Here is a 144,179-nt window from a genome sequence, read left to right on the forward strand (position 1 = left end):
ATTACTTGATTTCAAAAGTAACTAAGTTAGAAAAAAGTAACTTTTAGTTACTTTCAGCAGCTGCCAAGTGTCAGGAATATCACTTATCCATAGTACAAAAAAGCTTAATTTAATCGTACCCATTACTTGGTAATTTACTCCACACAGGTTACAGAATGATGTCATCAACATGAACCAATAACTTCAATATTAGTGTAGTTGAAGCCACATTAATTGAGTAATTTAGTGTAGACTTGACATGCCAACACAGTACAGTAAGTACCTCAACATAAACAAGCACACCATTGTCAGTACACATCTCTAAAGACTTAACTGATAGGTAAATAGATGCCGATTGTGGTCCATGAAGGTGGACACACAACTGTGTGTGTGTGTGCATTTGTGCGTGCATGTACGTAAAAGTGAAAGTAGGAGACACGCACACACACACACAGACACACGCACACACACACACACACACACACAGCATTGCTCCCACCGTCGTAATATTGATGCGAATAGTGAGAAAAGGTGACAAGATTACACAACTGTTTCACTCAGCTGTGGGTGATTGAGAGGGGGAGAAGCATTTACTTACGTGACGTCAGCCGTGCAAGCGCGTTAAACGACCTCACAGTCCGGACTACAGTCGAAGTTGAAAGGTATGATTATTGCTACTATCGGATTGGACTGATATCGGTATCGGCAAAACTCAAGGCTGCAATATCAGTGTTGGATCGGGACATCCCCATTACTGATGTGGCTGCTCAGTAAAATATGGCTATTTTGACAATAACTATAAAAGTAGAGGAACTCGTAATTAAGGTTTTATAATGGAGACAGTTTGAACCTGGAATGGATTAATTTCCCCATGTGCTTTTTCGGTTCTATATTCAAAGAAATCAGTGGTCAGCAGAACTGTATTTGACTGCAGCACCAACATGTTTGATTGATTGGAAGGCTGACCTTGAGCTGACCAAAAACAAACAAAGCTACAGTATATTGTCCAGCCAATTGCCTTTAAATGCAGGGGTTCACAAGGTCAGTCGTTACAGTTTTCATCCATTCATCTATTCTCTACACCGGTTATCCTCACTAAGGTTGCGGGCGTGCTGGAGCCAATCCCACTCTGGTCGAGAGGTGGGGTACACTTTCTGAACTGGTACCCAGCCAATCGCAGGGCACATATAAACAAACAATCATTTGCACTCACATTCACACCGATGGGCAATTTAGAGTCTTCAATTAACCTACCATGCATGTTTTTGGGATGTGGGAGGAAACCGGAGTATCTGGAGAAAACCCACGCAGGCACGGGGAGAACATGCAAACTCCACACAGGTGAGGACAGATTTGAACCTGGGTCCTCAGAACTATGAGGCAGATGTGTTAACCAGTCATTCACCGTGCCGCCTCATTACAGTTTTATTTCTCCTATATCACAAAACACATCTTTTACAGGCAATGTGTTGAACCATTTGGGTGATAGAAGTCTTCGGACTATTTTGCTGCAAATCTGAATGGGGACAAGGACCAGGGAATACAACAACAACACATTTTCCAACTTGAAAGATTCATTGAATTTTGCTCCATCGCTCTGCTCTGTGGCCACAAATGTACTTTTCATGTTGTTTTGACTCTGGCAAAGCTTGAGTTATTTTTTTATTTCACTCAGTTGACAGGCCCAGCAAGCCTCTGCGGGATGATGAGGATAGAGGTGAACATGTCAGTGTGAAATGAAATGCTCTCTAGCTCCGAAGGGAGGGCCCAGCACTGAGGCGCACCACTCAAGGAGAAATAACACAGCAGTGTACATGGATTTGTGAAGCAAACTGTGTGAAAACACTAATATTTGACTGGGAGGTGAAATGGAGGCAGCACATTGGAGAAGACTGGCAAAATGTGTTTAAGTGTTGAGTAATTCTGTTAGACTGTAAGTGATTGAGAGGGACCACTAACCCCCAATCACTGATTGCGGATGTGGTGTGGGTTAATCTGTCAGGAGTGTGATTGAGGCATCCTGTGCGATCAAAGTTTTGTACACTGCTTAGTAAGGTCTGAATGAGTGTCAAGCTCCATTAGGGATACATTAAGATCTAGTGACCTTGGTAACTGTTTGAAATCATGGCGCCCGCTGAGGTGACTATTAGGTGCCGTTTCCATCAGATAGACTGATGTCTTCCCCCGCTCTCCATGTGGAGGTTCAGACATTTTAATTTGTAGTTGCTGTAAAGATGTACCATTGCTTGTGCTTGTCTTCTGCTGTGTTGTGTGGACAGATGCATTTGCAGATGCAAAGGAAGTGTAATAATAATAATAAAAAAATCAATTGATATACATATAATAGCTAATACAGGGCTTGAGACTCCAACCAAATTGGTCGGTGGCGACATTTTTTTTCCAGTTTGTGCGATTAAAAGTTGCATCTTCTCGCACGATGGGACAGTGTACAACTGGTTAGCACATCCACCTCACAGTTCTGAAGACCTGGGTAGAAAATGGATGATGGAATCTTGTTGCACTTCTTTTTATGCTTGAAAGTTACTGCAATCTAACCTCCTGCTTTCTCAAAAAGAGAGAGAGACTGATAGAGAGAGCGTCACCATCTCAATCATTGTTATCAATTCAATTTGAGTTGAAAGTGTTAAACTTGGTCAGAATGCTAGTTAAGTCCTCAGCCGAGATATACCTCTGATTCATGGTGCAAGATTAAAAAAAAAAGTTAAGAAACAATAAACGCTGCAGGAACAGACATTAGCTAACTGCACAGATTGTCTGCTTAATTCGTCTCTTGTTTTCATTTCACTTATGACAAACAGTTATGTGTAAAGGTTTTAACAACTATGAAGGTAGCACATCTATCTATCTATCTATCTATCTATCTATCTATCTATCTATCTATCTATCTATCTATCTATCTATCTATCTATCTATCTATCTATCTATCTATCTATCGATCTATCTATCTATCTTTAGAGTAACCCTAGTCCCAACCCTATTCATAACATAGACACATAAATATGCTGTATGTACAATTAAAAAGCCAAGACTCCTTGAAAGAGGACTGCATTGGAAATAAAGTGCAATAATTGCAGTAGTAATGATTTATCCATGTTCTGTTGGAGACTATGATTTTAAATAGGTAAATTGGTTTGTTTTGCTATTAAGTACATTGCAAAATTGTGTGAACAATCATAAACAATATTCGTATATCGTGGTGGTATACTTATGCAATGGTTTTTAAATGTATGTCAATCATATGGTTGTGGTCATGCTCAAAATTAAAAGGTTTTCCCAGGGGGAAGAGTTAGGAGCCCTCACGATAAAAACTGGCCCCTCTGAGTTGAACAAATGATCAAATATAAGTAAAGCCGTTGTTTGTTTTGTTTTAAAACTAATTGACCTGTTTTGTGTCGCACGGTGAACGACTGGTTCGCACATCTGCCTCACAGTTCTGAGGACCTGGGTTCAAATCCGCCCTCGCCTGTATGGAGTTTGCATGCTCTCCCTGTGCCTGCGTGGCTTTTCTCCGGGTGCTCCGGTTTCCTTCCACATCCCAAAAACATCCACAGTAAGTTTATTGAAGACTCTAAAACTGTCCGTAGGTGTGAATGTGAGTGTGAATGGTTGTTTGTTTATATGTGCCCTGCGATTGGCTGGCGCTCAGTTCAGGGTGTACCCCGCCTCTTTCCCGAAGATAGCTGGGATAGGCTCCGGCACGCCAATGTCTGCCAATGCTTGTTGCAGAGAAACTTCTTGTTCATGGTAAAATATTTTGCAATTATCATATCTCAAGTCACTGTCAATCTTTATTTCATACGAAACCATGGTATGCCATGGTCATCCTGTACCTCCTCAAAAATGGTGCGATCAAATTCTGTGCTGGTGCCTTTTGCAACAGCTAAAATGCAAACATCCTTGCCAAGGAGGGCTCCCTATCCTGCCTCATGCAGGGCCTACAACAAACGCTGGCGCCTCATAAAAGATCTTTAATCACACTGATTTGTTATCTCACCCTTTGAAATCCGATTCTGGATTAAATCCTTTAATCTCTGTATCCTCTTGAGGCGTACTGCTCTGGTCAATAGGGAATTATTTCAGGTCACCCATAGTAGAATGCACCTGTAAAATAAATGCCAAATGACCAACGTCTGACTCATTTTGTAATTTGTGATGAAATAAAGACGTTCTAAGTGGCAGCAAATATGATGTTTTTTATTATTTGCTAATGCCTGACTCACATTTCTTGTGTCATTAGTATTCACGTGCAGACACGCACATTTATTACATAGACCATTTCCATGGAGACTCTAAATTGCCCTGTGTGCAAATGATTGTTTGTTTGTATGTGCCCTGCGATTGGCTGGTAACCAGTTCAGGGTGTACCCCGCCTCCTGCCCGATGATAGCTGGGATAGGCTCCAGCATGCCCGCGACCCTAATGAGGAGAAGCGGCTCAGAAAATGGATGCATGGATGGATTATAACACAAATGACGTAATATATTGTGCATCTACTTGTGGCTAGTCTATATCAGGGGTAGTGTTGGAAATCTTGGGCATGAGGCTGATTCGATACATATCTAGATACACAGGTTACGATTAGATTCAAAAACGATATTTTAAGGGCTGAATGATACAATTCCATACTATTCAATTCAGTGTGGAAACGATGCGATAGTTAATTTGTTGGTCTCGATGTTAATCACAAAGAACCTTGATTTGCCTTAACACAATTCTATAAAATGACATTTGTCTATCCCTATTTTTTAACGTAAAAGATCACTTTCTGTATCTTTCAGTTGCTTTATGGCACTATAAAAAATAAATATAAATGTATGTAATATATATTACATATATCTTTAAATATCATATTATTTATTTTAAATAGACCACAACACCCCACCACGCCAACATGGTACCAATTTTGTTCCATATAAATTTCATTGTTTTTTTTAAAGCATTAAATTGAATAGTTTTAAGATGCTACTGGTGTATATATAGTTATATATGGTATAGTTCTAGTTAAAATTTTAGGAAATAAAAATTTTAAACAAAATGATAAGCAGTCATTAAAATTGGATTGACATTATCACAATTGATTTAACATTTTAAAAAAAGACATCTACAGTCTGCATCTATTTTATGAGAACCAACCGCTAACTCATATGACTGTGTTCAGGCCAGCCTTCAATCAAAAAGGCAAAGTAAAGCCAGCTGATTTCATTGGAGACCTTTCGGAGACTCCTCTATATGCCCACTATAGAGAAAAAAATTGCTTAATGTCACAAAAACTGCAATCAATAATCTACTAAATGTATGTGGACATCAGAATCAGAATGCGAATGCCCACTTCAACCTCTGAAAATATCAGAACAATCGCGCCAATATTTAGAATTTTATGGACGTCAACGTGTTTTTCTCATTAGAGAACTGTCCCGGTGTCCATGTTCCATCGGCTGACCGTACCGCACACACACACACACACACACACACAGACACACATCTATTTATTTAAAGTATATATACTGTATGTGGTATATAGGACTGTATCAGCGACTTCTGGGTGAATTGGTTGTCAAGTTGTCTGCGAACGTCTCACAGACATCTTCCTGGTGAGAGCGCAAGCAATTTTTTGGTATCCCGAGTCCCGGAGTCCCGGAGACTGATCAGTCTCGGCAACATCTCTGCAGTGAGATAGACCCTTTAGGTGCCGTCCAGACATACAACATTTGGTAAAACCATCTTCTCAGTCAGTGGCACTAACATATCGAATGACTTACCATCAACAATACAATTTAGCTCCTTCAAAACTCACCTGAAATGAGGCTTGAAAAAGCCTTTCTTCCCGCTCTCGAATGCTGTGGACTTGTCCGCTCAATGCGCTGAAACCACGCCTCCGTTGTCACTCAAATACCACCCTTATTTCTTATGCCTACACATCCCTATATGTATATGGAAAATATATCTGCCAAAAGCCTCTGGTGACTCGAATATAGTCCATCGGGTGATCGCGGGGCTTTCAACAGTCAATCAAAATGCACATTAGCTTTAATTGACACACAAAATTATAGTCTCAATTTAAGTGTTTGTAAATGAGAAGCAAAGAGGTCCGCGGCTACAGGGTTGCTGCCAAGCTGCACCGATACAATATATACAGTATATTGTGTTTTACTATAATGGTTACCTATATTTATAAATTCATATGTACTTGTGGTGAAACCTTTTCAACCATTTGCGAAACCATTTTCTGCTGTTTTTTTATTGTTGTATAATGTCTGATTCATATTGTGTTTTTCTTCTCACCTGCCAAGGGGCTACAATGTAAACTCGTGTTACACTTTGGCCCATTTACTAAGTATATCTTCAAAAGCATACTGTTGTTCATTACATGTGAAAAGTCCCTTAAAAAATAAAAATAAAGTAATAAATCCAGTGATACAGGAGTGAAGTGACCAGAGACAAAGGGAACCTGGGCGAGATCAATAAAAAGTCAGTATACAATGATGGATCTCCTAAAAAGTGGAACACGTCACTGCTGCCTCTCCTGACTGTGAGAGAGGCTGACGTGTGAAATCAAACACTCCATTTGTATCTTGTGCAGCTGCTGAGCACAAGCTTTGCTCCTTTCACCTTTTTCTAAATCAGCGGACGTTTTTTATGATTAATATCACATGGGACTACAATTTACTTTAGTTCTCCTGCAAAATGAAAAACTGCAGCTGTTTCTAGTCTGCAGTATGTGTGTATGTGCGTGCTGTCAAAAGCTTTCATCATGGGTTACGTATTCGGGGCAGCTTGGACCGATGCTGTCGTGTAAACCCGTGAATAGGTATAATTTATCCTCGCTGTATGATCCAAAGCGCTGCTATTTTTTCCACTCTGCTGTGATTTGACAGCAGAGTGGGCAGCAGCAGCGTGGAGGCACAAATGGGTACCAGAACAGAACCATGAACAATTTGAACTCTTCGGATCACTTACAGTACGTTTCGCAAAACAAAACATCACATACAAGATAATGTTGATACACTGGGACTTATAGATAGCCCTGAATGCCCCCGGAGTCATACAATTTGGAATTTACTGACATTTTCTGGAAAAATATTCCCAGAACGTTCAGCAAAACTTTGAATCAGAGACCTCAGTTCATGTTTCATATCAAATGATTAAAATAACAAGGCCCCATTATGTTTCAAGCTGAGTGTATTTTATAAAACTAAAACTAATTCATCGAGAGGAGCCAGATGAGGTGGCTCGGCATCTGGTTTGGATGTCCCTTGGTTGTCTCCCTGGTGAAGTGTTCTGGGAACTTCCCACTAGGAGGAGGCCTCAGGGATGATCCAGGACACGCTAGAGAGACTTCGTCTCTCGGCTGGCCTGGGAACACCTTGGGATCCCCGCAGAAGAGCTGGATGAAGTGGCTGGGGAGAGGGAAATCTTGGCTTCTCTGCTGAGTCTGCTGCCTCCGCGACCCGACCTCGGATGAGCGTAAGAAAATGGATGGATGGATGGATGGAGGCGGAACGGTGGACGACTGGTTAGCACATCTGCCTCACAGTTCTGAGGACCCGGGCTCTCACCCGGCCTCGCCTTTGTGGAGTTTGCATGTTCTCCCCGTGTCTGTGTGGGTTTTCGCCAGGTACTCCGGTTTCCTCCCACATCCCAAAAAAAACACATGCATGGTAGGTGTTGCTGTTCATGAACAAGCCGTTCAAACGAACCAATCTTTTGAAGTGAACGTACTGAATGGAATCACTTCATGAACTGTGTACCCCGCCTCCTGCCCGAAGATAGGCTCCAGCACTCCCGCGACCCTTGTGAGGATAAGCGGCTTGGAAAATGGATGGATGGAACTGATTCCTTCCTTCCGCAGTTTAGTTGATCAGCTGCCAGGCTGTGGCACACAAGAAAGTTCCCCACAAACAACGGTGGCTAAGTGCACGCAGGAGCTGCCGATGAGGGACGCCCGGTGCGAGACCCCTCCTCAGAAATGACTGATAAATAACATCAACATTTCTTCATGGGATTATGAAATTAGTATCTATCTATAATTATGTGTATCTACAGAATCCAGGGTAGGAAATAATAAGCAAGGTGTTTAAATGAATGCCTATTGCTACAGGTATGCATGTACAGACTGTTTACCAGCTGTGAACTGGCTCAGACTAAGACTAAGATAGTAAAACGTGAAGCACGTCCAAAAAAAAAAGAAACTAAAGGAAGAAAATAGTTATAAGGTCATTAAACAACAACAAAAGGTTGTATTGCTTTATTTGTACAGAAAATAAGTAAGTAACGAATAGGACGTATGTCTACATGTGAACATATTTTCATCCAATGAGGTTGGTGGGCCATGAAAAATATAATCACCAAGCAACAACCTCTGGTGCTCATTTTAGAACCAGAACAAAATTGTTATGTTCACACCTGCCTATACTCACTGTACATTCAAACAGCACTACAAAATGGCAAACTCACTGTATAGAGTACAATATTGTGGATAGGGAGTGATTTACACCCTCTTTGTCTTGTGTACAGGACCTACAGGACTGGAGTCAGATGATGACATTTGTATTGAATAACTCTGTATGGTCCTGATCACATACTGCACCTCTATCTCTCTCAAACCACCTGGTTGAAGCAGAAGTCTGCCCCACATTTAATCTTGGCTTTGTTCAAGGTTTATTCCTGTCAGAGGAAAGTTGTTTATGTGCTATTCTGGTCAAGGTGCTCATGCACAGGTCATCTTTAATGTAAAAAAGGAGTGTCGTCCTCAACCTGCGCCTTCATAAAACTATCATTGCGAATTGGTGCGATGTCAGTAAAATGAGGAAAAAGTATTTAAAAAGTAGATCCATTACCATTTTCAAAGCCAGATCGTTACAATCAGAACATTTTGAGTAAAATCCATGAATGTGAAATGCATGAGAAATGGAATGAGACAGAAATTGTACATTAATCTACATTAAATAGCACGGGGAGATAAATCACACTTAATGAATAAATGTCTTGGGGGAATGAAATATAATAGCAGGTTTCAGGAAGCCTTAGTGCATTAGAGGTGTGAGACATTTGTCACATTTAATGACAAAATACAGAAATGGTAAGTGGATTTTGCATTATCTCCTTCATTGTTCCTCCTATCAACTACCTTGTTGTGATGAAACGGTGCGTTCACTGTCTCTACTGATGATGTGTGCTCACATGGTGGCCTGACCCCCTGTCGAGCACTGCAATTTTTCACACGCACCCAACCAGTCAACCAGCAGAGGCGAGAGCTCGGTCAGGGAGGAGAAGATGGAGTATGCGACTCCTTCTCTGTCTCAGGGTGACAAGGCTTCTCCCTCCAAACCTTCACATTCTCCTCATGAGGTGATGAAGTGAAGGAATGAAGCATGAAAGGACTAATGCTGCCAAGGCCAGTATGTTCCCCCGACGTCACTCGCCACCCCGCAACCTTTTCGCTTCTCTGTACTTTCTAGGCGAGAACAGTAGAGAGAGAAATCTCAGGAGAATGAGGCAATTTCAGCTATGTTTCTGCAAGACATTTATCAGTCATGGGTGGCGTGGACGCAGCCCAGGTGCTTGTTACGATTAGGCTTGAGCAACAGAGGTGAGGGAAGATTTGTGAAATCATTACCGCCATCCTACACTTCTGTCATTGTTAACTCCGTTTGGTGTTGCAATTGACAAATCCTTGAGCTTTACAGTCCAGACACAAAAAATGTGTTGTTCACCCGACCTCATGAATTCAACAAGAAAGAAAATGAAATATAAAACATAAGTGTCTTTCATTTCAACTGTTCAACCAAGTAAATGTTTCAGATTTTGAAGATTCTTTGTCATGCAAAGAAATGCACAGAAGTCCTTGATACGCGAAGAATGTGCAATCACGAAGTGCAATACCATGCAGAGAGGGAGATGTTGTTTTATGACGAGAAATTAAAATCAGACAGGTTATTTAAGGAAACGTGCTGTGCCAAAATGGCCTTTTTCTTTCTATTTTACTGATTTGCTCCACAGTACAAAGGGTTGTTTAGTTTCTTACAACGTATCCTACTGAGAGAGATGGTATTTATATTCAAGACAAAGAAAAGCTGTCCAGGTTTAATTAGCAGAAACTCAGAATGAAATATTTTGCAAAGGCAGAATTTTGATGCAGCTAAGAGTAACACCACTGACACAAGGTTGAAGCCATCCATTTTTTTTAATCACTTATCTTGTGCAGGAGTACTTTTCCCGTTTGCTCCTTTCCCGCTGCATGGGACCTACTGCCTCGGTTTAGCTCTAATCTCTATTGGCACTAGCTACCAGGGTCCCAAGCTTGCAATGTCAATACCATATAAGTGACAGATTGGTCATCGCTGCATCATTCCAATATTTGACGGTACAACAAAGTGACAAAATTGAATACACATGCCAACAACAGTTCACTCTTGCTGTATCTTATCTCTGGACACTGCAATTATAGCCTTCATTTTGATGCCATCTGCCCTCAGTCTCTTCTTCTTCTTCCTTACCCTGGCTAACAGTCACATATTGAGAAGTAAATACAGGAGATCTCCTCTCCGGAGAATAATGAAAATACCCTATGAAGTAGTTATAAAATTACCAAATCACATTTCTTGCCAAGATATATAAACGTCTGAGATTTGGACACCTGTTGTTGATTAGTTTGTCTTGTGGAAATAATGTCTTCCTGCCAAAAGTTTAAATCTGTCCATCCAAACACTGGCAATTTGTCTGTTTCACCTGCCAATGAACAGAATGCTGGCTTGACTCAAAGCTAAGACAATAGATCAGACTTTTCCTTTACCACAAGGTAGGGAAAAAAAGTGTTGTAATTTCAGCGTAACCCTCAAATGAACTTAAGTTGATCAGTAATGCTAATGCCATCTGAAACATAAATGTCAGTTGATTTTTTTTTTTTTTTTTTTTTTTTTTTTTTTTATTCCCATCTCTCAATCACTTTTTGGCATGCATCCATTCGGGAACCAACTACAATGGTATGGTATGGTGGAGAACCCTCATTGTTGAGTGCCAGTGAGAATGAAACTGGAAGAACACCTTTCAAACCAACAGAAAAATTATTCAGTCATTTGGGTTCCTTGTTCATGCATCAGCAACAAGTGTGCCTTATGGTGTGTTTCTCTTGCCATCACCGTCCCACTACACTGAATTGTACTGAAAATATGGCATAACCTGCAAAAATAGGGTGTCTGCAGGGCATCTGCAGGCTTTGTTTAAATAGAGAATAAATAAGCTTCAAATGGAAGATGACATTCAGACCGTGATGCAAGTGCTCAGGCCAAGCGGCAGGCCCCGGAGCAGGATGGCACCAGAACTCAATTGGTATTCCTGCTTGAGCAGCACCTCATACACGCAGACCTCATAAATAATATGATAATGTTATATTTCTAGTGCTGCTGAGGTTAGCTGTATGGCAGGGGGAAACAAAGCACTGAGTTATGAGTGCGACCCAAAGTGAGCAGAGAGGATCGGGTCTACCCGGGAGGTGGGGGGGAATGTGTGTGCTCCACTAGTCAAAAGCCTGGCGAGCTGAGGAGTGTTGACTCGTTAAATCAAATTGTTTGCGTCAAGCTCAACATTGGCATTATACGACTGGCTAAAGGGGAACCGTGCTTATGCAGGAAATCCACAAGGCTCAGGAGCTTTCCCAAAAACACGTTGATGAGAGAATGCATCTTAAGCATTCTGAATGAAACGAAACCACTTAAGTCAGACTGTTTTTTAAAGCAAACGTAGATTTGGTTGTAGGGCATATACAGTATAGCATACACAGGTATATCATATAGGTTGAGCGTCTCTTCTGAGATGCTGGTCAATCTCAAATTTGTTGCCGATTTGTTTCATTATACCTAAAGGATGTAATGGAAACAGAAATAAGCTGTAGCTTTAGCAGAACCAACCGCTTCATCCAGCTCTTCCGGGGGGATCCCGAGGTATTCCCAGGCCAGCTGGAAGACATAGTCTCTCCTGCCTGTTTTGGGTCATCCCCGGGGTCTCCTCCCGGTGGGACATGACCAGAACACCTCAGCAGGGAGGCGCCCAGGAGGCATCCTAATCAGATGTCTGAGCCACCTCATCTGGCTCTTCTCAATGTGGAGGAGCAGCGGCTCAACTCTGAGCCCTTCCCGGATGACCAAGCTTCTCACCCTATCTCTAAGGGAGAGCCTGGAGACCCTGTGGAGGAAACTCATTTCGGCCGCTTGTATCCGGGATCTTGTTCTTTCGGTCATGACCCACAGCTTGTGACCACAAGTGAGATTAGGAATCTAGATCGACTGGTAAACTGACAGCTTCGCCTTTCGGCTTAGCTCCTTCTTCACCACAACGGACCGATACAAAGTCTGCATCACTGCAGATGCTGCACCAATCCGTCTGTCGATCTGCCGTTCCATTCTTCACTTGTGAACAAGACCCCAAGATACTTGAACTCCTACACTTGGGGCAGGATCTCATCCCCGACCCAGAGAGTGCACTCCACCCTTTTCCGACTGAGGACCATGGTCTCAGATTTGGAGGAGCTGATTTTCATCCCAACCGCTGAGAGTTTGAGATCACGACTTGATTAAGCCAAAAGAACTACATTGTCTGCAAAAAAAAACAGAGATGCAATACCGAGGCCACCAAACCAGACCCCCTCTATCCCTTGGCTGCACCTAAAGATTCTGTCCATAAAAGTTATGAACAGAATTGGTGACAAAGGGCAGCACCTCTGAATAGAGTCTTTAGGAACTCCGGGCGGATCTCATCCTCCCCCGGGGCCTTGCCACCGAGGTGGTTAAAAAGCTCCTCAACCCCAGAGATAGGAGAGCCTGCCTCAGCGATCCCAGACTCCGCTTCCTCCTAGGAAGGTGTGTTGGTGGAATTGAGGATGTCTTGGCGCTCAAACGGTGACTGCAACACTTGTTTTTGCTCCCATTTTTCATGAGTTGAACTCAAAGATCCAAGTCTTTTTTGTCAGACATCTAAACACCTAAGGCATGAAAAAGGTGACAAAAAACCCCCCACAAAATTCTGGGTGGATCCCCTGGGCCCCCGCAGATAATTTTTTTTATTTTAACATAAATTAAGCAATCTGGAAGACTCTGAAGAGTACAATAAGGCAAAATATATTTTATTCATGCAGAAAAACATTTATTTACAACGCTCAAGTACAACCAGAATTCCAATGAAGTTGGGATGTTATATTAAACATAAATAAAAACAGAATACAATGATTTGCAAATCATGTTCAACCTATATTTAATTGAATACACTACAAAGACAAGATATTTAATATTCAAACTGGTAAACTTTATTGGTTTTAGCAAATAATCATTAACTTAGAATTTTATGGCTGCAACACGTTCCAAAAAAGCTGGCACAGGTGATAAAAAAGACTGAGAAAGTTGAGGAATGCTCATCAAACACCTGTTTGGAACATCCCACAGGTGAACAGGCTAATTGGGAACAGGTGGGTGCCATGATTGGGTATAAAAGGAGCTTCCTTGAATTGTTCAGTCATTCACAAGCAAAGATGGGGCGAGGTTCACCTCTGTGTGGACAAGTGCGTGATAAAATAGTCGAACAGTTTAAGGACAATGTTCCTCAACATACAATTGCAAGGAATTTAGGGATTTCATCATCTACGGTCCATAATATCATCAAAAGGTTCAGAGAATCTGGAGAAATCACTGCATGTAAGCGGCAAGGCCGAAAACCAACATTTGAATGCCCGTGACCTTCGATCCCTCAGGCGGCACTGTATCAAAAACCGACATCAATGTGTAAAGGATATCACCACATACGCTCAGGAACACTTCAGAAAACCAATGTCAGTAAATACAGTTTGGCGCTACATCCGTAAGTGCAACTCAAAAGCCAGCATCTGTGATGGTATGGGGCTGTGTTAGTACCAATGGCATGGTTAACTTACACATCAGTGAAGGCACCATTAATGCTGAAAGGTACATACAGGTTTTGGAGAAACATATGCTGCCATCCAAGCAAAGTCTTTTTCATGGACACCCCTGCTTATTTGAGCAAGACAATGCCACACCACATTCTCCACGTGTTACAACAGCGTGGCTTCATAGTAAAAGAGTGCGGGTACTAGACTGGCCTGCCTGCAGTCCAGACCTGCCTCCCATTGAAAATGTGTGGTGAATTATGAAGCGTAAAATACGACAACGGAGACCCCGGACTGTTGAACAACTGAAGCTGTACATCAAGCAAGAATGGGAACGAATTCCACCCAAAAAGCTTCAACAATTAGTGTCCTCAGTTCCCAAACGTTTATTGAATGTTGTTAAAAGAAAAAGTGATGTAACACAGTGGTAAACATGACCCTTTCCCAGCTTTTTTGGAATGTGTTTTAGCCATCTAAGTTAATGATTATTTGCAAAAAAATAATAAAGTTGATCAGTTTGAACATTAAATATCTTGTCTTTGTAGTGTATTAAATTAAATATAGGTCAAACATGATTTGCAAATCATTGTATTCTGTTTTTATTTATGTTTAACACAACATCCCAACTTCATTCGAATTGAGGTTGTACATGTTGACGTACAAATTTAAGATCATAATTACATTTGGCTCATTTCTTTGCTTTTTTGTTTTGGCCTCCAACTTGAGCCAGGTCCATCTCCACCTGCACCTGATGCCTGCTTCAAGCTGTGCCACATGAATAGCATTCTCCTCTTTAAGCACTTTCATTCGGGAAAAGAAAGGACTAAAAGCATTGTCTGTTTTACTTCATTATTCACTTTTACCAACTTCAAAGGCTAATCCCAAATGCATCCTCCAGGAAAATATTAAATACAATATTTTTCAGTTTTTATTGCCCATTTCTGAATTTGAAGTTCGTTCATTCTGTGTTGAGACATAATCCTTAACATCGCTCCGTTGCTTAATACATTTAACATTAACATCCGTAAACTAATTAGATAATTGTAGGCGCGTTTCCTCATTAATACAAGATGTAGTAGCGGATCAACTCTTGTCGCTGATGTTACCTGTGCTTCGCGGTTCCACTGGGACTACAACCAGGGCCATGACCCACAGCACCTCAACGTGAAAATACAAAAGACCAGTGCAACAAATACGACACAGGCTGATCTGATGAGCAAAAATGTTGCTTAAACGTAAGAGTAGCAATAGAGGATATCCGCTCCAGAGGTGGGTAGAGTAGCCAAATATTGTACTCAAGTAAGAGTACTGTTACTTGACAATAAAGTGACTCAAGTAAACGTCAAAAGTAGTCCTCCCAAAAATTACTTGAGTAAAAAGTACACAGTGAAATAATTAATAAGTACTGACTAAACAGTGAGTAACTTCTGATTTCTTTAACCACAGCATGAACATCAATAAAAAAAATACAAAATAAAATGTGAATGTGCAAATTCTGATGTTGTTGTGTGCGTGCATGTGTGAGTGTGTGTGTGTATGCACAGTCAAAACTCTCAAAAAACATCTGCAATTTACAAGGTGCAAGGTGTTTTCTCAAGTTATAAGTGAGCTGAAATGTCCACGTTTAGGCAGACAGAGCCAGGTCTCGACCTGAGTGCAGCAAAAACAAGTCATCAGTCATCAGTATATAATGTTACTTAAAACACATTCATTGCCATTGACGACTTTAGAAGTCAAATATCCATGTTAACTGGGAAGGCTTGCAGTGAATGAGTTAAATCTAAAAACAAAACAAAAAGTGGAGCATAAAATACAGTAATGACTAACCAGTGCGTTGAACACTGTGCGGGGTTAGAAACAGACTGGTTCACAACAGGAACAGTTTAAACCAGTCAGAACCAGGCAGGAAGAAGGCTCATTCCTTCGATAAAAATATTCAATTCATACTGAAGGTTAGTATATTTGTGAAGCTACAAAAACTAGTTGGACAGAAGAAAAACTGTCAAAAATGTTAAATCTTTGATAGAGCCTCCTAATTCCTCAAGATACAATGGAATCATAAATTGTTTATTTGTAAGACCTTACAATTATTTCTCTCAATAGAATCTGCGATTTTTGTTTTTCCTCAATTCTTGCCAGTGTTGTGCAGTATGGAGAGCAGAGTAAGTGTGAGTTGGGATACATTTAAGTTGATTTATGCCTGTGGAGAGGGTAACTCGAAAGTGCTTCATTGATTTATTCTGAGACTTCACCAATAGGGAAAGACTCAGGGACAACTTGATCTTTTATGTCGGTAAAATGGAATGTAATTCTTGCCTGACTCAATATTGATGTCCAAGAAAAAATGCCCAGCAGAGTTCTTTCTACGTACACACTGTAATTGGTGTAACCATTAAAATTACTTCTACCATTCCCAACTGGAATTATTTAAATTAGAGGCTGACTTTCCGTATGGTTGTTGATCACAGCCACCAAGCTTTTAAAACCACATTAATTTACACTCTTTTATAGATTAATCATGCACTTCCACATTAAGCAATGCAGCACGACAAGAAAAGCACTAAGAGCACTGTTAGTGTTTAGTTTTTAATTACGCTTTATTAACATATGCAAGCTGGCAATGTAAGTAATGTCAGATATAGCCATGTGGGCTGTGTAGCTTTTAATGTTGTAACAATTTAAAAAAAAGTTAATATATTCAAGCAGCCTGGTGATGTTTGTCATATTCAGTGTTCCAGTGGGTCACGTTTAACATACTGAATAGTAATGAAAAAGATACATTTTTAAAACCTGTATAATTGCAGAGCCATTGTATTGATCCACTATACGCTCATCTCCTGCCCTGACTGTCTGTTGAAGGCATCTATGGATGCACCACTGTAAACTAAAGGCCTCTTTATACTCCCGCGGTCGCGCGGCCGACAACGCCCGCATTGCATCACGTGACCGACGAAATGGCCCGCGCGGGCCGCGCACACGACAAAATTTGTTGCTGCGCCTTGAATTCCGCGTAAATGATCTCTCGTGATTGGTCCGTTTTAGTCACATGCTGTGATGATGTAATCAGCGTTCCTCCCGGTTCCACACGCATCTACGTCCTCATCTGGTCATCTAGGTTCATTTGGTCTAGCAGACTCTGTTCCACGGTCACCATTGTTGTTGCTTTGTTCCTTGTTACGGAAAGGAAAGTAAAAACGGCTACCGGAAATGGCCACAAAATGCAGAGGAAACTCCACCCTGGGGCGTCCTAGCCAATACCAGCCGTAGTGACACCCCCGACTTGGAGGAGAACTGCAGCACACTTTCAAAACAGAGCGCATGGGTTACGCTCGAGTATAAAGGCAAACTGCGTGCGGGATAGCCGCAATGACGTCAGTGCGGTCGCCGTCCGCGTGACTATAAAGAAGCCTTAAGGCTCGATTTACACTGTATGTGAAAGGGTCCAATTGCAGGTTACTGCCTATTTGATACTGAATAACACCTGAATTACCAATATGCCATTTAGTTTAGTTAGTCTGGACGGACTCCCGCTACCTCTACCTCTAAACAACTGGCCAAAGAATCCACTACCATAAATAGGGATCTATGCTTTTGCCGTAGTTTTGATTTACCATGGATGTGTTTAGGTACGAACAATAGATGTGTCCAATAAGCCATTGGTCAGGGTATTTTCATGACTTCAGGCTCACTTGGAATGTCTGATCTCTCTGTTTATACTTTAGCCACTTTGTTGATATTGGTTCAAATCCAAGGCCTTATAATAATCTGATTCCATGCATTCCCTTCCACCCCCCCCCCCCCCCCCCCCCCCTCCCATCTTTGACATTACTGTAATTGATTTGGATTGAGCCAAATGGGAGCCTCAAGTGTAAATATAGTTTAAAAGACAAACAGAACAAGGATCTTCCTCGAAATAACAATGAAGTTGTTTGAAAAATAAAGAGATTGTGTTTTTGTATTTATGCACTGTATGGTGTGGGTTGAAGCTGATGGCCAAAAAACAACATTCGCTTCTCTTGCAGAATGCATGCCAACATTTTTGTGGTAGATGTAGCTCAGCCTTTGACACTCATCCAAACCACCCCGGGACGTACACCTAATGACTGCCCTACAATGTTGCTACACTACATATATGGTAAGAGTATGCAATCAATACTTGGCAGTTTAACAAAGATTTATATGGTTACCAGTACCGGTACTTTAAAACAAGCATACCTAATGATAACATAATGTTTTATGTTTTTGTTTTTCACAAAAAGTTGCCTTGAGGGGAAATGTAATGCACATTTTTGTATACGTTAAGATGATGCATTAGAATATTAACCCATATCTAGAGTATATGACAGCACATGCTGATCAGTTTTATAGATAAAATATAGATAGGTCAGTCTACCTATTTAAAAAAAATAAAGTACCTTATTTCTTCTAGTTTCCATTTCTCCACAAAATAACACTCAAATTAACAGCATTGTCGCCTGACAGCAAGACGGCGTCTTGTTTAAAGACTCTGTAAAGCAACAATAAATCTCTTGTAAATTTGACACACCACTGAGAAGTGTTACTCAAAACCCTGCCCAATTTCAATGATTAAAACAATGGCCAAGTATAAAAAAGGAGGCTTGAAAATCATGAAACATCAAGCCGTCGTCTCTCCTCTCAAATGGTTTGGCATGCCTTCTGAATGCGCTCACTCCCTGCTGTGGTCAACTGTTAACTGTCAATCAAAAAACACTACTGCACATAGCAGTACATGCACCATGAAATGATGGTAGCTTCCACAATGTAAAAATCATGCTAGGAGACTCCACTTCAAAACTGAATAGTTAATAGTTTATCATAAAATAAAGACACAAGCCAGCTTGCACTATTCGGTTGGGACATAATGTGACTGCCGACTGGTCTCCCAACTACATCACTGGGTAGCTGAAGTTCTTATATAGTGGGCGAGGGTTGACTCATGCTAGACACCCAAGTGTGTTACTTGGCGCTGTTTTCTTCACGTCCGAAATGTCACTAAAACTGAAATGGTGAAAAACAGCTTCATGCTATATCTGCACAATTGAGTAATACATAATTCTGTCTTTGCATGTTTTCAGCAGATGATCAAAAATGTATAATGCAGAGGAGGACGGTGCATTCCGGGCTTTGGCCTTCAGTGGAGATTTAAGTGACCTAATCCACCCCTTAATACGTACCTCCAATATCACATCACAATTTTACAAAAAAAGTTATAAAAATGTACTGTAACTATGCGTAGCATTACAGAGAGAGGGAGGCATATTTGGGATGAATACCATTATCACGCAAGCAAGAAACCTAGTTAACCCTTTATTTTCCTTCACTACAATAGCATTGAGCAGTTCACAAGCAATATTTATCTAATAACATGACTAAAACATATAAGCTTTGAATAAAATACACCATACTCACCAGAGATGCTGATTATTTACAGATAAAATCCACCTATTTTCTTTGCTCCTTCCAGAGCATCCAAATAGCTTACATGGCGCATAAATCCTTTTCCGTGTTGAAACAAGCCAGCCAGTAAAGGTGTTGGCCGACCTATTGTCACAATGTCCAGTTTTCTTGAAAGGGGTGCCATGAAAATGAATTTTAAATACTGTCCAACATTTGTCTTCCTCTTTAACCCATTGCAAACATCACAAGACTATTTAGCTCACCCAATCGGAGGAGTGCACTCTGCAGGGCGATTTAGCTAAACCAATCAGAGGACGGAGAAATGCCAACGTCACTCTAAGCCAGCAAGGCCTTGTTTGATGAATCTGAAATCTGATTGGTAAAAAAAAACAAAAAACGGCTATTTCTAATAATGTGTATGTGTCATGAGCCTGCACTCCTGAGACTGAAGGCCCTGGGCAGATTCCTTTGACAAGGCAACACATTGAAAGATGAAATCTGAAAAAAACCTAACAAAAAAAAAAACCACAAATCTAACATACACACCACTGGAAGCTGAGCAGCCAAAAGAATGACTGACTATGAAATGAGGATTACAGACTGTTAAAAATAAATTAATACTATTTCATTTAACGGCACTGTGAGCGTCTGCCTCACAGTTCTGAGGACCGTGGTTCAATCCCCGCCCCCACCTGTGTGGAGTTTGCATGTTCTCCCCGTGCCTGTGTGGGTTTTCTCCGGGCACTCCGGTTTCCTCCCACATCCCAAAAACATGCATGGTCGGTTAATTGACAACTCTAAATTGCCCGTAGGTGTGAATGTGAGTGCGAATGGTTGTTTTGTTTGTATGTGCCCTGCGATTGGCTGGCAACCAGTTGAGGGTGTACCCCGCCTCCTGCCCGATGAAAGCTGGGATAGGCTCCAGCAGGCCCGCGACCCTAGTGAGGTGAAGCGGCTAAGAAAATGGATGGATGGATATTTTATTTAAGTTATACTTGTAGGGGCGGCACGGTGACACGGCGACTGGTTAGCACATCATCCGGCCTTCCTGTGTAGAGTTTGCATCTTTCGCCGGGTACTCGAGTTACCTCCCACATTCTTTTTTTTTTTTCAAAAAAAAATGCACGGTAGATTAATTGAAGACTCGAAATTGTCCTTAGGCGTGAATGTGAGAGAATTGTTGTTGTTTATGTGACCTGCGATTGGCAGAGAATGGATGGGTGGATATACCTATATGTAGGTCAGTACTTCTGATAGTGTTGAGGTAAGCAGAGAATGCCCTGCAGGCCCTGACTGTAAACCACTGGTATATATTTAGAAACAAATCCGGTTAGGGTTAGGGTTACTTCACTTTACAGGGACTGTAGTGTATGGCATAAAGCGGCAATGAAAACAGTGCAAGTTTGGTTTGCTTAGTGGTGTGAATAAGATTTTAAAACACTACAGGGACTTGAAGTCAGCCAGCCAATTTGAGCCTATCTGTGTCGTCTGCTTATCTGCGTTTGGTTCAAGAACTCTGGCTTCCTCCCACAGTCCCAAAACCAGCATGTTACATTTATCAGAAACTCTAAATCATCATTCTAGATGAATGTGAATGAGAATAACGAGAGTCGGTTTACGCCATGAAGTCAATTGACATTGACTTCTGCTACCTGGTATAAGATAAGGCTGGGAAAAAAGAGCTCACTTGAGCACCAATGCTTTTTATCCAACCACATTCCTTATAGTTGCTGCTTAGCTACTGAACCCAAAAAAATTGCAATATGTACTGTCAAAGCTTGGTTCACATACGAACTTGTTCGCGAACTCAATATTCCAACAAATCTTGCTTCAGTTCACGAGCAATGCTTCAGTTTGCGAACACAACATCCAATTGGAACAGTCAGTTGTGCTTTATCTCACACAGTATAAACATTGTTTGCCCCATGCGTCATGTGTTTTAGATCCAGGGATGTTTTAATTTCCTCTTCTCTAAGTTAGCCCTCAGTATGGTTCCCAAGAAAGTGAAAAGTTCAAGTGATAGTGCTATTAGGAAGCCTGATAGTAGTATTGGTGGGGAAAAAAAGGCAAAAATAACTAAATATGACAGTGCCGTTTATGTTTCTGATCTTGCTATGCTGTTTGGTTTGGCAAACTCAAACATTTGCACCATTCTTTATTCTAAGAACAAAAAGACTATAAGGCAGCTGATGTGGATAAATGACTGACTGTGACTAACTAATAAAAACAAGGCAAACAACTTGGTTCTGGGGTTGGAACAGATTAATTCTATTTCCATTAATTTAAATGGGAAAAATTCATTTGGCTCATGACATTTCCGTGAACTGCGTCTCTGAATGAATTAAGGTCATGAACCGAGGGTTGACTTTACTCTATAAAGTACATACAGTGGAATGAGTTACTGTATATAATTAAACATCTTTCTGTAAAGGTATTTCAAACTCTTCTTCCATGTACCCCCTTTTACGTTTGAGCACCTGCCCCTCCCAAGATTTCTACACGCCCCTGTTATACAGCAATTACCAAACCCGATAAATCCCCTTTGGCAAAATCCTTTCAGAAGTCATACATTTAACGTATTTAATGTCACCTCTTTTACTGTAGAGGAAAACCTAATGATTGGCAAAGTAGTGATTGTGCTCCTGTGAGAATTTTGTGAGGCTGTGAAGCATGACGAGTCTTTGCCACGCTGAATTCACTCAACATTGGTCACATTGCTGGGCGCTCTGCTCTCAATCCAGGTCAGTGCAGAGTGCACTTGACTTGAACGGACTGCAACATCTTCACTGAAGGAAGAGTGAAGAAAGTCCTTGTAAAACCGGAGAAAATGTGATGTCGCAGGGCACACAAAGAAATAGATGTGTGACTGACAAGCCTCAGGAGGATATTGCACTGAAACAGATTTCCAACCCCTGCTTGAGAGTGCCCTGTCAAAGATACAGCAAGACCTGCTATGCTTAAATACATACAAACCCTTTCCAAAAAAATTAGAATATCATGAAAAGGTTTATTTATTCCCATAATTCCATTCAAAAAGTAAAATTTTCATAGAGTATAGATTCAGGGCCCACAATTCAAACAATTTCAAGTATTTATTTGTTTATTTTTACATCCATTTTACTTCCAGCTCATAAAACCCACAAAATCAGGAACTCAAAAAATTTGAATACGGTGAAGAAATCACTATTCGCTTCTCGTTTTTGAAGAAAAAAGAAAGAAATTAGGGTCACATTAAAACAATCAAAATATGGTACTTTAAAAACTAGATGTTAATCTTCAATACTTGGTTCGGAATCCCTTTGCGTTAATCACTGCCTCGATGCGCCGTGGCATTGAGACAATCATCCTGTGGCAATACCTGGGAGTTATGGAAGCCCAGATTTTCTTGATGCTTGCTGTCAGTTCTTCTTTGTTTATGGGTCTGGTGCCCCTCATTTTCCTTTTGATAATACCCCATAGATTCTCAATGGGGTTTCGAGCCGGTGAGTTGGCTGGCCAGTCAAGCACTGTGATGGCATAGGCATCAAACCAGGTTTTGGGGCTTCTGACGGTATGGGCAGGGGCCAGATCCTGCTGGAAGATGAAATCTGCATCTCCATACAGATCCTCAGCAGAAGGAATCACAAAGTCCTCTAAAACATTCTAGTAGACTGTTGCGGTGACTTTAGATTTAAGAAAGCAGTTTACCAACACCTGCACTGGACATTGCACCCCAAATGCTGACTGATATATGATTGATATTTCACACTTTATCTAAAGCAGCCTGCGTTCTGTTCTTCACCCGTCTTCCTCCACAGCCTTGGACCTTGATTCCCAAATGAAAGGCAGACTTTACTTTCATCGGAAAAGAGGACCTCGGACCACTGGCCAAGAGTCCAGTCCTTCTTCTCCTTGGCCTAGTTGAGACGCTTCCTACGTTGGATCCGGCTCAGAAGTGGCTTGACCCGAGGAAGCCGACAGTTCTAGCCCATCTCCCAGATACGTCTCAATGTGGTGGTTTTTGACGCTGTGACTCCCGCCTCCTTCCACTCTTTCTGGATCTCAGCTAGATTCTTGAATCTTCTCTGCGTGATAATCCGCTGAAGCCCAGGGTCATCTCTTTTGCTGGTGCATCTTCTCCTGCCACATTTTGTCCGTTCACTAGACTTTCCATTGATATGCTTGGACACAGCACTCTGTGAACAGCCAGCCTCCTTAGCTATGAACCTTTGTGGCTTACACATCCTATGGAGGGTATCAATGATGGTCTTCTGGCCAGTTGTCAAGTCTGCAGTCTTCCGCATATTGAACCCAACTGAGACAATTGAACCAAACTGAAGCAATTTAATGACACCTGGGGAAACCTGTGGAGGTGGTTTGAGTTTAGTAGATGATTAGTGTGTGACACTCAATTTAAAACATGTATGGCGTGCTAAATTTGGGCTGATTTTTTTCACAGTATTAAAATTTTTTGAATTCCTGATTTCGTGGGTTTTATGAGCTGGAAGCCCAAATTATGTAAAAATAAAAAACTAAATACTTGAAATTGTTTAAATTGTGGGCCCTGAATCTATAATCTATGAAAGTTTAAGGTTTTTAATGGAATTATGGAAATAAATAAACTTTTCCATGATATTCTAACTTTTTTAAAAAGGTTTGTAGACACACATACTGTACATAATGGCCCTTGGCATTAGGGCAATGGGCAATTTTTCTTCATCTGTAATATGAATTACAATATGTAATTACATTTTTAATACTGAGCAATGATGGCAGCATGTAGATGAGACGTTCTAGATTTGACTCTCCTCTGGCCTTGCTGTGTGGAGTTTGCATGTTTCCCCCAACCGTGTACTTGCATGAATTTTCTCTGTCTACTACCTCTTACGTTCCAAAAACCATGCATTTTTGGTTAATTTAAGACTCTTGAATGCCCACAGATGTGCGAGTGTGAATGGATGTCCATTAAGTATATGCCATGTGACTAGCTGGCAATAAGACCAGAGGTGTACCATACCAAGCATATGCTGCATGAGTGTAGTTTCTTTATAGAGCGGTTTTGCCAACGACTAGCCTGACATGCAAAGGACATTTCCAGTCATTTTTACACATTTGTATGACTGCGAATGGATTTGTTTATTAGTGTTCGCAAAATACAGAAGATAACGTTATGGTTTTTACACGGTTGTCATGTAAATATACCCCAACAATTGCCATGACAATTATATCTATTGAGCAGCTCTGATTGAATCGTATGACTTCTGCGTGGCTACCACAGTCACCACAGACACTGTACAAGACCAATAAATCTGATCTGTGTTATTTTCTGTAAAGCTAGTATTAGATTGTTTTTTTGTGTCTGGAACATAGTAAATAAAGCACTAGTACTACAGATTTTTTTTGGTATGCATCATACTGAAGTGGATGGTTTGTGATCATTTTGTTTATATTAAAAAAGTCTGGACTCAGACAGACACAGGTGGTCTTCAAAGCACTTGTCAAGCCATTTTAACCTCAACATCTCTGCATGTGACCCAAAACCTCACCTTTGCATGTGGTGCTCTGTGCCACTCTGGGTATTTATATTTTCCTCCTGTGGGCTGGAGCAGCAGCGCCGTGACATGGCAGATGGAAAGAATGGTGGGAGACTTTGGACGGGGGCACAGGGAAATGTTTCAGCCCTTTTCCAATCCCTTTATGTTTAAAATTGAAAATAACCACAATATTGAAGCAATATCATCTGAATATTAACCACTGGAGGAAGAGCGCTCAATGAAGGACGTTTAACAGTGAGACGTACACTACATCAGTGGACCCCAACCCCCGGTCCGTGGACGGGTATCGGTCTGTGAGGCATTTGTTACCTGGCCGGATAGAAGGAATGACCAATTTCTATCCAGTAATTTTCATTGTATTGCATTTTTGCATATCAAATGTGTTTTATTTTGAAAAAACTCGGGTGCTGTCCATTTATTCTGATCATCCTTAAGATGGTTCTACAGCTTCATTGGAGTCCAGCTGTGTTTGATTATCCTGATTGGACTTGATTAGGAAAGCCACACACCTGTCTATATAAGACCTTACAGCTCACAGTACATGTCAGAGCAAATGCAAATCATGAGGTCAAATGAAGTGCCTAAAGAGCTCAGAGACAGAATTGTGGTAAGGCACAGATCGGGCCAAGGTTACAAAATAGATTCTGCTGCACTTAAGGTTCCTAAGAGCACAGTGGCCTCCATAATCCTGAAATGGAAGACGCTTGGGACGATCAGAACCCTTACTAGAGCTGGCCGTCTGGCCAAACTGAGCAATTGGGGTAGAAAAGCCTTGGTGAGAGAGGAAAATAAGAACCCAAAGATCACTGTGGCTGAGATCCAGAGATGCAGTCGGGAGATGGGAAAAACGTCTAGATAGTCAACCATCACTGCAACCTTCCACCAGTCGGGGCTTTATGGCAGAGTGGCCCAACGGAAGCCTCTCCTCAGTGCAAGACACATGAAAGCACGCATGGAGTTTGCTAAAAAAAAGAAAAAAACACCTGAAGGACTCCAAGATGGTGAGAAATAAGATTCTCTGGTCTGATGAGACCAAGATAGAAATTGTTGGCCTGAATTCTAAGTGGCATGTGTGGAGAAAACCAGGCACTGCTCATCACCTGTCCAATAGTCCCAACAGTGAAGCATGGTGGTGGCAGCATCATGCTGTGGGGGTGTTTTTCAGCTGCAAGAACAGGGAGACTGGTTGCAATCGAAGAAATGATGTCGAAAACATCGATGAATGAGGCCAAGTACATGGATATCCTGGACGAAAACCTTCTCCAGAGTGCTCAGGACCTCAGACTAGGCCGAAGGTTCACCTTCAAAAAAGACAATGACCCTAAGCACACAGCTAAAATACGGAAGGAGTGGCTTCAGAACAACTCCGTGTTTTTGAATGGCCCAGACAGAGCCCTGATTTACACCCAATTGAGCATTTCTGGAAAGACCTGAAAATGGCTGCCCACCAACGTTCACCATCCAACCTGACACAACTGGAGAGGATCTGCAAGGAGGAATGGCATATGATCCCCAAATCCAGGTGTGAAAAACATGTGGCATCATTCCCAAAAAGACTCATGCCTGTATTAGCTCAAAAGGGTGCTTCTACAAAATACTGAGCAAAGGGTCTGAACACCGTATTTTCACGACCATAAGGTGCACTTAAAAGTCTTAAATTTTCTCCAAACTGGACGGGGCGCCTTATAGTGCGGCGAGCCTTCTGTGTGCACGGAGAATGTTGTTGTGTGACTTTAATGAGCGCTCCACTTGACTGACTGGGAGCATTTCCTGCCAACACGCTGCTTGTATAGAGGAAGGCGGACGTGACTGAGGACAGGATGTGGACGTAAAGGGGGAAGGGTGTGCGTGACAGAGGAGGCTAAAGACATGCCCCCAGTAGGTATATAGTTCCGGTATGTGCATCGGTTTGGCTAAGGACCCCTGAAAATCGCACCTACGAAGAGATACGCTTACGAAGCACAGTTTAAACTGCAAGCTATCAGTTACGCGGAGGAACATGGGAATCGAGCAGCCGCAGCCGCGAGAGAATTCAAAATCAACGAATCCATGGTTCGGAAGTGGAGGAAGCAGGAAAATGAACTTCGCCAAGTCAAGAAGACAAAGCTGAATTTCCGCTGAAAAAACAAAAAAAGAAAACGCGGAAACAAGACGAGGTGGCAGGAGTTGGCAGCCCAACTCGAGGAAGCAGGAAAACGAGCTTCGCCAAGTCAAGAAGACGAAGCTGAGTTTCTGCGGAAAAAAAAGAAAAAGAAAACGCGGAAACAAGGCGAGGTGGCCCGAGTTGGAAGACCAAGTCGAGCAATGGATTAATGAGTAAAGAACAGCCGGGAGAAGCGTCTCTACAGTCACCATTCGAATGAGAGCAATAACTCGGAGCTTACCATCATTCCGGGAGGCTTGACAAACCGCTGGACTGGACGTTCAAAGTGAAGTTGCGAGCGGCGTGGGAGCCACGGATGACAGATGGCGAACACAGCTTTGCTAAGACTAGGAGGGCGCCGGGCGAGTTACGCCACAATTTGTGAATGGATTGTGGATGCTTGGGCTAACGTGTCTGCTTGCACTGTTGTTCGAGCTTTCGTAAAAGCCGGCACGTCAACGAGACTGTCTCCGACAATGAGCAGAGGGAACCTGGCGTGTTTGATTGAGAACTTGCCCAGTTGTTCATTTCGGATACAGAAGATGAGGAATTTGATGGATTTGTAGATGAGGATTGATAAAAAAATAACGTGAGTACATTGTTAAATACTTCAATAAAGTACAACCGAACTCAGTTTTGCTCCCGCTGCCTTTTTAAAAACATTGCCCGTAGGTGTGAATGTGAGTGCGAATGTTTTTTTGTATGTGCCTTGCGATTGGCTGGCAACCAGTTTAGGGTGTACTCCTGCCCGATGATAGCTGGGATAGGCTCCAGCATGCCCGCGACCCTAGTGAGTTGAAGCGGCTCAGAAAATGGATGGATGGATGGATGTTTTAGCATGCAAGCATGCTACCATATGTTTTAAGATAGCGTATGTTTTACCATGCTTGCGCCCAATAATACGGTACGCCTTATGTATGTGTTAAATACAGAAATAGACCCCGTAACTGAGACTGCGCCTTTTAATACGGTGCGCCTTATGGTCGTGAAAATACAGGCTGTGTGATGTTTCAGTTTTTCTTTTTTAATAAATCTGCAAAAATTTCAATAATTCAAGTCAACATGGGGTGCTGTGTGTACATTAAGGTTGAAAAAAAATGAACTTATTTTTCACAAATGGCTGCAATATAAAAAAAATTTGAAAAATTTAAGGAGGTCTGAATATTTTCCATACCCACTGTACATGACATGAGTTGTTTTTTTCCCTCTCCTCTTTGTGGTGAAAAGGATGTTGGGTAACTGCACATCTGTGCAGAATCAGGGTCATGCTAGTAATGACCAGTGGAATCAACTTTTTATTGTGAGGCCTCAGGCAGCAATGTGTAATAATTTGACCTTAAAATAATAGCTTCGAAACCATTTTGATAGTACACTGGCTTGTAAAGGAGAATAGAACCTCATTACCACAGCAACCTCTGACTCTTCTACTTTAAGGGTCTGGAGAAAAGTGGAGAAGCCAGGACACACGTTAACGTTGTGTTGCCACTAGTGTCTGAGCTGACATTACAGTTCGTATTTATGCGCAGTACTTGACAATGAAGAGATAACACTGATAAGTTTTGTGACTGACTTTTTTTCACACAATGCATCAAAAATAAGAGTGAATGCACAGATCTCCTTGAAGACCAAATGATCCTCAACAGGTCTGCATGAAAACTGTTGTACAAGGCAATAATGTTTTAGTCCAACCCTGGTGAAGCTCCATTAGATGGTTCTCGATGGAGACTGCACCACTTGACCCCAAATCAGGTAGTCTTAAAATGACAATAAAATGAAATAAATTGTATTCGCACCATGTTTGGCAAAATGGTGCACATGCACTTGTTGGCATTACACTTCAACAATAGAATGTCCTCTGAAGGCAAAAAAAGTATGCTCTATTGTCACACAGCTATATTAATTGAATTCATGTGACACTATTTCATTATCATATGGTTGTTGCTCTCTAAATCAATAGATTAGATTTTAAAGTGCTGCCCACGGTGAAAGCCTGCTTCCCTCCTTTGTTTTATCCCCTTTTATTTTATTTAACCCACAAGCAGTTCTTCATGCATTGCATGAAACTCTGAAATGGCCTGAAATAATCACATTTCTCTGCCCCCTCCAAGCTATTCCCTCTATGAAATCGGTTCACATCTTAAAGGTTGCACAGAAATTTCCATGTTGCGTCATAATGGAAAATAATCAGATCAAAGCAAGGAATATTTTAAAATGAGCCTCTACAGACTGGTCGAGAGTATTTATTTGGAAAAAAGATGACGAAGAGACAAAAAATGAGGTCTGCAGCTATGGAACTCACATTTTGAATAGATGTGAATTTTGACAGTCTGAAAACAAATGGTCAAATGGTTTCTTGACCTCAGCTTTACTATCACCTGAAGGGAACGGAGTTGAACAGCAGTGCAAAGGTTCGGACAACAAGAGCTGCTCAGGCTTTTAAATGTGAATCTTTTCTAAGCAACTGGGGAGTCCTAAATGGAATTTATCTTTTGGCTTCAACTTTTTTATCTTTTTACTGCCTCGTGAATTAATATTTTAACATTGTGGAGTCTCTTTTTTTATCAAGCAGCCTCTACAAAGAGGTCAGCTCGTCAAGAAAACACATTTTAAATTCATGCGCAAGTACTTTTACACAAAGGAATGAAAATTATCTCCATACTAGAGAAAATACATTTTAACAAAAACTATTAGAAGCCCCAATGCATGCATAATCTATCTTATCAATTTTTCGATTTCTCCAGCCTTATTTTACCTTTTGCAGCCACAAAATCAAGATCATTAAAGAATAAAAACCTGAACACAGTTTTTGTTAGACACGAGACATGCTGCTCACAGAAGTTTCACAGCTGTTGGGCTAGCCTTTGAGCTGCAAAGTAATACAGTACATATGTGACTGAGAAACGTCTCAAAATGACTAATAATTGCTTGTGTTGTCATGAATTTTGCAGGATTGCGTACATAAAAATATGTACAGACAGAACAGAGTTCATTGCATCTGTCAGCCATTTTGAGAGCCTGTGCCCATGCAGGATTTGCAACTATGCGTGAATTAATCTTGTACTCTCATTTTGCTGGGAAGTATACCAGCTGAATGTAATAGTCACTTGGTTTTGCATGATTTCCTACTCATTTCAGTTGGCGTCAGTATCCCTGTGTGAGCTCTATACGAATGTGCCAACACCTGAAGTACCACCCTCCTCAAACGTGGAGGACATGGTTGAAACATTTTAAGTAGGGTTAGAGAAAATTCTAATTTTTGGATAAAAAAACTGGGCTTTTAACCTACAGGACGCATGCGGACACATTAGTTTGACGAGCAGACCTAGACAAGTCATTTCTTGTAGGCCAGATAGGAATAAGTTGATCTACATGCACAAATCTTAACTCTGACAAAGTGTATAGCAAATGCAGCATTGCCAGTCTTCCAACTTCCAGACAAAATAGTGTGTCGTTTGGAAGAGTAAAAGTGTAGTACGAAATATTTTTGGTGGGCCTGTGACCATTTTCACAAAAACGTTCTGAAAATGGATAACTGTTGTTCTGAAAATGGATAACAACAGTTTTTTGGCCAATTCGCCTACATAGAATTTTAGATCCTGAAATATGTTAAATGGGTCTCAAAATATACATTTTTGACAAAGATAGCATAACCATTTCAGTTTTGTGTGTTGAAAAGATAGTTGTGTGCATGTGTATTCCGTGTATGCCTGAGTGAGTATATACAATGGAAACTGTATGGGAGAAACAACACTGCATTTGTGCTTATGCTTCTCTAGCAATACATTTACTGCATTATTCAATGGGGGCAGAGGGTTTCATCCTGGCATACCTATTCCAGTTTTTAGTCATTTATTTTATTTTATATTTCTTATTTTATTAAAGGCAGAAAGACTGTGACTGTGTTTTGAAAACACTGAAGGATTCATGTAAGGAATCATGGAATTAAAAAGTAAATACAAGGCAAATCAAAGCAGCATTTCAATTGGCTAGCGGTGTACCCCACCTCTCACCGAGTCAGAGTCAGACCGGATTTGCTCCATCTCACCCGTGACCCGAATGAGGACAAGCGGTCTTGATTTCGAAAACAGATGGTTATGCGTGTCAACGTTTGAAATGCAGCACAATTCCTTTATTGGTTTGTGAAATCTCATCCTTTAATTCCGTTGTTGAGGCTATCAAACTTTAACAGCAATAGTTTGCTATACATTTACTGTTTATAAAAGAAGCAAAGTCAAAGAAAGCACTTCTTCCCAGTATTCCCAGCAGATTGTCCACAGACTCCTGTTTAAAAAGCTCCATCTGTTCAGTCTTTAGGGCCATCGAACTGAACTCAGCAACTGCAGACAGACGCTGGGAGCTTAGAAGTAAAGTAGATGATAATAACACAAGAGATCAAATGGAATTAAATATGAGTTTATTCCAACATCAAGTACAATAAATTAAGCGAATACACAATGTCTTGATTCAAAGACATGCAGAAGGCTTTTGTAAATGTTCAGCCTTGGGAAGTACAATGGTTCAGTGCTTTGTACTGGTCTCATTACAGAAGGAAGGTTCTTATTGAACAGGATCGGCTCTTTAGAAAATTGATAGATCAGGTTTCAGTGACTCTCTCATTGTCAGACAACAAAAAGTCATGATTCACCAACTTTATGCTTTCTTTGGCATTAACTAATAGTTGGATAGATGGCTGTGATCCTTTGGGCTGGTACTAATCCATGCTCTCAATTTCTACGTGCTCCATGTTGTCCCCAAACAAGGTTGGTCTTTGCTCTGATTGAAGTCTGGCAAACAGCTAAAGTACTGCCCTTTATGAAATAGTTTGTATTGACCGCTTCCCATATGGATTGGTGAAACAAATATGTTACACACAGCATTATAAATTACTGCCTCAAAATGATCAACAACGGCTATCAACGCTACTTTTGCTCAGCATCAATGTTTGTCCCGACATTTTTGCTTGGTCTGGCACTGTGATGCATCAATGTTTTTTTTTTTTATCTTATTATTTTTAATTTCGGTCTGTTGGATTTTTCATTCTATACCAGTCCGCACACCCTCACTAGTAAACACACGACAATTAGAATCACACACACTAATTTGGATCAGCACCAAATTGTGCACCTTCATAGATACCTACCTCTGATATATGCCACAGTTTGATTACTGAGAATAATACATTTTTCACCAAATATTTAGGTGATATCTCATAATGACCAAATAAGTGAAAAGTCCTGGATTCACACATACTGTATACTTAAGGTACAGTATATGAATTTGATCCACTGCCCAGCAGTTTTGTGGAACATTGTTTAGTAAAGATTGAGTTACATGCAGTGCATGTGAACTGGGCCTTCACAGAAAAGTGTGGAGAAAAAATATAGTCAATATGTAGGTCCATGTAACTGTACTGATTGGTGCAGCATGCTTGTTTTTGTCTTTTTAAGGGTGTTTATTGATTGATTACAAGTTAGTGATTACAAGTTAGTGATTACAAGTTATAAAATGTATCAGGAAAAGTGTGTTAATCAGTTTGTCAGACTATGCGTGAGAAGGTGCAGCCACATTTGGGTTGCTGTGACTTGAATCACTGGGAAGAGACATGACAGCAGATCTGTAGAGAAACGTCAAAAACCACCTTGCTGGTCTTTGAGTGTGTCTAAAAATGTTTGCTAGCTGCAAATTAGTGAACGTGTTGACACGCTAATTTAGGACGACATTCCTCATTAAGAGTGTATCCAATTTTGTTGACGCATTGTCATGACAAAAGAAAAGCGCTTTGAAGCACGGATCCTCAATCAAAACAGTAAGGAAATATACATACAGGATAATAAAACAGGCGGCACGGTGGAAGACTGGTTAGAGCGTCTGCCTCACAGTTCTGAGGACCGGGGTTCAATCCCCGGCCCCGCCTGTGTGGAGTTTGCATGTTCTCCCGTGCCTGCATGGGTTTTATCTGGGCACTCCGGTTTCCTCCCACATCCCAAAAACATGCATGGTAGGTTAATTGAAGTCTCTAAATTGCCCCTAGATGTGAATGTGAGTGCGGATGGTTGTTTGTTTATATGTGCCCTGCGATTGGCTGGCAACCAATTCAGGGTGTACCCGGCCTCCTGCCCGAAGATAGCTGGGATAGGCTCCAGCGCTCCCGCGACCCTTGTGAGGATAAGCGGTTCAGGAAATGGATGGATGGATGGATAATAAAACAATTTAATTCAAATGCAGAAGGAGAAAGCAAATACACGTAGTGATGCCATTCATGTAATCATGTTTGTCAAACCCAGTCTAAGTTGACTGGAAGTGGTGACTTAATGTTGCACTGTGTTAAAAAAAAAGTCACATTTTGTGAGCCTTTATACTGTAAGTCAGAGATACCATTTCTTCTTCCTCGTGACAGCAAAGGAACGAACACTCCCTGCTTTGAGGTGGCAATACTGCTGAGTCTTTCCACGAAGCTTCATCAGGGAGATTCACTCTCTGAGGCGGGCTTGGTTGCCCAGCAACGGGCAGCAGGGTAGCTCTGGCTATCACTTAAGGCAAGAGAGTTTACTTGTCTCGACGTGGCAGAAACGTTGGTAAGTTACAAAGAATGTGCTCGATCTGAACCTGCTGTTATATGTCCAGAAACGTCTCGAGTGAGTCTCAACTAGACTCAATAAAAATGACATAAGCTTCAGGCAGCTTGATAGAATAGTCGTTAACATGTGTGCTCCACATTTCTGGGGTTCAGGGTTCGAAACTTGCCTTTGTTCCTCGTGTGGAGTTTGCATCGTCTTCCATGCTTACATGGGTTTTCTATGCTTTCCTCACCCATTTCAAAATCATGCATGTTAGTTTAATTGAAGACTCTATGGGCTCTTTTTTCATAGACAGTGCATCTGCGGCGGGGTGCAAATGCCGCCAGATACTGATTTTCGTGCAAGCACGAGGCTAGCTGCGTGTTTGGCAATTTGGCCGATTGGTGTTCCGGCGCAGCAAAGGTACAGAGGGAGGTAAAAGTATGTGAACTCTTTTCTGAAATTTCTGCAGAAAAGGGTCATCAAATATCTTCATCTAAATCCAGAGGTGGGTAGTAACGCGTTACATTTACTCAAGTAACATTATCAATAAACTGTACTTGTCAGAGTACTTTAAATGCACCATACTTTTTACTTTTAATTGAGTATTTATGTTAAGAAGGATCGATACTTTTACTCTGTTACAATGATCGAGATGCCGGTCGCTATTTTTATTTATCCATTCTTGTGTGTGCGCGTCTATCTTTAGACTTCGTCTACGACTTCCGCATTGGGCGCCCGTTGCGCCAATCCAACGTGATCACTAATGTCATTTGACTCTAATTCACCAATCAGATGACACAAGGCGAGTCCATTACACCTTTGGTTTCATCTGTCCACAGAATACTTGGCCAGTAGTGCTGTGGAACATCCAAGAGCTCTTTAGCATACTCCACTGTGGGGCAGCCTACCACTCTGGAATCTGCTAGGCTGTGCTGGTCTACAAAATTACCAACGGCGGTCTAACCTGCCCCTGGTGCACAGCTGCTCCACCCGCCATGCTGGATTTACACTGGTCGTGAAAATAAATCCCTAAATGTGAGTGTGAGTGTTAGTTTGTTGAAATGTTCCCTGCAATTTGCTGATGACCAGTCCAGAGTGTACACCACCTTTCACCAAAAATCAGCTGGGATTAACTCCTGCTAACCCACAACCCTAATGAGGACAGGCCTTATAAAAAATGGATGAATATGCTAAACTTCTTAAAATGGATTATAGGTTAGGGGAAAAGAGAGAGGAGAAATGAAGATAATTTTTTGTGAGGGACAGCATAAAAGCTAACTTATGCAGTTTTTCAGTTCATGAAAATTTGATGGGAGGGCGAAGAGAGATTTTTGCCCCGATCATCCCGTCACTCAAAGGAATGGGAGTCAATTTAAGTAAATTTGCAGGGCAGGGGGTTTGCAGGGGTTTGTACCACGACACTCACCACATTTGATTAGTACTTGTAACCTGGTGAAAGTTCATGTATTAAGGGTTCCAGAGGCAAACCCACCCAAACTTGGTTTGCTATCTGTAGAGAAAATAATTGCTTGAGCCCAGTTTCCTATTATATGTAATTAATACGGTACTCAGGAAAAAGAAAAAAAAAATGTAATTACTTCACACAGGTACAAACGTCCTACTCATTAGTGTTATCAGAGCTTGAAATCTCTCCATTAGTTACTGATATACTTAGGAGTCAAAAGAATAGTGTACTTTTCATCTCTGATGCTCTTGGGTAAACTGTTGTGGTGTGTGCAGAAGAAAGAAAGCACTCGTCTTGGAGCAGTTGGTTTCCATTAATATAGTGTAAATCTAGTTTTTTTGTGAAAGTCTCCAGAAGATTGTGACATAAAGTGTTGCCCTTAGAACTCTGAGCTTCACTGATCAACCGACTCTGAATTTGACCTAAAATTCCAAGAAAAATAAAACAAGAATTAGGCTAAAAGAGACTTACCTACTTTGCTTCATCAACTTTTTATTTTGGTTAATCAAACATTTAGTCTTTGTTTTTGTGTGTGTACAGTTTCCCCTCTCTATTCAGGGGGATAGGGCCCGAGTCTTGTTGTGAATAGTGAAGATCTCCACACCATTGTGCAATGGTGATTATTGTTGACGTGATTCTCTAGCTTGCGGACTTTACCTGCAAAATATTTGTTGACTAATAAATGTATCGTTTAAAATAAAGTACTTCACAGATTCTACCCATAGAAAGAGTTTCTATAATGATTCAGAAAAGATATAAATATTTACACTGGCTTGCAAGGGAGGGGGGTGGGGAAGGGGACAGTGGCATCCAAGCATCCACCCCCCACGTTGACGAATGAATTTCGCTAGGGAAAGATGTCATCCGAGGCAGTGAAATTTCCACCCATACAGTCACATGACAACTTTGTCGGTACAACTACAGTACATCCATCCACAGGGAGGGCCAATCACTGAGTTAGGGGGGCACTGCCCCCCCACCCCCTTCCCAGGACCGCCACTTACTACACCCTGGCCAGTTTGCCTGTTCACGGAGAACGACAACCATTCCCAATCACACCGTCACTGAGTGGGACCTGAACCCACTCTGCCTGCATGGAAGTCAGGCACGTAAACAACTACATTGTCAGTGACTCACTTAGCAAGAGACTCATAATACCAACATCAGCCTGGTAATATTACCTACACTGAAAAACCTTGTGTTTTAATGTTTTTATTTTAGTCATTATCAATTAGTTGAACTTGTACAAGTAAGTATGGGTACAGTATTAATAAGGTCTAGGAAGAATCATCCATTTTGTAGAGATGTGTTTGAAGCCAGCATGAGTCAGGGTGACAGATGTTGTGTCGTACATGAGTTTTCTGCCACTTTACACAGCAGTACTTAATGGAGCTTCTCTATTAATTTCAAGCACTGGATTAAGCGACAAACCTTCACTACACTAAAGTGTCGCCTGTCCTCTTCTCTGCGGCTCTCGGTTGTCTTTTCCATGCGTCTCAAGCACACTTGTGCCAAAGTGACGATAAAACTTTCACGCATTGAGGCTTTTTGGGGCATTGAAATGGGCAAAAGCCCACAACAAGCATTGCCCACAGTGACATTCAGAATGATTGTGTTTCTGTTGGTGTCAGCAGGCAATATAAGAGAAGTCTCCTGAATGCACTGCCTCAGCCGTATACTATGTGGATCAACTTAAAAGGCCCGTATTTCAGAGTCAGCAAAAAGCCTGAAAATACAGTGTATACCAAAATGTATCCCACCCAACAGCTCAGACTATTATATGATGCAGTATATGGACATGCACCATACAAATTGTTTAACAAATGAAGGTTCCAATAACAATATGATCTTAAATGGAAGTGTCTTTTGAATGGCATTCAATGTCATAACTTTAAGAAAGTTTCTTTTTAATTGTCATAACACAGCTATATGATGATATTTTTATAAAATTATAGCTTTTTTTTTGCATGATTCTACACATAACGGCAACAATACTCCAGATTCAGAACAGACACGTTTGGGATGCAGCACTTGCTTCAGTTGACAGTTTGCCATCAACACTGCAAGGACATGCACTCCATGCAAACGGTGATCGTGACACATTTTTGCTGTAACCACTGGGATGTGGTTTATTTACCACATTACGTACACGGTGCAAATTCTGCATCAGACCTACAAGCCACCAGTCATGCAGCTAATCTCTAATTACCCTGCCTCTTGCTTACCAGTGTACAGTATATATATATATATATATATATATGTGTGTGTGTGTGTGTGTGTGTGTGTGTATGTGTTTTGTGTGTGTGTGTGTGTGTGTTGTTAAACTGCATATGATGACTTAACTCCTGATGCAGTGTTGATTTCAAAACAGAAAGCTCACCCAGACCCACCACACCTCATAAAATGCATTTTTCATAATATATATATCACTATTATTTTTTGTTTTTACACACGGGAAGAACAATGCTCTCTAGAGTTTTGTTGCTGTGTATGCTTGCATGTTGTGCTGAGTTAAGTGTGTGTCCAAATATCAGTAGCCACTCTTCAGCGTGAACAATCTTGATAAACGGTGCGGTTGCCATGGCGACGGAATTTCACAGTGGGAGGTTCAGCGGCCCTCTTTTGAGGGTGATACTGAGTCTTAAGAGTACTTTTCTTGGCCAGGAACACTTAAAACGACTTTGTTGTCATTTCAAAAAGCTTTGATTTGACACTGTTTCTGCAGGAGGAAGACTGAACGTTTGCTCTTTTGGTTATTTATTTTTCTTATCCTAGATACCAATTTGGTGTTTGAAAAGCTCATGACTAAACAGTTTAAACAGAACGTTTACTATTATTTTATCATGAAAATAGAAAAGTATCCTGAAATACTTTCAGTACAAGGGACTGCAATGTAATTATTATGTGGTGGTTATATAGCATGGTGCCATGACTGACACAGGCTGAGCACACTCTGTAAGGTTTTACATCATCATCATCATCAGTCAGCGTCATGACACTCATTTTGTTGTGGGGTGTGTGAATTTCTGGGTCAAGTGTAACAGAAGCATTCCAGTGATCCGAGCAAGAGGACATCCATTTTTCACAAGCAGTATAAAAAAAAAAAAGAAAGTGGGGGCACTGACACACAACATGTTATACGTCACTGCTAGGATGAACAGTGCCCCCTCATGGTCATATGATTACATACATCCTTTGTGTAATTCTATTTGACAGAGGGACTCAATAGATTGACTCATGCAATGAGTTTAACTCAATGAGAATGTGTTGCTTCCATGGAAATATGTTTTACAGCAAAGAGTCCTAGACAAGGTGACTCGCTGCACAAACAAGCATTGAATACATTTTTATGTGGAGAGTATGTTTTTATTGTGAATACTGTAACAAATGCCATTGCCTTTATTTGTTCAAAGGCATCTTTGTAATGATTGTACTTGTATTTTATGTCAAGTGGAGTTTACAAGAAAATAGTTATGGAGAAATTTTAAGAACCGAGGCAGAATGGGCGGAACAAGTCACGTAGCCCACCAGAACATAAACACACACACACACACACACACACACACACGCACACACACACACCGGAATGACTAGTAACTCAAAAATGGCCTCTTCACATCACTCGAGATCTTTAATATTACAGAGACAACTCATTCACAGCATGTGTTGAGACTACACTTGAATTCATCTGACAAGCCGTTTACATTTGTAAGTTGGTGCTGCTGTTTTGGTTTGGAATAAATGAAAACTGGGCTGAGCAGTTAGTTATTTAATGTCTGCGTGTGCTTCCAGTTAATCCAGGGATTTCATTGCAGGCAGCGTGGGTTCAGTTCCCACTCGGTGACAATGTGATTGTAAGTGTGAATGGTCATCTGTCTCTATACATTACGCATTATGAATGACTGGCGACCAGTCCAGGGTGTTGTCAGCTGTGATAGGCTCCAGTTCCCTACATCCCTTAACAGGATAAGTAGTATAGATAATGGGTGGATGGAAGTAAAAATGTGACTTTATTATAGGGAGAAGTTTGTCATAATGCGCCAAAGGAATAAATGGGTTTGTTATTGTATGGTGGCAATTTGACAAAGATATCTTGAAAGTTAACATTCAATTCATTTAACACGAACACTAACACTCATTCATTACGTTTTGTAGTGTGAGTAAAAAAATGGGCATAAAAGCACATTATTATAACATGTAGTACAGTGGAGAGATACCAACCATATTTTACCTGCTTCTCAATAACAGCTTCTTGCATGATGTCATATTGTGAGCTCTAGGAGGTGTTGACAATCATGTCCATATTTCCCCTGAAAATCATCCGATGCTTTTCTCACATCAACAGAAGCAATTATGTGAGATCTTTTCATGGCCCACCGCTATATGGATCATTCACTACTGCACTCAACTGCCAAGCGTTGTTTTTCATTTTATATTTTGTGTCCCCTCTTTCACATTTGCTAGAGAGTTAAGGGCCAGAACATGCATTTATCTTTCCCCACAGCGTCAATATATGCTGCACAGTCCTCTCTGTGAACTGCACACTGGTGCCAGGCATATTTTCATGTCTGGTAAATACTGTCCTCTAGTGCTCAAAACAAACACACATTGGTTTTTGCTGCCAAAGAGGAATATAGTACACAATGTGATTGTTATTTATGACTAGTTATGACTACACTGAACAAAAACACAGATGCATGTCCTCCATTTTCACAAACTTAAAATGTTCAAACTGTTGTCACTCTTGACTTATTTGGTCAGGTGTCAGAATAAAACCAGGTACTGTACACACATTCACACCATTGGTCCAGATGTGAGCATTTCACCCCCTCCTGCGATCAAAGTCAGCAAACACCCAATTGTTGGATATCTCTGAAAGATTATTCTGTGGTGTATTACTGATCTGCTCAGAAAAAAATCGGGAAAGACAATCTTAAAGGTTAAACCTGTTAAAGTTTTTACAATTGCAAATCCTTGTTTGCGTTCATCACCGAGTTCGGCTGAGCCACGGACTCCTTGATTGTGAAGTGGAATGGAACAAAGTCAACTAGGAAGAGACCTGCAATAGAGCAGCAACTGGTTGTGTTAAACGGACACTGTTTCGGAATTCCTCCCCCATCTACCGTTGAAATTGTGAATTAGATCCAAACGAATAGTGCACTCTCGCGCCTCAGTTTTTCAAACACGTATTGCAACAACAGTAGCTGTCGTGTATCAAAAAGTCTCGACGATGTCATTCGATACTTCATGGAGTGTTCACTCAGGTGAAGAGTAGAGTGATTTAATTAACAAAACTGCATTGCCGTTGTATGTCAAAAAACTTTGAAGGTGTCATCTGATACTTCATGCATTGTTCACTCAGGCAAAGATGTTCATGATTTCATAAATATTACAAACTGCGTTGCATCGTTAGTGTGTTTGTATAGGCCAAAAAAAAAAAAAAAAGTTACCGTGTAGCAGCCAGCTAGAATATAGCTACAATTTGATAACGAACAAAAACAAATGTTACCAAAGTGCTCACGTCTAAACCACACTATGATCCTCAGAAGTATGACGTAGTAGTAGTATATTATCCATTTAAAACTCAAAGGGAATAGTAGTTATTTCTCGGGGCGCTAGCAAAGATCGACAGATAAATGTCAGTTCATACTCTGGTAGGAGGTTTGGCCAGAATAGGAACATTTGTCGGATAACTGGCTAATACGGGACAGTTGGCCCTACTGTGTTATGCTGCCTGTGAATGAAAAAAGTTAGCTTTGAGATAATTTAGGCAGTTCCTAAACATACTTGTTGAGGAAAAAGCTGGCAATTTCAGTATCCCTTTGAAAATATTATTCTCTTATGAGGTCCTTCCAATCTGGGGAAGGCTAGCCCAATGTTTATCCTCTTTTGAATGCTCTGCTGCTTAAGTTGCCTTTTTCGCTTTCTTTTCGATGGCCCAACGGTCTCCTTTTCATATTCATGGTCTTGCATTACGCTGCTGCAGAAGTGCAGATTTGCCGGGGTATGGTTTTAAGATGATCTTGTCCTCCGGTGTCTCAATCGCTGCGCTGAATCGCAGGGAACAGCGTAGTTATTCTGCATCGGTACGGAAACTGTACTTTCAAGATAGCAGACTTTCATTGCCCTCCCCTACCACGTCACCACTCTTAAGTATAGATAAATCTAAAATTCTTCGCTTACAAGAATGTATCAGATTATTAGCAGAGGTCATAATACACCACATGATAACACATATAAACCCAGACATCTAAATATTCCCCCCTTTGATTTTCAAGAGGGTAATCACCGGCCGCTGCAAGTACTCTCCATAGTTAATGTTCGACCCTAATATGCTGATTATCTGATTCAAGCAGCTCGCAACCAGGCATGTGCACGTGTAGCCACTAGGTGGTAATCAAGCACCACCCCTTTCCCCCTGAACCAAAAAAGCCATTTTTGTCTTCATTACAAGAAAAAATACACTTTCTGTTGTCAATTTTACCCAAAGTGTTTTGAAATCTGACCAGCATTTATCTGAGTCCTTGGGAGGATTTTAGATCGGATAACGCCTTGCCACTGGACCCCCTCCTTCTCCGCCCAAAAACCAATCATTTGAACAGGGGTGTGGTTAGTTTTTATCCACTGTAGCCCCTCTTCACCTCCTTTGTTAATAGTTGTATTTTTGACTTTGTTGATTGTGTTAACATAGGTAAATAGGTAAGTTAAGTACATACTACTGTACTTACTTACATACTTAATTGTATGAATAATTATTGCAATGCATGCCCTTTTTTTGGCTAGACCTCCTGCCTCCAAAAATGTCTGTGCACATGCCTGCTTGCGACAAGTGTCTTATTCGTCAAACTTCATCAACCAATCAGAGAATGGAAAAATGCTGACATTAATGAATTTGAAATCTTTTTGTTTATTAAAAAAAAGTCCCATTGCTGGTATAGTTTAAGTTACATTGGCTAGCACTACTGATTCCGAAGGTCCCTGGGTAGATTAGATTGACATGGCACCACATGTAATCTGATTGGACAAAAAACTATCTAATATCCACATATAGTACTGTAAGCAGTTCAGCCAATATAAATGCTACAGAATACATAGAATAAAATGTTTGGAATTAATTCATCCAATTTTATGGAACAAGTATTAGAATTTAGGGTTAAAATGTAGGCCTATGCTTCTGATAATGTTTAGGCCAGCAGAGAAGGCCTTGCTGGCCCTGACCATTACCACTGGGTATATTTGATCAATGTGTTCACACTGCAGTCACATGGGCAGATATCCCATTCATATCCGATTGTTATCCCATTTGGAAGAGGCCTGATTCTTATCTGAGGTTATCCCCTTCCATGCATTTTTACAAATCTAAATTAGGTAATTTGGGAGCAAAAAAAGTAAATAAAATAAAACATGATTGTGTCACTTGAACCATGCAGTGTAAATCCATCCTTAACGACCTTAGTCTTCTTATTAAACAAACACACAGCAGTACAATTGGACGACTACAGTATATCTGCAGCTATTGGTTTATTGTTAGCTCCCCTCTGATGGCTATATAGGCTGGCTAATGAAGCTCATCACCATCTCTCAATGACCAGCAAAGTCGGTCGGAAGTGATGATTGCGCCTCCTTTAAACAACCTGCTCGGTCATTCACGGTCATGTTTTCTTCCCAGCTGAATTCACTCAGCTAAAGAGCATGTGAGCGCCAAGGTCAGTCCGCGTGGAGACAACAGGAGGGTACGTGGATCTTAATATTGACAAACCACATTTGAATTCAGACAGTCAAGCATCTCTTGATAGCCCACAGCATATTAGAGATTTAAATGAAACATAATGACATTAGAATCCAACAATGTCTACTTTCTACAGCTGAACACCATCTGGCTAAATCAATGCAGGCAGGAGATGTGGTGCCATACGTATTGAGGACACCCAGTCCTTGTTTCAAAGGAGGCACTAATTATCACCAGCAATGACAGATACAATTTGTTGTTATGGCTAGTTGAGATTTAGCCCTATTATTTTTGTAGAAAAAGGCTGTGAATCCCACAGAATTGTAAGATACACACATAAAACTTAATTATCAATTATGCAAAGCTTTCATTGTAAAGGTCCTTCAATATGTTCTGAGGAAGGTTTCTTTGGACTGTGTGATAAGCATTTATACAAATATATATATATTATAACATTTGCATTGCTGATGCTTAAAATAAAAAACAAAAAATGCAGCCGAAATCAATTTGATGAAATTTGGTTGAAGTGATTATCAAGACATGACAAAGTACCACAAACTGATGCCCAGAAACCCACAGCAAGTCTGCCGTTTGGATTTGAAGACACCTTGTTGGGCATTTCCAATTCTAGGGGTCTTTCAAAAACAAACTGCTACTTACGAATTTGATGGATTGCTACCAAGTCTTAACCATATTAATTGGACAGATGGGACAGACACTCTAAATTGTGTCGTTTTTTGAGTTATTGTCATACAATGGCGCACCAATGTTTAATGATTGTACATGCAAAAAAAAAAAAAAACTCTCATAAAGCATGTCCAAAGGTTCAGATTTTAGTCACACCTGTTATGTATGATTAAAGTCCCATACTGCAGAGATATACACGTAGTCAATTTGTACTCCTTCACTAGGGTTTACCCGATGACATTCAAATTTCAACATAGTATCTAAGACAAATGGATGACCTTAAACATTCTTTTGAGTTTACGCAATTAATGTGGGCGGAGCATAGAAGGGAATATACGACTTTTTCTTTGAGCATTAAATTATCATTACAGCACTGAAAGTGCCCAAGCATTACAGGGTAGGAATATGAATGACTTGGCAGAAAATGTATCTTTATTTTCATGTTTAACTCAATGAAAGTGTTTTTTTGATATTGCAAGAAATGTTATTTCCAAATCGTGTATGAATAAACTCATTGAATGAGTATGATAGCTCACTTTTTATTTGGCATTTGAAGTACTGTAGAAATCTATTTATTTGTCGGTGAAAATTTACAGTAAAAAGCAAATGCAGGGCCAAATATGTATGACAATATTATAAATGTACATTTAAAAAAATATAAATAGAATCGGTCTCTTTGAAGGAGTTATTAAAGTGTTACTAGAGAGGGATATTAAGTAAAACGGTACAATACATTTAAATTAAAACATTAAAATAAAGGGTTCTGTCATAAAATGTTCTATTATTTTCCTTTTTAATTATAGCCAGTTAATGTTTTTTTTCAAGAGTGGAGACAAGGTTAAAGGATAAATAATAAGTTGTTTTCCCAAAGGGCACATCGCCCTACATCAATAGCATGCATAGTGACACTGTATTGTGGCATCAGCAAACAGTACTAGTGGGTCATCAAACAGAACAGATCATCCAGACCTTGTAAATAGCCATACCTTCCAGTAGGAACTATCCAAAAAGGCAGTTGATCATCCTATTTGCTGATTTCTAATATTGTGTCATTCCAACAGGATGTTTAAAGCATAAGAAGGTCCAGAGACAATTTGCTCTCCACTTCTCATGTATTTGTAAAATAAAAAGATTCCACGGAAACTATTGCATTTTAAACAAAAGACTGAACTTGAGTATTATCTTTTTCATTTGGACTGCATATTGGACATGCACAAACTGAACATGATGGTTGCAGCATATATTAATTATGTGAAATATTTAGCTGAAATTGGTGATTGAATCAGATTGAAACGTATTTCGTCATTCCACTGTGATGAGCGTCAGAGGCTTTGGGACGTAGAACAGGAATGTTCCTCCAGAGATGGTTGCTCAAATATTAACATGCTGTTAAACCAATAAATCAGGACCTTTTATAAATTATTTCCAAAACGGTGACATTTTACGGATTAGTGGTGCATCATTTATGAAGCTCCCTTTTATTACAGTGGTGAGAATTTGGTAGTTGCGTCTTTACAATCAAAAGGAGGGATCACTTCCATTTGGAATGTTGCTTTTCTCGCTCTCTGCAAGGGAAACAATGGCATATTTTTCAAAACTCTGTTCATGAAACAGCAAACACATAATTTCACTAGATTAGCCTGTTGCTCACTTGGCATTATGCGTATCCATGGCTCTACATTGTTGTGTTTCTGGTGCTGTATTCGAATTCCTGAAGACTGTTACGTGGCAGAGGAACTGGAATAGACTGGCGGTACACTGTATACTAATGAAAATACAGAGAAATGACACATCTGTGTAAATACTTCAGTTTAACACAGTGGAAGAATGTTCAAGGTTTGTTTAAGAGTGCTTTTTTTCAAGCGCACCTCTGGGAATTGAAACCTCACATCGATGCTGTCTGCCGAGGCAACTACAACTGAAGCAGAAACTTCCTGCATTGGATTTCTCTCGTACTGCTGGTTGAAGCCAAGAAGGAAAGCCATGCCTGGGATATAGGTCCTAATACTGGGAAGGGTAAAGAGCGCCTTTTACTAACCGGTCAGTTTGAGAAATGGGATCTATGAGAAACAAAATTTTGTGATAAAGTCAAAAGTCCCATTCTCTTTCGCTTGTGTTCTCACCCTCTGAAAAACTCTGTCATGGTTTCCGGAATTCTGGTCCAGTGGACTTTGGCCCTTAGCGTTGGCTTGGAACCAGGCAGACGTGCAGTATTGGCTCTCAATGACATTTCAAAGGACTGACATTCAGCTCCCCATCTGAGGTCTGCCTGGATCAAACAAGGGACGTCAGCCAAGTTTGACACATGACACTTGGCTGTGGCAGCATCATGTCATATGCCAAATACCAACATAAAACACATTATGGCGACTTTAACCTCTGTACAATGCTAATTCCTAATTTGAGAATTGTGCTGACAACTAATCGAGTTCCTGTCCAGTATCCACGTTATTATCTGGGTTATGTATACCTACACAACAATCAAAAGCAATTTTAACAATTAAACGTTCAGCAAGAACGACTTTAGCAAGTCTATATATTTTTTTTTTTGACTTGACTATTTTTTTGACATTATATTCCTACAACTATGCAAAATTGTGGTTAAATATGATTGCATACATGTTTTAGATGCTAGATTTCCTCATAAAATGGGTCTACAATGGGAAGATTTGTGTTCTCCAGTTGGAATCGTCTTTGCTGGCAGCTGCTCATGGACTAAAGTCCTATTCTGTTTTTGTATCAGTTTTATCTTAGAATGTGGTTGCACTGCCTTTTTTTTTTTAAATTTTTTTTTAATATTCATCTCTGTGGGTGCATGATAAGACTCAGTAATGGTGTGTGTCTGAATGTCTGTCTGATCTGTCTGTCTAAAGCTATGTGTGTCCTATGATTGACTGGCAACCAGTCCAGTGTGTATTATGTCTTTCACCAAACGCGAGCTGGGATAGCTTTAGCTCCTGACAACCCTTAAAAGGATCAACAGTAAATAAAAAATGGATGGATGGATGATAGTTGTCTTTGAATGGTGTGTTTAAGGTCTACCTTTGCTTCTGTGCGGCCATCCAGCACCGTGTCCATACACATTTTCCAATTGGTATTGTCTCCCATCTGAGACACAATTAGTTGGGTGTTCTTAAGGTTGGTCTTGGGTGTGTAGTACACAACTGTTTCATAACCTTCAGGCTTATGATTCCCGCTCACTGCAAGAGCTCTGATGTTGAAAATAGCTACAGGTGTTGAGTTGAAGACCTGTGGAATCAAAAACCAGAATGTTTTTTGTGTGTGTGTGTGTCTGTTTATCCAAGCCATAACCATGATGTGCAGGGTATTGATCAAGTGTGGAATTCAACTGAATGGGAATTTGAGGTATCATGGATAATGAGGCAAGACAGATTCGTTACTCATTTAAATTCCTTATCATGTACACTAAGATCAATTTTGGGTGACTGTAAGTGGGTCATGTGCTTTCTGTTGCCATTACCATGTCAGGAGAGCTCAGATTAAGTTCTGTTTCACTTGATTCTGAATCTGAGGAGAGTTGCATTCGCAATGAGGATTCCTGTAAACAATCTAGCAGCATTTTAATTTGAATGGCTGAAATGATCAATGTAGCATGAAGTTACCAGGCTGGCTAGAGACCTCGGAGAGCCTCCCTAGAGTTTCAAGGAGTTCTTGGGTACTGGTTCGATATTGGCTTGGACCGGCATTGACCTCAAATCGGATCTTGTCAACAGCTTTGTTTGCCTGGACTTGAAGAAGTGCATTACATCGTTAGATTCATTGGACCATAGTTTTTAGTGTGGTATGATGTCATGTTTGTTGAGTTGTGGAGCTTACCTGGGACTGCTTTAAGTGCCACGTTGGTGTATCCCAGGAAGTAGTACAAGGGGTACTCCTCGTGGTAATATGCTCGTCTCAACTCGGATTCAACACAGAAAACCGCTCCATAAATATTAATCTCAGTGCACATTTTGGTCCTTGGATGCCAGTTGTTGGGCTTCTGCATCTGTTTGAGTACAACAATGCATTTGAGTACAACAATGCATTTCATGTTTTTCATTTTTAATTAATTCTCCCAATTGAGTTGATTATACCTCTTCATTTTCAGACTGCACAACTGTCGGATCCTTTCGGACTATTTCGTCATTAGAGTCAATAGCTCTGGGCATCATTGGGGTCATTTTAGGCAAATTGGGCGCTTCAGTGTTCCTGGAGACTGCATATACATCGGAGCTATTGGTCGGAAAAAGAACATGACAAATGTTCATTCTATTTGCATTCTTGATTTTCCTATACCCTGACTCAATCACTTATTTATTGTCCTGTTGGTTGCAGATAGTCACCCATCTAGACAACATTAGTGATGGAAATTATGGCTATAGTGAGAAAGATCCTTTGGCTTCACTTGGCAAAAATGCTTTTCATTTAATACCAGTTTTGGCTTTTATACACACCGTACTTAAACTTCTAACATTTTACTTAAATTGAACTACTCAAATGTTGGGAAAAAAAAAATTTGTAACGGGCTTGACTGAGCCAAATCATTTGCAACCACCAGCTGTGGCACGACGTTAGTGCCAAAGACCGTGAGCAACACAACATGTACACACACCATGGCCTGTTTAATGGCCACCAAACAAACAATTCATCAGTGAGATACCTTGAATTCCAGCATGGAAGTTATTTAGCTAATTAGCTTGTTGATGCCACTTTGGACTAGCTAGATGATGTTGTGGTCATTGCTCCCCAAAGTCCTTGTGAAAAACATTCTGACTGCCTACAGTTGTAACAAAATATGTTTGTTTGTAAATCTCTATGGCGTGGCAAGGCCTGTTTTTCCAGGCCTGGTTTTCTTTCTTCACAGTGTTGTTTCTAACAGGCAGATTCGGCCATAGCATTAGAAAGGAAGCCCCAAACGGAGCTTACTCAAGGGAATTGTAAAGCCTCACTGCTAGTGGGGCTTTTTGGGGTTTAGGTTAAGTGTAAACACATATATTCATATATCTGTACGGGGTGTCTAAATTAAATACAATGGTTTTACAAAACACGCACATGCTCAGTCAGAACAAAAGATCGGTTAAGACATAGCACCTAATTTTTTATTTCCTTTTTGATTCTTGACCATAAATCCCCAAATCGTACCTGACGGTGATGAGGTCAACTTCCTTTTTGCTCAAAGGGATGTCAAGTTCAAATTTCTTTTCTCTGATGTTAACCTTGCCTGATAACTTCCATGGGATTGAATATGGTATTTTGCTTTTAAACTCAACACCACTCTGGAAAAGCTCAGTGTTGATACCATAGGACAGCCAAATATCCTTTGTGCAACTGTAAAAAAGGAGTTTCATTCAGTAAAGGAAATGGTGAGGATTTTTATGAGTATTGTTGACCATGTTATTTACCCAACAAAGCCATCAGTCTCCAGCAAAATTTCTGAGGTCAAGAGTTGTCCAAGACGGTCAGTCAGTGGTGGATTTATTGCAGCTTTTGCTGAAAAACAAAACAGAAACAAATCAACACCAACGATGTCAACAAAATTTGATGCTCAAAATTTTGCTTAAAATTAAATCCCCAGGTTTTCATTAAATGGAGTTTTAAAAAGACTTGATTGTCACCATTCACAGTTATGCCACTAAGACTGTGATAATATTTGCTGATCTCCATTGGTAGGCCAAGAGTGGTAGCGACGAAGTAGCGAGTCTCAAAGATTAAGAAGGACTTTGTTCGATGCCATGAAATTCCCTTCTGTAAATTCTCAATGACGGTCCAGATAGGGTTGTCTTTGCCTGCAGAAGGACCGACAGCCTACAAATACGAATTAAATAGTTAGTACAGTGGGATTATTTTTGCGCTGTATTTTGTGCTTTCTCTTCTCACGTTGATGATATTGCGAATAAACTCTCTGTTGATATCTGCAAAGAACCACTCTTGTCCAGAAGCGCGAGAATAGAAATGAAGAAGAGGTTTGTCACCGGCCCGAGTTTCCAAGTTATGAAGCTGAAAAATCATTAAATATAAATATAAATATTTGTCAGAGAAGCAATTTAAATTTACACGTTAAAATTAAAAGTATAAATAGTGTCCCAACTTGGTGATAAATGGCCTGGAAGTCACTGAAATCTCCCTTAAATTCCGACATGATGGAGCCAAAGATGTCATTGATTCCGTCAGCACGTATACCCATCTTGAAAAGAAAAACAGTTGTTTACCATTCATGATCGCTGACTTGTGTCTTCAATTAATATTTAAATTGCATTTCAATATACTGTACCTCCACAAGCTGCAGAATTCTACCGATAAAATACAATTTTCCTTTCATCATAATTTCAGTGGGGATGATTTCTGTTGCATTTCTTAGCATGAAGAACTCTGAAGCTGTGCCAAGGAGTAAATCATCTGCATTGGGAAAATAATTGTGGCATATGAAGTCTTAAACGCAAATATTGTACTGTATTGCTGTGTGTGAACGTACCATTAAACCAGTCCAAGCGCATTGCTTTGCTAAAGCGATAGGTGAGGCGACCAAATTTTGGGGCAAGGATTTTCACTGCTACGTTACAGGCAGTAGACCTTTTGCAGACACAAAAAAAAAAAAATAATAAATTAAAAAAAATAAAATAAAATGTCATAACCTTGATTTTTATTCAGTAAACTCACAGGAATTGATTGTCGGGAGTTCTGGATCTGGCCATGCTTCTCAAGTAGGAGTATGCAAAACTAACAACATGAAGGTCCTTCTCCTCCAGCAGATGTGCAGTCACAGTGGACACCAGCGCCATCGGTGGCTTTGTGTCAAATAAGATCATGAACGCCAACATGCGTAACTCAGCAGGAAGGTCCTTTTGCAGGTAAAGACTCATAGTGATGTCTTGGACCTGAAAAGTACAATATTATCATGATAAAGACCTTTTAGTGTCGGAGCGAAAGGCTTTGTTGACAAAAGTAAATGACACAATTGCAAAAGCTTACAATTTGTTAAGAATTTAACAGGACACATATATTCTAGTAATATTGATATCTATCTGCCATTTCAGAGTCTTAAACATGCCATTGTCCTCTGTGTCTTATATTCTTACACTGTGGGGGTCTCGTGCAGAAATGAGTCTCAAGGACTGGACAGCAGCACTCAGCACACGAGGAGGAAGCTCCACCGGGTTGGCGGACACTCCAGGGAGGAAGCGCATGATGGTTTTAATGCTGCCTGTATGACCCGCGTTGCCCAGAGCTTTCAGAGCCAAAACCATGTCTTGCTCATTGTTATTCTTCAGACTGTCCATAGCGAAGTCCAGTAGTGGCTAGGTAAAGGAAATACATCTTTAAAATACTCATTATCGTAGTTTTACGTCTTACAGTATATACATATAGTAGTGCTTCTATGTGTAGAACATTTGCAGCGGCACAATAAGCCCGTAGGTGATGATTATTGTTTTTCTGATTTACAGGGAGGAATCACTTCCTTGTCAAAAAGAATTCCTTGACCAAGAAACAGATACCTGGACATATTACGGTATACTCTCAACAAACATTATTAATTATTATTAATTAGAAGAGGTGTTTGAACATTCAGTTTTGCCAGTCTGGGAGTAGACTTTGGGTGTGTAGGTGAATTGATTAAAACTAGACAACAATTTCATATTTAAAGTATGTTATCCAAAATTCCAATGCAATGCAAAATGCATCTGTAGGATTGTTTCAGTACCTGAACAACAGACACTGGACAAGGTGTGTAATAGGCACAGTGCTTGTACACCAGAGAGCCATAAGAAAGTGCCACAGTATCCCACACTAAGATGTTAGATCTACTGTAGGTTAGGTTCAGGAACATCTAAGAAAAAAAAAGGCAAGAACATCGTCATGGACTACAAGGGTTGTCTTCGTTTTAAGAGCTTTCTGCCACATTTATCCTATCCTCACTTTAGCCATTTCAACCAGTTCAGGAATAGCGTCTAGATGGTTGAAGGCCACCAAGAGTGTTTGGAACGCCTCTGATGCAGTTATGTCTCCATCCTGGAACCTCATTTGGAGGAACTTAAGGATTCTGGCATCATTGAGTTCCACAATCGTGTCCAAAAACCAACGTCTAATGAGGGCAAAGTCAGAGGAAATTGATTAAGCATTTCTAATCTTTCATGACAAAGATGATCCTTAAAACTAATTAAAATAAATCGTGTTGAGAGATAAAGGTCAGGGGGTGCTTTTAATAAAATCTAAAATGTCAATGGCTTCCTTCGTTTTAATGGAAAGCTTAACTTTTCTGCAATCAAACCTAGCATGATCATGTATCTTTAATCATATAAATTGTCAGTCTGAAGACATTTTGAACTCAAGGAGGATTAACATTGCAGTAATTACTCAATCTGCTAAAGTGATCTGATTTTGACAAAATGGGCATTAACCACGTGGACTTGAATTACCTTCCTACTACCTTGTCATTTTGACGTGGCAAAAAATATACCAATATGTAATTTACAAGTTCAATTAGTTTCTTTCTTGCAATATGACATTCAGATAGTCCACCTGTGCTCATCATTGGCAGCAAACTGCTTCCACATAACTTCTAATCCTTCGTACGGCACCAATCGCAGGAGTTGATACAACTTCATCACATCCTCAGTTGTTTCACTGTCAATTTGGAAGATATTGACTTGAGCCAAATGTTTGATCAACTCAACAGCCTGCAGAGAGAAGAAATATTTTATTGTTGTGTTCCTTTACACTATTCATGGAGTATCACATGGGTCTTTCGTGGAAAAATACTATGAATGAAAATGAAATGAAATGCAGTGGCTAACTTATTTCTACACTGATTATTTATATTTCCACTGTATTTACGTTTGATTTAATTTCATTAAATATTTGAATCATTACCTTTGATACTGCATCATCCAGGTTCTGCATGACAATGGGAATATGTGCTCCGGCTTTGACAAATTTGTAAATAATGTTGCCTCTGTTTGTCAACGGCCCAAATGTAACAGCAGAAGGTGTGTCTCTCACATCCAGAAGCACTATTTCCTTCCTGCAGGATGAATGGTTTAAGCTAGCCAGCATTGCGAGCAAGTTTCACTTTGAACAAAATGTAATATCCAGCATGTCATACGTTGCTTTCATCTTGAAACTTCCCCCCTTCACATTGAAAGGACTGAAGTGTTGCTGCTCCAAGCCATGAGCCCTGGAAATGAGGCCTCCTTCAACTGTTGGTTTGATTGAGTAAACGTATCTCATGGTTGAAACAATAGAATCCCCTCTCTGGAACGGAAGACACAACACATAAAATGTTGTGTATATGTTGTGTAATACAAACATTCTTCAGCAATTTTAGTAAAAGAATGAAACGAAAGAAGTTAGCAGAAAAATTACATATTTTTGCAGTACTTATTTCGGAACAAAACACAACATTCTTTACCCCTACTCTAAAGTCAACTGGTCCTGTTTTCGCGACCGGTGTAAATTTCGCATGGCAGATGGCGCAACTGTGTGCCATGAGCGGGTTAGATGGGTGTTGGAAATTTCGTAAGCCAGTGCAGCCCGGCGGACCCGACAGTGCGGGCTATGCAACTGTGGGTGTGTTTACAGCCAACATCATTTGCCGCCAATCAAAGTGGATGCGTAATTGCAGCAATCCGTGAGTGACGGTTGCATTGTCACTGCTCTGGCCTGTGTGGCAACAGACAATGAGCCTCCTTCACTAATAAATGCATAGGAATGTTCTTACTCTGCACAGTAAATTGAGCGTATGCGCAAATACCCAATCTGCATAAGCCATGCCCCTAATTTCCTTTAAGAGGACATCCATTTGACGAATCTCAGCCAATGCGTGAAGGTTGAAAGTTGTTAGAGATGGCCCCAAAACATTCATTACTTTCTTAATCCATCCATCCATTTTCCAAGCCGCTTATCCTCACAAGGGTCGCTCACGAGAGTGCTGGAGCCTAGCTCGGCTGTCATCGGGCAGGAGGCGGGGTACACCCTGAACTGGTTGCCAGCCAATCGCAGGGCACATAGAAACAAACAACCATTCGCACTCACATTCCCACCTACGGGCAATTTAGAGTCTTCAATCAACTACTTTCTTAATCTTTAACCTATTTTCAAAAGGGTCATATCATCAGAAAGCTTTGTTAAATACAGAAATTTACCATACACTATATAATAATTATGTTAATCATTTTTCATTAAATCCAAAGTGAAAATTAGAAAATGCTGCACACAAAACATACATAGAAAAAATTAATTAAGAGCCGAGAATGAACAACGTTGTTAAAATAGATAGGGATAAATATAGCAAAACAAAAAAAGTTGAAATAAGTCATGATATTAGCATTGGAAGCGACAGAAAATATTTAAGCCATGCCGCTCGAAGTTACGTCAAAAGCAAGCCAGTGGCCACGTGTGTGCCTCTGATGCTTCTGATGGTTGTTTGTCAACTCTAAATTTCGGGAAAGGTTGTTCGAGATTTGTAGCGTGCATGTGTACTTGAGCCATAAGAAAACTCTGAAGCCTTGGATTGATACGAGTGGTTCGATGACATTTCCAGTTGCGCGATCAAAGCATGAAATTGGGCAATCTGCTCATTGTGTGACAACTGCCAACACACAGACAGCGGCAGATACACACACACATGCACATACTGTAGATACATACATACAGTGTTGTACCTGAACGTGTTCCATGAACGAAAGTTCATGAATTGTTTTGCGCGAACGTGAACTGAACTGATATCATTCCTACCTGATTAACGTTATTGAGAACGCACTCCTTCTGCTGTCTGTGAACGATTTTTGAACTACAGTTAATTTTCATTCAAGAGTGCCACGTTTTGTTAGGGACGTCCAGGGCGAAACCCGACTGAAAACTCTAAATACGAGCGCCTTCATGCTGTATGTTGGGAGATAAAAGCCGTATTTGGCAACCGCCTTTCATGTTTACATTCGGCAGGCACGTCGCAGCAGCTTGAGTGCACAAGGTGCGTAAATGGGAGTGAATATGATCTTTGGTTGTTTTGTAATGCAATATATCATTGTAAAAATTGATTACCAGAAAAATTCTTATTTGTATCAGAATGCTCTGGTTTAAGCACGGTAAGATCAAACTGTCATACGATGGAATTTATTTTGTTTTGTAGATAAGATAAAAGCATGTTAATATAGACAGCCAGAGTTGAAATGGAAAGTTCTAATTTTCTACTCGTGTGGACTGAATGGGTGGCAACATGGGAAAATGAAATGACAGTATTTTGAGGGTAATAGCCCATCAGCAATATATTGGGGGAAAAAATAACCATGAAGGAGCTCATTTTTGGAACGTTGAACTTACGTAGTTCAAAATTTTGCATTATGAACTATGAATTGAATTAGATTATTTTTGGAACGGTGAACTCAACTTTAAATTAGTTCCCAACACTGCATACATACATACATTCATACAAATTTGTCCTTTCACAGTTATTTATGACATTATGACAAAGCTGATCATTATTTGTGCATATACGTATGGCCTGAGGAGGTTCTAAATTTGTTCGCAGAGTACGCACATATTCAAGTATGAACATATTGATGAATCACAGATTTTTGCGTTAAATGTGTGAACACATGATTTAAGCACAAATGTGTGCATATGCACTGTTCGTGAATGAGGCCCAATGGTATTATTAAATACAGAATGAGCTTGTGATAACTGCTGGCAACTTAAATATGTCCACGGACCTCAGTATCTGTCTACCTGATGTTATTAGGACTCTGACTCATGTTCTTGGAAAGACTCGCCCTGCTGCAATATGATTGACTGCTGCATCCCGGAAGGACACGCCCTACTGCTCCCAGATGGGAAAAGATATGATTTCACTGTGGCAGCTTTATTATTAGTCCCACTAACCCCAACGCACCCTAAACCTAACCCATCCTAACCCAAACTAACCCCAACCCTAGTGCTAACCCTAACCATAAAAAACTTGATTGTTTTTATTTTGTACAAATGTGATACATAATTGGAACGGTCATTTCACTACATCAGTGTAGCCTGCCCTTCCGCATGTAGCAACCAATCATAGTGCAGTGGGCTGTGTCCTACCTAAAACAGGAGTGGAAATCATAATAATGCATCTGGCTGTGCCCCAATCAAATTCACCGAAATCGTGTTAGACCAGCGGTCTAGCATGCGTACATTTAGACTAACTCTCTGCCACCAAATTGTCGACATGTCCAAACCCACAAGTTGATCTAGTCCTACACAATATGCTGTAATGCTAACATTTTTTTTTCAACATTTTTGTTTGGTTTATATTAATGTTATATTATTACTACAACAATATATAATTACATCTTTGCATTACTATACCTATTTATTGAATGGCTGGGTGTTTTCAAGTGGTTCTACTGCCTTATTGTTTATATTATTATTATTATTACTTTTATTACCCACCGGAGTTACCAAATGTGATTCCTTTCCATACAATTTCCCATTAAATGTTTGTTCAGTCGTGTCAGCTGAACAGACCTTTTTGGAAATATCGTCAAGCACAGCAGTGGCCATTCCTCTGTAGCGTTCTGCTTTCTCCCTGCAGTTCGTGACATCCACGACCTGAGTTATCGTCATGTCCCTTGTTTCCTTGTTTTCTTCAATGGCATAGTTACTCTGACACATGCCATGAATGCCAGCCTAAAAATAAATTCATATATTTTAACAACACTTCGTGCGACTAATGGACATCGAATATAAAAGAGATTATGTATTCTCACCTCCTCAAGTTCGTAGAATCTTTGCGTGGTCTTGACAGTGATGTGGAAGAAGCTGAGTATGCCTCTAATGATGTTGACAACAGTGTCAGATACCTCAGCAGAGGCGTGGATGTTGCCCACATGCCCACCGGCAAAGTCAAACATGAAGGGTTTGACGAGCTGAGCCGAGATGCGCTGGCTGAGTTTCGGGGCAGCGATGAAGCTGTCTTTCCCTGCGAAGCCGTTAAACTCCTCGAAGGCCAAATCTGAAATCTTTAATCCAGAGAAGACGATACTACCATAAGACTACTGACATTTTTCAACTTATTGATTCTTCAAATAAAATGACAGGTGAAAACACAATTGAGAGTTTTGCTTATGGTTTACATCAGGTTATGTGTTCCAAACTACGAGTTGAAACCCCAAATGGATCACTGTTCACTTTTAATTAGGGTTCAACCTTATTGAGACGGATTGTTGCCTGTGGATTGCAGTCAATAGACACAGAGTTACCAAACAACGGATCCATAACAGTGGGGCACCAACCACCCAAAGTCATACCCACTACTGTGCTTTTGTAACAGCAATGCACAAGAACACAAAGTTTAACACTCTATGGGATTCAATAGAAAACTTCATTTGTAGAAAAATTCAATCTATCCTTCATTTCAATCATACATTTGAAAAAAAAAACCACACACACACATTACAGATGAAATTAAGAATGCAAAAAATAGGTACTAAGTGCAAGAAGTGGGCAGCACACTGTTCTAATGGTTAGCACGTCTGCCACACAGTTCTGAGGTTTGAGGTTTCAAAATCATGCATTTTAGCTCAAGTGAAGATTCTAAATTGTCCATAGTTTTGAAAATGAGTGTGCATGGTAGTTTGTCTACAGGTGCACTGTGTTTGGTAGGCGACCAGTTAGCTGGGATAGGCTTCAGCCCAATCTTATGTTTTTGTCACATCCACATGACTTTACTTCTTAAATTATTACCTCACCTGAAGGAGGAAGGTCTGCGCAGACACGCCGACAATCTTGACCTTGCACATTAGTTTGGCCCCAGATTCAGCCAGGTTTGGTATGCCCAGTCCAAAATTGGCCAGTCCTTCATATCTGTATTCATAGGTTTTCTTGGGGTTTAGCCTGAACTCTGGAATTAGTTTTCAAAAGTATATATGGAAAATATTTCATTACCATACTAAAAGAAAACGTGTTCAGTCCGGCATGTGGCGTACTGTATGTTCAAATACTCACCATATCGGACACTTTGACATGCTACAAAGATTATAATATTAAGAAGACAGTGTTAGCATGAGGACTTGACTGGGAAGCATCATGTATGAAACATTTATTTGGAAGTACATACATTATTATTATTGTTATTTAAGAAAACTTACTAGTCAGGGCCACAAGGCAGCAGAAGATGAGCTCTCTCATGGTCAACGTGGGTACAAGCAAACACTTCACATCACTCCCTTAAATAACTGATTGTGTTTGATTAGGGAACGTGGTTGTGTTGACCTTTGTGGGCAGGTCATCTGCGGATTTTAGCCAGTCAACATCAATGTAATGTCAACAGTGACTTGGCTGCAACACAGTCGCACTGACATTGTCAGAATGACATGACAGAGACAAGTAACCATCAACGACTGCCGGTGGAAGATAACTGTTCTTACAGCAAAAACTACATACTGACAATCTTACATAGTGAAATCCTTCAAAAAATATGTATTATTGTTACAGTTTGCAGTGGTGTAAAACTGCACTACACATTACTAAAAGCTGCTTCTAAGATCGTGACATTGTTTGCACATGGCCGAGTCCTGTTATAGGCCTTCGCTTTAATTCACATATATGATACACACTACTCAGAAAGAGTTTGGGATATTCGACTCTCGGGCCGACGAACCTAAAATTCAACATAACCTTTACAGGTGAACTAAATTTGACCTTATATAAACTTCCAACTGTTCAATGTTTCATTACTTGTTGCTCAACTTGTTCTCTAACAAGGAGCTGAATGCCATGGAAAGTCAACATTTTAACCTCCCCAAATTATCATAGTATGTAAACAGTGGATATAAAAAGTCTACACACCCCTGTTCAAATACCAGGTATTGTGAAATAAAATAATGAGACCAAGATACATTATTTCAAAACTTTTTTCTACCTTTAATGTTATATATTACCGCTACTCAATTGAAAAACATATTGAAACCTTTTAAGGGGAAAGAAAAAGTAAAAAAACTTACAATAATCTCATTGCATAAATATGCACACCCTCAAACTAATACTTTGTTGCCGCCCCTTTGGCTTTTATTACAGCCGTTCTGGGGTAAAAGTCTATCAGTGTTGAGATCAGATCATGTTAATTTGTTTATATATGCCCTGCGATTGGCTGATGACCAGTCCTGGGTGTACCCTGCCCCTTGCCCAAAGTCAGACGCGATATTCTCCCGCTCATCCGCAACCCTGGTGAAAATAAGTAATATATAAAATGGATGGATGGACATACAGTCTTAACAGACATATTTTGTACATCCTTATTAACAAAAGCTAGTATGCACATGCTGTGATATTTAGTCATTAATAAAAAAAACAACTTAGCCAATTATTTAATCTTTCTTTTTCCGAACTCTTGATGCAGTCCATACAGACATAATGATTAGTTAAGGGATTCCCCACCCCCCCTCCTCCCGGCCCCCAACAGTTGAATTTGTTTGTCAGATGGGTTGGATACATAATAACAAGGGTAATTATTTTTTTTTTTGTTTAAATCATGTATGATGCATTTCCTGCGATAGTCTCCACCATGCCCACGACCCTCGTAAGGATAAGCGCTACGGATAAATGGATGAATGATTTTCATTCATCATTTAGAATTAATGACCAAAACATTGAAATGCACATGCAACTCTAGCAGTAGTCTTGATAATGAGGACTACGTCTTATCTGTGCAAGATTCATCAAGTTAATCTAGAGCACATCTTGCAGTCGTTGTAAGTGAAACGCTAATGTAATTAAGTTTAACTTAAATATTAATAAGGTTGGCAGGCTGTAAACATGGAGTGACTCTTCGTCTTCTGTCATTACCTCCAGCTGCAGTTACTCAGTAGAGTGCTGCCATCTAGTGACATAATGTAGATACAGGTGAAGCATATTGGGAAATCATTCCCACGTTCATTCATTATAGAAAACAAACCCTTCCGCATTGTAATAAATTAATGACATTATTATACAATTATGACAGTGTAATATATTGATCTAGTTAATTGTAACTCGGTGCAAAAAAGGAACAGAATTATATGAAGTTTGTATGATCCACTACTAATGAAAATTGGCAAAGGAAGACAAATTGCTGGGGAATTTTTTTTTGACACACAGTCACAATCTAATTGCTTGAATATTGATCTGATTGTTATCAAAATGACTAGACATTTGTCACAAAGTAGCTGAAGGACAGATAGAAATGTTTGCTTTGATGTTTGCCTTTGAGGGTTCATTTTATCCACTAGAGGGAGCCATTGACTACGTTTCTCTCTTAAAGCGCACTTAACAGTAGTTGAGAGCATTTCAGCACACAATAAATGGAGATTGGCGAAGCAGGATTTTTTCGCTTAATTTATTTTCATTATTAAATTAACATTGAGACATAAAGAAGGTCAAGTGCAAGTCTGTTATGTTATTTAGAGTACAACAGGTATTAAATTAAAACAGAAAATTATAGGTAAAAGTATGTTGATTGTTGAGTTACTCTGAGAAGAAATGGTTTTGTGAAAGGACATTGTCCATTACATGCATTGGAATCCGAAACAAACAAAAGATAAACAGACACAATGTATAGATTAAGAGATTTTAAAATGACTGTTCACATTCACTTAACATCAGTATTATGGAATAGTAGATATTGGCATCGTAAATTCATCTCAGGCATTCAAAACAACATGGCACATTTTTGAAAAGCCTGTAGTACTCCTCTTGAATCTGAAAAAAACAAAAACAAAAAAAACAATAACAAAAAAAACAATTACACAATTGTCAGTCATATTTCGCCTTTACACTAGGAGTGGCAAAATCATAAAAAGATTTGTACAGCAATGCAAACTGCAACTACCACAATAATAAACATATTTGTAAATTAAATACTTTGTCAGTTTTAAATTTTACAGGAGACTCATTCATATCTACTCTCTCTCTCTCTCTCTCTCTCTCTCTCTCTCTCTATCTATCTATCTATCTATCTATCTATCTATCTATCTATCTATCTATCTATCTATCTATCTATCTATCTATCTATCTATCTATCTATCTATCTATCTATCTATCTATCTATCTATCTATCTCTCTAATTCATTCATCAATCATATTTTTTATTGGCTGGAAAAAGTAGGTGGTTCTGGGTGTATTTAGAACCTCCTTTTAAGTCACCTTATATAGTTCATGGGCCATAAAGAGTTTCTATATTTTGAACATTATCCCCAAAAAATTAGTATTATCACCCTTCTATCGGAAAGCTGTCTGAAGATTGTAAATATGATAAGTCAGTAAGTGAGGTAATCATTAAAATGCTTACTTTGAATTGCTAAAAAAGAAAACAAACTAAGAGGCACATTTTATAGAAAACATGGCTGCTGTCAACATGCAGCAAGTTTTTTTCAAGTTAAGATTAAATCATGCCCAACTGTTGAGAATTGTATTAGTTGAACAAACATATTCTGTTGGGGATTGAAAAGAAAGTGGCAAAATATTCTAAGAAGTTGCTTTGAGAATTTCTATGAAGCATTTTTCCTTATTTTTATTTTACAGAAAGTTATATGTCCCAAATATTTCTCAACACATGCATATCCAATAATATTCCAAATTAAGGTTTGATTAGAATGTTCTAGAATAGATTATGCTAGAATTCACCAGGCTCATTTCGAATTGTGCAAAAGAATGATTCCTTAAAATTGGGCCATAAGATTAAAGGGTAGGGGTAATATTTTAAAAAGTTAAAAAAACAACAGCAACAAAAACAAAAAACGAATTTTGTATATCTCAGCTGCTGGTCCAGTTCGTGAGCTTATGGGGATAGAGTACTTTTGGTTAAATTTCTGCTTGAAGTGTTTGAATAGGCTTTCATAGTCTGTGCGTGTTACACAAATGGAAGTTGAATGAATCCATGTGACAACATCACCTTTCGGGAGAGCACACAGAGGAAGATGAAGATGAACATGCCCTGGAAGGCGTTGGTGATGGTGAACAGATACGCAGTGAGCGTGCTCTCGTAGAGGATGTGCAGCACTCCGAAGGCCCAGGTGGCGCCCAGCACAAAGAGCAGCGCTATGGCTCCACGGGCGCACGACCTGACCAGCCACAACCGACACGATCACGCTGATTGCTATTTGACACATTGTGACAACAACACCTGAGACGGACAACACAAGCCTAGCCAAGTATTACTAATCGCACCTGATGTTCTCATAGTGGCTTATTTCAGGCTTCTTCAACACTGTGTGTCGGTAGACTTTGTAGATGATCACTCCAAAAGCCAGCAGATTCACCTGAGGGGAGATTAAAACAATCACATCGTAATTTCTGCTTCCTTGCTACCTGCTTGGATAACTTACCAGGATGATCAAACAGGCGGGTCCAATGAAACTCCATATGAAGTGGTTCTCTGTGCTCAGCCAACACCTAAAATACAAAAGCAAGATGGCCCACTGAGGAATCTTGATTAATTGAATTTTGCCTGCCTTTTATCATTGAAACCTCGGCTTCTATCTCTCCTGATCTGAATCAATAGAGCCTTCTTTGGTCAGCACTCAACACTTCTGCCCCAAATGCAAATATACAGTACATGCACTTCTTCAGAAAGAAATATGTTCTGTATAACCTAAAAGTCCATTTAGAAATAATCAACAGCAGACATGTATTTACTGTATCTTTCTTTTTTTATAATTTTTTTGCCACTAATTAATTTCAATTAATTATTTTAAATCAGGCTATCTACTGTAACCATCTTCTACTTTCTTTCTGTCCCAACCAGCCATGTATTTTTTCCCTAGAGAAAAAAAAAAAGAGTGTCATTTGAATTTTAGTGAAGGTCTTTGTGCAAACATTTACCTTTGCACTTTCTTCTTTGTTATGTGCGTCATCAAATAAAATAATAAAATATACATGCTCACATTTTATCAGTGCCATAATACTTGGAACCCAGCGTGGCTGAGATGGCCACGACCACTGCCGGGCTTCCATAACCAAAGATGTAAAAGTTACGGTGCAGGAAGCCTTTGTTGTAGATGACGCCAACCACTATTAAGTACAGATGGATGCCCTCGATGCACATCCAGGCAAAGGCCGCCAGGAAGAAATAGTGCAGCAGCCCTGCAATAACTGAGCAAAAGAGCTGCCAGGAAACAAAGAGAGAGAGAGGGAGAATATTTCATCTGAAAGTCCATTTGAATGACCTGAAAAACATAAAAGTGTTGCTAAATGTTGATTTTCATGTTATCCCACACATTTCCTGCACTACAACCAAGTAACCATAAAACTTTAATTATACCGCTGTATAACGAAACAATAAAAATGACAAATACAAATTTTAAAAAGAAATGAGGTCAATTTAATATCTGCAAAACTCTGTTTTGCACACAGAGTTGAATATGAGACTAAATTTTGAATGGCGTGTTAAATCATGACTTAAAGGAAATAACATCATTGCCCTCATTGCAAACACCCTACGGAGGGACATTAGCGCGTTTATTTTTTATTCCTTCCTTGACTTTATTTCAACCTTTAAAAAGTCCCCTTGTGAGTTCACCCCCAGTAACTAATGTGTATGAAGTGTTCAAATATAATAATCAGTGAAACCCCTGAGACCGATCATAATCCTTCACAGGATGCTGCTCGACCACTGATTTGTTCAGAACCGTAAACGTATTTGTCTCCATCAGAAATCATTGAAATTATTTCACACGAATCATCATAAAATGTACTCTTTCTTACCTAATGTCATATATATGTTTAAAAAGAAATTATTTTGAATTTGGGTGTGTTGGTTAATCGCATCTTGAATTATCTGAGGCTTTGGTCGATTATTAATTTTTCCAATTAAGGGATCAAAGAAATATAATCAAATCCATCCATCTATCCATTCTCTTTTTTTTGTAGTCCATCTATCCATATGTACAGTACCTCTTATCCTCACTCAGGTCAAGAGTGAGCTGGAGCCTTTCTGTAAGGTAACTATAGATACCTGCCATGTTACTAAACTTTGCTTCAGTGTGGGGCCGCGGAGACTGTGTGCGGTCATGTGACTGCCTGGCTCAATTTGATTGGTGGAGTGAAACGTCACAAGTAGTTACTTTGGTTTGGTGAAACAGAGTCATGTGACACAATTGTCTCTGACAAACCAAAAAAAATCTCACAAGTACGTAATTTCTCGTGCATAAAGTGCACCCATGTATAATGCGCACCCCCAATGTTGACCTAAAAATTCTGGAAAACAGAATGAATGATTTTGCTCCTACCAATATGATCAAAACATGAAGTATTTTTTCAAAGAATTATTCTGAAGTTAAGCACTTTATTTGAAAATGTAATACTTTTTTTTTATTTTGTGCTCTTATTTTGAAATTCACAGCCTTACTTTTATTTAGTAAATGAGAAAACACACAGTTGTGCTCATATGTTCGATTACCCAGGCAGAATTTGTAAGATGGCTACAATTCTTTAAGGAAAACATGCAGGGCTAGGCGAAACACATTTAATTTTATTTTAATGAGATTCAAATTAAACTGTCAAGCATTTCAGAAAAGCATTATCATTAAAAAAAAAAAAAAACATAACCATAAAGAAATGAATGATGGTTGTTGTTTAGTCAAATTTAAAAAAAAGAACAATATATCACAAATTCTGCCAGGGTATGTAAACTTATGAGCACAACTGTACATACAGTATATGCAGTCATATGTACCCCTGTCATATTGGAATGAAAGTGTAGGCTACACCTTTTTTATAACCACTTGGTGGCGGCATATTAGAATGAAAGTGTACACTTTTTTCATAACCTCTAGGTGGCGGTGACATTGGAATGAAAGTGTACAGCATATATGTCAAACTCAGGGCTGGGGGCCAAATTTGGCCCACAATGTAATTATATTTGGCCCGCAAGACCATATCAAATGTGTATTAGAGCTGGGCCGCTAGTATATAGCAAATGAGCCACTAATATTACAAAACCCAGAATGCTTTGCTAGTGTGTTGGCCAATCAGTCTAGACCGGCAGCGCCCCTTCCCTTTCTGTTGCAGTCGTTAGGAACTATGCTACCAGTATCCTCGAGCAAATTTATACTTCCCCTTCCCAAAAATGGCCAAACGAAGGATGGAAAACGGTTAACTTCCAAGACAGGTGGGAGGCAGATTGTCTGTTCACTAAAGTAAAAGACAGGCCTGTTTGTAGAGTGCAGAGCAACAAGGCTGTAACAAAGAATATAACATAATTGAATTAATAATTTTTTTTTTAATGCCCTTTATCAACTCCAAGGCAAGGACTGTTAATAGTTTGAAGTTTGGATTTTTATTGAAGGACATTCTTACTTTTTGGAGTTGTTTTGTTGTTGGCCTTAGAAAAAAGATTTACATCAAAAAGAAAGATAGTTGGAGATAGATAAATAGAAGATGGAGAGACGGAAGAATTAACGTTATCTATTTAAATACAAAACAACAGACAAATACCACTGATGTCGTTTATCGCAAATTAAATTTCTCGTGTTTATAATATTAAAGTTGGTTTATTGCAGATGCAGTGTTTAAGCAAAATTGAAGTTTGTTGTCATATGATAAACTTTAACTCTACATTTCTGGAGAGAAGGGAAACATGCACATCGCAGTGATTTTTCATTAAATATGAGTTTGGCCCGCGACGTTGTCCCAGTTTTTAACTATGGCCCACCGTGAATTTGAGTTAGACCCCCCCCTGGTGTACAGCTTTTTCATAACCTCTAGATGGCGGCATGCATTTATAAAATGTGAAAGTTTTTTTTCATTTTCCCCTATACCTATGTATAATGCGAACTATTGACTTATGACAATTTTTCGGGGGGGAAAAATGCGCATTTTACACGAGAAATTACGGTAATAGGACATACTGTGCCTGTAAATACAAACACAAGCAGGATGAAGCTCAATGTAAAAATGTGAGTAAAAATAACATTTCTTTCAACATTTTCTGCGACTTTAAAGGGCTATTCAGAACTATACAATCTGCAGTTGTTCAACTCCCGAGGTTTCACTGTACAGTACTGAGTTTTAGAACAGAGCTTCCCAACAGAGTCAATGACTGTATAGTCGCTTATTCACCTGACAGTACAGCGTTTGTTCAATTTCCACTCAGACGGTGTGAATGTGAGTGTGAGAATGTGCTGAATGTGAGAACGGTTGTCTGTCTCTTGATGGGCCCAGTGATAGATTGGCGACCGGTCCGGAGTGCAGCGTGGATTCCCAAAATGTAGCGGGTGCACGGCACAGTGTGCGTGAGTGCCCTCCATTAGATGCACAAGATTGAGAGTGTAATGACAGTCTGTTATACTTTGTTTCGCAAAATGAAATGGTTGAAAAGATTTTCCTCTACAAAATTTTAATACAAACAATTTCATTATGAAACATAACTAGCATCCAAAATGCACCTCAGCTACTGTCACACTGCCTGCCGAAAAAACAGCAATTGAGCTGTGTGCGCCTACATTGTAATAGCTATTTCTTTATTTTTTCCATCTTCTATTTTGATCTTGTTTGCATAATTGCATACATTTAATCACCTTTTTGTTACTATTTCTAGTGGGGTTGCCATCTATGCCAGGTTACTGGAGGGTGCGTGGTTTAAAAGGTTAAGGAAAGGCTGCTGTTAGTGAACAAAGTGAGTTGTTTGTCGTCACCTTATGCGAATTCATGTTGATCCCCACCAGGAAGATGAACTCAGCCATGAATAGACTGCAGCACAGGTTCTTGTGAATGGTGGTCCTGGTGCTCTGGATCCCGCTGAAGAACCAGAAGGTGAAAATGCACATGGACAGACAGATGAGGGAGATGATCATCCCCAGCTGGGTGATGCGGGTCAGGACGGTTTGATGGGCGACGAACTGACAAGCAAAGAGAAAAAAAATTTGTGTTCACTGTTTGATTTGTGTTTTCTCTTTTAATACAAAAGTCTTCTTCAGAAGAATCAGAAGGGAACAATCATTTTGTATTAAAGGTGAAACAACCAAGAATGAACTCCTGTGGATAATATGCTGTTGTATTAACCAGCGTTACAGTGCTCCAACAATTACCAAACCCCGAAACTGATATTTCGAGTACAACGTACTATGGACATGAGATTTTATAATAAACAGATGAAACCTTACATTGGCTCGCCCCGAGGACATGAGGATCGCAAAGTGTGTCAGGTGATTACAGGTGCACGTGGTTGCATTGCTGTCGACGTGCACGGTCTTGCAGCCGTGCGTGGCCCAGTGACCCTGCAGGCTGTCGTTTGTGTACTCCCAGAAGGCACACTTGGTCACGTCGGCTTTAAGGTCGACGGGCTTTGGGGGAGTAAAGGAAACAAAAGATCCAGTTAGATGGAGCTCTGTATTAAATTTGGAACACAATTCTTCACAACCAACAGTAGAGGGGGGGGGGGACAACAACAAAAAAAACGAATTCATCTAAATGTCAACAAGATGCAATTTGTAGCATCCATCCATCCATCCATTTTCTGAGCCGCTTCTCCTCACTAGGGTCGCGGGCATGCTGGAGCCTATCCCAGCTGTCAGGAGGAGGCAGGGTACACCCTGAACTGGTTGCCAGCCAATCACAGGGCACATACAAACAAACTGTCATATGTGTGTGTGTTCCGGGTTTTGTCTTCACCCCCTGTTTCACACACACCTGCTCATGTGAGCATCTTCATCACCTGTGCCTCGTTCACCCTAATTACCCCTTGTATATAACCTCGTGTCTCATTTCCTCTCGTTGCCAGTTCGTTGTACCTTGTCGTCGCGTTCCAGCATTCCTTGTTTCCACGTCATAGATTCACAGTAAGACTTGACCCTGTTCCGATTATCGACCTTGTCTCTTTGCCTCATGTTTTTGGATACTGTTGCCTCTCTTGGATTGCCTGCCTGTGTACCGACCTATGCCCGTCTATTAAACCTCTCTTTTTGGAAACTGTCAATTTGTTTTGGAGTCGTGCATTTTTGGGTCCTATCCTCTGTTCCGTTCATGACAGAACGAACTGGCCAGAACATGGACCCAGCAGACTCAGACCCGGTGCGCAAAGCCCTTCAAGCGCAGGGTCAACGCCTCGCGAAGCAGGATGAGCAGATTGCCGCCCTCCACCTTCATCTAGAGGGACTGTCAAGGAATCAGGACAATATGATGAGGCAGGTGGCCTCGCAGTTTGAACTTCTTTTGAAATTTTTTCAAGAGAAGGAACCAGTTGGCACCACACCCAGTACTGCCACGGTATTTCCGTGTGAAGTAGTCACCATGCAGCCACCTGCCACCTCCGCTGCTGCTGTCTGCCCACAGCTCTCTCGACCGGAGAGGTTCTCTGGAGAATCTGGGAACATTAAGCCGTTCATCACGCAGTGCGAACTCCACTTTGAACTGCAGGCAGCCGCCTTCCCCACCGAGCGGGCAAAGATCGCATTCGTCATTTCCCACCTGACTGGTCGTGCGGAGGCGTGGGCTACTGCTGAATGGAGCCGCAATTCCGCCGCGTGTCATTCATGGTCTTTTTTCGTCAAGACTATGGAGCAAATTTTTCAATTTTCCACTCCTGATCGTGAGGCAGCTCGCTCCCTTGTCACCTTACAACAAGGCAAGCGCAGGGTGTCAGATTACGCGATTGAGTTTCGCATTCTAGCAGCTGAGACTCATTGGAATAATCGGGCGCTACTCGATGCCTTTTTTCAAGGACTATCCCCCGCCGTCAAGGATCATTTAGTCCCGCTAGACCTGCCAACCGACTTGGACACTCTCATCGCTCTCGCCCTCAAGATCGACAGAAGGCTTTTGGATCGCGAGCTGGATGGAGATCGGCGGAGGGATGCATCACCACGCGCTTGGAGGACGAGCCTCGGTGACAAGCCAAACCAAGGCAGATTCCCTGCTGCCAGTCTCAATCCACTGGCTAGCGTCACCACGGATGAGCCCATGCAACTGGGCAGGTTCCGTCTCTCCCCTGAGGAACGTCAACGCCGGCTGAGGGAAGGGCGGTGCTTCTACTGCGGTCAGTTGGGTCATTCCGTGAGCAACTGTCACGTCAAAGTTGCCGGTGCCGGTAGCCAGGGCACGGGAGAGGTGAGTCTGAATTTCATTAAGGAAGACCCTACACGGGTTCTTCCTAAAGTGACACTATGCTCTCCTGATCAAGAAATTCATACACCTGTTTTAATTGACTCTGGTTCTGATGCAAACTTACTCAACTCCATCCTTGTTAGACGTATGCACCTTAGAACCTTTGGAATAAAACGCCACCGCAACACCTATGCTGCAGACGGCAGTTTTATGGGCAAGATCACTCACCGCACCCAAACACTCACATTGACATTCCCTGATTCTCACTCGGAACGTATTAGTTTTCATGTTTTTGACGCCATAAATCATGACGTTATCTTAGGAAACCCATGGTTGAAATTACATAACCCCCACATTGACTGGTCCTCTGGGCAGGTTATGTCATGGGGCAGCAATTGCGCCCGAAACTGTTTCAAGCCGCCACGTGATGTTCAGGGTCATGTTTCTAAGGACACTCCACAGACCCCATCTGCGGATCCTGATTTATCGCAAGTGCCCACCTGTTATCAGGATATTAAAGATGTTTTTTCCAAGTCCAAGGCCAAATCCCTTCCACCCCACAGACCTTATGACTGTGCTATTGACTTGCTGCCTGGAACCACACCCCCACGAGGGAGGTTGTTCTCTCTTTCAGGGCCGGAACACAAGGCCATGAAGGAATACGTAGAAGAATCACTGGCAGCCGGGATCATTCGCCCATCTTCATCCCCTGCGGGAGCAGGATTTTTCTTCGTGGACAAGAAAGACAAGACCCTGCGACCCTGTATCGATTACCGGGGTCTCAATGAGATCACGGTAAAAAACAGGTACCCTCTTCCTCTCATCTCCACCGCCTTTGAGTTCCTGGAGGGAGCCAAGATTTTCACAAAACTGGACTTAAGAAATGCATATCATCTAGTCAGGATAAGGGAGGGGGATGAATGGAAAACAGCATTCAACACACCAACGGGACATTATGAATATTTGGTAATGCCTTTTGGGCTTACTAACGCTCCAGCTGTTTTCCAGAACCTTGTCAACGATGTCCTGCGCGACATGTTGAATGTTTATGTTTTTGTTTATTTAGATGATATTCTGATATTCTCCCCGGATGAGGAGACTCACATTATTCATGTCCGCTCTGTTTTGCAGCAGTTACTGCAGAATCAACTCTATGTCAAGGCTGAGAAATGTGAGTTCCACCAGGCGTCCGTTTCTTTTCTGGGTTTCGTCCTGGCTCAAGGTGAAGTCAAGATGGACCCTTGCAAAGTCAGTGCCGTTATTAATTGGCCTACTCCCACGTCACGCAAAGATGTACAAAGGTTCTTAGGGTTCGCAAACTTCTACAGGAAATTCATCAGGAATTTCAGTTCTATAGCCTCTCCTTTGCATGATCTTACCTCGCCACACAAACCTTTTGTATGGAACCCGCTTTGTCATGCAGCTTTTCAAAAACTTAAGTCGAGCTTTACCTCCGCTCCCATCCTTACTTTGCCAGATCTCAAACAGCAGTTTGTGGTAGAAGTCGATGCGTCTGATGCCGGAATAGGAGCAGTGCTCTCCCAGAAGTCTCTCAAGGATGAGAAGTTACATCCTTGTGCGTTTCTCTCCAAAAAATTGACCCCAGCTGAAAAAAATTATGACATTGGCGACCGTGAACTGTTGGCAGTCAAGGTGGCTTTGATGGAGTGGAGGCACTGGCTAGAGGGGGCACATACTCCGTTTTTAGTATGGACAGATCACAAGAACCTTGAATATATTAAAACTGCCAAAAGATTAAATGCGAGGCAGGCTAGATGGGCTCTTTTCTTCTCTAGATTTAATTTTACGTTATCATACCGACCGGGTTCTAAAAATGGTAAGCCAGATGCTTTGTCACGCATTTTCTCCGAGGAGAGTTCTTTGTCCGACCCTAAGACTATTTTGCCTAAGTCATGCTTCATTTCCGCTTTTGTTTGGGACATTGAGACTGCGGTTGAAGGGGCTCTGAAAGACACTCCTAGCCCTGAAGATTGCCCCGAGAACAGGCTTTATGTGGTTCCGACCTTAAGGGGAAAAGTCATCCACTGGGCTCACACGAACCGAACGGTATGTCACCCAGGCATTGCCAAGACGCTATCGGTGGTCGAACAGCGCTTTTGGTGGCCTAATGTTAGGAGGGATGTTAGCGATTACGTCAATGCTTGCCAGGTATGTGCTGCTAACAAGGCCTCTCATCAACGTCCTTCTGGGGAGTTGCGACCCCTGCCAATACCACAACGTCCTTGGTCAGACATTTCCGTAGACTTTGTTACAGGATTACCTGCCTCTAAAGGCAATACCACCATTCTTACAGTTGTTGACAGGTTCTCTAAGATGGCGCACTTCATTGCACTTCCAAAACTCCCCTCAGCTAAAGACACTGCCGAGCTAATGATTAATCAGGTTTTTAAGTTCCATGGTTTCCCCAAGAATGTGGTGTCTGATAGGGGTCCCCAATTCATTTCGCAATTTTGGAAGGAGTTTTGTAAACTCATAGGTGCTACCGTCAGTCTGTCATCCGGGTTTCATCCTGAAACCAACGGCCAAACCGAGAGGCTGAACCAGGACCTGGAGACGGGGCTCCGATGTCTCGCTTCACAGGAGCCGCGATCCTGGTCTCAGAAACTGGTTTGGGTCGAATTCTCCCACAATTCCCTCCCCTCTGCATCCACTGGTCTATCGCCTTTTCACGTTGTGCATGGTTACCAACCATCTCTGTTTCCTGCCATAGCCCCAGAATCCACAGTTCCAGCGGCATTAACCTTGGTGAGACGCTGCAGGAGGACCTGGGAGCGAGCCCGCCAGATGCTGCTGCGCCAGGGACGGTCCTACAAAGCCGCTGCTGACCGTCGGAGGACACCGGCCCTGAACTACAAAGTGGGTCAGCGAGTTTGGCTTTCGACCAAACATATTCCACTCCGGGTGGAGTCCAAGAAGCTCGCTCCCAGGTTCGTTGGGCCCTTCCCCATCACAAAAATAATCAACCCTGTCACCGTGAAGCTGAGGCTCCCAAGGTCTATGCGGGTCCACCCTACTTTTCACGTCAGCCTACTCAAGCCAGCCCGGGAGTCCCCTCTGGTCCCGCCTTCCAGGCCCCCTCCTCCCCCCCGGTTTGTGGATGGGGGCCCTGTCTTCTCTGTGAAGCGGCTGTTGTCATCTCGTCGGAGGGGCAGGGGGTTTCAATATCTGGTGGACTGGGAGGGCTATGGGCCTGAGGAGCGTTCCTGGGTACCGTCTGCGTTTATCGTGGATGATTCGCTCATTCGGGACTTCCACGTTGCGCATCCAGGGGCCCCAGGGCCGTCTGGGGCCGGCCGTTAAGGGGGGGGGGGTACTGTCATATGTGTGTGTGTTCCGGGTTTTGTCTTCACCCCCTGTTTCACACACACCTGCTCATGTGAGCATCTTCATCACCTGTGCCTCGTTCACCCTAATTACCCCTTGTATATAACCTCGTGTCTCATTTCCTCTCGTTGCCAGTTCGTTGTACCTTGTCGTCGCGTTCCAGCATTCCTTGTTTCCACGTCATAGATTCACAGTAAGACTTGACCCTGTTCCGATTATCGACCTTGTCTCTTTGCCTCATGTTTTTGGATACTGTTGCCTCTCTTGGATTGCCTGCCTGTGTACCGACCTATGCCCGTCTATTAAACCTCTCTTTTTGGAAACTGTCAATTTGTTTTGGAGTCGTGCATTTTTGGGTCCTATCCTCTGTTCCGTTCATGACACAAACAACCATTCGCACTCACAGTCACACCCAAGGGCAATTTAGAGTCTCCAATAAATGCATGTTTTTGGGATGTGGGAGGAAAGCGGAGTGCCCGGAGAAAACCCACACAGGCACGGGGAGAACATGCAAACTCCACACAGGCGGGGCCGGGGATTGAACCCTGGTCCTCAGAACTGTGAGGCTGACGCTCTCACCAGTCGGCCACCGTGCTGCCCCAATTTGTAGCATCAGTTTGCCTATATTAAATGTCACAAACTACATGTTAAATAACTGTCAACAAAAAGAATATTCATGTATGTTTTGGGAAGAAATAAATGAACTACCTTAAAGTTTGTTAGTCTCAGAATCTTCACCTTACGTGACTCTGTGCCTAAATGTAAGGTCGGGAGCCAAATGGGTACCAGTCAGTTTTTAATTTTGTAGTCAATTGTCTGAGTTAAAGAAAGTTATTGATTCCCAAGCAAGTATACTCATTTTAGATTTGAATTAAAATTGGATTCAAATTCATATGTGTGTTTCAGTGTTACCACATTCTATTGCTGTACCTTTGGTCTTAAGCTGAAACATTTTAGCAAACCTTGTACTTTTATACATTACAGTGCACTACATTCAGCCAGATGTTTGGTGCTCACTAGATTCTACAATGTCGTATAGTATAAGAAATAGACTGAAAGAAAAACATTAAATAAAACGATTTATTAATTCAAAATTATGAAACTAGCGTTGTAATTACAAGAATAAAGCCATAATATTACAAGAAGTGGAACTACTAAGAGAACAATGTCCTAATGTCATGAGCCACAAAAGCCGTCATTTTTATGACAATAAAGCAGGGATATCATGAGACTTAAGTTGGAATGTTATGAGAAAATTTCCTGGTGAGATAAAATGTGGTCATCTACAACCATGCATTTCGATTTTCTGTAAAATGAGAACATTTTTAGAATAAAAAACGGCCCCTTTTAATCTTTTTTTGTCTTTTCAGTATAGCTCTAATACTCCTTCATAAGAGCCAATATGTTACTTAGGAAACTAGTGTAATTGACACAACAGAAGGAAGTCTCACAGTAGTTATGATGCTTATTGGTGTTTTGGAGCCAATATTTCAAACTGAATAAAACTCAACTGGGAAGCAATGTGTTAGTAAGGTATAGTGTGCAAAGATGCTTACTGCAGCAGAATGACCAGATATTAAGGGGAACTCCCTCCCAAAAGGTCCTGCACTGCAATTTTGCAGCCGCAGCAAATTGAATGAAAGACAGCATGCCCATTCATCTTTACCTCAACGTGCCTCAGAGTGAAGATGACATGGTCAAGCTGGTAGACGTCAGCAGGTTTGACGGCGGCTGCCACCACTTGGGAGTTGACAGTGATTTCCCCCGTTTCTGCATAGCGCGAGTAGTCAGTGACACCCGGGTCGATGCTCGGCTTCAGGATGTCTCCCATGCTGTCATATCGCACAAACACCACTGACACGCTCTCTGATGGACAACACAAGTTGAGCAAACGAATGGCAACGGTCAAACCTCATTCTTTGCTGACCGACAAGGAGTGTCAAATTTCATGATAATGAGATTTGTAAGGTCGCAACATGTTCTATATATTTTTTGTCCGCTATCTCTAACATGTTTCTGTATTTCCCTTTCATGATTGATTGACTACATCTTTCAATATTATATTAACAACATACTGAGACGCCTATTTTGTTGATTATTTCATCGATCCAGGTTGTGGTCTGTAACTCGTGTTGGATTCATAGTTGTCTGTGGAGCACAGGTCATATTACAAATGTGGTATATTTATAACATGTCTTGACATCTCAATCTAGTGTAGTGTAGTCAACATAGTGGAGTGTGGTCAGTCTACTTTGTCTAGAAAATTTGTCATGACAACACATCTACACATATTTGAGGCACGAAAATCTATTCGCTTAAAGCCTCCGATGGCTGGAATATATCAGGTCATTGTGAGGGCTAGCCAGCAGCTAGTTCACGAGCTAACAGGCTTCTGGGGCTTCTCTTGGCATATGGGCAGAGGGCTTGTCCACGGCCTCACCTCCTAGCTTGGGAACACTGAGGTGTTCTGTATGTAGTGTACTGACTAAAATGTGTTGAACTGTATTTGTTTGAATTGCTGTTGTGAAAACTAGTTAAAAGTTTGTTTGGTTCTTTGTGTGGATGGATACTGGGGTGTCCTGTGTTCCGAGGGGTCTGTGAACATTTCAGGATTTTTTTTGTTTTAATGATTGATTGAAGGGGTGGTGCGTCCAATGGGATTGGGGGAAGGAGATGGGTCATGGGGAGTAAGAGCGGGAGATGCGGCGGGGAAAGGAGAGTTTTTTTTGGGGGTCTGGACCTGGTTTTTTCGACGCGAATGGATTTTTGACTGTTTTCAACGCGAACGGATTTTTGACTGTTTTCAACGCGAACGGATTTACTCTTTCAAAGCCACGGGTCCTGCCTGCTCAACGCCACGGGTCCTGCCTGCTCAACGCCACGGGTCCTGCCTGCTCAAGGCCACCGGGCTGCCGCTTCGACGCTACGGGATCCAGTCGCTGTGCCTACTGAAGCGTTTTGAGGGCGCGTTCCTACGACAATCGGTTTGGGTTTCTTTTCCCCAGTGAATTGAGGGTTCAACGGTTTTGTGAGTACTACCTTTGAGGGCTACATGTAATTTGTGGCATCCAGAGAGGAAACATTTTTGTGGTGGAGGCATAACTAGCTAGACAAATGCATGTTGTCGTGGTAGAAATGGGCCGAGTAACAATACCTAAGTAACTCGCAATTGCACCAGATAACCACTGATGCAAAATAAGCCACTTGAAGTTCTTGTATAGTGGGGGAGGGGCAACTAATGCCAAATGCAGAAGTCCGTCATTGGGCGCTGTTTTAGCCACGCTCCCAAAAAAATCAGGACATCTTGAAATGGTGAAAAATCTATGTGCTCTATTTTTGTAGATGGCGTTTCTGTGGCGAGGCACAAATGCCGTCGTATCCTGATTTTTGTGCAAGCACAAGTCTCACTGCATGTGTTTGCGAATTTGAAAGACTGTTCTGCGCCAAGTTAGGCATTCGGTGAGGCAGAGGGAATGTCCTTTGAAATGTGCCTGGGGAAGTGACAATTTGGTGGCAGAAAGTTCATCAAAACTTATGCCTGCTTAGACCACAGTCCTGGTGCAGAATAGACCACTGGCGCAGGCAGACAGATACCGAGCTCCACGGACATACATTACGCTGCCAAAAGTATTCACTCACCATGCGTTTCTGGTTTTCCCCTGCCTCTTCATTCTTTATCTACTTAGAAATTTTGCTTCCAATTTTGTGGAAACAGTTAGGGGAAGCCCCTTTCTGTTCACAGCGTGCAAAGCTTGCTTGCTTATCATGGAAGACCTGACAGGCTTGAACTAAACTCTTACTAACTTACTAACTTACTAATATTTCAACATCAAGTGCAGTTGCAAGCATGTTACAATATAATTTGATAAACGAGCATTTTCTGTCATTTAACTGAGGTTAGACTCACCATTACAAAACTCCCCTGGTCTCATCTTTGGAGTGAGAGTCATGCGGTCCCCTCCCATGGTAGACGACAACATGGCTTTTTTCTCACTGGCATCAAAAGTGAACAGTCTAATTTCTGTGGAAGAGGGTTGAGACAATAATAATGATGACTGAATGTGAACACTACTCAACGTGTAACTAATGACCTTACCCATTTGTGTATCTTTAATTTGAAGCTCATTGGGAGTCTGGAGGCTGTTAGCCAAAGTGAGAGCACTTTCTTCAACAGTATGCAGCAGCTTGGTGACGGTTCGTTCCCGGCGCTCCTCTTTAATCCTGCTCCATGCTACCAGCTCATCCTTCTCCACCAAGTTGTTTACAGCTTTAACTAATTTCTGTGGACAAGAGCATTTTTCACGTCTTATTCCTCCAACAATTTGTGCACATGCTTCCACAAATGCTGCAAGATAAGAGATGTCATGGTCACAACAGTGAGTGAGAAGAATGAAACAAGTGTGTGAGGATTACTGTGAGAGTTGAGTGGACAACAGCCAGTTTGACTGGCTGATCCTTTCCTCCTGTGGCCAGCAATGACGTGGACCGGCTCAAGGCCTCGACGTACGCAATCACTTCCACCGAGGTCAGATCCCCAGATGACTGCTGAGCAATTTCATTCAATAAGCTTAGGGGCTCAGTCAGGTTGCTCATCTAAAAGGGCAACAAAAAAGCAGATAACATTCCATTCAGCGGGACAATTTCTTTTGACTGGAGAAAATAGAAACAGAAGAACTAAGAGAGAAATCCGTGTGGGTTATTTTTATTAAATTGGTTTCTACTGCTTCACCTTCAGCTGATGAGATCCAATATAAGACTTGTATCAAAAACAAGGATAGTAAAGCTGAGTTTTGGTTTGTTCTGTCAGAGAGGTAATAACCATTGTTATTATTGTGGTCCTGATTTGCTGTAATGTCACCTCAAACTGAAAGATGTTGCTAATATATACCCATCTTGTGTAGCTAAATCATGTCATCAAATATCAAAATAACAAACAATGTTAAAGCACAATTAAGTGGGACCTTGATGTTCGAACACCCCAAAAACTGTACAATTTGAACCAAAGATTTTATTGAAAAATATGCCCCATAGTTCAAACAACTGTTTGGAGTCAGTATAGACCTCATTTCAGCCAGCATAAAGCATTAATGCTGCACACACGTGTTTAGCCACTTCCTTTGTCGTTTTATGACACTTTGTTTGAAAGGATGACAATGGTAAAGAAGAAGAAGGATAACCACCGGAAGTGAATAAAGGGCACTCATATTCTGAGCACAAAAGACTCCAACAACAACAGAGTGTTGTAGTGCCGTGATAATAATTGGCAGTAGCCAAGACGTGATGTGTTGGTTCAGTTACTGGTGAGAGGAGAGGTGGCTGTGGAGTTTTTGACCAGCTTGTTCAACAGAATTTTAGCGGGTGAGAAGATGCCTGAGGAATGGAGGAAAAGTGTGTTAGTGCCCATTTTTAAGAACAACGGTGATTTACAGAGCTGTGGGAACTACAGAGGAATGAAGTTGATGAGCAACACAATGAAGTTATGGGAAAGAGTAGTGGAGGCTAGACTCAGAACAGAAGTGAGTATTTGCGAGCAACCGTATGGTTTCATGTCTAGAAAGAGTACCAGATATGCATTATTTGCCTTGAGGGTGTTGATGGAGAAGTACAGAGAATGCCAGACGGAGCTACAATGTGTCTTTGTAGATGTAGAGAAAGCCTATAACAGAGTACCCAGAGAGGAACTGTGGAACAGCATGCGGAAGTCTGGAGTGGCAGAGAAGTATGTTAGAATAGTACAGGACATGTATGACGGGAGCAGAACAGTGGTGAGGTGTGCTATAGGTGTGACAGAGGAGTTTTAAGGTGTAGGTGGGACTGCATCAGGGATCAGCCCTAAGCCCCTTCCTGTTTGCAGTGGTGATGGATAGGCTGACAGATGAGGATAGACTGGAATCTCCATGGACCATGATGTTTGCAGATGACATTGTGATCTGCAGTGAAAGTAGGGAGCAGGTGGTGGAACAGTTAGAAAGATGGAGGCATGCACTGGAAAGCAGAAGAATGAAAATTAGCCGAAGTAAGACAGAATATATGTGCATGACTGAGAGGGGTGGTGGGGAAGAATGAGGCTTCAGGGAGAAGAGATAGCAAAGATGGAGGACTTTAAATACTTGGGGTCAACAGTCCAGAGCAATGGTGAGTGTGGTCACGAAGTGAAGAAACGGGTCCAAGCAGGTTGGAACAGGTGGAGGAAGGTGTCAGGTGTGTTATGTGACAGAAGAGTCTCTGCTAGGATGAAGGGCAAAGTTTATAAAACATTGGTGAGGCCAGCCATGATTTACGGATTAGAGACAGTGGCACTGAAGAGACAACAGGAAGCAGAGCTGGAGGTGACGGAAAAGAAGATGTTGAGATTCCCTCTCGGAGTGACCAGGTTGGATAAAATTAGAAATGATCTCATCAGAGGGACGGCCAAGGTTAGATGTTTTGAAGACAAAGTTAGAGAGAGCAGACTTCAATGGTTTGGACACGTCCAGAGGAGAGATAGTGAGTAAGTCAAGCGGAGCGCTCATCAAAGTCACACAACAACATTTACAGATTTTGGAACTCAGTGCACACATAAGGCACGCTGCATTATAAGGCGCACCATCCATTTTGGAGAAAATTTCATACTTTTAAGTGCGCCTTATGGTCGTGAAAATACGGTATATTGGTAGAAGGGTGATGAGTATGGAGCTGCCAGGAAAGAGAGCTAGAAGAATACAAAAGAGAAGGTTGATGGATGTTGTGAGGGAAGACATGAGGGCAGTTGGTGTTTGAGAAGAGGATGCAGGAGATAGGCTTACATGGAAAAGGATGACACGCTGTGGCGACCCCTAACGGGACAAGCCGAAAGGAAAAGAAGAAGTTACTGGTTTTGGTTTGATAGGGTTCTACTTCCTGTTTTTGCTCCTTTGCTGTTGACTTGATAAGAATCATAGCCTCTATCAAGCATATTTTTGTGTAAACAAAGGATTTATATTGGATATTATGTGTCTAGCAGTTGAGTCTATCACTTTTTGCTATTTAAGTTAAGGTGTTTAATTAAGAAGGATCAGTGAGAGACTGCAACCTAGCCACGGACAGGCTATCTGCTTGTCACTTGTGATCAAAAAGAGTCTTGTACAGGTATGTGTGCATCACGATTTAAACTACATTTGTGGTTGCTTTCAGATGTGTGGAGTGAATGAAACAAATTAAAAATACAAAATTTGAGAAAGTGTTTTACTGTATTTAACACTAATACACTGGCTAACCACTGCATAAAAATGTATGAAAATTAATAATGCTAATATGTTACTTAAAACAGCGCCTGTACAGTTAATAAAATGCATTCAGGATGAAAAAACAATTTTTCTCAGATGGAAATATTTGTTTTGAAAGTCAGGACAGATTGTGGTTGAACTATAAGGTACCGCATTATTTAACATTTTATTCATCCTTTTGTCCTTTTGCGATTTTCATTGATTCACCTTTGTCTTGAGTGGCTACAGTAGTAATACAAGCAGTGGGTATCGTGAAAGGACAGTAGATTACTATTCCAGCATTACTTTATGCTGTTATTACTATTGGTTCCATTATTGCTTTAGCAATCTGTACAGGTATAGTGAGTTTGGTTTAGAAGGAGGGCTTTATGACAGGAGGGTTGAAGGTTTCGATATCGCAACTGTCATCTTCCTGCGCAAGGTGCTAGTGGGCAAGTCACTGTCTTTTTTTTCTTGAGAAGACACAGTTGTCAAAGTGCTCTTGGGAATTGGTTGGGTCGGGTGATTAGACACCATACAAATAAAATTTTATTGAACCATTATCTTTTTAAAGGCAGGTTATTCGATCTAGCTCTTGCATTAGATCTAATTAGATTGTGCAGGTGTACCTAATGAAGTGTATAGTCTGAGTCATTTTCAACTACAGAACATTCCAATGCACTCCAACATTGTTAGTTTTTGCTTGTGGACATTGCAAATGAGGTCTCCAAATTTTTGATCTAGATATTGCAGTGTGACATCCTCGTGGAACATGTAGTTTCATGTTTATCTAGTCTTTCTCATGTCATTGTGAGGAGGGCGTACTCACATATTCAAGTGTTCTATTAACAGTCTGTGTGATGCACCCAATGTTGTCATGGCAATGTTTTTGGGGATTATCTGAAAAACAACAATTACCAAAATCAGATGGACAGACCTCCACTAAAAGCATAGCATAAAGACCGTTTGCAGAGAATTTTCTAATGTGGGTTGCAGGCAACATTTGAAAATGTGAAAGTGAGCATACATCTAAATATCAGCGAATGTGGTGAGTGTGCATGTGTATTCTTCCTTCTTAAACTGACCTTTACATCTTCCACCTCGTTCTGGATGAAAGTGCTTAGTGCCAGAAGTTGGGATGTAATCACGCTGACAAGTGCAATAGAAAGATCCGTTGGTATTATGGCAGTGTGAGTTCGGTCCGCAGGCCTGTATTGCCTCACATTCATCAATGTCTGAATAATGCACACAAAAACCTTACCTTCATTTTAAATCAAACACAATGTGATTAAAGGAGATTCTGCACATAGAGAAGAGTCCAGCACAAAACATTGTAATGACACATAATAAAATTTAAGCATTGTAATTGAAAACTTGATATCATTTGAGATATCTTAAGTAATAATATCTTTTAAGGTGGGCTACATGTTTCTATTACGTGTGTGGGCTGAGAACTACCGAGTGTATATTGCACGATTGTAATGAAGGTGTTGCTGTTCTTGCTTCATATTGAGCCAAACCTTTCAAGTGAATTCTCAGAGCAGCAGATGGGGAGGAAGCGAAAGGCCCGGGGAAGAAGCACCTCCGACGTGTTTATCCTCCATAGTTCAGTGAATGACAAAACAGTTTGCTCATTCACACACAGTTCCAGCAGCTAACGCCTAACAGCTGTTCGGTCCAACTGCTTTCACACGCTTTGAGAAAGTAAATCAGTAATTTGCAAATACATTACCATAAGGATACAAAGGAAGTCACAAATAACAACATCAGTTAAAGTGAATAACACTTTAATTAATGCTGTGGCTAATTTTCGGAATTACCATTTAGGGTGGTAATCACCTTAATCTTCAATTTCTATGACATTTTTTAAGTCAATCAATTATTTGAACTATGCTAATAATAACTAAAAACTACTCTGGTTCAAGGACACAGGGTAATTTTCTAACATGCACTAATGTTCTTTCTTGCACATCAACTACATGACAGGAAAAGAGCACACTCTCTGACTGCATGTGCACCTCAAAAGTCAACTAATAACCGGCAATGCAGCACTTGATAGTTTCAGTCCATATGAAAAGAAGCGCAAACAATAAATAACTGACATAGTTACGTATTGCAGAGCTTCGACCACTCAGTGATGCTTTGATTTAATAACACCATGCAGCAACTAGGCGGCTCTAACAAATCCGCTGCAGAAATCATACTGCAATACCTTTGGGGAAAAGCTGAGTTCATTTTTTTTTAAATTTTCAAATTATACAACTTTGAGATTCATAGGACATGAATGCTTTGCTGTTTCTTTGGCAACTTGGACAGATGGGTACACACAGCAGGGAAATGACAGGGAAACTTGGCAGGAACACAGTCAAAGCGACAAAATGACAAATATGCTAAAACACTAAGGACCTGGTTTGCTAACATCCCATATAGCGAGTGCTATATTGTTCCCTCTCATGGATTTTGCCCACTACTAAGATTGCGATCTTTTACTAAGATCCCAAATAGCCGGAGGTGGGTAGTAACGTGCTACATTTACTCCGTTACATTTACACAAGTAACATTTTCCATAAACTGTACTTGTCTGAGTACTTTAAATGAACCATACTTTTTACTTTTACTTGAGTAGTTATGTGAAGAAGGATTGATACTTTTACTCCGTTACAATGATCGACATCCCGTGCGCTACTTTTATTTATCCATTCCTGTGTGTGCGGATCTATTTTTAGACTCCATCTTCGACTTCCGCATTGGGTGCCCGTTGCGCCACTCAGATGACACAAGGCAGTACAATGACCACGCACGTAGCCTTCGCGAGCCAATCAAAATGACTCATTTTGGGGAGAAAAAAAAAAACAGCCGCGTGAGTGTGTTTACTTTCCAGACTCTGAAAAACAACAGCTTTGTCATGCAGCTCTTTAAATTGTGACTGCCCAAACTATTTCAGCCCACTTCTAATTTGAGAAAACACCTTGCGGTAAGTTGCAGCTGTTTCTATTGTTGTTTTGGCAGTGGATATGGCAAAATTAGCACTATCCCTATGGTGTAGCACACGCACACACAGTCACTAAGTCTGTTCAGCAAACAGCTTATTCATGAAGTCATTTCAGCGAAGAAAGCAAATAACGTTTCTGGAGGGCCCAATGCATATGTTGTTGTTTGTTGGGCAGTTTCAACTAACCTACCATGCATGTTTTTGGGATGTGGGAGGAAACCGGAGTACCCGGAGAAAACCCACGCAGACACAGGTGAACATGCAAACTCCACACAGACGAGGCCGGATTTGAACCCGGGTCCTCAGAACTGTGAGGCGGATGTGCTAACCAGTCGCCTGCCGTGCCGCCTGAAATACTTGCATATGATTGAAATAAAATTTTTATAATTGACCATTACCTATGCATTCGGTGCCATCATTCGTCTGGAACTCGGCCTTTCCAGTTGAAGAGTATCCAGGCAAACACGTACAGTAGTAACTGCCTATTGTGTTGGTGCAGTTGCCTTTGTTGCCGCAAATGTTCGTCACATTTTGGCATTCATTGTCATCTGTGCCAAGAAGAGAAGGGCACTATTGTTACCTGGGAAAACACCTCTTCATGATTTGACAGTTAATCACTTGGCCTGACAACTGGCTGGTGACAAAAGACAACAAAAAACAACATAGTACCAATTTGATGTTTCAAGAAAAGCTACATTTTTCATTAATGTAGACTGATTTTGAATATGTCTATAGACCAATTCACAATGTTTGTAAACAACAGGCATAAGGATACCTCCGGATGGCAGAAAATGAGTGACAACCGCTAACCTGAAGAGAACCAGCTGGTTGAGAGAGAGATTATGTAGTAGAGTAGTAAAGAGAGTCAAAAACATTGTTCATTATCTAAAACAATGCCAAAAACTAGTTGAGTTTGGGGTTGCGCAACCAGATATACCCGCCTGAAATGATTTCATTACCGCTAGTTTAGTTTGAGTAAATGCCTAGCTGAGGAGAGTACAGCGTGCGCTGTCCAGTTCACTGTCAAAAGAACACGTCTTTAATCCGAGCAACAGAAAACTCAAGCTCAAGCGATCAGATAGTAAATCAATCAATCACCAAAGGTACCACTCAATAGTAGGCTAGGCTAATTTACAAATAATGGTAATATACTAGTTTATGGTTAAGGCATTTCATATTTGTTGCAATTATCTCCTGAATTAGTCAGTCACTCAGTTATCACATTAATCTGAATTTTTACCACGTCTATTTTTTAATGAAATTACTTGTTGAAATGTAAATTATGTCTCCCTTCCATGCAATTTACCTTCAGAGCATATTTTTTTCGACTGACATCTCACATATTCAAACTATAGGAGTTGAGAAGAACCCTTCATTTACCACCCCACAAGAAGCAAATAATTCATTCAAGCCATTTAAAAAGTATTCTCCATTGCTCTACTTTAGTGAAAAGACATGGAAGGGTTTGATTTTGCGTCGTGCCATCAGAGAACACTTCGGCTTTTGCCACCTTGAAGAACGTTTGACGTCATGGTGACATCTCCTATCCAGTTAACTTTGTGCTATTATTTTATGACTGTTAGGAGACAAGCATTCTTCATTTCTTTCTTTTGGCATTTGGCTCTGGTATGCGTGATGAATTTGTTCTTTCCAGTTCATATTGTTGTTGTTGCTCTAAAGAACGCACACCATTTTAATCTGAATCATGTCTGCCTCACAAGCACAGGAAATAAAATGTATCAAATTGGTTGGATACTATGTAAATTTAGGATTCACTCAGTTGTATACAAAACAGTTTTTGTTTTGGCTCGGAGGCACCTTCATACGAATACAGTTTGTAATTACATGCAACGTCTTTTTTCTGCAAGCTTTTGGGGTTGTGTGTTTAATCCTACTTTAAATACTAAATTAATCCTACTTTAATTTAACAGCCAATCTCTGACTGGAATAATTCAGTGACCTGTCTATGCCCACGCAGTTTACTGGAACTGACCTGGTATGAATTTCCACTGTTGTTTTCATGTGTCTATGTATGACAAATATTGTGCCTTTCCTCTCATCTGTACTTTGTGCACAAAGGTTGTCCAAGAGGGGATATCCTGCCTTCTCATGAGAAGTGACTAGGATTCAAAAGGGAAATACCTCGCAGCATGCACAGGATGCTTTAGCAGTCGCTCCTACAAAAGCATCATGCCTGAATGCTCACTTTCATGTTTCATCTGGGGCATCATCAAAGTAAAAACATGTATTTATTCTGTTTACATAACAAAACACAGCAAGAAGGTTTCAGTTGTAATAGACGGAACGTTTTTTCAACCCTTGTCGTGTCAAAATCATCTGCCAGTTTTTATGGTGGAAAGCTGAATTTACAGTACTGTGCTCTTAGGCCTCCATTAGATGTATTGTAGTATCACCACCATAACGGTCATGTGTAGCTACAATATCCATTAAATAGAGTCCAAACCTCGGCACGACTGGTTAGGGCGTCAGCGCCACAGTTCTGAGGACGCGGGTTCAATCCCCGGCCCCGCCTGTGTGAAGTTTCTGGGATCTGGGAGGAAATCGGAGTACCCAGAGAAAACCCATGCAGGCACGGTGAGAACATGCAAACTCCACATAGGCGGGACCGAGATTGGAACCCCGGTCCTCAGAACTGTGTGGCAGACGTGCTAACCAGTCGTTCCACGCGCCATATATATATATAGATATATCTATATATATATATATATAGAAATATATATATATATAGATATATATCTATATCTATATATAGATATATATCTATATCTATATAGATATATATCTATATATATAGATATATATCTATATATATATATAGATATACATATCTATACATATATATATATATAGATATATAGATATATCTATATATCTATATATATATAAGTGCCGTGAGATTTTTCAATTGTACAATATGTTCCTTGGGTCCATAAAGGTTGGAAATCACTGCTCTAGTCAGGTCATGTATTCTAATCAGTCAGGTCAAACAAACATTATAACATAACAGAAATAATGGGTGCTAATTTACTGTAATTAAATTACTTTATTGTAATTAAATTACTTCATCCACACCAAAACTTGAGAGCATGATTCGACAGAACAGCAGCATGTTTACGCACAACCGTTAGTGCTAGCACTAGCTTGATCGGCTTCATAAACGAATGTCCGCTCCTGAGCACCGGTGACCACCAACACACGTTTTTCCCCATTTTGTTCTTATAATACAGTCGGCGACATCCACTCTTGTTGTCGTCACCACGGTAACGAGTGTTATCCGGTCGCATTTGAGTTGACAAGCGAAAGCCCAGTGATCGTAAAAGACGGGATGCGGTGGTATCGGAATACAACCCCAATTCCAATGAAGTTGGAAACATAAATAAAAACAGAATACAATGATTTGGAAATCATGTTCAACCTATATTTAATTGAATACAATACAAAGACAAGATATTTAAATGCCATTGTTAAGGACATTTTATCCAAACTGCATTTTATTTTGTTTATTTGTTTTGTTGTTTTATTGTTTGGGCTTGACTGACTCAAAGTTCTCTTAGTTTAATTTACAAATGAGCAAATTCTATGCAACTCTTGATGTTTTCCTTGGCTGAAAAGAGGGATTTTTGGGGTGTGAAAAGGAGTCAATGACATTACAGAAACAGACTGGATAATACATTTTCTTGATGATTACTAGGCACCTTGCACTGAGGTCAATGGGGTAAATTCCCAATTTAGGACCCTGTTAAGTTGAGTTACTTTCAGTTTCTTACTGTATGGAAAATGAAACGCAGGAGTTGCTGAAGCTCCTGTAACTGGTTGACTGCTTGTGTAATGCCAGCATTTATCGTGATATGAATGAGACTGTTTTCTTTGCAAACTGTACACTAGTCTATGTTGTTAATGTTTGAACTTCTTGCTGTGGTATAATATGTAATAATTAACAACAGGGCTGCTTGGATTTTTACATTTGCACTTATTTTGCTAATTTCTTCTTGGCATTTTTGTTTGATGTACTATTGGACTGGAATTGGTATGTTGCAAAAACATCCAATAGTGAAGCTGTTGTTTGTCTAGTACAGTAATCACCTCCCTATTTACAGTTCGTTATTAGTTACTTGCCGTTGGATTAGTTTAAGGTTAGCTGCACAGTAATTCGTGACGAAATTACTGCTTTGTGGAACCTATAAAGTCGAACATCAAATTAGAAGTTACTGTATGTAAAGTAGGAAGACTTTCATTCAAAGCAGTAACAAAAAAAGGTTGACCAGCAAAGGTGACAAAGGTGGACCTGAGAGAGTCCACTGTATTTAACTTCAGTATTGATGGATAAAATGGCAACTCGCTTGTGGTTGTGGATTGTCACCAAAAATTTAAAATGGGCTTTTGTGGAACATTAACCTCTTTCCGCTCATCTGATACCATATTTTAGAGGTTCCACTGAGACGTATGAAAAATGAAATTAGTTACTTATTATTAGTGTTTTAATCATCAGAGAACCTACCAGTGACTTCGTAAATATGGTATTCACACAATATTCTTAAAATGTCCTGAAGACATATACACAAGACTCTTTCAGCATTAGAACTACTCTAGTCAGTGACCATATGAGTACGTTTGTGCATTGATATTTACCATTGCAAAATGTTGTCCCATCTCCGGTATACCCATGGTGGCAAAAGCAAGCCTCGTTCGAGTCGTTCAAAGCCTTGCATGTTGCAAGTTTGTGGCAAGATTTACAAATGTCAGCGAGTCGGCAGGGGTCCATCACACTGGAGAGCCATGCTGCACGGACACAAACACAAAACATTTGAAAATATTGTTTTGCTGTATACGTTTTCATAGCTGGGTTTGTTAGAAACCTAAAGATGAGGTTTTAGGAGCAGTAGTGGTGTCGCATATATTTCCTGTAGTAAATAGGTTTAGTAGTCTTGTAGTGATGGTAATATATTTGTTAATGTTAACATTTATCCCCATTAAAACACATAAAGTTTGTTTAATTGACATACCTGTTAAGAGTATTAGTTTCATTGGTGACCAGAGCGAAGACTCCATAATTGCACTGGTTCTGAACTTGGCTTTTTGCAGGCTTTGTGTAGTGGGCTGGCTTCTGACATCAGCCATTTCCTTGCATCACTTTTCCTGTTTCCCTAAACCTGGCCCTTCCTGTCTTGATCTTTAATCTGCTTCTTGCAAAAAAGTGGAGCAGCACAATCCCTCGGCCACCGAATACTCACTACAAAGTGCTTGTTCATGTTATCACACATACCGTATGTAATGTTTAGTAGCATTTGTGTTTGTACTTCTAGTCTTCCTGTGGTTCACGTTGCCCTTTGGAAAGCCTCTGTTGCCATTGCTCCCATTGTCCAATGAGATTTTACTCAGGGCACAACAAATCAGACTATAGCTGGAGTGTAGGATGACCTCCTCCCTTCCGCAGCTAACTTAACATAACTGCACTATTGCCATCTTCAACGAAACGGGCCTGGGTAACTTAGTGTCTTGTCATCTTGCTGTGTTTTAATGATTTGGTGAAGTTTAAGCTGCCCTGACTAATTACTGTAAATTATATCTGCTGATATTTTCATACAATAGAGCAATATGCAACAATTTCATGTAATTTAATGGAATTTTCAATAAATTATGACAGAGAAATATGTCAGTTTTTTTTTTTTTTCCATTTTTTTCACATTCACAATAGTACCTCAAATATTAGAGTTTAATTTTACAGGCAATACATTAAAAAGGTCTTCAGCAGACGCTTGTTCCACATTTCTGTGTACGTTAATGCTAATTGAGTCCACATGTGAATAGAGCAGGTTATTGTCTGGAGAGTCCCCAGTCGCTGCCACCAAACCCGAACAATCCAAACATCTGCAGGTGAAGAAGAAAGGTCACTTCCAACAGAAAAGAGCACGAGTGTTATGGTGGAAAATACAATTTCCCCCAACATGCAGCCACACGTTTTGCTAATTTGGCGGCGAATTGTTGCATTTGTCCTGCCATTTATTCAGTCGAGTGCAAAATAAGAGCTCAACTGTTATGTTAAAAAAATCTCCCATAACTTCTCTGTCATTTACGTTGCAATATTTTATTACATCATTGCTGTTGCATGATTAAAATAAGATTAGTGTCAACTCGTGGAAAACCTAATGGCTCGAAATAGAAACAAAACAACGAACTGGTATGTACTGTAGGCCTATTTGCTTTGATGAAAACATCAGAATATATTGCCTTTTTTCCCCCAATCACTCCTCATGTGAAACCTGGAGAACTCCTGTAAATCATTTTTGATTTGGTGACTGAACTTCCCCAGACAGATTTCTTGACAAACTTATCCTGCGAGAAATATTCTGAGTATAATTGTTGTTTTCCTTGACTTTTGAGTAGAAAACAGTCCTACTTAGAAACAACTAATACAACGGAACCAGGTGTGAATATACTGATCTTTTTTTAAGGTAAAACATTTTTTGCTCCTTCAAAGCTTCGACCGTCCATTCATATCCATCCAGCCTATGAATATTAATGCTCCAAATTGTTGTTTCAAGGCATCATTTACTTGGAGGAAGCTAGGAAACAGGTGAAATCAAACGTGAACTCAGTTAGGACAAGTAGCCATTCTGGTGTAACTGAGGTCTTTATATCCCCGACTTTTCGCTTACAAACAAATTCATTGATGAATATTCTCCATTGGAGAACTTCTTTGTTGACTTTATTGCAATCTGTGGAGGCGGTTTGAATTGCTTAGGCAAGGCGTAGAGTTTGCTGAGAGCTGAGCAGCTGCTTTGAATGACACTGTTGGAATTGCTCAGCATTACTGTCCTGGGAAAGAGCTCGGTGAAAAACACATCTGAATGTCTGAGTTTCTCTTAAAACCGTAAGGAAGGAAGTGGTGTTGACTCAAACAAACCTGGACTGATTGCACAATTTCACTCTGCTTTTCCCCATCTCGGGAGTGCTCACATTGATTGAGAAGGTCTTAAAAGCTCTCATGGGAACTTTATTTGCTTCATCGTTTGCATTGTAAAAAAAAAAAAAAAAAGGACACCTCAGAGGAGTGTGGAGACTTTGCTTTACCCTCCAATTGATATGGAAATTCTGATTCTGAAGTGGTAGAATTTTGCATAGATTTGACACATGGGGTGTTCTTGAACCTATTTAGGCAGTATTGAGAGTTGAAATGCAATGTTCACTGGCTAATCTGTTTTGATACTTGGCACACATGATGTCGGCCTTATGGTCCGCCTGATGGGAGGACTGCTGGGCCACAGATGGCCAAAACTCTCTCTCATAAACTGGAAGCTCTTTATTATTCCAACACCCAAGGTTGAAAGTGAGCATACTTTGTGTTCCCTACTCCTGCAAGCTTCTGTGTAAGTAGAAGCCCCTCCCAGTTTTTCTGTTCATTTGCACTTTGACAAGCTATTTGGATGAACAGACCCTATAAACTGCTTCTTATTGGAAAGAGACCAAATATAAAAGGGATCTATGTATGGTGTAGTATAAGCAATCTATTCAACCACTCAAATTATCCCACCATCCATTTTCTATAGTCCTCATCATCATTAGGGTTGCGGGTGACTTTGAGCCTATCCTAGTTCACTTGAGGCACAGTACTAGACTAGTCGCCATCCAATCACATTGCTCAATTAACATCTCCATAGCTGTCTAAAGTACCACTGGTTGGCCTTAATAAATGCTGGTTGGAATTCAGTACAGACGTCATCACTACAATGCATTGCCTATTCACATCAAATCAGATTTTTGTCATTGACTTCAGCTGTTCATGCAATGTCAGATTTAGTAGTGTATTTATTAAATATGAACTCACTATACAAGTTAAGGCAGAATGCCAGTGGTTACCACCTCACAGTACTGGGATCCGGGTTTGAATCTCCATTGGAAACATGCATGGAGTTTGCATGTTCTCCCCATGGTTAGGTAGGTTTTCTCCCACATTAAAAAAAAACCCCAAACTTTTTAAGTCCATAGCAGACTAAATTGTTCAGAGGTGTAAAAGTAAGTGTGAATGGCTGTTTGTCTACGCAGTATGTTTGGCTACATTTGATCTTTTTAGCAACGTAATCCTTGCCCCAATTGACTGCCGACCAGTCCGGGGTTTACCCTGCCTCTCACCCAGTGTTGATAGGCTGGAGTTCACTCATGACCCTAAGGTGAACAAGTGGTGTAGACAAATTAATCTAAGCTAGCAACTAGCTTAGCTAGCTAGTGCTCACACTATACAGACAACTGAGAGAGACAACTTGCGGACACTGTATATTTGGGAATAGCTGCCGTTTCACTTACAAGTGGTGTAGACAAATTAATCTAAGATAGCAACTGAAGTGCTCACACTATACAGACAACTGAGAGAGACAACTTGCTGACACTGTACATTTGGGAATAGTTGGCGTTTCACTTTAGTCCTTTTTGTGTTGTAACATTTAAAACCCTTATTGGTTAATGGTTAGAGGTGTCATGATTTTGTGGCAATGGTAAAAAAAGATGACCCCAGCTCACAGAAGCAATGAGGCAAGGCAGGATTCATCTCAACAAAACGATTTATTTTCAATAACAAAAAAACCAAACAAGGAATGTGTATCCATCCATTAATTTTCTGAGCCGCTTATCCTCACGAAGGTCGCGGGAGTGCTGTAGCCAATCCCAGCCATCATCGGGCAGGAGGCGGGGTACACCCTGAACTGGTTGCCAGCCAATCGCAGGGCACATATAAACAAACTACCATTTGCACTCACACCAAACTACCATTTGCACCTACGGGCAATTTAGAGTCTTCAATTAACCTGCCATCCATGTTTTTGGGATGTGAGAGGAAACCGGGGTGCCCGGAGAAAACCCACGCAGGCAGGGGGAGAACATGCAAACTCCACACAGGCGGGGTCAGGGATTGAACCCCGGACCTCAGAACTGTGAGGCAGACACTCTAACAAGTCGTCCACCATGCCGCCTGGAAAAATCTAAATAACTAAATTAAAAAAGTCCCAAAAATACAGATTCAAAGTGACAGAGAAACAAAAGACTCACTACAACAGGAACATGACTTGCAGAAACAACAACAATGATCCGACAAAGATTGAAAGAAACCAGGGAACTAAACACAAGCAAACTGACCAGACAACGAGGCACACCTGGACAAGACACACGTGGCTGGAGGGAGCTGATTGGGTGACACAAGGTAGAGGGATGACGAGAACAGGTGGAGATGAAAACCAAACAAGCAGAGCGAGTCATCTAAAACACAGATCATGACAATATTGTAGGTGCGAGATATTAGTTCTGACTCTATGTGATTTCTATATGTTCACTGATATCTTTACATGATTTGATACAGTACATATATTATTTCTTCCTTCAAATAAAGCATGGAAGCCCAATATTTGTTGGTTTCAAAACATCAAAATTTACACAAATTTTGTGCAAACACAAACAAACTCCTCCCTTCAAAAAATACAAAAGTCGGTCCCTCTTAGTATATACAGACTGGAATTTGAAAGACGGTAGTTTCTCCAAAGTTAGGATGCAACTTAAAAATACATTTCCTTAACATTTGACTGCTTCACAAAAGCATTTGTCCCGACCAGGATTGAACACAGTTGAATGATCCTATCCATATTCCTGAGTTCTTTGCTTGTCATTTTTTCCTCCACACTCTCGGCGAGGGAGCCACAAGTGTTACTGATTGGGTTTTTTTTTTCTACCACCGACCTCTTGTTAGTTTAGCCACTGGAACAAAATGGCACTGTGGACAGAGCTTGTGATCCCTCACGTATACTTTGCATCCTATTCTTAGAGGTCGTGACAATGCCAGTTTCCAAAAGAGTAGAACATAAGATCCAGTTTTATTGCTTGAAATAGAATATTACATAGGGTAATATGCATACAGGATATACAAGGATGTACGAGGGCAGCAGAACAGTGGCGAGGTGTGCTGTAGGTGTTACAGAGGAATTTAAGGTGGAGGACTGACTGCATCAGGGCTCAGCCCTAAGCCCCTTCCTGTTTGCAGTGGTGATGGATAGGCTGACAGATGAGGTTAGACTGGAATCCCCGTGGACCATGATGTTTGCAGTTGACATTGTGATCTGCAGTGAAAGCAGGGAGCAGGTGGAGGAACACTTAGAAAGATGGAGGCATGCAATGGAAAGGAGAGGAATGAAGATTAGTCGAAGTAAGACAGAATATATGTGCAAGAATGAGAGGAGTGGAGGGTGAAGAGTGAGGCTTCAGGGAGAAGAGATAGCAAGGGTGGAGGACTTCAAATACTTGGGGTCAACAGTCCAGAGCGATGGTGAGTGTGGTAAGGAAGTGAAGAAACGGGTCCAAGGAGGTTGGAAAGGGTGGAGGATGGTGTCAGGTGTGTTATGTGACAGAAGAGTCTCTGGTTGGATGAAGGGCAAAGTTTATAAGACTGTGGTGAGGCCAGCCATGATGTACGGATTAGAGAGAGTGGCTCTGAAGAGACAACAGGAAACAGAGCTGGAGGTGGCGGAAATGAAGATGTTGAGGTTCGCTCTCGGAGTGACCAGGTTGGAAAAAATCAGAAATGAGCTAATCAGAGGGACAGCCAAGGTTAGATGTTTTGGAGACAAAGTTAGAGAGAGCAGACTTTGATGGATTGGACACTTCCAGAGAAGAGAGAGTGAGTACATTGGTAGAAGGATGATGAGGATGGAGCTGCCAGGCAAGAGAGCTAGAGGATGACCAAAGAGAAGGTTGATGGATGTCGTGAGGGAAGACATGAGGGCAGTTGGTGTTAGAGAGGAGGATGCAGGAGATAGGCTTACATGGAAAAGGATGACACGCTGTGGCGACCCCTATCGGGACAAGCTGAAAGGAAAAGAAGAAGTGATATGCATTACTCTATGTAAGTTTTTATTTTTTATTTTTTTTGTCCTGTTCGGCTGTTAGGTCAAGCACAATGGAGGATCTGTATCGCTTTTATGCCGGAACAGTTTTACCGTGTAACAGTGGCGTTTTTAAGCTGCCGCTGTGGTTTCTTAGTATTATAAATGATGTTTATTGAGAATCAGACTCGATCAGTCGAACAAAACAAAGTTTCTAGAGGGGAGAGAGAAACGAAGACAAAAGACAATGTACTAATTGTAATTAGGATGAGAAAAGTAAATCATTACATATCTACAACAATGAAACATTAGATATGAGTATTGTATGGGGCTGTAGTGCTCCACCCTGTGAGGGAAGGACAGGACAAGCTAGAACAGGACAAGGACAGGAGAAGAAGCATGCAGGACAAGGGTTGTGAACCCGGCTGTACAACTGAAGTGTGGTGGGATTGACTATGTCAATTATAAAAGTCTATAGGACGAGAGTGTGAGTGAGGGGATACACAAGCAATTTGCAACACCCAGCGAAAGAGTCCTAGGGGTGTGCGCCTGCGGACCAATACAAGTGAATTGACACAATTTTGCATGCACAAAGACTGACAAAAGTGTCCTGTAATTGCTGTGCCTGCACCGTGGAGGCTGAGGACCCCACCCAATCAATCGAGGGGCGGGATTGGGCCCAGGGAGAGTAGCTCGGCGGACGGAACAAGTCCCACACCGAGGGACCCAATGCCACCCCCCCAGCCAACCTCCACCACCGCCCCACCCCCAGGAGAGCCGGCCCCCTCCCAACCTGCAGGGCCCACGATGCAGCCAGTCCCCGCCCGGCCCGAGGGTGGGAGAGTGTCCCTTGTTTGTTGGAAAGGAGGGCGGATAGCGGCTCCCGACAAGGAAACCATAAGGGGTGGGAACCCAGGGAGCAGTCATGAGAAGGGAGCCCCAACGCCAAGCAGTCATCTAGACCGGGGGGCCCGGCATCAAGAGCACTGCCATGAAGCTAAGTGATAACCCACCTCCCCCCCTGTTACTATGACCCCCGGTCAATCTAACTAGTAAGCCGGGGTGGGGGGTCTGCCAGGCACTTCTGCCTAACAGCCAAGAACCATAACTGGAGAGGATCTGCAAGTAGGAATGGCAGAGGATCCCCAAATCCAGGTGTGAAAAACTTGTTGCATCATTCCCAAAAAGACTCATGGCTGTATTAGCTCAAAAGGGTGCTTCTACTAAATAATGAGCAAAGGGTCTGAATACCTGATGGCTGTGTGATATTTCCGTTTTTCTTTTTTAAATCATAAATCTGCAAAAATTTCAACAATTCCGTTTTTTTCTGTCAATATGGGGTGCTGTGTGTCCATTAATGAGGGACAAACTAAACTTAAATGATTTCAGCAAATGGCTGCAATATAACAAAGAGTGAAAAAAAAGCAACTGAATACTTTCCATAACCACCGTATATATGTAATAGATGTTCTTGTTCTTCTGCTATTTTTTCTAATGTAATATATTCTATGATGAGATTTAACCAGTGATTGTTGTTAATATAGTAGCTTTTTGGTTTTCCAGTTGAATAGAATTGTTTTCTTTGCCGTAGCTAACGCGACAAGTAATGATTGTGAATATTTATTAGGGAGGTCGATTATGCTCACGTCGCCAAGTATGCACAATCTTGGGAAAAGTGGAATCCTGAAATTCAAAATATAAGAGAGTTTTTGTGTAACCGAAGACCAAAAGCATTGAATTGGTGCGCATTCCCATTTAGCATGAAAATAGGTGTCTGGGGTATTTTTTGTGCATTGCACGCATATATTAGATGGAGCAAAGCCCATTTTATGCATAGTGTCCTGAGTGAAGTGTGTTCTATGGAGCACTTTATATTGTATAAGCTGTAAATTTGTGTTTTTTTTGTCATTCTAAACGTATTGTTAAATATCTGTATCCAGTAGTTACGGTCAGCGGACATGGAAAGGTCTTCTTCCCATTTAGTGATTGGTAAGTGCATTGATTTAGTGGATGAAATTAATTTATAAACTTTCGAGAGATTTCTTTTACTTGGCGGAAGAGCTTCACTATTTGCTTGACAAACTCCGGCAGTTCGAGGGTGCTCTGGAGTGTTGGTATTCTTTTTTTTATTGCTGCTTTTAATTTATTGTATTGAAGAAAGTTATTTGGAATTCTTGGAAAAGTTCATCACGTGTCCTAAAAACATTATCATTCAATACTTGTTGTAGGTGGTCAATTCCATGTTGTGCTATGTAACTCGATGTAAGTTAACCTGTAGCATCATTTGCGAAATAATTATTTTCATTTATTGACTGCATGTAGCATACACCACACACACTGAAATACTTTATTACACAAAAACAAGAACAAATATCATATATACCATTTAATACGTTATATTTGTTATTTGTTAGTATTTAAGGTGACTGGCTACATCTTAATTGTTTAACAATGTAATACTTACATAAGATCTCACATGCCTGTGATTGTGCTTTGAAAATAATTATTTGTGATGATGTTAAAAACTGCATTGATGTATGACGCATGATGTGTTCTAACCTTTGGTGAGATTGATTTATGCAAACTTAAAGGTGAAGCCACCGGCACTGTGTACGCCACCTCCCCGTGAGGCCGACTCTGAATTTATAAAATTTCGAGAAGTTTGATAATGCAATTTGGAGTGGCCTTTTATCGGTTAAGTCACCTGCAGTGCGCCCTGAAAAGTGAATAAAGAACTGTAATAGAAAAGGGATGTGAGGTGGGCTCCCTGCTTATAAAATCATTAAGAGCAGTGTGTCTTTTCTCATAAAGGAGCTCATTTATTCTGAGGAAGAAATATTATGAAAGTGTAGGGAGCAATTCAATTATTTTTTTTTTCGTTAGCAGCTACCTCAGAACATTTACAACACAGGTTAACAGCTGTAAGTATACATCAGCCGTGGGAACTAATGTGGTTGGTTTTAAAATCCCTGACTTCTGTGTGACTCGAATCCTGTTCTATCTACCTTTTTAGCAAACTGGTGTGACCATGTGTAGTATGCCATTCTACAAGTCATTTATTTTGAGTATTCAATACACTGGAACCTCGAAGTCGAACATAGTTTGTGTAAGTACCACAAAAGCAGTGGTAAGACGTCAGGGCCAGCAAGACCTGCTCTGATGACCTAAACAATATCAGAGGCACTCACCTACATTCACAATCTAAAATCTCATATTTGTTCCATGAAATTTTAGTAATTTATTCCAAAAAGTCTCGTCTCTTCATTTGATAGTGTTTCTCTTGGCTGCACTGTTTCCAGTACATCTTCATTCAATATACTTTTTTGTCCAATCAGATGATCTGCCCAGGGCAAGCCAAATTCGACGAACGAAACAAGTCTGTAGTGAGTGGCATAAAATAATACATTTAATAATCTGTATCTCTGCTGAGTATGATGTGTCTTATTTAAATGTTTTATTTTTTTGGCATGTTATTTGGGTGGTCGGGGAAGTCCCTACTGAAGGCATTGATATCAAATGCATGACCCACCATTACATACAAGATTAGAGACACTATAATATCAAATTAATCCATCCATCCATCCATTTTCTACCGCTTATCTGAGGTCGGGTCGCGGGGGCAGTAGCTTTAGCAGGGACGCCCAGACTTCCCTCTCCCCAGCCACTTCATCCATCTCTTCTGGGGGGATCCCGAGGCATTCCGAGGCCAGCCAAAGGATGTAGTCTCTCCAGCGTGTCCTGGGTCGTCCCCGGGGTCTCCTCCCGGTGGGACGTGCCCGGAACACCTCACCAGGGACAATACAATAAATTAAAATAAAGAAAAACTAGCCACCCTTTGAAGACACCAGATTGACATTTAATGGAGCTGGAACAGGACAATGTTGCTGCTAATTTATAGATATTGCTGTGTCGTATAGTGAATGATGAACTCTGTGAAAATAATTTTTGGATTTGATTCATATTTAATTTATTGTACTTAGCAACCAGACCCTTTCCCCGTGTTTTAATTATGTCTTTTTCTGGTGATATGGGTATTATTACACTTCTCCTCTTTGCCATCTTTCACAAAAAAAGCAAAACACATTTGTCGAGTCGATCCTTTAGGCTCACGAGAAGGAGTCTGCCAAGAATTGTTGATGTCACGTGTGATGATTACTTCAAGTCTTTTTTTACTTTTGGTACATATGTGTTTTGGATGGACAATTGTGGTTGAAACTCAAATTGTTCCACTTTCAGGGCATTCATCATTCGAGGTTTCTCTTATTTGTATAATTCTATAATCCCCTAAAATCTTGTTCAATGCAAGGAGGGAGGCTTTGAGACACAGGGGGTGGTAGGAGGATAAATCGCGCACCCCTGCCTTGGTCCCATGCTGATGGCTATTGTGTGGGTCATATCATAATAATAATACTGCAGCGAGGTCAAATCCTCTGGTTTCTTCCACAAAACTCCTGGTGTTCTCAGCATGACTTGGGCCATGTACAGCAGGAGGTAGAAAACCCTTTCTAATCCCTTCAATGCTTTTCCAAATATCTATATTTCTTCACTTATTACTGCAGCAGGAGTTATTATGGCAGTCTTGTGGGGTGTTTTTCATTGACCGCATAATTTGTTTTCGCTGCCACAGAGATTGAGAACTAAAAAATATTGCTGTCAAGTTGGTTCCTTGCACTTGTTTCTGTTTTGCTGTTACATTTTAATAATGAATCTCTGTTTTGCAAAATAGAATTTGGATTAACAATATGACCCATGAAAGGATTAATGTGTTTTTCTGACTAAAACTATTCTGGACTCCTGACATGACAGTGTAGCATTGTTTTTGCCATTTATTGCATTATAGTGTTCATATAATACATTGACAACAGTGGAAATTATATGTATGTTATTTACTGCACACTGACAATGAATGAATTATGAATACATTATGTCAAATTTGATTTCCCATGTCTCTTCATTCAAAACAAGGAAAAAATGTTTTACACACTGTCGTCTGCTTATTATGATGTCTAGTGCAGCCGAGCCTTCAATTCCCCCTGTGTATACTGTATGCTCCTGTTCATTAGTGCAATGCATATGTGCGTATACAGGCTATGCATTAATTACTATAGTGCCATTTTTAACATGTTACAATTAAACATTTTCATTTTTTTACGATTTGCTTCTGTGTAGCCAAATTTATATCATCTTCCTTCCTTCCTTCCTTCCTTCCTTTTTTCACCAAGACTGAGGTGAGCTGCTGTTAAGACCCCAGCCATAATGTCAAAAAATAAATATATCTTTGCTTATACAGTTCTGGACTAGATTGTGCCATGATACCACATGAGTTAGGGTAAAATTACATAAAACAATCTTCGAACAAGATTTTTTTTGCTTTTATTAAAAAAAAAATAAATAAATAAAAAAGACAACCAAATGTCCAAATGATTCTTGTTCACACTGACCAATGAAAATAAAATGCATTCTTGACCCATAAATGGCAATGTTCCTTTGTAAATAAACACTCCGGGCTTGTCCTCACAGGTTTCATCTGAAATGGAGTCTTTTCTTGCTTCCAAACAAAAACACAGCAACGAAACAACAGTTTTTATCCATTTTCAGTTTAAAATGGTGTATTGAAAGGTTGAGCGGTTTCCACCGCCCCCTGCGTGAAGAGAATTGTCTTCACTTTGACTTTTCAGAAGAAAGCTTTGTCTGCTGTTTTCCCCCCTCTTTCAGCCATGTCAGGGACTGTCCTGGAGCGGACATCCAATCTGCCCTGCTGACATCGAAGAGAGCTTTTACTGGTCTTTTTTTAAGAGAGGGATCCACAAACCACTGACAGTAGCCATTAATGGGACTTCTTTTAGACTGGGGAAAACAACAACAACCTAAACCTTCCAACAGTCTTCCCACAGACATAATAGTATGTCAGAAACAGCCATGCTGGCTCCTGAGCCATGCTGTTAACCAAGGTTTTGTTAATATTATACACATATCGTCACTGTTTTCAAGATGCAAATTAATGTTGAATTTGATTTTTGTTTGAGGAAAGCAGCAGAATCTTATGATAAATTTGGAAGTGTGCTTTGAACAGCAACTGTGTTGCGTTAAACACTTGCTTTTGCGGATTGGGGGAAACAGATGTACAGTAAGCTACATGCTCACAAAGGAGTCTTTCCACTCAAAGGTCATTCAGGATAAGAAAGGAAGAGAGGGAACACCTAGTCACTTTTTGAAAGACTAAATGTTGCACGGAACTAGACCACTGGGAGACTCAAATGACTCAAAGGGCTATATCGGCGTGCACTTGTGGTGGACGTTATTTATTTATTCATTTGAAGCCTGTCTACTGACACATCTGAGTGGTCTAATTGCTGCGAATTGACACCGGTTACTCTCCGTAATGGGATCTTGGGAGTCTTTCCTGACCGCAGTTCATTCAGCTGCCCCTTGTTGCATCTTAACTGCCCTTAAAATGTCTGATTGCAGCACAGGAACTGAGTGTACATTGCGGGCGGAGACAGGATTATCAGTCTTTGTTGTATGACTGTGTCTATTATCCTGACCTCTATTCACATTGGGCCTTTAAGAGTGTCGCTTGCAGCCGCACGGCCATCTAGCCCATCTCCGTCAAAAAACAAGTGAACCAAAGATCTCGCCCTGTCCCAGCACACTTTACGACTCCAACACCAGGAAACAAAACACCACTGGAGGTAAGGCTATTTAATCCCTATTGCAAGAGATAAATTGGAGGTCTTTATTGTTAAAACTAGAATAGAGTTTTTTTTTTCCTCCACATTTTTCGCAATAAGTCGCAAGGATTGGCATTTCTATTACGGTTTAAGGCCCAACACACCAAACTATGGTTGGCTGTCGTGACCTAAATAAGTTCTTCTTTTTCTGTGCTATTGTAGTCTTGTATTCTTGATAAAGTTGAGCTCTGAAAAGCACTACATTCCTGAATAATAATAAAATAATTGAATAATAATTAATACAAATTATTAAAAATTATTATTATAATAATATATTAGTAGTAGTAGTAGTTATTATTATTATGATTATTATTATTAGTAGTAGTAGTAGTAGTAGTGGTATTCATACTAATATAATAAAATGGACATGTTCATTAAAACCTTTTTAAAACCTTTTTAATTCTATATCAATGACAATGGACAAATATAAAATAATTCAAGGGATTCCTTTTGCTTTTGATGTGGAATCCATGTCTAAAAATACATCCTAAATCACAACTAATTAATTTTGAATGTTTATTTTCATGGTGAATGGATTTGGCCACGTAGGTGCTCTATGTAGCTTACTTGAAAACGTAAATATACCAGAATACCAAATGTATTAAGTGCTTAGGCAGTACACGTTGATTATTAAGTCTGACCTCAAAACAAAAATATATCCATAAAAGAGTAATTTCTATCTCCCTTTGACTATAGTCAAACTCAGATCTAGTCAAGTTTAGGCAATTGAGGGATTTGAAATAAACACTTAGAAAAACAATATGCTAACAGATTTTAAAAAAATATGTTCATTTGTACATTAGGTAAGTGTCATATCACAAGACACAATTTTATAGAAAATACAAAACTAGTGAGGTTAGAGCGTCAGCCTCACAGTTCTGAGGACCCGGGTTCAATCCCTGGCCCCGCCTGTGTGGAGTTTGCATGTTCTCCCCGTGCCTGCGTGGGTTTTCTCCGGGCACTCCGGTTTCCTCCCACATCCCAAAAACATGCATGAATTGGAGACTCTAAATTGCCCGTAGGCATGACTGTGAGTGCGAATGGTTGTTTGTTCCTATGTGCCCTGCGATTGGCTGGCAACCAGTTCAGGGTGTACCCCGCCTCCTGCCCGATGACAGCTGGGATAGGCTCCAGCACGCCTGTGACCCTAGTGAGGAGAAGCGGCTCAGAAAATGGATGGATGGATGGATGGACAAAACTAGTGAATGTCACAATTCTCAAGACATATACTGTATAATATCATTTAATTTTAAAATAAAAGTAAACGAATTTTTACCTTTATTTTTGTATTACTTATTTAAAAAAAAACCATAATGCTTACATTTAAATATGCTCATTACAGCAGTTGAGATTAAGTCATATTTAATGGATAAAAAAATAAAACATAGCATTTTGGAAAGTATTTTTCGTTCGACTCATTGCAGTAATTGGAATATTTACAAGGATGCTGTCCATGCTATTGACAAATACAAACTACTCCAGTTTCCTTGAGAATACATTGTTCATGTCAAAGTTGTCATGCTGACAAACAGACTGCAGCCTCACTTACCGTCTTTCTGCCCACTACATCTGATGTGAGATGATTGCAGTCTTGAAATCAATGAAACCACTAACCTCGCTGATAATATTCTCTCTAGGGTTGCAGTTGCAAATGCAGCCCAAGCTCACTTTATCCATCAACTGTAATCCATACTGTAAATGTGAACAGTTGTGGTCTCAGTCTGTTGGAGACTATACTATGATGATGATTCTGCATATTTTTTAAAACTGGGCTTTAAGATAAATAGATGTCACTTTTTATCTTTTAATTAGAATATATTAAATCATGTCAGTCACTGATGGTGTAGTGGTACACTCGCCTGACTTTGGTGCGGGCAGCATGGGTTCAGTTCCCCCTCAGTGATGGTGTGAATGTTGGGTGCGAATGGTTGTCCGTGTATGACTGGTGAACAGTTCAGGGTGTAGTCCACCTTACGCCCGAAATCAGCTGGGATAGGCTCCAGCGTCCTGTGACCCTGAACAGGATAATGGATGGTTGTTGAGAATGGATGGATGGATAAATCATCCCAACCTTATTAGGTACAGTAACTGTTGGTCAGTTGTCATGGTGGCGCTTCACTGGAGAAAAGTCTTGCAAACCCGCATATAAAGCATTGCTTTATTGTACATTATAAATCCAAATATCACGGATTTTGTGGTCGGGATTTGTTGACTGAACACACCGGACCCAGACATGTTGCACATATGAAGTTACCGGTGGATAGCCGAGTTCTAAAGCCGCACTTTTTGGGTGAATCCCTCCCCCGATCTAAGAGCGAGCCACAGAGATTAGTGGTGCATCCATCTTCTATGACCTCTGGGGCTAAGGAGGTACTACCTGGCTGTCTTGTGATAAATTAGACAAGGCAGGGACAGACTGTCATTTTGATGCCACGCTCAAACATTGCTTGGCTCTTTTGTTGTAAAGGCCTTATAGCACTATCCACCAACACTAGCACTCTGTCTTGTCCTACCTGCATCTGTTCTTCTCAATCTACATGTGGTTTTGCTGCTATAATAATTAGATTTGAATAATGTTTGCAGTCTTTTCAATGAGTAAAAGTCCACGTCTCCTATGAAAATATTAATTAAGCAAGCCATTGGGCATGTAGTGGTTTCCACCCCCGATACAGAGTGGACAGCCACCCTGTGATTGATTGCTTGGCAGTCCAGCCTGTAGTCTGCAGGAAAAGGCTTCAGTCCTTGCCGTGACCCTGAACAGGATAAGCGGCACAGAAAATGGATGTATGGCTAGAACTAACAAGTGAATGCATACTGTACCTTGGCAAGAGCTTAACCGTTTCTGAATTGTTAAAAGAATTAATTGATATACAATCAGAATCAATTGGTTATAAATTACAGTTGATTTTTGGAGGTAGCCACTGATGCTCCTTACCAAATGTTTGCCATTTTCGCAGTATCAGGGCAGTGAGATTACCCACAATGCAATATAAATTATTCCTGCAACTACAGTTTTATTTGGTTCCACACCAAAATGTAATGGTTTCTTCATGGGCCTGTTCGTCACCACACCACACCACAAAATATTGTACAAATACTACTGCCTGACCACCACACACAAACATGCAAAATGAAAGGAAAATACCAAGCCCTTGGCGGAGATAAGAGACATGAGGACACTTTGGATCACATACCTCATACTTTGACAGCCAGTGATGGAGCTAGACCAAATTTGACAAAGTCTGTGTCAAGATGTCAAATGGACCATCTTGGAAGGAACACCCACAATGTCTGTAGTGAATCTCCTCAAGGTCTTTCTATTTCCTGGCGTGAATCACAAAACTCAGTACAACCACTAAAACAAACATAAAAAAAACCCTCAGTCTTATCTGACAGTCCCATTTCTCAGGCTACCAAGCCTTCTGGTTCTTGTATTGTGTGAAGTATACTGTACGTTAGAGCATCAGGAGATGCTCAGACAGCCGAATCAATCCACCATGTCAAAAGTGTGCTGGGAAGGGGATAACAAAAACACAGAGCCACATGAAAAGAGCTGCTCAGAAGTGTACAGATGGTTGTTGGCATTCTAAAAACATTGCCCCTCAAAAACAAACCATGTTTTTCTATTGGATATAATGTTTGTTTTTTTGGAGCATGGTTGAAAAACAATACAATTAGCATATTATAACAGTTCTCTCAATTAGATGCTTTACAGTTTTGTTTACATATTATTTAGTTAGTGAGTATTGTCTTCATGCTTTTGCTAAAAAACCAAAACAACAAAACAAATCCCATTTGGGTCTCCGATAAAACCCTCTGGACTTCTACAGACTTCTGAACGAGGAGTTTCTTTCTTTTTTTTTATTTACCTGAAGTATTATGCTTATTTTGCTCTAGGTCGTTTATGAAATCACAGTACACGGTTTCTCTGCTTCCTACTAACTGTTTTTCCTCAATATCTTCATGTGAATCGAACAATACAATTAAGGAATTGGCTGCAAAATGTTTGTACAATACATGCAGGAAAAAAGAAGGAACATCTCATTGCCTCAGGTCAGCTCATGCAATGGTTTGCAACTCCCTTCAGAAAGTAATTTTGGCTCACAGCGAAGGGAGCACAAGCCATATCCCCTAAAGGAAATACTTTTTTTGGAGGCTTTTGAAAGAGTTGTTGACAACTTCAAATGCTAATTTGAGGTTGTCGTGTGAAACTGTCAAGGCTAAATGGATAATATTTTTCAATATTATTTAAATGAGCAATTACTGTCCCATGTATTTGTGGTTTTAATTGTGCAAAATATACAGTATGAGAATAATGACAAACTAACCAACCGATTATGGTAAAATTTGGCTGTGGTGCAGTAGTATGGATTTATTGTTCTTGACTCTAAAAAACAGGAGGTAGAAAACCCTATTATTTTCCTTAATAGTGCCATATTTTCATATACATTTCTCTCTCTCTCGCTCTCTCTCTCTCTCTCTCTCTCTCGCTCTCTCTCTCTCTCTCTCTCTCTCTCTCTCTATATATATATATATCCATGGAGGCACGGTGAACGGCTAGTTAGAGCGTCTGCCTGACAGTTGTGAGGACCGGGGTTCGATCCCCAGCCCCGCCTTTGTGGAGTTTGCACGTTCTCCCCATGCCTGCGTGGGTTTTTTTCCGGGTACTCCGGTTTCCTCCCACATCCCAAAAACATGCATGGTAGGTTAATTGACAACTATAAATTGCCCGTAGGGGTGAGTGTGAATGGTTGTTTTTTTTTATGTGCCCTGTGATTGGCTGACAACCAGTTGAGGGTGTACCCCGCCTCCTGCCAGATGATAGCTGGGATAGGCTCCAGCGCGCCCGCAACCCTAGTGAGTATATATATATATATATTACCCTGAACTGGTTTCCAGCCAATCACAGTAGCACATTATACTTAAGTTGAAATCAGCATAATTTCCTATGTTTAATGCAAAGTTTACCCACCTGATATTGACCTGCTTGAATTGTGCGCAACATTATCCATATCTGATGCTGCTGTAACAATGCCATACATTGCAACATTGATAGTATTTCCATTCTTCTTCTAAATGTCTTTTGCAATCATATGTTTGCGAAATATTTCATGTTTGTTTTGTATTAACTTATGCTATGTATATCAATCAACCAATTTGATGCCAAGTGGTAACAACTCTGTATTAAATGTGTTCCTTCAGTCCGATCGTTGTATTAATTTTTTTCTCTAAATGGACTTTAAAAAGTAACTGTGGGTGCTCTGTGGAAATCACAATCTTTTGATGTACACATTAGTCTATTAGAATGGGGAAAAAATGTCACGATGCTACAATCCGCTTGGTATTAAAATTACTCACCAACTCATATCACACTATTGTGTGATATAGCCCTTGAGCTCATTATGGACGTGAATATTTATTAATGCAATGTTCATGTGGTTGATTTGACTATGCAACCAAAAACAACGACTGTAATATTTGGTTTGTTTACATCTGTCAGTGACTTTTAACCTACAATTGCTATTGCTATCACTAAAACAAAGACAAGTGAAATCTGAGTGACCATGAATCTTATCACCATGAATTTAAACTGGGCAGAATATCACTGTTTTGACATATTGCAGCTGCTCGGGTCTGAAGTTGAAACCAGGTCTCACTCACACTGTTGCCATGCTTTGTATGAATGACAAAAGAAAGGGAGGCTAGCGAGTATGTTTTCCGAACAGCAAAAACTTACAATAAAGAAGAATTCAGTATTTTATCATCAGCCCAAGCACCTGCCAAATAGACTGCCATGTGATATGTTGTCTTTTTTTGTGGAGGTCTCAGTGGCTCTACAGAAGCGGAACCGGACTGGTGTTAATAACCATATAATTCAAGTTGTCAGCCCCTTTCCACGGTGCAGTGTGAAGCAGAAACTGCCTATCAGTGCTGTGCTTTACCTTTTTGAAAGTAGCTTTCCAAGTGATACTAACTGCTTGACACTTGCATTCCAGCGCCATGCTTGGTATTTTCATTTTATTGCAATTTTAAGATTTCACTTTGAGGGATGTTTAAAAGGAGACTGTCTGCATTCCTGTTAGCTGAGTTGAGCAGGGGCCAGGCGGCCAGGACCGGACTCAGATTACCAGTGATAGAGCCTTTCCTCAAAAGAAACCATAACAATATGGCAGGCCACAAGGATGAGTGTTGGAAGTATGACATTATCAACTTTACTGATCATATCCGGGAGTGGTGCTTCATAATTTGCTACCGGGGCCTCAGGCAGAATCTGTTTGTGGTTTGATACAAGCCCAACTGTGTGCACTACCAAGATAACAAACCACGAAAGTAGCCATGACCAAAGTGCTGAAGAAAAAAAAATAAATTCACTGATATTTAATGTGTGGTTTAATCCTGCATCCCTCCCCTCGTTGACATTCCCTCACTTAATATATCAATTCATTTTGTGGAATTGCTCCACCTTGGCTGAATGGGGTTAATATTTGTGGCTGTTCCAAGACTTGCCTGTGTTGATAGATAGTTTATTCAAAATAAAATAAGCTCTGATTTAAATGTTCTGTAAAGTAAGAAGTTTTATTTGAGTCTGCTGTATTGGTAGATATTGTTTTTTTGTCCAATATTGATTGTACATTAAAAAGAAAACATAATTTCCAAATCAGGTAAAGATACTTACAATATATAACAAATTTTCAAGCAGTTCAATGTCTTGCATTACCTGCAAGGTGCTGATATACAAGATGAGTGCATCTTGTATAGTTTTTTATTTTAAATACATCTCTAGAAATCTAATGACTCAACATGTTATATCCTGAGCTGAGGTATTATGTGAAAAAAAGAAGAAAAAAAACACAAGTGATGCCACACTAATTAGAATAGATCTCATGATGTCACTTCCAGTGCATTGTACAAACGCTTACATCATACTACACTGTATGAGTGCAATTATCCTAAGGAGCTGCTGTTTTTAACCATGGGAATTCATTGATGGTGTTCATTTGTCAATAAAAACCAGGTGTTCAACCCCTGGGCCACGGACTAGAACGAGGCTGTGGGCATTGCCAATCCGGCATGCAAAATGGAAAAATGAAGGCAGGCCTATTGCATTGTTATTCCTTTTCTTCGAAATATATACATTAATTTAATTACATTAATATTAACGACTAGAGACCTATATTTACTTCGTCAAACCCATGAAACTAAAAATATGCTGCACACGTTTCTCAAGATACTGATGGTAAGTCCATTTGTTTGTATATGTTAAAATGAGTTTGACTTTTAACTCGGAGTCTTAAACTTTTCGTGGAGGGCCCAGTACTACAAATTCTAACTACTGTAATTTCTTGTGTATAATGCGCATTATTTCCCCCCCAAAAATTTTTTAAAAGTCAATCGTGCGCATTATACATAGGTATAGAGGAAAATGGAAAGTTCTTCCACATTTTATAAATGTATGCCGCCATCTAGAGGTTCTGAAAAAAGCTCTAGCCGTTCATATCAATATGCCACCGCCACCTCGAGGTTATGAGAAAGGTGTACACTTTTATTCTAATATGGCAACGCCACCTAGAGGTTATGAGAACGGTGTATACTTTCATTCCAATATGCCAGCGCCACCTAGCCTTTATGAAAAAGGTGGAGCCTGCACTTTCATTCCAATATGACAGGGTATGATATTATGACTGCATAATATCTACAGTTGTGCTCATGTGTTTACATACCCTGGAAGAATTTATGAAATATTGTTTTTTGAAATACAACTGATGACTGAACAACAACCATCATTAATTTCTTTATGTTTCGTTATGTTTTGTTTAATGATGCTTTTCTGAAATGGTTGACAGTTTAATTTTAATCCGATTAAAATAAAATACAATTTGTTTCGCCTGTTTCTTTAAAGAACTGTACACATCTTAAAAATTCTGCCTGGGTAATCTAACATATGAGCATATGTGTTTTCTCATTTACTAAATAAAAGTAGGGCTGTGAATTTCAAAATAAGAGCAAGTAAATAAAAAGAAAGCGTTACGTCCTCAAATAAAGTGCTTAACTTAAGCATAATTCTTGGAAAAAATGTATAATGCATTGTAAAAATGCATTATACATAGGTAGAAGGGTTTTCCAGAATATTTTTTAGGTCAACTTTGGGGGTGCGCATTATACATGGGTGCACATTATATATGAGAAATTACAGTAGTTTTTTTTCTACTTTTGAAATGTTGCACCTGTATTTCTGTGGTAATGATCTATCGATAAGTGCGGTCTACAGCCAGTCTGAGCTGATTTTGGGCAAGAGGGATGACTTGTTGCCAGTCTTACGCTGGTGATAATGTATATAGACAAACAACTACAGAGAGTTAAGAATCTTCAGTCAACCTTTGGTCTCGGTGCACAAAAGACTGTTTTTGTCCTGATTTTGCCAACTTCCTGACCAAGGACATCTAAGGCCAGACTATTTTATGTCTTTTAAGAGTATGCTTTAAGATTATCCTTTGGTCTGAGGTGTGCAAAGAGTGAGCAATCTTAGGCACTGAACCTCTTCAATATTTACGACCAAAAATCTTCATGTGTGTGGGGAAATTCAACTAATCCTGAGTCTTGACGCTGTGAATTGTGATGTGGAACAGAATGCATCCAATCAAGAAGTGCCCACTGGCGAACAACAACAATAACGATGGAGAAAATTAAAACAACGATGACAAAAAGAGTCAATGCGTAAAAACCCGGAAATAAACAAAAATAGACGGAGCGCAACAGAGAACAGATGTCAGACAAAACAAGCACAACGAAGGAAAAACTACATCAGAAAGGAACAATATGAAAGCGCCACAAAATGATAACAAAAAGACCCAGCTGTAACTACACTAGTAAATCAGAAAAAAAGTCCAAGGCTACTAACAAAAGAACAAAATCTAATCTACACAAGATTAAAAAGAAATGGCAAATGAAGAGAAAGGAACAACAGAAGCTAACCTCCACAAGATTAACAAACAAAAGACAGAGGTGAACAGAAATGTACTTACAACTGACAACGAAGAAGGGAAAGCAGGAAACTACACTAAACATGATGAAAAACTAGCACAAGGCAATGGTGGTGAGTAGCCACTAGTCAGGCGGCTATGAGATCACGTGTGATCACATGAGATTTCTGCCTCGAAAGACTTGTTTGATCAGTGGTGGAACAGAATCTTTATGTGTGTGGTGCTGTTGAGATTAGTGGAGCACACCACATGCAATAGGACCAAAACTGTTAAATGCCTGATTTTTCTATCTTCATATGTGGGGTCTGTCACAGATTAATAAATCTTTTCGGATTGTAAAAATCCTTATGTGCGTACCAGGCCTTAAATGCATATAGCAAACCCACATAAGCACAGCAAGAGCATCCAAACTCTACACAGGAGAGGCCTTAGCTGAGATTTTAATCCAAAACGTCTGAGTTAGACCATGCAAATTCTATTAATTCCATTCCATTCCATTCATTGAACATGTAATATAATAGTAGTTACTGCCATTTTATTTAAGTACACTATTACTGTCTCTGAGTATTATGCATTACACTACTTTATTTTGTATTTTTTTCCTAACTGTGGAATTGTAAAGTATGACAATTAATACTGTGATACACCATTCGCCTTTAACTAGACAAAATGACAAAACAACAGATTACATATGATATTAATCTTGATATGCCTAGTTCCTATTGAAGGTTTGGACTTCCAAAAGTAACTATTTGTTTTGTATGGCTTTATAGATGTAAAAAGTCAGATGCTCAATCCTTCTCATATGCTATGGTCTATTTCTCCCCGGTGTATTTCAACCAAATAACCTGAATTTTTCTATTCAACATCTGACCCTTAATAAAAACAAAGAAACAAAATAACAAATATATATCCGAATGAAATATTTGTTTGGTCAAAATTATTGCTGGACGGTGGGCGACTGGTTTGCACATCTGCCTCACAGTTCTGAGGACACGGGCTCAAATCCCGCCTCGTCTGTGTGGAGTTTGCATGTTCTCTCTGTGCCTGCGTTGGTTTTCTCCAGGTACTCCGGTTTCCTCCCACATCCCAAAAACATGTGTGGTAGGTTGGTCGAAGACTCTAAATTGGCCGTATGTGTGATTGTGAATGCGAATGGTTGTTTGTTTATATGTGCCCTGTGATTGGCTGGCGACCGGGTTCAGGGTGTACCCTGCCTCTCGCCCAAAGATAGCTGGGAGAGCTCCAGCACACCCGTGAACCTAGTGAGGATAAGTGGTACATGGATGGACAATCTTGCCCCATAGTGCGTCGTCAATCACTGGCAAACTAGCTAATGACGCTACAGTCAGATCTTGCAGGTAGGCGGTACTCAACACAGACCCAATTTAAAGTGAGAGGACTAATACTTGCTGGCAGAGTTAATTGAATCATGGCTGCATTTAAAATCCAAATGGAATGTGTTCATAATGCATAGGGTTCAGTGAAGCTTCTAAATAGCCCAGAGGTGAAAATGTGAGTGAATGGTTATTCGTCAATACAGTACGTGTTCATCCTGTGACTGACTGGTGGTCTGACCGAGGTGTAAAATGTAAGATGTATAATGAATATGATCTCACGAAAGTGAGTACATCACTCACATTTTACTAAATATTTTCTTATATCTTTTCAAGTGACAACAATGATGAAATAACACCTTGATAAAATGTAAAGTAGTGAGTGTACAGCTTGTATAAAAGTGAAAATTTACTGTCCCATCAATATAACTCAACACTCAGCCATTAATGTCTAAACCGCCGGTAACAAATGCAACTACACTCCTAAGTGAAAATGTCCACATTTTGCCCAAAGGGTCAATATATTGTGTCCACCATTATTAACCAGCATTACCTGTACCTTCTTAGACATGGATTTCACCAGAACTTCACTGGTGCACTCCATTATAATGTGGCTGTAGAGACCTTGTGCTCCTTGACCTTCCATTTGAGGATGCCTCACAGATGCTCAATAGAGTTTAGGTCTGGAGACATGCTCAGCTAGTACATCACCTTTACCCTCAGGTTCAAGGCAGTGGTCGTCTTGAAAGTGTGTTTGGGGTCCTTATCATGTCGGAATACTGCCATGTGGCCCAGTTTCCGAAGGGAGGGGATCACGGTCTGCTTCACTATATCAACGTACATGTTGGCATTCATGGTTCCCTCAATAAACTCTAGCTCACCAGCACTCATGCAGACATAGATCATGACACTCCCACCACTATGCGGGAAAGTAGGCACAACACGCTTGTCTTTGTACTATTCGCCTGGTAGCTGCCAAACATGCTTAACACCATCTGAACCAAAATAAGTGTATCTCGGTCTTATCAGACCACAGGTTGGTGGTTTCATTCATCATTCATCTTCCGTTCCGCTTATCCTCACTAGGGTCGTGGGCGTGCTTGAGCCTATGCCAGCTATCTTCGGGCGAGAGGCGGGGTATACCCTGAACCGGTCGCCAACCAATCGCAGGGCACATATAAATAAACAACCATCCACGCTGACATTCACGCCTATGGGCAAGTTAGAGTCCTCAATTAACCTACCCTGCATGTTTTTGTGATGTGGGATGAAACTGGAGTACCTGGATAAAACCCACGCAAGCACGGGGAGAACATGCAAACTCCACACAGGTGGGGCCGGGATTTGAACCCCAGTCCTCAGAACTGTGAGGCACCGTGCTGCCGGCATGTGGTTTCATTGGACCAAAACATGCAGGAAAATGTGTTATGAGCTGATGAAATCAAGATTGAACACTTCGGCCATTATGATATAATAATTTATTTGGAGTTAATCAGAGCCACTTTAAATGGTGGCAGGTGTGTACTGACTCCTATCTAATATGAGTTTAAATATAAGTTATAAGCAGGTGTGCACACTGGTCCAACCACATTATTTCAGTTCTTTATTTTACTTTCCCTCTTGAAAAAATACAGTTTTACAATTTCAGTTGAGTTGTACAAGTTATAGGTCACATTAATTTAATGTTGGAATTTTTTTGAAATTATTTATCTTGGTCTCTTTTTTTATGCGTATCACAAAAACCTGGCATTTGAACAGTGGTGCGTAGGCTTTTTTGTGTCCACTGCATATCGAGAACCAAAGCATTAAAACAGTTGGCTTCAGTTGCTTTTGTGCTTTCAGTTTGACATGGCATAGGAGGCTCGTCAAAATGTTGCGCAACAGTTTTATTGACCACGTGGTTATACTGTAGATTAATATGTACTGTATGTGTATTGGCTGAATCCAAATTACATGTTTGCCTTATCTTGTTTGGAAATTGATTACGGAAAAGGCAGGCCTTAAAAAAATAATGTACATGTTGTCAACTACAAAGATTGCTCCATCCAGCATTGATTTTAAAATGCATTACATCCTCGAGCAATAACGTCACTTTATTAACAGTAGATGGCACTAAGTGATCATAGGTTTGTTAGGTTTAACTCTTCAACAAGCACTGTGAATCTGGGTTAAATAATTGGTTTATGGAAGATAAAAAATATATATTTATGTTCATCCATCACGATTCATTATAAAACTTCACAATCAGTCATACGACTGCAGTATTTCTAAGTTGAGTACTGAAAGAATAGGATTCTGCAATTACCAAGTCATACATTGTCTGAGAGCAATAGTGCCGGTTCTTTATTGCACGTCTGACATTTATTGCAGCTGGGGGCTCGTCATTTTTGTTGCTGCTGATGTTGAGCGTGAGGTTGCGGATGTGTTTACTACCATCCTAAACTACAGTAACGGTCAACAGATGTCGTCTCCAATGGAAGAAATGTCACACTGAAGGTTTATGTTTATTTAAGATAACTGTTTTTGCAACTTGTTGACCTGTTTGTTATTTTCCTTCATGGTCGGCTACCTGATCTGAATGAGGACACCTCAATCTGTGATAAAGGACTATGGAATTAATGATTTTTTTTTCAGGCCGCCACTCCAATAAATATTTTATAAGTCTATTCCACTCTGTTTATCTTGGATTGTGACAATCAAGCCTTCGAAAAACAGTTTTTGTTCAATTATTCACATCTACTCAACAAGCTCATTAAAAATGATGAGTCCAATGGTTGAATGACAAGACACCTAGTAATAAAGGGGGGGGAGGGTGTTGTACATTTTGTTTTCATAATTACGGCTGTGAAGACTACATGAAATCTGAAGAATTAGTGAGGACAAGGTGTTTGAAAACGATATTGCTGGATTAAGGTACGATGAGAGCAGCAGCATTATTATAATGAGTAAAATGTTAAGAATTTTCCCATTGTTTAAAATATGAAAAAAAAACAATATATTATATTTAAAAATGTTAACAGTGAAGAATGAACTTGGTGACATGCTAATGTGTACTTTTAGATTTGAAATATGCTGGTATGTTTGTAACAATAATGATCATAATAATAACAATAATAATAATAATAATAATAGCTTGGATTTTTATTGCACCTTTTAGAGGAAAAATGGGTTAAAAGGAGTTGTGGTTAGAAATTAGATGTTTAATTGTTAGATTTCTAGGAAAGAACTTTAGACAAAATGTTCTTGATCGCTTGCATTAAAAAAATAACAATCAACTGAATTTTAATTTAAAAAAAGTAGTTTTATATTGCTCTATATATCACTAAGAATTGAATGATTTTTAACATACTGCACATACTCGTCTTTAGACTCAAGACTAATCAACAGCACCTCTGCTGGTTTCAGTCAAGTAGTTTACTCATTTTACATCAATTTCATTAACAATTTAGCATCAGTTTCAGAAAATCTAAATAATTCTTAATTAATTCATGATTAATTGGTTATTATTCCTCTGCAACACTACATCCCAGCGCTTCAATGTTGCTGCAGCTTGTAAGCTTCAGCCTCATTTTATAGCCTCACTTGATTTGAAATCATTAAATGTCATGGCTGAATTCAACCCAATTGTGTGTAATTACATTTAAATGCTTCTTTGTTTAAAACAACTTTTGTCCTTGTTTCTTTTTCAACTTTTGTTGTTGTTGTTGTTGAACGTTTGACATTATTGCTAACTTCTAATGATCAAGAACGTAGTTTTAGGCTCACAGCCGTAAACACTCGCTGGCCATTTGCTCAGTCAATGTTGCAAGAGATAATGGCATGTTGAAAATAAATGAGCCCAATCATAATCATGCCTAATCTGCCATTTGCAGCCCTTCTTGTGACAAGCATTAATCATATCGTAATCCAATGGGATATTTTATTTTCAGTGCCTCAGGATTGGTTAGCAAGTTGAGTGGAGGCACTTTGAGAATCACCTGCCATGATACACTGATCGCTAATTGCTAATTATGAAATTCTCTGATGGGCCGAAGCTCCATTGGCTTATTCCATTATTGTTTATCGCTGATTATATAAAGCTTTCTGATAACAATTCCATTTAATTCACAGCATATGCAGTACTGTACCTTTCAGCCATAACAATTCAGTTTTATTCATCCAATGCAGTGTACCCTTTGGCCATAATCATCACTATGTCTATACAGCTCTGGATATAGTCATTGCGCATCGACTCAGCACACAAACAAAGCTTTCAAAAGACTGTTTGCAGTTGCGCCATTTTGTAGTCTTAATTGAATTTAAACGGTTGTTTCCTCAGAGGGCCATAAAGTCTCTAAAGCAAGCCATAACATCAGGAGTCTTTAAAACAGTCAAGGAAACATAACTACAAATCTCTGAACTGCTCAACTGTATGACATAATTGTTATTGTCAGTTCAAAACTCTTGCACAAAAAAAAAAATCAGCATTGAATGAAGACATTGCCAAAGCAAATATATGGATGAACCCAGCTCCTCTGTGTTGCTGCAATTACTGAATGGTCAGCCTTTCTCTCTTGAGTGAGCACAATTTCAATGCTGGCAGAGCAACAACAGCTACTAGTATTAGCTTTGACAAGAATACGGCTCTACGACCATCACTGATCGTACTTTGAGCTATCAAACCAGCAGAGCAGACAATGGCAACATTGAGTGGCCCTTCCTTCTTGGATTTTGCATGAGATCCCTTCCACATTGCTTTCCGAAAGACGTGGACACAGCCATTTTACTTTCTTCATCATATCTGACAGACACTTTTATTCATAGTAACCCCAAATCTGCAATCAATTTCCATTTGCTTGCAACCCTTTACACATTACAGCTCCATGTGAAGACATTTATTCATTTGCAGTATGTAGGAGCATGAATCAATAAGACTGGCGTGGGAGAGAGAGAGAGAGAGCAATACATCTCCGTTAGAAACTGTCAGTCTGTCGAACTTTGGACAAACATTTATTTACAGTGTATGGGGAAATTAACGTATACTACATTTTAATGCTTGTGCAAAAGTCTTGATATGGCCTTTATTATATTTGCAAGAAACAAAGTAGACACTATGGAATCATTATTAAGGCATCATCGTTCAGGTGTTCTTGTCACAACTTTGCGCATGAGGATATTTGCAGTTGTGATGTGAGATGTGAGTGATTTTTTTGCAAGCATATAAAAGTTTGCTCATTTACCAAAGTGGGACAACCCGGTGCGGCCTGCCACTATCCCCTGTCCTGCTTTCTTGCAAGAAATGTGAAAAGAATAGCAATTTAGCTAAGCAATAACCTCTTAGAAGTGCTACGTATTCGGTTGCATGCAGATTATTAATTTCACTCAGCCAACTTTGGTACAGTCTTCTGATATGAATATAGTGTATCAAAGAACAGGCCTTGGGTCTCACAGATTAAAAAAATAATAATAATAAATAAAAACTAATGTTTCACAATGCTAACGCCTGACTGGGAAAAAAACAGGGCTCACTGTGGGGGAAAAATGTCAAGCATGATTGTGCCTATTTGCATAATGTAATATAAAATAAAAACATTCCCTTCTATTTCACACTTTAAAAATGAAACTATTAACATATATGTGGTCTCTCTCGGGTCTCTGGGTGTCATTCTCATCAGGATGTAATGTCTCATTATAAATAGTTTGCCATGTACCATCCCTGATGATGTAGCCAGTCAGCTGGACGTGACAAATCCTTATGCAGTCTCCAGATGGACACCGGTACATGACAGCGTAGGGATGTAGTGGTACACTGAGGGTTGTAAACAAGACAGCACTACCGACCGTTGCAAAGTTCAAATTCCGCATAACTCTGGTCATTCCCTGAGGGCTTCTGCTCAAGCTCACCTCCAAGAGCCAGCGTGATAGCTGCCCGAGCATTAGCTGAAGCTGATGGAGCCTGGACAGAAAGAGGAAAAAATAGAGCTAAGAAGATTCAACTAGAGTTGGAGGCTGGTGCCACACTGGAAAAAGCAAATGTCACGGTATCTATGAAGAAGAGAAGATCCTTTAATCGTCTCACTGGGAGATTTTTTTTAATTTTTTCTTTAAAGTAATTTTTCAATTGCTTACGGGTAAACATACACAATTTAATACACATGCGCCCAGAGGGAAAGTCGTGGGTTGTGCAAATTCTTTCCATTCATGTTACAGTTTAAACATGAATGTCGACGATATTGTAGTTCCGAGCTAGCAGCGTGGGTTCAGTTCCCACTCAATGACAGTGTGAATGAACGGTTGTCTGTTTCTAATTGTGCCCCGTGATTGACTGCCGACTAATCAGGGTGTAGTCTGCCTTTCGCTCGAAGTCAGCTCGAAGAAGCGCCAGCTCCCTGCAACCCTGACGGCAAAAAGTGGTCGAGAAAATGGATGAATTGGTATTGCTGATTTAGCCATACTACTTTGTAACGCGTTACTCCACAATGATCACATTTTGCTATTACCAATAGCAGTGTGGCGTCACAAAAACACAAAAAGACAAAGCGAAACACACCTGAGGTTAATATATTTCGAGCCAGCGGAAATCTCTGCGGTCTTTTAAGATATACTTTTAAGATAAACTCAGCCGCTCGTGTGCTGGTGAAGACCAGAGGGTGGGCGCACAATACATCGGTTTGAAGATCACTGCACTGGCTCCACAAGTGTTTTAAGATTGATTTTAAGGCGCTTTTACTAGTTATGAGTCATTATATCTAATAGATATGCTTTGAGCATATGAAATCTTCCGGGTCCTGAGGTCCTCTGGCACCAGCCTTTTAATTGCTTCTGGAGCTGGAACAAAAACCTACGCAGAGGCTGCAGTGTGTGTGTGTGCGTGTGCTGGTGTATGTGTTTATATGGGTGTGTTTGTATTTATATGTGGGAATACGAGGGGTGAGTTTTTGTATATTGCTTGCTATTTCTGTTTTTTATCTCTGTAAAGCACTTTGTGTTGCATTTTTAACTTATGAAAAGTGCGAAATGAAATGAAATTTCGTTTGACTGCACATTCTCAACTGTATGACTTCAGGGGAAATTACCGTAAGTAAGTAAGAGGACTGAATCCATCCAGTAGGTTTTCAAACAAGAAACAGATTAGCACTTTGTCAGTAAATGCTTAAACCTTGTTTGAATTAGTGTAACTTTGCCTCAGCACCTGTAATTGTTGCCCTAATCTGAATAGGCCTAGCAGGTGGGAGTGCACAGGAGCCCCAGTGGGACCCAGCATGAGTCCTTTCAGTCTTGTATATTTCAGCTTTGCCATTTCAATGAAATATGTCTTACTGCACTAGCCTTGCAGCACTGTTAAATGTCATGCCTGTGTGGGAAGAATTGCAGAGATGGTGGTTGTCATGGACTCTGCAGGAGGCCAGACATTTTCAAAATTGCAAACAATTCATCTTGTTATTTTATTTTATTTTTTGGGAGGTAAAAGAAAATGTGATTGGGACATAGTCTTGGAAAGAAAGTAATTTGTGATTAGATAAAACAGACTGCTGGACAAAGGCGAGAGGCTACTGTATTCAAGTGCTTTAAAATATGCGACAATATCATACTGTAGATGCATGCAATTCTACATTGCGATTGCAAACTCTTCTCCCTTTTATTCTTTTTGTGGCGAATGACATGTGAGACACATTATGCGAACACACTACACAATCATTTGGTCTTCTATTTGTGTCCAGCAATTGTGCGCCTCAGATCGCTTCCTAATTTGCTGAGCTACCATTACGTGAAAAAACCCCGAAACAAACAAAAAAAACAAATAAAAAAAACACTTATTTAGGGAATTAAAGATGCGATCTTCCCATTTGTGTTTCGATCAGCTTTTAAAGAAGGGCAAAGTAGATAGTTTTCACCAGTTAAGAGCGGCATGCATCAGTCAGACAGTTCCCATTCTTGACATTGTTGTGACTCTTCAGCAGATGGCCAAACATGAAACATGTGTTCATTGATTGTATAGTTATCCAATGTTGGCAGAACATGACATTCAACTCCTATTAAAAAAATCTGACTTCTTGTCTCACTGCAACATTATCCACATGATTTATGTTGGCATATTGATATTGCAGCATAAGAGATAACAATGTGATATGCTGCTATATTGATATTTTGTTCCACACCAACTCTAAAGGTGTCCTAATCCAAACAAAGGATTGTTCGGCATTGGGATTTCCCGAGGGCCGTTGTAATTTAAAAATGATTTTATTTTAATTGAAAATAAACTAAACTAAAACTATAACCTTGAATGTTTCACAGGCATGCAGCCCTAAGGCTAGTAACCGATGACTGCAAAGATTAAAATGCGGGCTTCTGAGATTACCGCTAATTTAAATTGTATTTAGTTGTCACTGTCCTTTGCGCGGTACTTGCATTGAGCTGTTGCGTTTGAATATTGTAAAGCGTTCTATCAAAAGGCAGACATGAGCTGAGTTTCAAGAACCCAATGAGTAAATATTTTTACACCGATGACCATTCATCATGTCAGAGCTTGGTTTCCTGACCATCGTAGAGAGTCCCAAAGGTGATTTCTCTTTGAAGCCATGCGTCGTGAATGTTGAATACAAATGATCTGTGCTACAAGGGTTCTCCATTTATCACAGGAGGGTGAACTCCTTTTTTGCATGGATGAATACACAACTCTTACATGGGATCCTGTTGAACCCTATCACCAGCAACTGACGCTTATTACCATTTAGTAACAATGGCTATGAACCATATTAGCTCGTTTTATGGCTCAATATGATTTTAGAATTTAGAAGGACATCCTGTCAAGTCAAACACTATATTATATTTAAACTTGACTATTTGATGACTATTATTGTTGCAGTGCTTCCATTAGTTCCATATGTAAACGCTTATGTCCTCAACACACTCCACAAACATGAGTGATATGCTGTACCTAATATGTTATATGGAATTTTAAGTGGTAGCGCGTGACATTTTTATGTAATTACACATGAGGAATGCGGTGTGTGATGATGAATTCCCATCTATTTATTTAAAAAAATATAAATATATAAGTGCATATCTCAGTATCTGTAATATATAAAATTCAAAAGGGTTTTTAAGTAGCCTAAAAAACACGTCATTATTTTACTACTTTGTGTATATTCTGAAATAAATAAATAAAGACAACATTTTAAATAAATAAATCCAGCAAATTCTGTGAACAGGCTCCATATCTACAGTATATCAGGTCATGTGGTCCTAATAGTAGCTACAATTTTCAGCGACTATAAAACATACTATTACAAAGTCTACTTTAAATATTCTTGTCCTTTCACTCTCAACTGTAGTTTAATTATCATAAATGACCTGAATTTAGACCAAACGCATCTGTAGTGTGTGGTCATTTTTCAGCTGGTCAAATACTTGTATGTTTGTCTGCACCTCGGAGGCTGACAACACTTAACTGCTAAGCAAAGACTCAGCAGCGTGCATGCAGGCAGGGTGAAATAAAGGTTATGGAAGCTCTTCAATATTTTACAGACATACCCCTCCCTTGCAACAATTAGATAGATTACCTGTTAGCCATGCGTATATGTGCAGAAATGGTTTTAAACAGCTGTATCCTCCAGGCAACGTCAAAGAAAGTCACAAAGAATTTCACGCTGTCCAAGCATCATTGAACATGCCAAAGCAAAAAAAAAAAAAAAAAAGCTTCCTCGTGTTGAATTGTTATAAATTTTTTACAGGTTTGGAGTGAAAAGGGTTAGTTAAAAATGTAAAGGCCTTGTGTCTGACAGTGGCAGTTAGATGTTCAGCGAGTGTGGTCGCTCCACTTTGGCCCCACAATAAATATTTGCACAGTACGGACAGCTAAAATAAAGTGTAAAGCGATGCAACAGCAACACGTTTTGAGAAGAGCAAACAAAAACAAAGGTATCCATTCAATTCAGAGTGGATAGCAATTTTAGATGATAAGGCAGATGGCAAACTATGAAAGACAAATGAATGAATCTTTTCAAAAATAATTAATTAAATAATTAAATTAATTATTAATTAAAATTAAAAAGTACTATTATTTTAACATTTAATAAATGTCCTCACTCTTTCATCACAGTTAAATGGTAGGGCTTAAGTAATCGTTATTTTAAAAAAAACTTAATAATTAAATATTTACAAAATAAATAATTTATAATGTAAACATAAAATGTTTATTTGCTGTTTTCATAACATTTTCAATATTCTTTTCTGAAATCGTGAAGTATCTATCAACACATTTCCCTTTTTTTGTTTTTGTCCCACTTAAATATTTGTTTTATGAGTTGAATTTTTCAACTTCTGTGTCTTTTATTGCCAATTATGTTCCCCGAAGAGAATGACCTGAAGCCATTGAATAACTTCAATTTAGATTGTGTGAGTTCTGTTATTAGTCTGTTTATCCACATCTGAGTGAGGATGTCAGCACTCAAATTGCTTGATTTGCATAAACAACAGGAATTAAGCATGTTTTTCTCATATAGTGCTGGGATAATTAATCACTTTTTACCTTCTTATTATAATCATTGTAGTGTCAGGCTATATTTATGCCAAGTACAGTAGGGGCGCCGTTTTCCCTGCGGACGGTAGGAACATCTGGGTTGTGTTTCTATAAAGATGACACAAGTGCTTCAGTTACACCATGTTTCTAAACTTGGCCAATGTTGTATCCTATTGTTGATCTTGGATCTAATTTTCACAGGCTTTTTTTTTTTTTATTATTTCAGGTGAGCTTCCACATTTCAGAACCTGCTATTTAATCAAAAGTTTTTCCTCTATGGTCCAGATTTAGGCCAGACAGCCAGTTTAGTTTATACTCTGTCAGAGTCCTGAAAGCCCCATGCTGTGACGGACACCTTTAACATGTAGGGAAAACCATGGTTAATATTTATTTTGACTACAAAAATTCTAGACTTAATCTAGAGAAGCTCAAAATAAAAGTCAATTAATTTTTGGGGAACTGTTCACACTCAGATGTCATGAAATGTGCAAAGATTTAGCCCTCCCAAAAAAGACCAGATAAAACCTAAAAGATGTGAGATGAGCTGGGACTTATTAGTGGCTTGTTGAATCCAGTTGTGGTTCATTCATGCATCATTCAGTGCCTAAAATGTCTCTCGTTTTGATCATTTGCATTTCATATCAATATTCTAAATTGTTAAATATCGCAAGATTAAATTATTACTGCTGTTAAAATCAGTATGTAGTCATGTGTCCATGTGCCATTAATCTTTCCCACAGCACAAATTAAGTTTTGACACTTCAACTTCCAATAGATAAGGCTTTTAATTAAATCACATTGTCGCTTGTGATACAGTCAAACCTATAAGCATAGTCTTTTCCAGGACGATGGTCAACGTCTGATTTTGTTTGGATTTCAAACTTGCTCCCGTAAAAAACTATGAAAATGTAAATAATCCGTTTCAGGGTCTGCAACTGTTACTATCTTAAAAACTTGACTAGAACAGCAAAGAAAATAAAATAAATTAGCGTTAATTATTTCTACTGTAATAAAATTCCTGATAAAAGGTTGCAAGCTGCATTATTGATTACTGTCAGTGGTGGTTTCTGTCATGTGCAATATGTGTGGCAGCAGCATAAAAAAAACAGCATTTTAATTTATTTTTTTGCCGAGTGAATTCTTTTATTTTTTTTTATTGCTTGTTGATCGTTGCCGCTGGTATGGGGCCCCTTGTGGAGCCGCCTTCTGTGGGTGTACGAAGAGAGATGCATCGCGATGTATGATACACAATTTCTCAGTAAGTGCACCTGCTACTGAGAGAATGTGAATCCCAGCGCTAACGGCGACCCATAATCCAATCATTAGACCAAATCACTATAGTTATCGGATTCTAATGATTAAGAACAGTCAACTGAACTGTCATTCCCATCCCTAACACAGTGAACGCAGTGAAAATGTACATTTTGACACTGGCATTTTACTGCTTTGAATGTGAATACATTTCATGTAAATTGTGGTATATTCTCTTCTTTTCTTCTGAAGTTCTTCTCCTGAGAAGAACCTTGTTGGTCCATCTTTTGGAATACGTATCACAAAAAAAGAACAAAGAAAAACTTGAACTCACAGAATTAATCAGTCGATGCTTCCTGAACCGAGATGCTCTTGGATGTTGAACTTGAACTTTGTGCAACTTTAGAGACCCCCCCCCCCATAAAAAAAAAAAAAAATATACATATATATATTCCCACTATAATCCACACCACTGCCTGTGGTACATCATTTTAAATGTATGGAGGCCAATTATAAATTGCATGATCGGCGCTCAGAAGGAGGATGGATGATTAAAGTTGCGATGCAACATTTCATCTTCCAGAGTAAAAAAATCAAGCCTAGAAAATGAATTTGCCAGTGTATACTGTGCTGCGCCAAAGCAACTGCACACCCCCACATTATCAGTATGCAAAGCATTGGACAGGAAGCTCTGGAATCTAAAGTCTAATGGGAATCCAGCGATGAAGGGTCGAGGACACGCAAGTATACCTCACATTTTAACTAAATCATTCCTTTTTGTCCGTACACCAAGGAAATGGTGACTGCATAAAGAGAGTCAGATTCAAAGAAAGGCAACATGATATCCAATGTCACCGCCAAGCTATCAGGAGACTATGTGGTTTTAATCAAAGGCTCCCATCATAATGTCCACAGGCCTTTAGCTGTTCATTTGCAGTAGTCGGTGCACAGGGCTGCGAAAGTGCTGGCTCACTGAAAATGCTCACGCTCTCTCTTTCCGAAGATTTTATGTGGATTATCTTTGATTGACCCAATTAGGCTAGTCCGTTGGGTGGTGCTTGCTGCTTATTAGCGCCTCACATTGGGTTAATCATTAGATACAGTTGATGAGTGACGTGTGCAGCAACCTGGAGGAAGGCTGACACGAGCCTCCTTTCAAGTGCAAATGAAACCGAACGATTCAAACAGCTGCACCCATATCTCTAAAAGTAGCTATTTTACAATAAGTGGGTCTATATTTCGGGATGAATATTTCAGCCACCTTTGAAAATAATCTAGTTCAAATTGTTGGACATTTGAACACAAAATCCACCCAAGGGGTACAGTTGAGTTTATGATATATCAACCTTATGGTTAAAAAAGATAAACCTCAAAGCGGCTAGCATTTCAGATGGTTATGGTGACTTCAGCTGGTCTACATATAAAACAAAACATTCAAACTTGGTAGCCATTTGTGTTTTATATGATGGGTACAAATACATTTAAGCCATGGCGCTGCTGCTCTACCAGACCTTACACGGTAACATTTTCAACTTAAAACTGAAAACTTTATATGGCAACACACTGAGTACACAAACTTTTGAAATTGGGTCTGAATGTATGTCTTTTCAAACAATTTTCAAACAATACATTATCAATACACACACATACAAAATGCTGCAACTACAACCTGCTATTTTTTGTCACTTCTGCTGCCTTGCTTCATTGACGAGCAATTTGTATCTTTTTTTGTGGTCAAAAGTCATCAGATGGTGTTGAATTAATTGAATACAAAAATGCTAAAGGACTTAAGACTCATATTCAACATTCTTGACCTCAACCACTGGGCACTTGATACTGAGCCGCACAGATAGCTTGAAAAAATAATATATATATCCATCCATCCATTTTCTGAGCCGCTTCTCCTCACGAGGGTCGCGGGCGTGCTGGAGCCTATCCCAGCTATCATCGGGCAGGAGGCGGGGTACACCCTGAACTGGTTGCCAGCCAATCGCAGGGCACATACAAACAAACAACCATTCGCACTCACAGTCATGCCTACGGGCAATTTAGAGTCTCCAATTAATGCATGTTTTTGGGATGTGGGAGGAAACCAGAGTGCCCGGAGAAACCCCACGCAGGCACGGGCAGAACATGCAAACTCCACACAGTCGGGGCCGGCGATTGAACCCGGGTCCTCAGAACTGTGAGGCTGACGCTCTAACCAGTCGTCCACCGTGCCGCCTAATATATATATATTTTATTATTATTATATTTTGTTGTTGTTGTTGTTGTTGAGTGGAGCATGAGACGGTGGGTTGCGCCGTCAAGGATTAGCTTACCATCAGGAAACTCAGTTGCCACTGCCTCGACCCTGCCCCATTGGCTATTAGCTTCTGGTTAGGAAAGTGGGTCAGCAAAAAGTACCCTTGGAGTGGCAAAATTGTCCTCAGTGCAGGAAAAAGTGCCCCAAAAGTACTGTTCCCCCCCCCCCCCCCAGCTTTCAAACTTGTTCCCCCGCCCCTGGTCACAGATTAAGTTTTGGTGACAGGCGTGGTTCACCGTGGACTGGTAATCAGTCAATCACAGGGCAGAAATATTAGCCCCGAACATACATTTGGTACCTTTCTTGAATAGGAAAATGGATTTAAAAAAAAAAAAAAAAAAAAGCATCACAAAATAAAACCAGCTGTGACTTCACCAACATCATGTCTCGGAAATGACAAGGCAGCTAATCCATCAAATGTCACCCAGCATTCACTTTTCTGTTTATGTCCACCCGCTATACTTTGTTTGTTCTACATACAGAAAATCAAAATTCCTCCCCATTGATTTTCAACTGTGTGCTCGCTAACATTTTTACATATTTGTGCATATATTTATGATGTTCTTTATGGCATCATAACCCAAAGTTTATGAGACAGTTACAGTACAGTGGGATGGGAATGAATTGAGTGGCAGCGCAATCTGCTGCAGATGCAGGTGAAGTCCCCTGTGTGAAGGATGGAGGGCAAGAGGTAATTTGTGAAGCGACTCACCTGCCAAAATGATGAAGAGTCCTCCATTGTTGATTTTCCCGCAAGTGTCTCCCAGTCAGGAGTCATAAGAGAGCAGAGTTTACAGTTTACAGTGAGATCCAGGAGATCTGCTAGTCCATTTTATGTGTACGTGTGTGCGTGCATGCGTGCGTGTGTGCGTGTGTGTGTGTTTGCGAGAGAGTGAAAACGTGTGACATTTGCAGAAGTAATTTTTCATTTTTTGACACTGTTGCCTTTGGGCTCACTTTATGACAAGACATGTAAATAGATTATACTTTCATCAGGGAATACGCTTGGCATCGTGTAACCCTACACATGCTCTAGAGATACAATACACGCTAGTACTGCTTGTTTCTTTAAAAGCATGTAAAGTACATTGTATTGTCTTCTAAATGAATGACAGCGGTTTTCAGCACCAGGGGAGCTCAAGCCTTTCCCAGCTAATTTTGCGCAAAAGGCAGATTACACCCTGGATTGGTCACGCATACATGCCTCTTTTGGAATGTATTTTCTTTAATAGGCCAACGTTAACAGTTTTCTTTTTCTTTAATGTAAACATAATGCATCTGTACAGTACAGTATATTGCACATTTCTATGTTAAATACGTAGATCCTCTCTCCCCAGACATTAGTGTCCCGTATTTTTTTGTTTTCCGGCTCCAATGCAACCCAGCGAGATTGATTACTGCATCCATCTCACAACCCACGCATCTGACCCATTAAGACCACAACCCATGCTGTTAAGACCTTTAACATAAACACACACAGCTTCCTGACACTGGGCAGCACACTACATTACACTATGCCTCTAAAGTCTTGAGATTTCATTGTGCACTGCACATATTCACGACACCCGGAACTTGGTGTAACAAAGCAGCCCCAGAACATAATCTAGCCTCCTCTGATCGTCACGGAAGATCCACAGTTCTTTTCTTTTTGTGCTTCAGTTGTGCGTCTATAAACATGAAGCTGGCCAGCACGGAGGATGAGTCATAAGCACATCCGCCTTACAGTTCAGAGGTTGGGGGTTGGAATCCAGACTGTGGCCTTCCTGTGTGGAGTTTGCATGTCCTTACTATGCTTTCATGGGTTTTCTGTGGCTATTCCAGCTTCCTCCTGCATTCCAAAAACATGTTAACTGAAGATTCTATATTGTCCGTAGGTTTGAATGTGAGTGTGAGTGGTTGTTTGTCTCTAGTGTATGTGACCTGCGACCGGGTGGCAATCAGTTCTGTCTGTAGCCTGCCGCTCACCAAATGTCAGCTGGGCTAGGCTCCAGCTCACCCGCAACCCTAATGAGTATAAGTGGTATCGAAAATGAATGGATGCATGGATGGATGGATAAACATAGAGCTTTTGCAAATTTCCAAGAAGCTCCAGTTTTGTCTCAGAAGCTTTTTCCATAAGCTTTGTGGCTTGGGACAATGCATTTTGGCAAATTCTACTCTTGTCAGTTTCAAGTGATTTCAATGATCGTTGTTGTTTTTTCCACCTTCTTTAACAGAAGGGTACAGCATTTTTCTCTTCCGATCATATCCTCTTTTCGGGACCTTAACAAAAGACTTGTTTCTTTTAGTTACCGTCTTTTGAGCTGTTTCCTCAACCAATAACATGGGACTATCGTTGGTTAACATTTGATTTACTATTCATGCAGACGTTCATATTCATGGTCAAACAATCATTCCGAAAGCGCTGTCACAATTCATCGAGTGCTTGGAATGCTTCTATTCAGAAAAAACATATTGACTAATAATTTGAATGTCCTTTTATAACACAAGTTCCAGCTTCTCTATTCAGTTCAGATTACATATTGTGGATTTTCCACAAATAAGCATTTTTAAGAGCGATTATTATTATTATTATTTAAATTTTTGCATGGCTATTATTGGTATTTAATATTGACTATAGCTGCTGCCTTTAATTCACACATTAAAAGCATTAAGTAATCCAGATAAAACTGTTCTATTATGAAGATTTTATATGACAATTTCACTCTTAAGAGTTTTATGGACTGTTTATTTGCAAATCACGAATACGATTCAATATTTTTTTTTAGGAAATCAATGCAAATGAATTCAGATGCTACACCAGTATTTTGGGGAAATACTGTAACTATAAGCACTTACATACACAGTATCCTATACGTACATAGTCTGACTTTGTTCCAATAAAGATTCAGATTTTTGGAGTCTGTGCACTGTGTTATTTGATACAGGAGGACGATTACAAACTGCACATTGCAGTGGCACCAGTGTTGCACATGATGATGGCCATTTGTAGAGAAGGCTCTAAATATTTCACACCTGGAGAGTTGTAGACAGGTCTTGCTTTAACAAACGCAGTCAGGAACACATCAGGATCCCCATCTGTCGAAAAGAGATGGAGGCTGCCCCTGAGGAAGTCACACAAGAAGACACAGTAAAACCAATAATAGTGCTCCCCTGTGCATATACAATGTGCTGTCAAACCTCTTGATGGTGCAACAGCCTGATGGCTTCCCAGGCAAATGTGTAACGTTTTAAAGGTATCCTTAATTTATGAGAAAATGGCTCAAAGTTGCATCTGCTTTTAATGTAAAAACCACATGGCCTCTTAGATTCTAAAATATTTTTGGTCATCTTTTTGTTTATTTTATTTTTTTACTCAAAAACCTTCAAATATTAGTACATTAAATGGTATCACACAGCTGTCCAAAAGTTATTTTATTATACCATGAAAAGTTGAAATAAAGTTTTCAATCATTTATAGTGGACTCATCTTATTTGGAAATTCAAACTTTAACAGGCAATTAATAGACACTTTTTAACTTTTGTGACTTAAATAAATTGTTGTTTATGCAATCAATGTTATTTATTTCCTCCAATGTCATTGCATTGCATTGGTTGCGGATTTATTCTTGATTATTTTTGCTTCATAAGATAGAAGAGGCACATGCAACAGAAAGTGAACATATATATATATATATATATATATATATATATATATATATATATATATATATATACATTTAAATTAAAATGTATCTTGTCTCATGATGGATTGTCATATACAGTATAAGCATTAATATAGTTAGTTATCTATATGACATATACTTAAGCATCACATTATAAAATATTAGTAAAAACAATCACGTAATTTATAGAAAATGTTTAAAGGCTTAAAGAAATGACTTTTTACTACTTTCAAGACATCCAACCATTTGGACCGCCTACATTACAGTAACAGCTGTGATGAATTTATATGTTCAAACCCAAACTGAAAAATCAATATTCTGCTTTATCACACAAATACCGTATTTTCACGACCATAAGGTGCACTGTATTAAAAGGCGCAGTCTCAGTTACGGGGTCTATATCTGTATTTAAGACATACATAAGGCGCACCGCATTATTGGCCGTAAGCATGGTAAAACATACGCTAGCCTGAAACATACGGTAGCATGCATGCACGCTAAAACAACGCTTTTAAAAAGGCAGCGGGAACAAAACTGAGTTCGGTTGTACTTTGTTGAAGTATTTAACAATGTACTCACGTTATTTTTTGATCAATCCTCATCCACAAATCCATCAAAGTCCTCCCCCAGGTGGTCTCCCCCAGCGTCACCGGCTGTGTCCTGCCCGTCAGGAAGCTGTAAATCCACTGGCAGATGCCAGGTGAGACGCTGAGCTGGAGAAGGTTGGAGGAAAGGAGTTCAGGGATGATGGTGTTGAACGCTGAGCTGAAGTCCACGAACAGGGCACGCTCCGAGTTATAGCACTCAGTCCAATGGTGACTGTAGAGACGCTTCTCCCAGCTGTTCTTTGCTCATTAATCCATTGCTCGAGTTGGTCTTCCAACTCGGGCCACCTCGCCTTGTTTCCGCGGAAACTCATCTTCGTCTTCTTGACTTGGCGAAGCTCGTTTTCCTGCTTCCTCTACTTGCGAACCATGGATTCGTTGATCTCTCGCGGCTGCTCAATTCCCATGTTCCTCCGCGTAACTAATAGCTTGCAGTTTAAACTGTGTTTCGTAAGCGTGTCTCTTCGTAGGTGCCAAACCGATGCACTTACCGGAACTATATACCTACTGGGGGCGTGTCTTTAGCGTCCTCTGTCACGCGCACCCTTCCCCCTTTACGTCTGCATGCTGTCCACAGTCACGTCCGCATTCCTCTATATAAGCAGCGTGTCGGCAGGAAATGCTACCAGTCAGTCAAGCGGAGCGCTCATTAAAGTCACACAACAACATTTACAGATTTTGGAACTCGGTGCACACATAAGGCGCGCCGCATTATAAGGCGCCCTGTCCATTTTGGAGAAAAGTTAAGACTTTTAATTGCGCCTTAAAGAATAAATTTAAATACTGTCCATACATACACATTGCCCCTGAAATTAGACCTTGCAAGTTAAAATCTTGAGCAGTTTCAAACATTTTATCCCAAATTTAAGGACATTTTAAGTGAATAAAATAATCTCCATTGGAATTAAAGAATTGGAAGGACCCACGGGAACTTTGAGCCCCCCACCCCCTCCCAAAAAAATATTTAACCTATGTCCTTCCCTTTTAGTTGATTACTAATTTTACAATACAACTAAATACATTATAGTCGAATTGCACAAATAAAAAATAAGTAGGTCAAAGGTACAATATATAAAACTGCAATTTAAAAAATACGTTACATGTCAGTTTGAAATAGTCAACTTTGTTATTATTACTTCTTTTTATGTTGATTATTTGCTTTTTGTGTTCAGTCATTACAACCAGAAATATCAGCAGCGTTAAAAAAAAAAAAAAAAAAAAAAAGCAGCATTTTGCTCTATTTGTTACCCATAATGCTGTCTGTCAGCAGTGTGACGGCCTCGCACAGTTGTCACAAGCGCTCTGTCTCGTGTCTCCCCTCGGACTGCATTAGTGTCAGTGTGCACTCTGCTCTCCTCATTGTGTGTAATCGTTGCTTTGTCTCTCGTGCCCTGACACACACCTCACTGCATGCAACTTCCGCAGTCTCACCGTTCCTCAACCACCAAATCTCTCGCCGTCCCGTGCACCGCTGAACCTCGCTCGTCTCACACCTAAAGGGATTGCTGTCAAGTTGAAAAGGCTGAGCTTGCTATGCCTGACAACTTGCGTATTTGTACGTACGCTGCCATGCAAATGTGATATTGTTTTGTCACTTGGTGGTTGACCCCCACTAGCGGGCCATTAAAAGCGAGGCATTCCAGTCAAACAGAAACAATGCATTTCTGCAAACCCGCCTCTGCAGGACATTTTCAATACTTGTGCTTCTTCTTATCTAAGTGCTATTGTTGGCTACACAAACCCATTTTCTGCTTAATTCAAGCCCTGCTACATGATCCGACGGAGAACCCATGGGGGGATGACAAGAGACCCCTCACCACTCTCACTCTGGAAACGTTCTGTTCTGGTCTTATTTCTGTGTTAAGGTGACACCTTGGAAGACTCCTTGTGTTTTTTTATTTAAATTCAAATTAATAGGATTAGTTGGGAGAACAATCACTATTATATATATATCCCAAAAACATGCATGGTAGGTTGATTGAAGACTCTAAATTGCCCGTAGGTGTAATTGTGAGTGCGAATGGTTGTTTGTTTTGTGTGCCCTGCAATTGTCTGGTGACCGGTTCAGGATGTACCCCGACTCTCGCCCGAAGATGGCTGGGATAGGCTCCAACATGCCTGTGACCCTAGTGAGGAGAAGCGGTACAGAAAATGGATGGATATATATATATATATATATATACACACACACGCACATATATAAATTTCAATTGTTTAATGCTCCACCTCCATGAGCATACATTTGAACAAAAATGTGCAACATATGTTTACGAATATGAGTAGTACTAAATGATGTGTTCGGGTGTCTGTGCAACATACGAGCCATTGGGCATCACATCATCATTGCTGCCACAACAGGGATTGGCCTGTCTCTGCAACACATATAGTTTACCCTGTTACCTGTCACCACCTCAGCTTGAGAGACTCCGTGTCAGCAATCACTGTCTCCAGTCACACGCCTATGAATAAATATTCTACTAGTAGCTCTTTGAGCCTCTCAATTTTTTTGTGGCTATGCACAAGCAGAGCTGTCACAAAACCGTTTCGAGTAACATTTTTAGAAACAATCATTTGCCAAGATTTTTAAACCCTTTTTAGATCTGCATTGTGATTTCAGATTGCTGACAACAGCATAATATGGTGGCCTGCTATTAATGAAATAAGTTGAAATAAAAATTAAAATTCAATTCAATACAGAATATTTCTATTTCACATGTGAGAGCTCAAATGAATGTTTTCCACTTTTACAACGGAACTCTTGATGTGATCTGTATTTTGTCCGTGTTTGCTGCTGCATTTCAGCAATGGGAAAACGAAAGAAAGCTACATCTTTTCAAGGACATGGCACGTTACATATAAATACTTTGGAGACTTCTATCCCCTCTTAATAGCATATCTTATATGGTATATATAGTGATGTTTATCCAGTTTCCTCCACTCTTTAATTAATTGTGAAGACTATGATGCTTGCATGCTTACTGTATATGGATGCAGCCTCTAAATAGATACAGAGCAGAGGAGCCATATGGTGTTGTCTGACATGAAGAAATTAGGCCACCAATGCTGTCTGTTTATTGTCATCAACCTCACCACCTGCTTTGCTTCTGCAGCAGCTAAATGACTATAGAAGCCAATGTGTCCTACCCTATTCTAGCTCGTTTTGTTTCCTTTCATAGGGCAAGTTTCGACAGGAAAATAAACTATTCAGGCATAAAACCACGTTTGATTTAAAAAAAAAAAAAAAAAAAAAAGAGAACAAAAATGTGCTCTGGCTCAATCATTTGTCACCTGCAAAAATCCATGACTCAATGAGTTTGACTGTGCTACAGCTACTATTTGTTAGCCTGGATCAAACGGAGAGTTCATATCTGGGTGGAACTGTATCTCCCTTTAGCTTTTAAGAGCCCACATAAGCACATAACCTGACTGGATTATTTAAGTCCATCTATGTAACATTCTATCTGCCAAAAATAGGGTCTGAACATTTTGAAAACTCTTGATTAGATCCAGGCAAACATGGTTGAATTGACATGCTGACCCCACACAGCCAATTTCCATCTCACCAGAGATTTGACCGAGACATGGTTATTTACTTCGACCATTTCAAACTATAGCGTCTCAGCAAAATTTAGTTTCTGTCATTGTCAATCCATGTTAATTGTATCCTACTGAGGGAACACAAGCAATACATTGATAGGCATCTATGCGCTGCGACTGCTTCAGAGATATTTTTCCTTAAGCAGATACAAATGTGTTTTGATTTGGTGTGCTTTTAGCAGCACTGGGGATTTCATCAAAGTCACAATAATTGTGTCAATTCATTCAGTTTAAAATATATATATATATATATATATATATATATATATATATATATATATATTATTATTATTGTTAATTTTATTTATAGGTGGCTTTTAGGTCACTCACCGTACAAACGTAGTTAAAAGAAATACAATAAAAAAAACATAAAATATCAATGAATATGGCAAATGTTATAGTAAATGTTAAAGTGAATAGGCAGTACGTTTGGATTTGAAGAGGGTTAACGAGTCTGTGTTTAGGAGGTCAGGTGGTCGTGACTCGTGAGTTCCAAGGGCGGGGGGCATCGGGGCTGAAGGCATGTTTTTAACATACATTTGTTGTCATTCTAAAGACAGTTCATTGCTGGAGCCTATCCCAGCAATCTTTGGACAAGAGGCAGGGTACACCCTGAACTGGTCGCCAGCCAATCGCAGGCCACATAGAAACAAACAACCATTCGCACTCACATTCACACCTACTGGCAATTTAGAGCATTCAATTAACCTACCATGAATGTTTTTGGGATGTGGGAGGAAACCGGAGTGCCCGGAGAAAACCCACGCAGGCACAAGGAGAACATGCAAACTCCACATAGGCGAGGCCAGATTTGAACCCGGGTCCTCAGAACTGTGAGGCAGATGTGCTAACCAGTCTCGGACCGTGCCGCCGGTATGGTATATGTTGTTGTTATTAGGAAATAACCATTTTAAACAAAATTATAAGCAGTCATTAACATTCTATACATTGAATGTGGCCTGTTTGCCCAAGTTTGCCCTAGTGGAGGTAAAAAGAACTACTCAGGTCTTGTAAGCTTATCTGGCATTTACTTCAGTGAGCTGAGGAGTTTTGTCTCTCATGTCAAAAGTAAACAGGCTTGAGCATGATGTTACAGATGGTTCGATTGGCCCCTGCTATATCCTCTTACACTGCGTCCTTGACGCTGTTATTGTGACTGTAGTGCCAAAGCCCACATGGTGCGTCGTCTTACTTTTAAAACTGCTTCCAACCTGGCGTTCTGTGAAGTCCTCTTCCGTCACCGTGGACCCTGTCCTTTCCCTTTGCTCTTTCCTCAGATGAAGACTCGCAGGCCACATTTTGTTTCATGATAAACATTTACTTGAATACACTGTCAGTGAGAAAACATATGGCAGGTCTAAGGCTCACACTATCAGTCAGCAGGCAGTTACTTAGGTCACATTACAAGCTGCCGGCTTCCACTCAAAATAGACACATTTAAAGCGGACCTCAATGCCGAGAGAACAACCTCTAGGGACAGACAACGCACGCTTCCAGAAGCACTTAATTTTTTTCTGTGTCTGAATTAATTTTTCATTGCTGAGCTCCAGACTCAGCAAGGCTTCATGGATTCACTCATCTACGTTGGGTAGACCTGCCACATCCATTTGGCAACGAAATCACACGCTACACCCAGGTGCTTTGTTTGTGGCTTTGTTGCGATGACACAGATCGTTTGTTAGTTAGATCGTGCTCTGTCCTGTCAGCTCGGACTGCGCCGTTGATTTTCAAATGCCTGGGGAAAAGGGGGGAAAAAAAAAAAAAAAAAACTCAAACCAACATATGATCAGGAAGCTTTAGTGTTTCTATCAAGTTGCTTTCAACATTTTAGGACTTTTTCTTGAATTAGAATTTTCCAAATAAAAAGTACCCAAAATATGAGAGTTACCAAAACCTAAAATTGAGACAAAAGGGTTGTTACCATTGGGTACCAGGACCTAAATGGTCTCTTTAGATCTGTCCGCAACCAATTGTCAGCAAGTCCTCCAGTCCTTTGCTTGAACCTAGAACGCACTACAATCTGGCCTGATTCCAGGTTTTGTAGGCAGGTTTTTACTCAATGTGGCCCCATAGAGCCCGAGGATGGATTAAAGATTGATGAGTGCTCTCAGAATCAGTTTATTGCTCTAAAAATCTTCGCATATGATATTAGTGGGAATATTGTGTTTCTGTTTTGCCTCTTAAAATAAGAACACTTCATAAGGCTAAAATAGCAGCAAAGTGTTTGTCAAACAGGGATAGATTCTGCTTCTTTTATGCACACCAGAGAGTTTTTGGGATTGTCACAAAATTGATGAGAAATGTAATCCTGTGGGACAAATAAATACCTTGCATTGTTCACACAGTGGTGCATTTTTCTTGATTTCGTATGTGTACATTTTGCACTTGCTATTTGAGATTTCGCCTGGTCAATCTTGAAAAATGTCTCACTTTTGCTTGTACTTCTGAAATGAACATGAAGTGCATCAGTTCAGCATCAATGGAGAACTATCATGCATGCAAGTGGCAGGAACAACAACATTTTTCATTTTTCTAAAACAAACAACAAACAAGTTTAGAAACACTATAACACAGAGGTGGGCGAAGTATGTTCTGAGGGCCACATACGGCCCACGGTGCATTTAAATGTACACAACTTCGTTGCATTAAATTATCATATGATTATGTATTTATTTATTACTCTATTACTTTTGTATTCCTGTATTGAATTATATATATATATATATATATCCATTCAATAATTGGTGAATGATTTTATTGTAAATAATGAAATAAAAGATTATTTGTAAAATTAAAAAATACATACTTTTAAATGTATATTTTTGATTGTGTCATATACTTACTTAATTGATCATAATTACATTAATTATGAATAATAGAAATAAATTGTGAGCATGTATTGTTACTCTATTATTAAAATAAACAATTTCACATATTTTCATATACATTTAAATTTCTTTTTTAAACATTATCTACGAATGACCAGGCCCATTTGTCCATTTTAAAAATCAAATGTTGCCCTATAATACAAAACCTTGCCTCCCTGTGCTATAATGCCACATAGGTTGTTGATATTTAGTATGTTCTGTTATGTATGACGTTTAGCATGTTTCAGTTTCAGTTTATTTTTTGAAAGGGGACAATGCAATTTCATAAAACACATGAAGTACACATGGTTAAAAAAGCCAGAATTAGCCAGAAGGCTAGTTTTCATCTGTAGTCCCCTGGCCATGATGTAAAAAAGCAGTAAAATACATCTACAAGACAATATAATACAGGATACATAATCAAACTATACTATTAAGAGAGAATAAAACCATAATTTTTTTGATCATAACAAAAAGACAACATAACATACTTGTCTTTTAGTGTTGGCAGCTATAGGTGTTAACTAGCCACATTTTCAGTTTTTTTGTGAAGGCCTTGTATGTTGTAAGCAGTTTAACCTCCTTAGGTACTGAGTTCCACTCACCAGCGCTCCTCACTGACCAGGCTGACTTACTGAAAGTGCTCCTCCGCAGAGGAATGAGACAGTCACCTCTGACAGAGCCTCGAGTGACACGCTCAGAGCTGTTTCTTTGGCTGATGAACTCAGCCAGAGGAGCTGGGGCCAAATCATGCAGTACTTTATAAATCAAATTTAAATCTGCAAATATGTGAAGACGGTCCCAGTTTAAAAGACTGTATTTTTTTAAAATTGCACAGTGATGATAGTGCCTTGGTTTTTTATCCATCACTTTAATTACTTGTTTGTACATGTGTATATTTAGAATGGTCAAAACAGACTGTATGACAAGGTTTGGGCTAGACTGCCTACTGAACAGTGTTTTATTACCCAGAAAAAAAAATGATGATGTGTGAAACCAAGATAAAACTGCTGGACTATTTCCGAGAACTCTTGTCAGGAAGCACCTATGCCGCTGTCTACTCTGTACCTGTCCATTGAACTATAATAGATATGAATCAGACATTAGATTTGCTTTAAGATTTCAAAAGTCATTGAACGATGTGGATTGAAAATCTTGATTAAAACGTTTAATTTCAGGTGGTAATGATTTTTTTTAATACATTTAATTTTCAAGGCATGCTGTTTAATAGACAATGAACAATGAGCAACAAAAAGTAACTATACTGATATACTGTACTATGTGCCCTCATATGAATACAATCTGAGTTTACAAAATGTTTTTTGTGTATTCAGTTAATGTAACATCTAAAAGAATGAGAAACTAACGACGTTGACAGGTGACAGAAATCGCTACTTTGCATTTGCACTGAGTAACATATCTCCATACGCAATATAAAATCTATGCTGCCTTGCTGATATGTACTGTATGTACTTGCTTTGGATGATTACGATGCCTATTGATGTTACATCTTGAATGTGTTCTATTGCCAAGAAATATAATTGGATTTTGTTTTCCTATTACTGAATTTTGTTTTAATTTCCTGAATATTTAATTGTCTCTTCCTCTTTTTTTTTTTTTTTTTTTTTGGCCTTTTTACTGCCTGAACTCCTAGGAATACTGAAGAATAATCCTGGGTTACTGGGGAAAACTGGAGCTCCGTGAAGTTTTTTGGAAGCCGTTACTGGTGCGAGCCTGGTTTCCATGGAATGGATGTGCTTCTTTACCACTGATTGGCTAACATGGCTTTGGAAATTAACCAATAGAATTGCTTGGATTTGTGTGTGGCGCCTACCCCACACCAATCGGGTGATGAAGCACCCCATGTTGCACAGTTGTAGAATTTTCTCCCTCAGTTTTATTCTCAGCTGCTGGGCTCTGCTGGTTTGAAATATTTTAGAGATTACGACCGACAGTAATAGAAACACAATGCCACGAGGCCTCTGTGGTATTCTTCTTAAACGGCAGATTAGTCCATTAACGCACGGGATCCTGAATGGATTTGGCTGTACAGTAAGTGTGCAGTGCTCATGATCTGCTGTGAAGACGACAGCAGCGGAGGTTCGTGCTGTATGTGGAGCAAGGCTTCGATGACAATCAGGCTTGATGAAAGATTTGGCCTCTCGCAGTGAAATTTGATAGGGTTAGGATTACATCCAGAGAACGAAGGGCCATCTCAAAGTATCTCCAAGTTGTAAAGGAAAATATCTTTTATTTGCATAACTCCTAATATACTCCATTTAGACTTTATTAAATAATATAATATGAGGTTTGCATGCAATGGAATGTGATTGTTCAACATGGTATGGGACTGCTCTCAGTGCCTGTAGTGCCTTGCCTCTTGACGTATCATATCGTTTTTTGTGGGGTACCTTGGCAAAATGGTCACTTAACGGGTCATCCCAGCTGCTCGTCATTCCTTCCAAACCATCCGCACTTTTTCCAGCGATGTCAACACGCATCTTTCCAATTCATCCACCTAAAACCTCTGTTTCCTCCTAATTGAGCTGTGAACTCGACTCCCTTCCAGCCTTACACACTGTACGCATCCCCTCAACTGACAGGGTGCAGGACCAGTAAGGTTCCTCCTATGAAAAGCCCTGACCTTTCTTTTGTGGTGCAATCAAATGGGGTTGCCTTGGTCCTTGGCTCTGAATAATTAATTCCTCCCCTCAGTCGCAGTGTTTGCTAAACAGTGGGGTCCTCGGCAGTTCACGTTTTCTGCACGACTGCCACCGCACCCTTGGGGAGAGACGAATGTACGCTTTAGTCCTTCTTGAGATATGCCTTTCAGAGAAAAGAGAAGTAGACAGGAGATATTGGAAGGCTTCTCTTTGCTTTTATCCTTGTAGAGGAACGACACAAAGGAAACTTTGTAATTCTTTGTCCTGCTTTTAATGTTGCTTATGATGACAGCAAGACTGATCTGTTGTAGTTCATATCGGGCCTCATTTGCACACAAAGCTCTTTATCATAAAAGTGTAGGTGTATATACATTGAAAATCAGTGGGAGTCAGGGCCACTTACACCCGACTGATGAAGGTTAATTTAACAATAGGGGCCAGTTATAATGTGCAATTCTGCAACACAAACCATTTGTTAGCCTCAGCACCAATCCCCAGTGAGTGGGGCCCTCATGTACCGCCCTCCTGCCACATTTGCCTCGTAACAGTGTCATCTCCAACCCCCCGCACACTGTATCGACTTTTTTCTCTGTTTCGCAGAAGAAGAATTCATGTTAGGGCGATCCTCCTGACCCCTCGTCCACTGGCAGTGTGTATAAAGAACACTTTTGATCTTGATGCGAAAGGTGGATGCTGTTGAAGAAATTCATGGGATGTGAAAAGGGAAGAGATGGAAAAGAAAGGCGGGAGCAGTGCATTCTAACATGCTTCGCTATGTGTGCATGTTGAGTGGGAATATTGAAAACATTTGACATATTTATCCTTACGTATAATAATTATTATTTATAATTTCATGCTAATCGAATATGGGGGGGACCAAATGAAAAAAATCACTCACAAAGTTATGAATTTCACTTTTGTTGACATCTTTTCTGTGGTAATGTTTTACATAAAAATGGTGTTTCACCACTTAAAAAGCCAGCTTACTGAGAAAGACATTGGTTCAATTAATATTATTGCAATTTGTTTAACTTATAATATGTAAATATATGTTTTATTTTATTGTAGCATAGAAGCCATTATTTTGGTAATTATGACAGTGAAAACAATTTTAAATTATATAACTTCAACCCAAAAATGAATTAATATTAAATATATTCATTTAATTTCAAGTTTAAAAGCAATTTGTCTTCAATGTAATTGTATTGCTGCAAAATGATGCAAAATACCTTTAGGTTTGTATTTTTATGAATGAATAATAACAATATATTTTTGCTGCCGCAAGAGAAAGAAAAATAGAACAATAAAAGAGGATACAAAAGTGTAAAATCTAAAGTAATATACTGTCAGTAATAAACATAGTGAGAGAACTAACAGCTGGGCACACACGCAGTTTAATGAAGACACATTAGCCCGTAGAAATGTTATTACTGTGTAAGAAGGGGATTGGATTTTTTCCCTTCTCTTTTTTTTTCTTTTCTTTTTTTCTAGTGAGGAAAATGAGAGATTGTGCTGTCCTCGGAAGTCGGTTTGGGTCCTGATCTCATCTGTTTGGCATGAAGGGGGAGCTGTGGCTCCTCTGCTCTGGCCAAGGTTACAGCTCCACTGTGCGCCTCCCACATTTTCTCACACTTTTCTGGCTGCGCTGTGCCACATTGATTAAATGTATCTGTTGAGGGCTACAATAATCAATGCAAATTCCCCAGCAGTGCAGCCAACAAATAAGACATGTCTGATTCATCAAGCGGACATTGCTATAAAGACCACTCTCTCTCTTTTGTCCCATTTCTCTCTCTCTCTCTCTCTCTCTCTCTCTCTCTCTCTCTTTTTTTTTTTTATTTTGGTTTAGCTATTGCCCACTTCACCTTCTTAAGAAACTCTGTCCACCTTTTACTATCCACGTACTCACTTTAGTCTGACTTGGTGGAAGAAGCTAATGCCAATACTTAGAGTTGAAGAACTAAAGCTTAGCCATGAAATGAAGGTAGGTGGGAATATAATTATTTGACATTTTAGCTTTGGTCTTTGCTATCTTTTAAATCATATTTGATTAGATCAGAGATTTTTGGAAATACCAAGTTCATATGCTCAATACTAGGTTTTGCACCCTCGAAAATCCCATTTTATTTTCCCCATGTCATTGTTCATTTAAAAATGTTAACCTGAAAGATGTTCCTGGTTCTTAAATACATTAATAGGAAAAGTAAGTCAACATGTTGAGCAGGACGGAAGTCTCACCTGACACCTAACCTAACATTTTGTTTTGCTCCGGCTTGAACCCGGTCAAATGCTCTGGTCGCTAACAAGGGCAGAGTGGAGCCTGTGTATGTAAATTCGCTACATGTGTGAGAGAAATAAAGACGGGGGGCTATTTGGAAATTCCTGTGTGATGAAAGGGAAAGAATATCCCCCCAAAAATGATTAATGTGGTGTTCAGGTACGCAGAAGATTGAGTGATCCTGTCATCACACCATATGGTACCAATTTATTCCAGCAAGCATAAGGCAAACTCTGTGGAGGAGCTTTCACAAGCCTCCTCGACTTTCCCAAAAAAACACCAACCGAATGCACAAAAGACCTAATTGTTATCTGTGTTTTTTCTTTTTCTTTTTTCTTTTTTTTTTTAAAAAGTAATTTATTAGGGAGGTGCTTTTATAATTTCTCTGGACATAATCATCGAAAATGTATTGCCCGTATTACCACTATTATTGGCTTCTTCCCACATTCCATTTATTTATTTCATGTATGGAAAATTACATTAGCCACTGGGATGCGAAGTAAATTCTGGAGGCCTGAGAACAACGGCGCTCAAGTGCATCAGTGTATGCTTTTTGATTAGCCACCTCAAATGTGAGCCTAATTCAAATGTACTAAAACAAAATGTTTCTCTTTCAAGTTTAAATAATTTTTTTTTCTCGATATGACCAGTGAACAGTACATGCAGAATAGTTCCAATATACAGTATTTAACAAGCTATAAAGGTGCAGTAAGGAATTTTTTTTTTTATTTGCTCAAGAGCTCCCCTACTGTTTCAAAGTGAAATTACAATTGTATTAGTATACTTACTACTAATAATAATAATAACAACAACAACAACAACAACAACAATAATAATAATAATAATGTCGGCCTTCAACACCAACAGAAATCCGATATGGTTTTAAATCCAAATTCTTATTATAATTTAGCTGAAAATTATACATATATATATATAAAACTGTAAGATGTTGTGTTTAAGATAATAATGTTAAAACAAAAATGTTTCAACAATTTCAATTTAAAAAAAATGGAAATTACACACTTTCTCAGTGCAGTCCAGTCCCATTTTATAAATTGGCTTAATTGTGCTAGAAGTTAACAGAATTATTTAGAACAGAACAAAAGAGTTCATGTCCTCAAAATTGTTCATTAAGACAAGGGATAGAAATCATTTTCAAAATGTGAAAAAAAGATTGTTTTTTAAATTTATATATTTTTAAATATATTTTGGTAATATCACAGCTTCTTTGTCCATTTTCGTGTTACTTCTAGCTAAAAGATATACCTTCAACAACAAAAAATATATTGATATGTAATCACGGTCAGCTCTATTTAGTTCTATACAGAAATGTTAGCTATGATGCTAACGCTACACAAGCCATGTCCTGGTTGGTCCACTAATATTATTGACGATTAAAGTAGGTGATCTGTAGTCACCATGGCAATAACATAAATGTTAGTCTCCTTGGTAAACCAAAAAGACTTTTTTCTGTTATTATTTTAAAGTCAAATGTTATTAAATTGTAACATTTTGTAAGCAAATTCACAGCTTTTAGTCAGTTTATACCGGCCCGATTAAATATATGTGTATACATGTAATACTCTAGCACCCAATTGGGATGTGATAGCAGATCATTGTTATGTTATTTATATGTATGTATTAATGATTGTATTTTTAAAATCCAATGACTCTTTGGGTCCCTCGAAAGGCGCGATATGTTATTATTTATTTTATTTTTGTATTACTGTATAGAATTGTATTTTTTTTAGTAGAAGTGGTTGATGGCTGGCAGTAGGATTTTGTTATTCATCCAGTACATTGCACTGCTAGTCTGTGACAGTACACCCGGCAGCGAGTGACGCACTCTATCACCAGGCAACATAGACTCGACAATTTTGCGACTTTTCCTGAGCTGTGCATCCTGTCACATGACTTGGATATCTCCCCCTAATGCTGCTCCAACCTGACTTTCAACTGTTTCTAATCTCCCACCTGGAGTCACAAGCAGAAATGCGGGTTTTTGAAAAATGTAGATGGCCATTGGCTGAGGGGAAGCAGGTTAGGGAACTGGACTCCTACCACTTTTCTTTTTCACTGCCTTGTTATTTGTCGCCTCACCCCTGCAGGCAACGCTGACAGCAACTGATAAACCTCTTTATGGGCTGAACCGAATTGGCTCCTATTATCCAAGGTTTGGAGCTGCTCAATGGTGGAAATAAAAGACTTTATCCACTGCCCATCTGCCCACCTGTCACTTGCTGCCCAGTTTCCGAGAGTCCATGAAGCTAGACTCCTATTTGTGCTTGTAATAGCCGTATAACATTGCTTGCGGGCGCCTTCCCCTTTTGGGGAGGAATGTATTTTGGGCAAATTCTTCATTTGACTCGTGGCCTAACAGCTGCATCTTTGCCATCGCAAATGCATTGCAGTCAAAGTACTGTAATAAATGGGGGTAACTGCTAGTGTATCGTGGAGGTGTATATTTGGGTGAGACTGACGCTCAACAGTGGATTTGTTTGGAGAGGAATGGCTCCAGATTTGCTGTTTGACTTGTAATCAAGGATGTTAAACCTCGTAAATCTTTCTTAAAGCCACTTGTGTGGCTTTTGGCTCTCCAAACTGTCTGTCTGTGTTTTCACTAACAACATATTGTAAATTTACTTCTGGAATTCATGTACTCCGCTGCAGTTTTTGCAAATGATTGTTTGAATAAACAAATGGAAAGAGTCTCAATTCCACACCTTGCACCTTATATTACAAGAATAAAGGGCAGATTAAAAAGGGTGAAAATACATGAGGCAATATTTCATCATAAATATGTATCTACACATTTCATAATACAAAGCTTTATTTCTCCAAAATATGATTAGTTGTCTTTATCTGACAAATTTAGACACCACATCTTGAATGAGTAAATACATTGCTTTCTTCAGGGTATCTTTCTCCCTTGCATCATCCTAGAAGTGGTGATGTGTCACAGAAAATTGGATTTTCCAAATAACATGATAATAATCATATCTCTGTAGTACACATTGACAGCAGGCCAGTTTTATCATTTTTGTGAGTTTACTTGGCACTTCACTAACACCAACAAAATAGCTTGAATATTTTTGAATGGTCAGCTGGAGTGAGTGAAATATTGATACAGTACCTATCTTACAAATACTGTAATTTAGATATTTTTTATAATTAAAATGAAAAAAGGGCCTGTTCGCTTAGCCAAATTTAGTTAAAATATAGTATTTATTTGTTTATTCTTGGTTGAAGTCTTACATCACGTAAAAAAAAAAACTGGCGATTAAGGTAAGAGCTTATGTGTAAAACATCATAACTATCATTTGGTCACGTGAATAAATGCAGAAATTATTGATCGTAAATGTGGGACCCAAAAAAACCACAAAAAAAAAACAAAGAAAAAACAATTATGTCAGGTAAAGTTTGCAAAGCTTGGTAATTTAGACAGCTACATCTACAGACAAACACTAACTTGACGGTTAAAGTTGAGTGCTTTTAAAACATTAAATCAAATGTTATGTAATATATCTGAAGAGATGTTTTCTCAGTGACGTTTGTTAATTGTGTAGTTTGGCGCTATTTTCGTACCCTACGTCTTCTTTAATCTGTCTGACACCACCACATATTTAACACACTATCACTGCGAGAACGTCTGCCCTCAATCACGCCAGGAAATAAGATTGCAACCACATTGTCACACTCTGACAATGAACTGACATTTTAATTTGTCAACCTGTTCTAAATATACTGTACGCTTTCAGTGTAAAAACAGTATTTCCCTTTGGCGAGTGAACTGTTTTTAATTTGATTTAATCACATAAAAAAAAAAAAAAAAAATCTAATTTGTGTTTGAGGCAACCCTGCACAATCAGTCATAAAGATTTTATTTTTGTCATAAAACATCTGGGGGAGAAAAAATCCAAACATGAATCCCAATTCTAATTCTTTGACAAATAACCTTACCTCCCGGCCAAGTGTCTAATGACTTTGTTTGGATGCTAGTATGAAACAAATAGAGTCAAAGATGGATTGCTCATTTTGGACCATGTTACACAGGCCAAGCCATCTGTTTTGCGCCTGAGAGCTAAAGCTGATCAGTGTTGCCGCAGAATGAGTGTCACAAAATTACATCTATTTCTTCTATCTCCTTGAATAACTCAAACCCATTTTGAATTGTTCTGTCCTTCTATCATGCAAGTGGAATAATAATAAAAAAAGAATAAAAATGCAGTGACTTTAGGCAATATTATAGCTGTTATGTCTCATCGTGCACATATTAAATGCGTGCAAAAATATATATATACTTTATATAATGGTCACTCTCCAGAAGGTTGTACATTTAAAATGACCATTCCTTTGTTATGACTTGAAGGCCACAAAAAAATCCCAATTGGAAGAAAAGTATGACTTTGTCTAGCTTAACTCAATTTGCCACACTTTTACAATTCGGCCCATGTATTAACATTCAAGGTAAATTTAAAATGCTTTCC

General features: G+C 39.9%; 2 protein-coding genes and 1 long non-coding RNA gene across 5 annotated transcripts; all 3 read right to left on the minus strand.

Moving 5' to 3' along the window:
- Window positions 1-44,520: 44,520 nt before the first annotated feature.
- vtg3 (vitellogenin 3, phosvitinless) lies at window positions 44,521-57,598 on the minus strand. Its single transcript, XM_061780498.1, has 28 exons — window positions 57,545-57,598; window positions 57,402-57,422; window positions 57,146-57,297; window positions 56,165-56,416; window positions 55,923-56,084; window positions 52,528-52,676; window positions 52,296-52,446; window positions 51,945-52,102; window positions 51,342-51,507; window positions 51,127-51,252; window positions 50,504-50,722; window positions 50,085-50,302; window positions 49,900-49,997; window positions 49,699-49,823; window positions 49,516-49,611; window positions 49,305-49,424; window positions 49,043-49,232; window positions 48,830-48,917; window positions 48,570-48,755; window positions 47,522-47,660; window positions 47,265-47,433; window positions 47,051-47,176; window positions 46,909-46,955; window positions 46,470-46,676; window positions 45,551-45,696; window positions 45,296-45,434; window positions 45,079-45,192; window positions 44,521-44,992 (listed from the first exon to the last, which is right to left on the minus strand). Exons 1-27 carry the CDS (start codon window positions 57,582-57,584, stop codon window positions 45,103-45,105), a joined length of 3,780 nt encoding a protein of 1,259 aa, XP_061636482.1. The 5' UTR covers window positions 57,585-57,598; the 3' UTR covers window positions 44,521-44,992; window positions 45,079-45,102.
- Window positions 57,599-59,753: 2,155 nt separating this feature from the next.
- Window positions 59,754-87,199, minus strand: adgrl4 (adhesion G protein-coupled receptor L4). Of its 3 annotated transcripts, XM_061779850.1 has the most exons (16): window positions 87,056-87,199; window positions 86,682-86,831; window positions 82,430-82,579; window positions 80,125-80,274; window positions 79,869-79,939; window positions 76,230-76,409; window positions 75,913-76,096; window positions 75,724-75,837; window positions 73,483-73,682; window positions 66,533-66,712; window positions 66,065-66,268; window positions 62,315-62,535; window positions 61,757-61,823; window positions 61,599-61,690; window positions 61,324-61,492; window positions 59,754-60,131 (listed from the first exon to the last, which is right to left on the minus strand). In XM_061779850.1, the coding sequence occupies exons 1-16, from the start codon at window positions 87,168-87,170 to the stop codon at window positions 60,069-60,071; spliced, it is 2,310 nt and encodes a 769-aa protein (XP_061635834.1). In that variant the 5' UTR covers window positions 87,171-87,199; the 3' UTR covers window positions 59,754-60,068. The 3 variants fall into 3 exon arrangements, 1 of the variants encoding a protein (XP_061635834.1); XR_009789422.1 differs by lacking the exons at window positions 59,754-60,131; window positions 61,324-61,492 and having other exon boundaries at window positions 61,609-61,690; window positions 61,757-62,596; XR_009789423.1 differs by lacking the exons at window positions 59,754-60,131; window positions 61,324-61,492; window positions 61,599-61,690 and having other exon boundaries at window positions 62,315-62,596.
- Window positions 87,200-126,615: 39,416 nt separating this feature from the next.
- LOC133481071 (uncharacterized) lies at window positions 126,616-134,329 on the minus strand. The gene is made up of 4 exons (XR_009789446.1): window positions 134,212-134,329; window positions 133,077-133,619; window positions 128,262-128,395; window positions 126,616-127,121 (listed from the first exon to the last, which is right to left on the minus strand). It is a non-coding gene; the product is annotated as an uncharacterized LOC133481071 (long non-coding RNA).
- Between the last annotated feature and the right edge of the window lie 9,850 nt (window positions 134,330-144,179).

The sequence above is a fragment of the Phyllopteryx taeniolatus genome, chromosome 7 (genome assembly GCF_024500385.1).
Source record: "Phyllopteryx taeniolatus isolate TA_2022b chromosome 7, UOR_Ptae_1.2, whole genome shotgun sequence".
Lineage (NCBI taxonomy): Eukaryota > Metazoa > Chordata > Actinopteri > Syngnathiformes > Syngnathidae > Phyllopteryx > Phyllopteryx taeniolatus.

Excerpts from the sequence above, each read along its gene's own strand:
- adgrl4 (XM_061779850.1), bottom strand. The coding sequence starts at position 87,170 with ATGGCTGATGTCAGAAGCCAGCCCACTACACAAAGCCTGCAAAAAGCC. Across the intron at positions 75,838-75,912 it reads AATTAAAGATACACAAATGG|AAATTAGACTGTTCACTTTT; the intron begins GTAAGGTCATTA and ends CCTCTTCCACAG. Across the intron at positions 61,691-61,756 it reads CCGCCTGTTTGATCATCCTG|GTGAATCTGCTGGCTTTTGG; the intron begins GTAAGTTATCCA and ends ATCTCCCCTCAG.
- vtg3 (XM_061780498.1), bottom strand. The coding sequence starts at position 57,584 with ATGAGAGAGCTCATCTTCTGCTGCCTTGTGGCCCTGACTA. Across the intron at positions 48,918-49,042 it reads TAGTGGCATAACTGTGAATG|CAAAAGCTGCAATAAATCCA; the intron begins GTGACAATCAAG and ends TTTGTTTTTCAG. Across the intron at positions 46,677-46,908 it reads ATCTGAGCTCTCCTGACATG|GTCTTCAACTCAACACCTGT; the intron begins GTAATGGCAACA and ends TTGATTCCACAG.